This window comes from Triturus cristatus, chromosome 3_1 (genome assembly GCF_964204655.1).
Source record: "Triturus cristatus chromosome 3_1, aTriCri1.1, whole genome shotgun sequence".
NCBI classification, from domain to species: domain Eukaryota; kingdom Metazoa; phylum Chordata; class Amphibia; order Caudata; family Salamandridae; genus Triturus; species Triturus cristatus.
Window position 1 is genome coordinate 206,011,813 of NC_140583.1, and position 144,179 is coordinate 206,155,991.

The 144,179-nt window shown below is 45.6% G+C and overlaps 1 protein-coding gene across 13 annotated transcripts; it reads left to right on the forward strand.

Moving 5' to 3' along the window:
* The first annotated feature begins 36,780 nt into the window (after nt 1-36,780).
* On the forward strand, nt 36,781-72,880 carry TPM1 (tropomyosin 1). 13 transcript variants are annotated; one of them, XM_085643658.1, is made up of 10 exons: nt 36,781-36,982; nt 40,987-41,112; nt 53,551-53,684; nt 53,781-53,898; nt 54,329-54,399; nt 55,076-55,151; nt 55,666-55,728; nt 56,069-56,138; nt 57,435-57,513; nt 58,877-59,159. In XM_085643658.1, exons 1-10 carry the CDS (start codon nt 36,869-36,871, stop codon nt 58,878-58,880), a joined length of 855 nt encoding a protein of 284 aa, XP_085499784.1. In that variant the 5' UTR covers nt 36,781-36,868; the 3' UTR covers nt 58,881-59,159. The 13 variants fall into 13 exon arrangements, with proteins under 13 accessions (XP_085499784.1, XP_085499790.1, XP_085499788.1 ...); XM_085643664.1 differs by lacking the exons at nt 40,987-41,112; nt 55,076-55,151; nt 57,435-57,513; nt 58,877-59,159 and adding exons at nt 40,689-40,814; nt 54,606-54,681; nt 71,970-72,880; XM_085643662.1 differs by lacking the exons at nt 40,987-41,112; nt 57,435-57,513; nt 58,877-59,159 and adding exons at nt 40,689-40,814; nt 71,970-72,880.
* Nucleotides 72,881-144,179: the final 71,299 nt, after the last annotated feature.

Below are 144,179 nucleotides of genomic sequence, written 5' to 3' on the forward strand. Positions count from 1 at the left end.
TGAATTGTACGGAGCTCGCGGCTGTGTTCTCACACTGCACACATCTCCCGTGGCTCTCCTGTGTCACTGCCTTGGGTGGTACCTTGGGGTCTCCGCGATTCTACGTGCTCTAGGCACTGTGTCTAATCAAGTCGTGGTTCTTATACCACTTTAATATATGGTTTGGTCCCCCCCCCCCCGGGCCCATTGTAAATTGCCCTATTTACTGTTGTTTAATAACTGTATTATTGTGTGCCTTGCTCTCTAACTTCATAAAGAGGTTAGTAGAGAGTGTTTAGAAATAAATACATATATTTTATATATATACCTTGCGTGGTTCTCCTTTCATTTAGTTATTCAGGAGGTTATAATCAGGTAAACCAATCAGCTTTACACTCCTTAAAGACTTAGCCTGAAGGCTGCTCTCTATAGCTACCACTAGGATAGCTTTCAATAAAGGTTGTCTTAAACCTATTCATCAATAGGGGTTGTTTGGACTGGTACAAGGTGCTCACTATAACTAGTGGACAGCATATACCAGGCCAACTTCTCACAAGGGGCATACATACCTCTGCACACCGTTATGCAATCTACTCTTATCTGAAGTAGGCCTGGGCGGTAAATTCCGTTCCGCTCACGGAATTTGCGGAATTTCGGTAATTTCACGTTCCGCGGAGAACGCTGAATTGCCCAAAATTCTGCGTTCCGCGGCTTCGCGGACTTATTTGCTTGTTCGCGTTCTCAAAATGCGTGTTCACGAGATATTTCCCCCCGAGCACGCAAACAGCGTTCGCGAATAGAAAAAAAGCATTGCGAACAAGCAATTCCGCGTGTTGGCGGAATTTCTGCGTGCTCACAGAGATTTTTTACCGTTTAGCGGAACTTTGCGTAGCGCAACTATGCAAATTCCGCCCACCCTTAATCTGCAGCGACACCAGGTGCATATTGCGCTGTTGCAAAAATTCCATCTGACGTGCTCAGAGATGTCTAAACTCCAGCATTTCTGGCATGGACAGACTTTTGCCACTGATTTCTCCTTTTAAGCACGCAGGGCACTTTTGTGGGTCAGGCCGACAGTCCTTTCATTGCAGATGAAGTGGTAATAGATCCGAGGGGTAGATGTACCCTTGTATTAGGCAGGCTTAATGGTAGACGCACACTGATTTTCAGCCTTTATGCCCCTAGACAGACCAGACAACACATCTCACTACTCTCTCAGGGGTCCTTTCACAATGGAGTGGAATACCGTGGTTACTGGGAGGCGACTTTAATAGTGTGCTCGATGTCAACATAGAAGGCTCATTTCCCCCACTGCCCCCCACCACTACCTCATCAAATGCTAGAGTTGTTGCAAGCTGCTAAGACAACTGGGGCCTCATAGATATCTGGTGCAGGTGCAATGTTTTAACTAAGGTATATTCCTTTTACTCTTCACCACATGCATTATATGTCAGAATAGATAGGCGAGTGGACATGCCTGATATTACACAACATGTCACGCACACTGACTATATGGGCTGAACCCATTCAGACTATAACCCGCAGTATGTACAACTGCCGTGGGCTATGGTACGCCCCGCTGTCCCAACTTGGCGGTTGCAAATAGCGGCATTGGAAGACCCGCCATTACGGGCAATTTTGTGGATGGAAACTGCGGCAGCAAACACCCTCACTGGGAGGCAGTGCCTGGCAGAGGCGCACCCTCAATTCGCAACTCTATTAGAGAGGTTGCACTGCCACAATTGCAAAGCTCACGCATTTAAAACCCATGCGATGACGGACAGAGCAGGCTCCCTACTCTCCTGGCTCATCTGTCAGGATCGCCCGGGTGGACCTATCAATGGTCTGCCCTCAGCTAGGGGTTCTCTTCTACTGTCACAGAGTGACATTTTCGCTGAACTGACCCGCCACTATACATCCCCGTATCACCCGCTAAAACTAGCGAGCCCAGAGGATGTCTCCTGTAACGCTGCCCACGCTTATGCTAGAACAGAAGCAGGATTTAGATGAGCCCATCACACCCTTTGAAATACGTAAGGCAATATGTGCATTAGCAACAGGCAGAACACCGGGCCTAGGCAGCTTGCCTACTGAGAGGCATATTATCAAGAAACCGCTTTACAATTATCGCCGCTTTAGCGGCAGAAAACTGCCGCTAAAGCGGCGATAATGGGCTTGATAATATCCCCTTGAGAATTCCCATAGAAGCCCAGGTTCTGGTGTTAACATGGGCTTCTATTGGAATTCTCTGCGGCATATTATCAAGCACATTATGGCCCTTTAGCAGCAGTTTTCTGCCGCTAAAGCGGCGATAATTTTAACGCCGTGCATGATAATATGCCCCTTCGTTCTATAAAGCCTATACTCCACTGCTGGTGTCCAATCTGCAAGCCGTGTATGCTGAGACTTTAGAAACATCCTGTCTCCCAGTTTCCCTGTGCAAAGTGCTTTTAATTTCATTGCCTAATCCCAGAAGAGACCCCCAGAAGAGTTTTGGCGAAGGTGCTTGTGAATAGGCTCTCCTTGCTGATGCCTGCATTAACCCCTTCGCTGCTAGGCTAACCCCCCCTCACCCCCCCCCCCTCCCCACCCCCGTGCTAAGCCTTTTTTTGGCTATTTGGGGTAGTTTGCGCTTAGGCCCCTGTAACTTATTGACCACATAGGGTATCCACGCCAAATTTGCGTCCTTTTCTTCCAACATCATGGGGATTCTAAAGGTATCCAGGGTTTGTGGATTCACCTGGAAGGGACCCAGAAATTAGCCAAAATACAGCAAAATTATTTTTTCTTTTTTTTCTTTCTTTTTTTAAATGGGTAAAAAGTGCTGCAAATGAAAGCGTCTGTTTTTTTCCCTGCAAATGGTATCAACAAAGGGCTTGTGGGGCTGAAATCACCATTTTCCCAGCTTTCAGGGTATGACAGACTTTTGTCAGAAAACCAACATTTTTTACACAGTTTTGGCATTTTACTGGGAGATAGCCTATTTTTGCTATTTTTTGTGCTTTCAACCTTCTTCCAGTTAATGGTAGAAATGGGTATGAAAGCAATAATGCATCCTATAAAGCTATACATTTTTAGAAAAGTAGGCAACATTTTTAATTCAGCAAGGGGTCATTTGTGTAGATCCTTCAGGGTTTCTTTATAGACACTAACAGTTGAATATAGGAAAAACTGAAAATGAGTTGAAAAACACTGCCATTTGCGCCAACGTTTTTACCTGTAACTTCTTCTAATTATGACAGATGTTTGAAAGTAATATACCGTTACATCAATTGAACCTTTTTGGTTGTGGGGATATATAGGACTTGTAGGTTCACCAAGAACCCGACGAACCCAGAGCCAATAACTGAGAAGCGTCTTGCAATGGTTTTTTATTATCTACCGGGTATATAGCAATTACTTTGGGAAAATATATACAGTGAAAAAATCGGGATGAAAGACACCTATGTATTTCAGCAATTGGAACAAAATATAGAGTTTAGACACAGTAGCTAGTTGCACATTTCTGAAATTGTGAGTACCCATACTATGATGAGAATGATAGGACATTTTTCAAAGTGACTTCTTTTTTAGACATTGTCCTTCATTTGGAAGACAGAAATGCATCAAAAGTCAATAGGTAATAACAGTTGCTCCACAATTCTGTATTACCCTAAGTCTCCCGATAATAATTATACCTCACTTGTGTGGGTAGGCCTAGTGCCCGCAACAGTGAAAACTGACCCTTTTTTTGCAAAGTGACTAGATGTAGGTTTTGAACTCTAGCTCTGCCGGCACCTAGGGAAAACTAGCAAACCTATACATTTTTTAAAACTAGACACCCAGGGGAATCCAGGAAGGGGTGACTTGTCTTGCTCTCACCAGGTTCTGTTACCCAGAATCCCTTGCAAACCTCAAAAAAACACATATTCCCCACATTTCTGTGGTGGAAAGTTCTGGACTCTGCGTGGATCCACAAATTTCCTACCACTCAGCGTCCCCCAGGTCGCCCGATAAAAATGGTACCTCACTCGCGTGGGTGGGTCAAGTACCCGCGACAAGCAAGAGCCCAAAACGTATTGAGGAGACATCAAAATTACCTATCACAAATCAACCTGATTTTGCCAGGGGGGGTCGCCTAGGTTTTTGGCCCCGGGCTCGGCGGCCATCTTGGGAAAGCTACCAAGCCCACACATTTCTGAAAACTAGATACCCGGGGGAGTTCAGTGAGGTATGGCTTGCGTGGGCTCCCCAACATTTTCCTACCCAGATTCCCCTGCAACCCTCAAATGTAGCTGAAAAAATCACTCTTTTCAAAAATTTCTGTGTGGTTATCATATACTCCCAACTCAGCGTAACAAACACCTGTCTTATGTCCAGGGACAGACATCCCGCCGCCGGGTATTGGTCCGTGGGGGCCCACATTACTTGATATAACCTCCTCTCATTATGAGCAGTGCTCCTACATGGCACAAATCCACACTGATCTACATGTATTAATCCATTTAGATGCGGAATTATACGTGCTGCTAAAATCTTGCTTAGTATTTTATATTTGGTATTTAAAAGTGACAAGGGTCGATAAGCTGTAATATCAGTGGCATCCCGTCCTGGTTATAGTAATGATACTACCAGTGCCTGTTTTGTCATTTGGGGGAGTGATCCTTCCTCCAGTGCCATTACAAACAGCTTACTTAACTGAGGTGCTAACTCTGTGGCAAATGCCACATAAAACTCTGTAGATAAGCCGTCTAACCCAGGGGTCTTGTTCCATGAAAGGTCACGGTTAGCCGCTCTAATTTCCTCCATGGTGATCGGCGATGCTAAGTCGTCTTTGTCAGTGTCAGCCAGCTGAGGTAGATTCACACCACAAAGGAACTCTTCAAGTTCCTGCCTACCAGAGCGCTCAGGTGCACTATACAGATGACTATAATATTTTTGAAACGCCGCATTTATTGTTAGTTGGGTATCTGCCACATCTCCAAGAGGGGAGTGAATCTTGGATATGGCAGTGGCTTGGGGCTGGTCACGTATTATGTGTGCCAACAAGGTACCTGACTTATCTGCCTCTATATGCGTTCTCTGTAGTATACCACTCTCAGCCTTTCTAGCAGTTCAGTGTGCTCTATCCTCGCCTGTTGCAGTTTGTCCGCCTTAGCTGGAGTCTCTGCTGCTGCTTTTTCTAACGGTCCCAACTGCCCTTCCACCTTCAACAGGCTGCGCACTATTTCTTGTCTCGCTCCCACCGTGGTTCCAATAGCGGTGCCTCGTACCACCACTTTGCACACCTCCCATTCAATCAACGGGGATGATGCGGTATCAGCATTCCGGGAAAAATAGTCAGTAATGGTGTCAGACAATTGCATTTTAAACGCTCCATCCTCCAGTAATTGAGGGTTCATCCACCATGTCGACACCGGGGTGGAGACCTGACCCCATTCCAGCATCATCTCCATTGGACTGTGATCAGACAGCGTTTTACCTAAATATGCTGTGTCTAATACCTGCAGGAGTATGGTGTGGGAACATAGAATATGGTCTATTCTAGTATGCACTGCGTGAACTGGAGAGTAAAAAGAGTTTTCAAGCGTTGTCACTCTTACTCCGCCATACTTCCAGGAGTTCCCACCCGTCTACCCACTCCCTAAGTGTCTTAGTTTGTCTTATTGCCAATGCTCCACGAAGCGGCGGATGCGACCTGTCCATTCACGTGTCTAGTATCGCATTATAGTCACCACCCAATATCCAGGGGCAGTGCGCCCAGTCTGCCAGTGCGGTGCTTAGTCGTTTCAGGAACTCTTCTTGCTCCGTATTAGGCACATATATGCTTCTTATTACTAGTAACTGACCATCCATCTCCCCTTTCAATAGCAGATACCTGCCCTCAGAGTCTATTCTCACCTCAAGCTTCCTGAACGGTACCCCAGCTCGTAGCCATATAGCGGCACCTCTTGCAAATGCTGAATATGTTGTGCTATACAGTTGACCCCTCCACTTTTTCTGTAGCTTGCCTGCCTCAGCAACATTCAAGTGTGTCTCTTGGAGAAGTACTATGTGCACCTTGCGTCTGCTCAGCTGTGTGTGTATGAAATTTATCTTATGTAGAGAGCCCATGCCCCGTACATTCCACATGAGAAATTTATATGATGCTCGTGACACCATCAATTCTACTTCTGTTTCGCGTAGCTTTTATGCGCACCCTGCCTCTGCGCTCCTGGTGTACTCTGCTTTGTTTCCAGCTAAGTTCCCTTATAACTGCGTTTACTGAAACTAAAACTACCTCAATTTGAAGGTCCAACCATAGAACTGTGCTCGACCATAATGCTGCTAAAAACAACAGTAGCTTTAACTTACATCTCGCTTTCGCTAGGGGGAAAGATAGGCTAGCCGCGGACCGTCTCTCCCGTTGCCATGCCCTACACACCGCACTAGCAAAAGACACACAATTGATGGACGGAATGCTGAACAAATCAAAGCATTCACCCCCAGTCAAGAGATCTGGGTTAAATCCATCATTCTTTTGCTCACCATGCCACCCCAGTTTAGACTGGGCCATATGCAAATCAGCCTTGACCCTGTGCCTCATGGGAACAGTCCAGCCCGAACTGCCAAGCCAGGTCCTCCCTGGACCGGAAACAAGCACTAGGCAGCCTCATTGAAAGAATTAAACAGTATCTTAATGCGTTAATCTTAAAATCGCACACGCTTCAAAATATAGAACAAAAGGGACAAAGGGTAAACAATTTGGATCGCCTCCCGTACCCGGGGAACACCCCCCGCATTACATATATTACACATTTCTGAGCATCCATGGCAATACAGTTACCAACTATCACCTTCTCACACATCACTCTTTCCTCCGGTAGCAGTCCATACTGTGTCTGGTCTACAACTGAGTGGGAACTCCAATTTTCTCACCTATTTCCGGCTACTATTCCCCATGTCTATCCTGCTAATGTGATCAGTCCTCCATGTTTCTGGCAGTCTATGGTGTCAGAGAGGGGAACAGCGGCTGGCTAGCTTCCGAGTCTGATGCTGGTACACCCTCTGATGATGATTCCCGTCTGCTTGCTTCTCCAGTCGTTCTCCATGCTGCCGCCGCTCTCAGCGCTGCCCACTTACTTTCGATCTTCTGTTCAAGAGTAGGCACCCTCTCGTCCTGCGTCTTCTGCTTCCCTGTATTCCTTGGACCTGTGCATCTGCTTCGTTGCCTCAGCCTCCGAGGTTGCCGATGTTTGTCTAAAATCGTCAGATTTAGAAAGTTAATTTCCATCCTTTGCCACGCTGCCTCTGCATCTTCGAAGAAATTACTTGCATTGTCATGCATGATTTTCAGTTTTGCAGGAAAAATCAATGCATAGCGTAGGTTGAGCTGTTGCAGGTGCTGCTTAACACCGAAGAAAGCTACTCGCTGTCTTTGCACCTGCATTGTGAAGTCTGGGAACAGGGAGACCCTAGAATTTTCGTACTGAAGTGACGCTTTTTCGCGCACTTGGCAGAGTAGTGTGTCTCTATCCCTGTAATTCAGGATCTTTGCTACTATCGGCCACGGTGGCGTTCCTCGGGCTCTCACCCCCGTTGGTACTCTGTGTGCCCTCTCCACGCTAAACATTTCTGTGAGCCCTTCAGGCGCCACTTCCGTGCGCAACCAGTTTTCGATGAAACATGTGGGGTCCCGGCCTTCGCTGTTTTCGGGCATTCCAACTATTCGGATGTTGCTTCTGCGTGCCCGCCCTTCTGCATCATCTACTTTGTCTTGAAGCTCCTTTATCTGCCTCTGCAGCTCTGTGACCGTTTCCAACTGCACTTTTCGCCAGGGCGTGATATCCGATAGAGTTGATGCGTGATTTTGTACTATTTCCGCTAGTTTTTGTGGTCTGCGTGGAGTAGGCTCACATCTGTGGTAAGGGTGCCCAATTTTTTCTCCAACACTGTTCTTGATTCGCGTATTTCCTGTAATAAAATGTCTAATTTGTCCGCGGGCTGCTCTGCCTGCAACAGGGTGTCTGGGATTACCTCCTGCATATTTGGAGAGTCGCACATTTTATTGGAGCTCACTTCTCCCTAGGGGCCCTGGTGCATCTGCCTTCCTTTTGTCCAAACCATGCTGATTCCTACACCATATGCTAAGTCTCTGCCGTGTATTCTCTCTGCTTGAAAGGTCACTGAGACGACCTGCGCTCTGCTTTACTTAGCGAGCCTCTAATGCTGACACCACCTGTCATTGCTGGCAGTTCCTCCGCGTCCAACTCGTTGCTCCAGTTGCCTCACCTGTACACTTCTACTAATGTTTGCCTCATCCACTTGTAAATTGGTGTCAGCCCCGTATGCAGTATGCTTACACTGCTGCACTACCCGGGACACACTGGTTAGGCTCTTTGTAACTGCGCGGCTCCTATATTCGAGCCCACACTTGCAGGTGCTATTCAGGTCCTAGTGTTGGGCACTTTTATTAGATCTACTTACCTCCAACGCTGGCGCCACAATAGTCCAATTTAAGGCCCAGTTACTTCTGGGGTCCGCGCCCCATCTGGCCTGCTCTTGCACCCAGTTGACTGCAGGAGAAGGGCATGTCCGTCCTACTCCTCTCCTGGGGTGGGGTACAGTCCACAGCATCGCAGCTATGTCCCCAATCTGTTTGTGGACTGGTGTCTACTGCCACTGTTAGCCGCCGCCCACGGCGCTGCTCTTACCTTTCTGCCTGCACCAATCAGACCCTCTGCCACGCAGCTCCCAGGCCCACGTGCAGCGTTCGGAGGAAGGAGACTCACCTCTTCTCACACCACAGTCCGGTGGTGCCTGGCGTATTTTTGCGGCAGATTAGCGCGCTTCACCTCCACGCCACCAAGTGCGACTTTTGGCCCTGCGGACTTGCTGTGTCTGCCCCTGCGTGCATAGGCCTCAAGCCGCGGCCTCGTGTAGTTTCTTTACTGGCCACCGGTCCCGCCTCTGCCAATCTTCATTCCTGGTGCATGGTTTTGTGCATTTGCGGTCTCCGCATATTCCATTGAGCCTCAGATGTGCATCTGCCACCACTACAGCACGGATGCTCAGGCCTTGCAGCAATTTAACGGGGTATTGCCCTCCTGAGCCCGGGAGCTCCCGATTCAGGCGTCCGCCATCTTCCGCCCAACATCATAATCTGGCCCTTAGTGAGAAAGTCTGACCTGCTGTATGTGTAGGGGTTAGATGAGGACTATTTACTGAGTGACAGGAGAGCTTTACTGGGACATAAAAAAGGCAGCAGTGATTGTAGAACTACCTCTCTGAAAGTTCAGATCCGAGGTGATTTACAGGGTTTTGAGTTCAACACCGAGCCAGCAGGGGTATTCGGACAAACAAAGGAAACTTTTTTTGTTGAGCCCAAATGAAGGCATTGTGTGTGTTGTGTGTGTCTGTAGCACACAGATATTTTGGTAGAGAGAGAGTGTGTGTGTGTGTGTGTGTGTGTGCGTGTGGGCGTGTGTGTGTGTGTGAGTCCCAGAGATACTGTGTGTATTTATATAGCCCAAAAACAAATTCAAATTCAAATTTTGTATTTGATTCAGACATCATCTGAGGTAAACAAATGCAAGAACATAATATTAAATTAAAAAGTTGTATTTATACTTTTAAAACTTTCTTTAAAACACATTATAAATATGATAAATTAAAGTTGACAAATACAGATACATAGTTTGTGGTTATTAAATTTATACAATTTTATTTTTTTTATTTTTAAGAAACTCTTTAAAAACTTGAACAAGTTATAGCAAATAAATTCATTGAGGCAAGATTTGCATAATTGAATTAAATCTTGAGATAAAATAGCGTTATATCTAAGGCAAATGGGTTTTATGAAATGCTGTCGGGCTTCTACCAGGGTCGAATTTGGGCAAATTAAAAGTAAGTGGCGAAGGTCTTGTACTCCACAGTTACACAAGTCACAGATACCTGAGGAATATTCAGGGTAATTCCATCTGGAAGAGTAAACTTGTAAAGGAAGAATTCCTAGTCACAGGAGAAGAATACAGCACCTTACTCTGTGTTCAAGCTGAAACTTTAAATAATGCTCGGGAATTTTATATACTATATTATCCGCAAATTCTTTGTAATGCTTTCATTCAGTACAAAACTCCTTGTCTGAATCAAAACGTATTCTCTGAGTCATACGTTTTAAAAAGAGCTTCAGATGTGCTGGGGACCATTGTGATGCCTCAAGGGCTACTTTGAGATTCCTATTCAAAGTATGCATGCCGATTCTTCTCTGAATGTCTCTGATTTTAATATATGTCTTAGAGAACCGGGAGCCACGTGTAGATGATTAAAAGCCCACCTTCTAATATTAGAGATGACTCAAGCATATGTGCTTGTTAAAGAAAGCTTGAGGCGTAAGGCGTGTGCGGGGACTGATTGGGAGACTTCCAGCAGTTTCCTAAAAATAATCCCTTCTTTCACTTTTATTGGTTGCCAGGTTGTAATCTGTATATGTTCCAGAGCATAAAATAGAATAGGAGGAATTTTTATTCTGTAAGCCTCTAGCAGGGTTTTAAAATGTCTTCCCAGTCGAGGAATAAAATCTCTCTAATGCCCCAACATGGGAGTCAGCCTTTCGCCACAGATGCTGAAAATGGGAAGTATTTTGAAGGTTATATGAGAAGATTCGGTCCAAGTAAATGTACTCTTTCACTACCTCAATTGGTTTTCCTCCCAATAACCAAGTAAAAGGCAGGAATTTCCTTCTTCCTCTAAAGGGTAAGATTTTAGTTTTAGAGATGTTAGGGACCAAGAAGTTTTTTTTACATATCTATTTAATTCAATTAAGTTTCTTTGTAATCCAATTGGGGTGCAATCGGAAATAATGATGTCATCTGCGTACATTAGGCTATAGATGACACTTTGCACAAGTTTTGGGGGAAAATTATTAGTTTGGGAAAAGCCCCAAAAAAGTATTTTGTATGGGGTGTGGGAGTGTGCAAGAGAGAGAGAGACAGCAGCTGTGTAAAGGCGCATGTGTGACAAGTTTACTGGTACAGTCTGGTCACAGTAGAGAGACAGAGGACCCTGATCTCCTCCTTGTAATCAGTTGAGAAACGATTTTGCACACTTCTGTGCAGTATGAAAAGTGAGCACTGCTGTGGAGTTGGGTAGGGGCTCACACTATGGTGCTCTAAATCAAGCACTTTCTGTGTGCTCTCCCTCTGCTGTGCCTGGCATCTGACTATCACTGTCATGGCTAGCATGATCGACACATAGTCTCAGTTACAACTTCATTGTAAAGACAACCTCCTGCTGTCAAATCTCCCAGGGCCTCGATTGGCCAGCCCATCCCGAGCTGAGATGGCTTCATGATTTGAGTAGGTGCTGCACAGATGTGTATGGAAACTGCAGGTCATATTGTCAGGTTCCAGAAGCCGAATCTCAAAACATTTTTTGCCGACACTGCTTCAAACCTCCTCTTTATTCTATATCATAAAAGTGGGTGTGTGAGTACAGACAAGAGTGTCTGTACATATGTAAGCATAATTAAGCAGATAGGATGTACATAATAAGCAATAAAAACAAAACACCAAAACAATACCCGAACAATACCCCAACCACACATTACAATAACGCAATACTGCAAATTCTGAAAAGCAATATAACTCAGTCTAACCCAATAACTCGCCTGTACATCAACACAATGCAACAGCAATACACAATAGCAATGCTTAACACGAGTAAAACACAGCAGCAGTAGAACAACGCACACAAATAGAACCCGCAATAAAACGCAAAACATTAATACAATTAAGATTGCAAAACAACAAACAAGATACCAACAGAACACAATGACAAAACAAGACACCAACCCCTCATACAACATAGCCAAAGAATAACAAAAAAATGAAAATAAAATAAAAACAACACACCAATATAACAACAGAACCACAGAACAGCACAGTACAACAGAGCACACCAACACAACAAAGTACAACACAACAATTCTACACTACACAGCAACACACCACAACACTGCACACCAACACAAACACCACTACACAGTACATTAAAACAACAACAAAATAACATCAGGACACAAAATAAAATACTAATAATCTACATAAAACACAACACAAGAATACACTAACACAAACAATGAATTAGTAAAATTACACATCAGCACAACAATACAATTGTGAGGTTTTATGTTGTTTCCTTGAGTTGTGTTGTATTTTGATGCACTTCTGTTCTGATGTGTTTTTTTCTTGGGGTATGTTGCTAATTGTGTTCATTTTGTGATATTTTGGTGTGTTGTAACATGGTTGGTGTGTTGTAATTTTGATTTCTCTTGTAGTTGTTGTACTGGGTTGTATTTTGCTTTGTTTTTGTTGTGTTGTTTTGAATTGTTTTCTAGTGTTATTGCTATGTTGTGTTTGGTGCTGCTATGTTGGTATGGTCGTCTTTGCTGTGTTATGTAGCTTTGTTTATAGTCCTTAATAAATGCTGAATGCTGCAGATTTAATTTGAGCCAAAGTACAAAAAATTATGAAAACTGCCAAAACCAAAGATGCTAAAGTACCACTGCACCGGCTCTACAACTTTGTATGATACCACTCAGCCTAAAGACATGTTGCAGATCATGCCTTAAATTGATGCTTCTGAATCTCACATCTTGGGGTCCAGTATAGGTATCAAAAGCAAATAGCGGAAACAGAATGGATTGTCAGAATATTAGTTCTGTACCACTGAGTCCACTCTAATATGCTTTCAATCTCTATGTCAAGAGGCAGGGGCATCAAGAAAGAAAAATTAAATCATTCCCCAGTTTGGAAAACAATGAAATACCTCTGTACAAATGTGGACCAGCCCAAAGAAATTGCAAAAATACAAGTAAAATAATATCCTTTAAAAAAAAAGACCAAATTAAAAAAAAATACCAAATGGAAGAAGCCACCCAAACCCTGAAAAACATTAATAAGACAAAAATCACTCCAGAAAATCCGCAAAAAACAAGAAAAATACATTTTAAAAAGTTTTAAAAATCCCATCTATTTTCTTTTGAATAAAAAAGACATCCACTATCCTAAAACAGAATCTGGACTTTTGATACAAACCGTGAAAAGGAAAAGACATTAAAAACCCACCCTCAAAACAAACATACCCAAGCAAACAATAAGAAACAAATCAAAACACTTCAAAATTGTTAAATAGTTAAATATAACATACAACATTAAAAATGCATACACAGTAAATCAGATTTATGCCTAATGGAAGCACATAAAAGTAAGAAAGAATCTCACACAAACAATAACCTACAAACACACATACACATGCAAATACTAAACTAGTAATATACTACCTTCCATAAGACATATTGAGCATAGAAAATAAATGAAAACTAAACTTACCTTTAACAAAGAACAGCAATGAGGAGCTGCAAACCTGCGCAGCTGGCGACATCCAAAACTGTTTTTTTTTTAAACTACAAAAAAACAAGTGATAAAAAAGCCAGAATAATTTAAATGAAAAAGAGGCATTCTTACTACACAAACCAATGGAATAAATCAATAAAAATAATGTATTTTTTTTATGTGCATTTATTATATGTAACAAATCTGTAAACAATGCAATACAAATATAAATATACATTAAAATACCGTAAAAACGAAAAATTATGTATTTAAAATATTATAATATATAAGAAAAAGAAAAATGAAAACATACATGGAAAAATGGAAAGCCTTTCTTTTAAGAAAATGCTACCAGCATAAACCTTACAAAAATATATTTGCATAAATTCTATATTCTTCTTTTCATTTCAATGTAAAAAAATACCCTTACAAATAGAACAAGTATGAACATCAACAAATATTATTACAATAAACTGTTTTTTATTCAAGAATCTTTAAAAATAATAAACGTGAAAAATGCTAATAGACGTTGATATGATGACAGGCCAAAGATGGAAGTCGCATGAGCATGCTGCTCCACATCGGCCCACCTGTCATCCTGAAGATCCTGCTGCCCAGGGCGCCATCTGCCCTCAGGGATGTTAGCCAATACACCTGAACCCTGCAGAGAGGTCTCCTCGGTGAAGAAAGGTGGCTGGAGGCGCCCTGGGGGCAGAAATGTGAGATGTGGTAGGGGTCCCCAAATAATCAAGGTACAGCGGAGACCCACAAGGACAACCGGCGAACAGGCCAGTAGACCTGATCAGGGAGCGGAGGTGTGGAATTGAGCCCGCAAGCACAGGGCGGAGGGCTGGTGACACGTGGATTAGTCCCTCTGGACTTAACTTGACACATGTACCACAATTGCAGCAGAGAACGGCACTGGGTAGCGGTGAAAGGTGACTGAGCGCCTTGGGCAGGGACAGGAGCTGGTGCCCTCATGAAGCCCTGTGAAGAAGAGAGAAGCTCCAGCAGACAGGCAGAGGCTTGAGCCTGGTGGGCAGAGCCTGGATGTGGTGGCCCACTGGAGCAGAAGACCCTCAAGAGGACCCACAGGCCGAAAGCACAGGAGTCACATGAGGACCTCGAGCAGCTCACCAAAGATGAAGGTCCACGGTGCAGAGGATGCAGTGAGGACGCTAGTCTTTGCAGGAAGAGATGCTGGAGCTTCTCGTATCCCTATGCCCTGGGTACCTCAGTACCATATACTAGGGACTAATAGGGGTACACCAGTAGCCAACTGGGGACCCATTCCTATTTGTGAGTAGCTAACCATCTACTTGAAGTAGGTATTAAACTGTGATTGCGGTTGCAAAACGATCATACTTGCGAGTCACTTTTAGGAATGGACCTCTTCCTAATAGCGAGTCGCAAACCCTATTTTGCAAGTCGATAACAGGTTTCCGACTCGCAAAATAGGGTTTGTACATGGGGCAGACTAATTTTACGGTCGCAAACGGGTCGGTTTCCCGTTTGCGACCACAAAAATCGGTTGCACATCTGGCCCTTAGTCTTAACTCTTGTACGAACCCATTTGTCTGCCTTCTTTCCCAATTCTTGGGGAGAGGTCAGATCAGAGTTTACCAGGTACTGGTGCAGTTGCTGATTTTGACAATTATTAAGAATGTACTACATCACTAGTAAATTGTACAGTCATGTGTAATCATGCACATTACTACCATGAAGCCAGCTTTCCAGAGCCTTAATAGCACGGTCTACAAAGTCAAGCCAGTCTTGGGTGTGGGCCTTCTGTGTGTCCCTAAACGTAACCCTGTATTGTTCAGTGGGTAAACAAAACCCATCTATGAGGGCAATCTTCACGACTGCGTAGTTGTCAGCATCTTCCTCCTTGACAGTGAGAAGTTTGTCTCTGCCTTTGCTAGCACAGGATAACCACAGGATAGCTGCCCACTGCCCTTGAAGGACCTTATGTACTTTACAGATCCTCTCCAAGGCAGTGATTCATTTATGGATATCATCACCCTCCTGGTATGAAGGGACTATCCTGCTCAGGTTCCTAGTATCAAAAGATTGCTCCGTGAACCTAGGCTCCGAGTGCTGAAATCATGGGACCCTAGTCCCAAATTCTTCCTAACCTTTGGTACTTTCAGGATCTCCTTTTCAAGGGCCAACTACTCCTTCTTGAGCCTGATTGCCTTTCTAAGGAGTCCTCCATCTTGCTAAAGATGGAGGTCCCTATGGAAGTGTTAGAGGCCATGGAAATTGACAGTGGAGGACCTAGACCTCCCCTGAACTCTTTTCGCCCTCCCAGGAGGAACAAAGGGGTAACTACCTGTAGGTGCCCCCTCGAGGTTATCTGACCCATTCCCTAGTAGATTAGAGTTTATTGTTGTGGAGTCTTCAGACACCTCCTGGTCAGGCTCAGAATTGTGATCACTTGGGTGAGCCACCCCTGACCCTTCTACTTGGGCCTCCCCAACACAGCGGTATCCTGCTTGTCTGGCCTTCCAGGATTCTGGAGATCATACTGCAGGAGCATCTCTAAGGGCTGCTCTTTGTTAGGGTTACTACCTGTCTTTAACTCTCTGGATGCAGCTACGATCCTACGTTCCTGGAACTTAAGACCAATGTAGCAAGAGGGTTGGAACTCACTGGCCTCCCCAACTAAAGACATGATAAACTAGGTGTAGTGTGGTGCTGCACCTACCTACCCTAGTGAAAACTAAACTTCCATAGAGTTGTGCTAGACCCTCTACTACCAAACCAAAAAATTCAGTAGAACTTACTACTTACAAAAAGTATTTTATATGTGCCTAATGATAGTAATGGTTTTTCATCGAACCACACCTAGATTAGCTTGTAAAACAGTGCAGACTTAAATTCCACCACTGCCACCAATGTAGAGGCTAGCTTAGTATATGGTGCACACTTATTTAAGTAAAGCACATAGCACTAACCCAGGCAAACCTTATGGTGATTTTAGTGGTCTTAGACTACCATAGAAAGCTCTCTAAGTGGTAGCTGTGGAGAGCAGCCTTCAGGCTTACCCAGAAGGATTGTTAAGCAGCTTATTTTACTAGATCTAATCATGTAGTGTAGGTTAAACGGAAAAGAACCACATGGTGTATATATATATATAAATATGTCTATTTATTACACAACACTCACTAACACATTGGTATATCTCCTACCCGGAGAAATTAACACAAATGCGCAATAATACTTCAATTGCAATAGGTAAGTAAACACAAAATACAGTGGCCTCCAGGGAGAGATCAAACCATATACTAAAAAAGTGGAATGCCAACTGCGACCCAAGTCAGGACTTGGACCAGGAGACTCAGAGGAGGTGGGGACACAAGGAACTACCCAAGGTAAATACCCTGGAATCCTACGGAAGCTGGGTGCAGTGTGGTAACACAGCCGTGTGTCCAATGGAAGTCAACGGGAAAGTCGCTGCTACAGTTGTGATGAATAAGGACCATTCCCAGTGGACCCTGAAGAAATCCCGTGGAAGACGGAAGGTTGGAGAGTCACCCCACCCGTGGATTCCCCAGTAACCAGGATACCTACACCTGGGAAAACAGGTGCATAGGTGCGAAGTGACGTTGGAAACCGCCGTAGACCACAATGGAGGACTTCAAAAAAGATGCCGCTCGCGAAGATGGTGAAACAGTCCGGTGTAATCCAAGGCTGGATTCTTAAAGAGGAGAACCTGCAAGCAGAGGGGATAGATTCTATGCCACTCGGAGGTGACTAGGAAGCACGGGAGAGAAATGCCCACTGATTTCAGAAGGTGCAGAAGTGATGACGGTGACCTCGTCACTGCAGCTGTGAGGACCAGGCAATGCTGAGGAAGACCAGGAGCCGTGCAAAAGCTGTCCCGCGTTGGAAGTCGAGAATCATGGGCTCTGTGTCTGGCGGGAGCACCAACAAGTCTTGGCAGCTGCAGCAGACATGGAAAGTGAAGAAGGAGCAACGTTGGGACCAGCAAGGTCCAAGGGGCTCACCACAAGCAGGAGAGTCAGAGCAGACCCGAGCAAGCAGGGGAGCCCACTGGAGCAGGAGAAGACCCTCAAGAGGAACCATAGGCCGAAGGCACAGGAATCGCAAGAAAACATTGAGCAGCTCACCAAGGATCAAGGCCAACGGTGCAGTGGATGTAGTGAGGACGCGGTTCTTAGCAGGAAGAGATGCTGGAAGCTGGGGCTTCTCATAGCCTGAAGATTTCTTGAGTGCAGAGCCAACAAGCCTTGGCAATTGCAAGGCAACGCGGTGCACAGCGTTTTGGTCCCAGCGGTTCCGACGAGGGATACTGGCCTCAAAATTGCAGAGAAGACAGGTCAGGCCTTGAGGGAGTTGCAGACCCACCATCTGTGTTGCTGAGCCTTTTTAAGTCTGTGGGAGTCATGAGCAGCAGACCGGTCAGCTTAGTTGCGGTGCCTAAAGATGCATGAGAGTGACTCCTTCACTACATGGGAGATTACTTTGGGTATCCTTGATGCCCACAGGTCTGTTTAAGATCCTGGAAGAAGCACAGACCCAGATGACGAAGAAGACTTGCAGAACAACGAGGCCAGGAGCAGCAGGAGTATTCCGTGATGCAGTCTCCATTCCAGGCAAAGTCTAGCAAAGTCCAAGTGTCCTGACGGTCGAAGAGTGACACGGTTTCAGGTTTGAGTCATGTCCCACAATTAATCGGAGGACCCACCCATAGGTAAGCCCTTAAATACCCAAGGAAAGGGATTAGGATAACTCAGGGATCCCTCCCAAAGAAGGGGCTGGCAAAGGGGCAGGATACTCCCATGTCATTTGTCCAGTTTCGTGCCATAGCTGAAGCCAAAGGCTCCCTGGACCGTCACAAACTGGAGTATGTGGGCACCAAATGTGTTCTTCAAAGAAGTCTGGTGGCGCTGGCAAGCACTCCCACCCCAGCCTAATACACTAAGTACACTTTTACACTGAACGTCATGCTCAATGGCGGAAGGCCATATATTCTGTGCTCAAGATCTCCACTTCCCTGAAGACTCAACATGGTCTTTGATTGATGGTTGCGCCCTCCTCAGCTTACAGAGCTGAAGGCACCATCTCCCTTTACCAGAACGGAACCATCCTTATACAAGCTTCAGATCACAATCTAGTGGTATTTGAAAAGTTTTTCCCCACCATCATGAATACAATGGCTAACTTCAATTCCGCCCCTTTCGGAGGGGCTGGCCCCCAAGTCTTCGCAAATTCTATCTCCTACCTCTCCACCACCACCCTCAGACCCTACATCTGCTCCAATGGGCCCCATTCTAGCTACCTTAACTCATAATAACAATCCCTCCTTATTGCCCGTTGTGAACGGACCACGACAGCAGAGTCATCACGCTAGGCTACCTGCTCCCCCTTCCCTCTGTTAGCTAGCGCTAACTCCCCTAGCTCCACTGCTCACAGCACTACCCTGATTCTCCCCAGGATCCCTTCTTCAAGCCCAACCCACAATCCCGACTTGCTCCCACAGGCCTTTAGGGGTCTCTATCCGTCCGACACCCCCTCACCTATCCTATCCATCCCTCCGAGCACGCAGCACCATTTGCTAGAATCCCTTCCCTCGGGGCACATCCATTCGCCACCTGCCCTACTATCCCCTGCCCCCACTAGCTCTCTACTGCTGCAGGGTCCCCTGAAACTAGCTTCCCAATCCCATTCACACACATCATTGGAAGGCCGACTTAACGAGAAAGCACTCTGCCTACAACAACTTAAAGGCTGAGGTACATAGCCTATTACATATCACTGAGGAACTGTCAGCTAACTCCAGACTAAGTTGCTCCATTATGAACAATCACCATCTCCGCTCGTTCCCAGCTAGCGGGTGCACCCGGCTCCATTCCCCCTCCGATACTCAGCGGTCACCATCCCACATCACCCACACACCCCATAATTGGGCCTCTGCTCCGCAACCTAACGACCCTTCTCGCCCCTCTAGATGTAGAGCCTCCTTGTCTGATAAGGATATTCATCCTCTCCTACTTTCATATAATCCGGCACATCCCTCCACCATATCAAACTTGCAACAAATTGAACCCATCCCCACTGATCCCTTCAGGGAAACTAGGCCATACACCAGAACTTTAAATGAGAACATCCTCACAAGAGTCACCACCACTCTACCGGCACCAACGGACACCAACATAAGACTCAAATGCGGATCCTAACCTTGTAATGCTGACGGAAACCTGGCTAAATTACTCAGCTGCTCCCATCCTGGACATTTTAAAGCCTTCAAACTATGAAATCTAACAGTGAAAGTACTACATGCCGACCTCCTGCCGTCTTGTGAATACTTATGCATTGAAGTGACTGGTTGCAACAATCACTCATGCAAACTGCACACATTTTACCACCCCCCTCGCAACAACCTACCCTTCACAGAACAGATCATGGACATTATATCGGCCAATACTGATTTCCATGGCACTCAGATCTTCCTGGGAGATTTCAACCTCCACTGGAACAATGTAAATGATGTGGTGGTCAGTAGCCTTAAATCCTTCCTACTAGACCTCAACCTAATCCAAATCTGTGACAGCCCTACTCATATCAAAGGAGCTACCTTAGATCTTGTCATTGGTAAGCCCAACGCCATCCTCCTGGATTCGATCCTCCCGTGTGAATGGACAGATCACTATTGGTTCACCTTCCTCATCCTGGAATCGGTTAGAGCAAGTAGAGCCCAGCCTAAGAACACAAAACAGTTGAAAAGATGTCTACCGAACATCAACCTGCAAGATCTGACTGCTCTCTGCGATAACACCCTGCCCCCTCCCTTGAACATGTCGGATGTCCACAACCTTATGGCCCACTATAACCACTCAATGCTTAATGTACTAGACTCCGTTCCACCACTACAGCTTAAAATAATGTCCTCTAAACTCTCTAAACCGTGGTTCAATTATAGTCTTATTTCCGAAAGAAGAAAGACTTGTGGAAAGGTTGTGGAGATCCCATCCCTCCCTGGAACATCTCTATCATTTGAGATCCCTGAGAAGCATATAAACGCATCAGATGCTCAAAGGCCACCTTTTTCAGAACTCAACTAGAGCAAGCAAAAAACTGTCCAAAAAAACAGTTCGAACTCATCAAGTCCCAAGCTAACAGTCATCCTAATCTCTCCTCACTGGGTAAGGGACCTTGCTGAACTGTGAAGAATTTGCTGATTTCTTCACGGATAAAACTATTAAGATTGAAACTGAATTAAGCTCTGCCTTGATCACCTGTCGATCAATCCACTGAACTCCCTCCGTCCCCCAGGGTGGGACATCACTGACCCTTCCTGCCCTACCTCCCCAAAAAGAATGCATCCTGGAGTGTGTTCCAAACCTTGGATGAATGCACTATACACAAAATGCTGTCCACTTTGAAACCTTCCAATCACTACAACGACCCTCTGCCTTTGAACCTTTACCCGGAAGTTAGATCCTCCTTACTAACACTTTGGACTACGATCGTCAATGCATCACTTCGACAAGGTGCTATTCCGGATTGCCTAAAATCGGGTCAAGTTACCCCGATCCTGAAGAAACCATCTGCTGATCCCACGAACCTTCATAACTTTCGCCCAATCTCTAACATCCCTACCTTGGCAAAGGTCCTGGAGAAATGTATGCTCGCCCAATTCTGTAACCACATCGACCATTTCCAACTCCTGGACCAATGCCAATCTGGATTCCGCCCATCGATGACGCGCTAAGAATGTTGGACCCTAATGAGTCATGCCTGTTGATCCTTCTTGACCTTTCATCAGCATTCGATACTGTCAAACACGATAACCTAATTGACCTCCAGGAACACAGGATGGGTCTGTCTGGGCCTGTACTAAACTGCTTCTCTTTGTTCCTTCAGAGCAGATCCCAAAGTATCAAGGTGAACCAATCCCTGTCCTATCTTGCACCAGTCACTCTGGGGGTTCCCCAGGGTGCAGCGCTCCCCCCCCCCGCTCTTTAACCTGTTCATGGAGACTCTGATAGAAATTCTGAAATCATCCAGCATCCACTATCACAAGTATGTGGATGATACCCAACTATACCTGAAGATCGCCTCCCTCGAGGACATTCAGTCCCCCAACTCAGTCCTGCTGGAAACACAAAGCTGGCTGACACGTAACCACCTGAAGCTAAATGTTCTAAAAACGGAATTCCTCCTAATCTCAGCCCTCAAACAATCTCTGGTCAAGGAACAATGGTTGAATCAGCTTACTGCTCTTAATTGTGGACCTCACCTCGTTGATTCGGCATCTTCTCTGTGTATTATATTAGACAAAAGTCTGAACATACACAAGCACATTAGTTCCCTCACCAAAGGAGCGAACTTCCAACTCAGCATCCTAAGAAAACTCAAACCCTATCTCCCTGCTCATGACCTTAAGGTTGCAGTGCGAGCATTAGTGATCTCAAAGCTGGACTATGGTAGCGCAACACTGTGTGGCTTGCCCAGAGTGAAGACGGCTCCTCTTAGGGTTGCCCTCAATTCGACTGCTAGGCTCGTAACTGGCACTAAAAAATACAACCATATTTCTATGGACTTGCTGGCCCTGAATTGGCTTCCATATGTAGCTCGGATACAGTTAAAAATTGCATGCATTGCACACAAAGCCATCCACTTCAAGACCCCGCTTTTCCTCGCTCTGAAGCTGGAGCTCTCATGTGGTTCGAGAGCCATCTGAAGCGCCAGCACCCTATTGCTCAAACCACAAAAATTCAAGAAAAAAAAGACCTACAATCTAGCCTTCTCAGGTATGGCTCCGAGGATCTGGAATTCCCTTCCTCCCGAAGTCAGGGTGAAACCTTCCACTCTCCTCTTCAAAAAAGAAGTCAACGGGCTCTTGATGAAGAAATTTCTGCCTCAGTCAGGCTTCCATTGGTCACTGCCTGGCTCACGAAAATCTCGGACATTATAACACTGTGAATTTTTCACTTTGTTGATTCTGTTTTGTTTGCTTATACCCTTCTTGATGCATAAACTGTAAAGCGCTATGATACCCTCGGTGGTCATGTTCGCGCTATATAAAACTTTCTAAATAAATAAGTCCTGTCTGGGAGGTGGTCACACCTCCCTGTGACAGGAAACCTAATGCTCTACCTTCCCCTTCTCGATCTCAGCTCATCAGCAGGAGGGCAAAATTGTGTCTGGGGTCGGCAGCAGCACTAGCTTGCTGGCAGACCCTGGAAGTCTGTTACCGGGAGTACTGGGGCTTCCCGGAGAAGCCCCTAGTGCATGGAATCATACCTCCAACACCAGTAACTGTGTTGGGGTATGATTCCAACATGTTTGATACCATACATGCCCAGGTTCGGCAAAGCCACTACATAGTTAGCCATTGCATAATGACAGATGGCCTCTATATGTATATTGTATTAAAATGGCTGACCATACTTACAATGCCTGGAGAATTGACTGCGGGGTTTATAGGGGTGTTCTGCTCATGCAGGGGTACCCATAGACTTATAACCCAGCACCTTGCCTTCAGGATTGAAAGGCCTGGCTTAGTGGTGACTTATAGGTTTTAAGTGTACTGACCTCAGATGTATGAAAATGTATATCTGTCGTAAGTGCTGCTAGCATCAGCTTACACTGGCTGCAATGGCAGACAAGTAGCCACAGTTTGAGTACTCTTTCATGAGTGGCACAATGCATGCTTCAGCCTGTGTGAGACCCCTGGTTTACCTATGCACCTCAGTATCATATACTAGGGACTTATAAGGGTACACCAGTAGCCAATTGTGGAGGTACAGAAGTACTTACCATGTTCAAATTTAGGGAAGAAGCACAGTGACTGGGGTCCTGAGTAACAGGATCCCAGTCAGGCTAGTCAAAAACACACTGACACCAGGTAGAAAGTGGGGGTAACCATAATAGAAGGAGGCTTGGGCCTGGGTGTGGTGGCATTCTGCGGGCATGACAGAAGGAGGATGGTGGCATTCCCCCTGGGGCCTGGAGACCCCTGCAGTGCCCCTGAGATGGAGTGAGGGCCTGGGCAGAGTGTAATGTATGGAGTCTTTCCGCCACATGGCTCTTGAGAGTGCAGACAGTGGGCCCTGTAGTAAAGCAGAGAGGTGACCCTGAAGGGGCCCTGTTGGCCAGGAATGAGGCTGCACAATGCGCCAGACGGCCTGACCACCCTGAGGTAAAGCAGAGTGGGGGTGCAAACCATGGCGCGGGGGCAGCTGCACTGACGGCCTACGGGGAGGTAACTTGATTGTTCCCCCGAACGGCCCCAGATGGCCCCCGATAGGCAATTGACTATCCTACCTGGTGCTGGGGGCAGAATGGCAGTGTGGGCCCTACTGATGGAGATGTAGACCCCGACTACCCCTGGTGGGCTTTAAGGTGTGCGCGCCAGGAGATAGTCGGTTCTCAAGGCAAGGCCCAGCAAAGGAGCACAAGCCGAGGTGCACCAGACAAGTTCAGGCGGAGTTAAGCTGGTGAGGGGCTCAGCCCTCGCTTCTCCCACCAGCAAAGACATGTGCAAGACCAGGAAGACTAGGCCTCAGGGCGCTCCTGCTGAGCACTCCCGGAGCGACAACCCCCGGTGGAGGACTTGGACTCTCTACTGCCCCCCGTCCTGGCTCAGTTGTACAGGATCTTGGAGGCCATTGTGGATACTAAGGACACCCTCCAACGTGACATCATTACAGTGTCCGCGGAATTGGGGCTGCTGCGTGCGGATCATTATAAACTGGCTGACAGGGTGAAAGGGACTGAAGCGCACATTGAGGAGCTTCGGCCGAGTCAGAAAGCGCTGGCTTCACAAGTAACAGACTGGCTGAGAGAGTGAAAGTATTGGAGAACCATGCTTGGGATGCAGAGGAGCGCAACTCCTGCAATAATATTTGTTTAATGGGCCTCCCTGAGGGCACTGAGGGAGGTGATATGGTGGCCTACCTGGAGCATTGGTTGAAGACAGAAGGGGCCCCAATGCAGATGACTCCTTTCTTCGCATTGGAGATGGAGTACCAAGTGCCAACGCTCCCACCTGCCCCAGGGGAGCCACCTAGACCAGTGGTGGTCAGGCTACTCCATTAAAAGGACAAAGATGTATTGCTGCAGCAGGCATGCTCAGATGGCTCTCTACAGGTGAGAAACAGTAAAGTATCATGCTTCCCAGACTTCACAGCAGTGGTGCAGTCCAACAGAGCCTCCTTATTGGAAGTGAAGTGGTTGTGGCGCAGTGAAGGGCTACAGTACTCATTGCTGTTCCGGGCATTGCTCAAAATAATGTTAGATGGCAATGCCCACTTTTGCACTGATCCGGCGGAGGCTTGGAGAAGCTTACAGGCCCAGGAACCGCCCGGCAGAGGACCGGACTGGGGGCACCGAGACTAATCGCAGGTTGAGAAAGCTTACCTACTGCGCATCCCAGCAACGGGTGCTAAATAAGCCAACAAGGTCCCACACGGATATGGACAGGGCTGCGGTGTTCCTGGCAGTGTCGGTGACCACCGTACACATTGCGGCTGCCTCAATCATAAGCGAGTACTCAGAACAGCGCTCTGAGCAATCGGATTCGTATAGCTCAACTCTGGACAATGGTGGCCTCCCGGTCGTCATGCCACCCACCCCTGTGGAACTCCTCTGAATACTGAAAATACTGATAATGGGTGCTGCAAGCCCTCATGTGGCTTGTAGCACCACAGAGCCACATGGGGAACTGACCCAGCCTGCGTGTATCCTTTGTTGTTATTTGCCCCTTACACGTGAAGGCGGGAGGGGACCTGTTACTATGTGCTGTCCGGCTAGAGGGATGGGCCTAGGGAGCACCATGAATTGGATTTGTTTATTGTACAATTAATAAAAACTCACAATATTAAAACTTCCATTGTTAAAAGACGTTTAAACCTTATTTACATTTATAGTGTAAGTGTAAAAAAAGAAAATGTTTATACTCTATAAAATCGGAAAAGTCTGTATTTCATTTTGGTATTGACCATTTGTAAGTTTATAAAGTCAATGTGCCTCAGTTTGCCAGGCGTAGTTATAACTTGGCAAGTAACTAAGCGGGCTGTTCTTTGTTGGTTGTTGAGGTGCTGTTGCTTGCTGTTCTTTAGATGAACCGTGTGACTAACTCAGGAGTCTTCTGGCCACTATATCAAAATACTTTGTCAGTCTACAGTTTAGCTGAGTCTCATCAGGATTAAAACACAGCATCACAGCCTGCCTGCAGCTTGTTATGCCCTTTTGATTCCATAAAGCTCGAATTAAAGAGCGCCTTGTGTCCGTCAAGATTGGGCAGATGCAGATTATATGTATAAGGTCCTCTTTCCCTGCCCTACAAAGTCGGCAAAGGAGTTCTTCTGTTCCCCTTTTCCAAGGTGCCAAGTGGGGTAATATTGGTAGGATACCAAGGCGCAAATTTAAAAATGTGTTTTTTGTCGCCTGCGTGAGGCCCATTTTCAGGTATTCCTGCGGTTTCAGAACGTTATAATCTTTCAGCACTGACCATCCATGAGCCCTCTTGGCCAGAGTTTCTTTGTCGTCTATAGATGATACCATTTTGGTTACTTTTGTAACCACTTTTTTTAAACTTTTGATGTCTGTAGATGACTCCCAGAGGTTTGATAATCCCAGTGTCTCCAGTGATTCATTTAGATACTTCCTGGCGGGGGAGTTCTCTCGGATAGAGAGTTTGGTCCAGAGGTGGGCGTTTAAGGATCCTTGCTCGGCGCCTCTGATTTTTTGCCAGCTTTTTATATTGACGCCTCTTCTCTCCACTGTTTGTCTCTAGAGACCAAATTCGAGGCGACTCTGGGCAGGGGATACGTAATTAGGCAGATGGAAAATTGCCCTGTATGCTTGACTGATAGTTTTGTCTAGAGCCGTGGCGTCTTCCCTTGCATAGATTCCCTGACGTATGTGAGCATAGGCTGTAAACGTGCTCTAATCACCTGTAGAAGGGGATCCAGTTACCGGTCTGGGAGAACTTTCTTCAGGGGCTTCATTGAGAGATGGAATATTGTGCCCTTCCGACGAATAGCCTCTAGTTGGTATTTAAACGTACCTCTGCTGTCTAAAAATACGCCTAGATATTTGTAAGTGGCTACACGGTCTAGCCTCTGTCCGTCCAGAGACCATTCGTGTTTCTTTATTTTGTTATAATTTACTGACATGACTTTTGATTTGTTTAGGTTAATCTTTAATGCATTGTTTATTGTGAATTTGTTAGTGGTGTCCAGAAGATGTTGAAGTCCAATGGGGGACCGACTAATAAGGACCAGGTCATCTGCGTATAAGAGATTTGAAAGCGTGATATTTCCCAGCCGCGGGGCGTGTGATTTGGTTTTCTCCAATTCTCCTGGGAGGTCTGCGAGAAAAAGATTAAACAACATGGGGGCTAGGACGCATCCTTGTTTTAAACCTTTGGTGGTATTGATTTGCCTTGAAAGGTGCGTTCCAGAGCCCAGTTTAATCTTGACCCAGGTATTGGTATGTAGTAATATCAGCTGTTGTAGGAGTGGCCCGGGAATCCCCCATTTATCCAGCTTCTGCCAGAGTTTACTGCGGTCTACGTGGTCAAACACAGCGCTATAGTCTATAAAAAATAGAAATAGCGAGCTCTTGGCTGCTTTTGCCGTGTCTGTCAGAAGGGTTAGCGCCATGATGTTAGTTATTGTACCCTGGCCTCTACAGAATCCGGTTTGGTTGATTGGGATGATGTGCTTGAGGGTTGCCCAGGATGTTAGTTCCTCCAAGATAAGTCCCGCATAGTACTTTGCTTCTGTGTCGATTAGGGCAATAAGTCGATAGTTGCTAGGATTGCTCCTTTCGCCCTGTTTGTAAATCAGACTTATTATTGATCCTCTCCAGGATGATGGAATTACTGCTGTTTCCCTGATTTCCTGGAAGGCTGGCGCCAGTGTGTCACTCCAAAAGTCGGCGTCTTGCTTGTACATTATTGGCGGGATTCCATTGGGGCCGGGAGCACCCTCTAATCTCCCTTTTGAAATTTGTGGCTTGATCCTGGCCGCTGTTACTGCGGACTTTTTTGCCTTTCTGTTTAAGATTGGTTTGAGGCTTGTTGTTGCTGCCTCATCTGGGTTTGCAGTATTACGCAGGGGCGCTGTCGTAGTGTGGTCATCATATACTTTATATTTGTGTGTTCCAGTTTTGCAGGTGCTTAGGTTCATTTCGATTATCCAGGTTCTACCGCTGGGTGGATCTCCCTTTGGGTTTTTATCGTTAAAATGATTCAATAGGTAGTGTGCCCATTCGGGTTCTGATATGTGTGTTGATTCCTTTGTGGCCTGGTCTTTGGAGGCTATGGATTGTTTTCCAGAATCTAGCACTGTTCTTCTGTTTTGAGTCGTGCACGATTTTTACCCAGAGTTCCTCGTTCAATTGCCTTTTCCTTTCCCATATCTTCTTCTTTAGCTGTGCCTTTAGGGTTCGCAGCTCTTTTTGAAGGCCTTCGTTGTTTGATTGTTTACGGAGCTGTCTAAGGATCTGGTTTATTTGCCGTTTTAGATTTTTTATCTCTGGTGTGGTTACCTTATCGAGTATGTTACACGGCGTATTCCCTTTTCGGGTTTTTTGCTCTGTGGCGTGTGTTGTTCCGAGTACTGTTACGAATTCTTCCCAAACCTCTAATGGGTTCTTTGTCAAGCTGGTTATCTGGTGTAGGATTATTTTTGCATTAGTTGTTAGTTCTTCTGCTTTGTCTGTCTTGCACCTTATTCGTCTATAGTTGGTGGTATATTCTGTGCCAATACTTCTCCTTGCTTCCGTTTCGTTCCCGCTAGTGACACCCAGTTTCACTTCTAGTGGCAGGTGGTCACTTTGGCCGTTCTCTCCAACCTTGAATGAGCTTATTATTTCAAACAGTGGTAGGGTTGCAAGGGTGAAATTGAGATGAGAAGAAGTGGTTGAGGAAAAATATGTTGATGCTGGCGGTGTATCCTCCTTAAATCGTCCGTTTAGTACTCTACGATTTAACTGCTCAAGGTCTTTCAATAATTGATTTGAACATCTTGTTTGCTTGTTTGGAGAGGCTGTGGATTGGTTGGGTATTCCCCACGTGATGTCCATATCCAGTGATATTTCATCATCTGATTTCTCTCCAAAGAGGTGAAGGTTAAAATCCCCTGCTAGAAGTATGTTCTCCATTTCTCTTTCCTCCATGAGTCTTGCTAATTCGCTAACTAGTTATCTTGCCCCTGTTTGTCTATGCTTGGGGTGTATGTATATGTTTATGATGTAAAGTGGTTGAGCCACCTGATTATTTTCAATTGTTATTGCTAGTGCCTGTATCGCACTAGGAGGAGTGATTTTTACATTGATTTCTTCCATTGTTCCGAATGTTAGTATTGAGGCAAATGACACCAGGCCTCCTGAGCTGTGACCATAGGAGGAACCTCTGGTTGCTGGGTGGATTTGAGTTGTGTATCCTTGTAGGGGTATCTCTTTCTCTTCCCAGGTTTCTTGGAGTAAGATCAAATCAAATGATTTTAAGTAATTTGATGTTTCTGGGTCTTCCAATTCATCAGAAAGACCATTAATGTTCCAAATGCATATTTTAATATTGGGGATGTCAGCTTCCATAAAGGTCTGGCCTGATACCCTTTGTCACAAGCCTCATGTGGCTTGTAGCACCACAGAGCCACATGGGGGACTGACCCAGCCTGCGTGTGTCCTTTGTTGTTATTTGCCCCTTACACGTGAAGGCGGGAGGGGACCTGTTACTATCTGCTGTCCGGCTAGAGGGATGGGCCTAGGGAGCACCAGGGGAAGGAGAGACATGGAACGCCCAGCCTCCTGGACCTGTTGGAGGCCCACCCTTTTAAATGCCTTTGTTTGTGGTGGGGGCCTTGAACTGCTCCTGCTGGCACAATGTCCCCATGGGCTGGCAAAATACACTGGGTCCTATGCCACGCTGATTCCCGTCTACGTACTTGCCCCACTTTACTAGGCAATTTAGGGGGCTGAGTGAAGCCATGATTGTACCGCAGTTGTTGTTTTTATAGTTTGGATGAACAGTCATTGCTGGACTGCCCTTGGGACTGGATGTTTGGAGCTTGTCTGTTTGTTTTCTATCTCAGGGGTTGACAGGCATACTGAGTTGGAAGCTGTGGTTGCAGGGTGAGGTTCACCCTGGAGGCTTTGATGGGGCGAGCACTGGTAGACGCACTTAATGGCTTACACACGCTGAGGTCTCATACTCCTGACATGGAACATTCGGGGAATGGGGTCTGTGGCTAAGCGCCACAACATACACAGATACCTTAGACATAGAGAGATGCACATTGCTATCAAACAAGAAACGAACCTTATGGGGGTTGTGATCATGCAATTTCAGCACCGCTGGAGGGGGAAGATATTTGTGACAGAGTACTCAATCTACAGGGGCTCTCCAGTGGGTGCAGGCGCGGGTCCCATTTGAGGCGACAACCACAATAGATAAGGAATGATGAAATGTGTTGGTTACAAGCAGACTTTGTGGTACACATGTTACTCTGAGAAGTGTATATGCACCTAACATGACCAGGTCACATTCCTCCATTCATTTTCCATGCATCTTGGCCACCTGGACGCTGGTGCATTGATTTTAGGGTGGTGTTTTTATTATGCACTTGTTACAGAGTTTAATTGCTCAACTCTGCCTTTGCCTGGAACGGCGGCTGATAAGCTAGCGGTGGGACTCCGGGTTTGATTACAGGCTTGGAGGCTCGAAGATGTCTGGAGGACCCGATATGGTGATGTGAGGGTCTACTCCTACTACATGTACATTCACCAACGTGCAGTTGGTTTGATCAAGGCGAGAGTGCATCTCGCCTTGATCAAAACATCTGCTTGAGCCGCCTGAACCAATGTGTGAGTATCTAGGCCACTCTTTCTTGGATCATAGCACCTTATTGATGAGCTTTCAACCTATTGGGGGGGGGAAATAGGACTTTTGGGGGGTGGGGTTCACATTTACTAACACCTTTCCAAACTTAACCACACTGGGGAAAGCAATGAACTTTGGGCTTGGTGGGGAGAGGGGAGTGTTCACTTTACTATTCCCACTTAATCACTTCAAATAAAGGATTTTACTTTGGCAGAGTCAGAGTTACACAATTTCCATTCCAACCTGAGGCATATTGTTGAATAAGCTTGATTTTGGGGTGTCAGGTTTATTATTCCCACACCAAAGTGAAGCACATTGTTGAAAATATTGGCCTTAGATTGGATCAGATTTACCATTCACACTCCAAATGTAACCATATTGAGGAATATGTTAGACTGTTGGAAGGTCCGAATAACTATTGACACTCCAAACTTAACAACACTGGGGAAAGTGTTTGACTTTGGGAGGGCCAGATTCACTATTCCCTCTCCAAACTTAACCACATTGAAGAAAGTGTTGGGAACTCGAGAAGTTAGATTTAAAGTCAAACTTAATAAAATTGTGGAAAGCGTTTGACCTTCAGGGTGCAAATTTAGTTTTTCCACTCCAAACTTAACATTGGAGGGGGGGTTGCAGATTTACCATTCCCCTCTCCAAACTTAACTACATTGGAGAAAGTGTTACTGTTGGCGGGGATGGTCATATTTACTAACCCCACTCCAAACTTAACCACAATATGGAAAATAATGGACTTTGGGGGAGAGTGATTCCCCTGAACAATCAAATTACAATCTTTACCACAACCTACTCAAGAAATAAAGTAGATTTTAAAAAATGCTAAAACAAATCCAATTTCTTAAAATTAAAAATCTAAAAAACACTTATACCTATTAATAAAAAAGTATTTCAAAACCAAATAAATATTTAAAAAATTATTTTAGAAAAAAATAAAAGATTAATATTTTTTTTAATTCATTACAAAAGAAACTTAAAATGTTAAATTAATTACAATATTTTTCCACGTCCAAGTCTTTATTATTTTTTAAAACTCAAATACACATAAAAAATGTAACAAACCAAAAGCAAATGCAATGTTTTACATTTATAAAAAATAATGCAAAAATTATATTAAAAATGCTTCCCACCCAATTCTCCTACTAACCTTACAAATGAAATAAAAATATATATTAGAAAAACATTTTTTTTTTAAATACACAAATAACTTAATAAATCAAATAAAATAACCAATATTACATATAATGGTATTTAATAAAACAATATCAAATATGATATTTAAAAATCTGTTAAAAACGATATTTTTACATATAATAGTAGATACCACAATAAAATAGACAACATGCTATTACTGCAATGATATTAATGACTAATGATATTTTTCAATCAATATTAAGGTTGTGCACTGTTGTACGACTTGCATTATCAGGGTCCAGGTATAAGACTCATGTTAGAAGATGTTATTATAATGCTCCCATTCTGGGGGTATTGCGATAAAATCGTTCATTTTTCTATTATTATTTCAAGCCTCCAGTTTTCTGGGCATTGTTTAACAGTCCGAGCGGGATATAGATGTAAGATCCTTAATTTCAGGTTGTAATAAAATGAGATCAAATCAACGAAAGAGTGTGCCTTGAGTTTTTTGATAGAGCACAACTGTAGAATCCAACTAGGTTTCTTAATAAAGCCCTCACTCACCAACCTGGTTGGTGACATGCTTCATCATCGGGCCCCACCGGGAGAGGCCGAATGCCACCCCGGTGTGCTTTGATGCCAGAATTACTGCGGAGCTGGTAGTGTGTGTGGTGAGTAGTGAAAGTGATTGTTAAAAATGTCTTGTTTATGTCAAAAAATAAACTTTATTAAAAGCCAAACAGACATGTATAAAAACAGAGTGTAGGACGTAAAAGCTGAATAGATTGTTCAGCCAAGTCCCTTATGATGTGGTCAACATGATTCTGCCTATGTGTTATGTTTAAACAGGCATTCGTCAGGACCAAAGAAGGCGTGAGAACCTCGGCGGTATGGGCGCGCTAAGGCCCACCCTAACCAGAGGTTGTAAGTGTGAAAAATATAAAATTCATATAATTATGGTGTCTCCCGTACTGGAGAGGAAGCGAGTTTATTCTGGGTAAGAGAAAAAATACACAGATGAACAAGAAAAGAGACAAACAAGTAATGATTAGACATAGTCATATGGGTTTGTCATCGTTGGACGTACAGATACTTGTGCTCTGCGTGGTGCACTTAATTGGTAACGCTGGCCATCTGTGCTGCTGTGAGGACAGAGAGTGCATATTACACGAAAAATGCGATCTCTAAACACAAACAAATAGCTGCCTAACATTAAAGGATATGGGGAGCCCAGGACGGTTATTAGCATTAACCAAGAACCTATGTGGTAGAACACTATGCACGGTAGATTTAAGACACAGTGTTATTGGGCACTGAATAAACGAAAGATAAATAATGTCTCACATGGGGTGTAGTCAAAATCTACACCATGGGTCTCGGGAGGGGGGTGGGAGCTACAATGGCACACCCTAGGGATACGAGATAAAGAAAGGGGAAAGGGATAAGTTACATTAAAAATAGCAGAGAAATTCCCCGGTACTTATCTTAATTCCCTGGTCGTAGGACTCACGCCCGCTCAGCTAGACACCCGCTTGGCACCTATATGATCCCTCGAAAACCGGACCACGATGGTGAGTAAAGGGGGGAACCCGGCGTGTTTATAAGTAAATGAAAGAAACCTCGCGCTCGGGAGGCGAGGCAATAGGGGGCGTGTCATCACGAGAAACGTGATGACCTGTTAGTTCACTGCCAATCAGTCTACTGGAGTCGCGCTGTGTGGCCAATCATGCAGTGGCGCTGTGTGGCCAATCACAAACGGAATACTGAAAGAGTGCTCGCTGTCATGGAGACAGGAGACTCAGAACAAGTAGCCGCGTCAGAGATGCCCATGCCTATGGGAATCGCTGCATAACCGTCATAATATCGGGTGCGCGTGGAGCCGGTAAAAATACCGCTCAGAGCGAGTTAGTTATACACGCTCCACTAAATGGGTTACATTGAAAAGTACTAGGGATTGGAAAGCAGACGAAAGGTAGGTATCGACTGGGGCAAATAGCCCGTATCCAAGGAAAAAAGCCTGAACAGTGTTCAGTGATAAGACCCATTGGGGGTGCGAAGGCGAGGGAGGAGCGAAAGACCAGGGCTTTGGGAACAGCCGTATGTCCGTCAGTTGTACGGTGCACATACAGCCTGTGGGGTTATTACTAATATGAGGTTTAATTTATACTTTCCAATATGTCAAAAAAAGGGTGTGAATAAGGAGGAAGAGGGGGGAAGGAGAAAGAAGAAAGAAAGTGTGGGAAGAGAAAGAGAATAAGGATAAATGTCCAGTTTAGAAAGAGAATAAGGATAAATGTCCAGTTAGTTACGTGGGCACCAAATACCAGGTGTCACCTGGTGGTATTCAAGGGAGATAGGAGTGTTGATCTAAAAGAATACTCTCTATCAGAGGTACGGGCTGGTCAAAATTACTGTTACAAAACTGTAGCCCAGGGGATATTGTCATTTAAACCATGGCGGTGAGTGTCCAGCCGGTACACCCACCTCTGTTCCTTCTCAAAAAGGATTTTCTGGGTGTTGCGTTCTGATTGTACTTGCTCAATTATTGTCCACCTGAGATCGTTTGCGGTGTGATTGTGTTGTATGAAGTGATCACTTAGTTTGGTAGTGATCCGGCCACAGCGGATATTGTTCCGGTGCTCGCCCACACACAGTTTCACTTTGCGTGTGGTCATGCCCACATAACGTAGTCCACACGGGCAAGTAATCAAGTAAACTACATTTGTGGAATTACAATTAGTGTGGGCTCGCTGTGTCCAAATCTTTCCTTGTCAAGATTGAGAGTTTTGGTGTGCTTGGTGAGATGGCAGATACTACAGGAAGCACAGGAATAATGACCTGTGACCTTGGGTAAGCCCCAAGCCTCGGTGATAGTTAGATCTCTCACCGGGTTTTCTCTTGGGTGTGTGTGAACTAGGTTGTCTTTGAGACCACGTCCCTTTTTGAAGGAAAAAAGAGGTTTCTCCCACTTTCGGTTGTTGCCGGTAAGTATATTCCAGTGTTTGTTAACAATTTTCTTCACAGTGTTAGATGCACTGCTGAAAGTTGTCACACATGGCAAAGGTAGTTCTTGTTTTTCTTTTTGGGTTCTCTTTAGTAACACCTCTCTGGGTTGGTTCAGCGTAATCAGTACTGTTTTCCGTGTGTTTGTATAGCACAATTTTAGAACACTGTAAGGTCCCTCAACCTCCAAGTGATGTAACTCAGGGTGTTGTAAGACCAATTCTCAGGGCCTTGTTTAGAGAACTCTGGTATAATTGTAATGAAATACTCCATCCTTTGAGTTTTAAGTGTCCCTACCTGGACCCATCATGACTCCATGGTGTTAAAGACTGTCTTTACCCCTCAGAGTGGTGTAAGACTCCATGACCTAATGTCCCCTCCACTCTGGACCTTGTGACCCCTGTTAGCAGGATATAATTTAAAGAATGGCATTACCACTCTATTGAAATACTCCATCCTTGCCAGTTTGCAAATGCACAAACTTTGGCACGAGTAGGTTAAAGATCTTCTCCATTTGCCTGAGAGAGTTGTAAGGACCTCTTTCTGGCTGCTGTGATCCCTATCCTTGGGTATGTTGTATGTCACCTCAGGGCTCCAAATCCTGGCCTTTGGGTACTCCAAGAGCTTTCCTCAGGGTGCTGTAAGCCCTCCATTCTGGGATTGCTAGAGGTTTCATTGCAATGCTTCTATGAGACTGGTCCTCGTTGTGTAGTAGGACCGCTCATGATCAGGGTGCTAAAACACTCGCTTTTCAGGGTGTTGTAGAACCCCCTTTTCGATAATGCAAGGTCTCTGCTCTTGATAGTATCCCAAAAAACAGGGCTTAATTTGACCCGGTGGTTTCTGGTGCCAGGCACCCGTGCTTTTTTGTTAACACTGGCGCTTGTGACAGTCTGCCACAAGGTAGCGCTGTCTGGCTAATTTATAGATGACCACAACAACCAATAATAATTGATTCTCAATATCATTTAAAAATTACTAATACCTTCCACCCAAGTCAATCTTATAGCTTTGGGGGCCTGAATTGTCACACTTTTAAGAGTGTGATGGTCAGTAGATGAGTTGTTACTATCATTGGCAGCATGGCAAGGACAATGTGTTGTACAAGCTGCAAAGGCCTCCTGGCGAGAGCCCTGGACCTTACAAATTAAGCTCTGTCCAAAACCCACCCTGAGGGTGCCGCAAGCTCTCCCCCTTTAGGATGGTGATGTATGGACCACATTAAGGGTATGGTTGGGCCGCCGTGCTTGGGGATTACAGTAGCTGCAAATCTCATTCTCAGAGAATGAGCTTTAAATGGGCCGGATCTGTCGGGTGCTGAGTACCTGCACCTCTTTATGTTGAGAGGGAGAATAGCTGCACATCTCAGCACCTGGAGGGCACAGCCCTTCTCAGAAGCACATAGGTACTCTGGTTTCGGGTCACTGCACTTCTATTTTCCCATCCAAGCACTGGGTATGTTTGACAGTTCACATCATTACTATTTGGCCGAGTCCATCCATAAGGAGCTGCTGATGCATACACCCCACCTCTCTATAGCGCTCCGGCCTCGGAGCGCTGCACGACATGTTCGCAGGGTGGTATTCAAGACTCCCGAACGCATTGTGTTTAAAATCTAAAGTCTTAAGGGCTGAAAGCCCCCTCTCTATTCGAAACCCGCCCCCCACACACGTGCAGCTCATTGTCGGCACGGCCTGTCGGAGTTGTCATTCTGAGGGCCCTGCCAGTCCCGTTGTCAGTCACTCACTGTAAGACGTGCACCCCCAGGGCGCTGTAAGCACAATTCTCAGGGTAGCGTAACCTTCCTACCCCCGCCCCTCGGGGTGCCTTATATCCCCTTGCCACCCTGTAAAATGAGACCCACCCCCAGGGGTATGACACTCCGGTTCTCGGGGTGCTTAATCTCACAGTGACGTAAATGCCACGCTCGTGGCGGTGCAACCCGCATCCCGGGGGTGGGGGTGGAAATGTCACGCTAGGAATCCAGTTATTCTCAATGTGTCCAAAGTCCCATAGTTATAGCATTATTATAAGACTCGCTCCCCCACCCAACCTCAGGCACCCTCAGGGTCTGAAAGTCCCACCCTCCGGGTCTGTAAGTCCCACCCTACAGGTCTGTGTGACACCCTGGGCTTCCCTCAAGTCACACCCTCCGGGGCAGCTCTAGGAGAAGCACCACACCCCCTCCCCCTTCAACCCGTCCTGGCCGAAGTTTAGAAATAGCGGCCCCGACCCCCTCCACTAGCCCTCGGCCCCATATATAGTCACATCCTCGGTCAAATGTTTGACGGCAGCGAATGGGCGTAGGGGGCTGACGGGAGGGGGGCGGTGGGGGCCGGGGCCAGGCCGGCGCTTCCAAAAAAGTCTAGCGCCCGCGGAATGCGCCTGCCCCCCCCGGTCGCCGTACTTATAGTGAGGGACGCATGCCTGGCCGCCGCACTCAGCTCCCGCCTCCGCCGCAGCACCAGCCGCACCGCTCCGTTCACCGCTCTCCGCCGCCCGGCCCACCACTCCCGCCGCCATGGACGCCATCAAGAAGAAGATGCAGATGCTCAAGCTGGACAAGGAAAATGCCATGGACCGGGCAGAGCAGGCGGAGGCCGACAAGAAGGGGGCCGAGGACAAGAGCAAGCAGGTCTGCACCCGTGTATCCCTCCGCCGCGGGCTCGAAGGGCCCGCTAGCCGGACCCAAGGAGAAATAGTGCGCCAGGCAGGGGGTCGCTGGGGACCCCGGGGGGCCTGGCCGGGCTGACAAACCACTTAAGGAAAAGTTAGGGGGCTCACAGCCTCCACCGGCCCGATGCAGTCAGCAAGCATCCTCGCTGCAGTTAAGCACCCTAGCACCATGGTCAGGTCCCAAAGACTTCTCTCCTGGCTCCTTTTGTGGTCTGAACGAAGCCCGGCACCTAGATTCTAAATAGTGGATTTTTAACACTTTACTGGTTCGATTTCTTCTTCTTTTCATTTATAAATGGATCCAGGCACCTAGAATACGTTTTGGGATTGTTTCCACGTGGTGTGTTTCTGGCAGAATATTGGGATACTCCGAAAGTCTTCGGTTTGTGATTCAAGGGTGTGAAAGTGTATATTCTGAGATACATTGCGCCAGTTCTGGCTGTGCTTAGCTCCAGAAATGGAGAAAAATACAATAATATACCGATGTCATCCCGTCTGCGAGTAACTATGCAGTGGACCGTGCGGATTGGGGATTCGTACACTTTTTTATGTGCCTGTGGTTAGCTGCGCTCTTTTATGTGCCTGTGGTTGGCTGTGGCAGATGAATTCGATCTGTTGGAATGTATGTGATTCACCCCGTGGTTATGGGGAATGCAGACTGGTCTGTGAGATGTAGTCGTCTCATCCTGTCTGTGGAAACCTCTTTTGGTGAAATATATTTCAGTTTGGGTGTAGTCTCCCTTTCAGGTCTTTGACCAGAAGGGGTCCTGCAGACAGTCATTGACCAGCTGTCCCCCACCGGCTCTCCCTCTCAGGGTTGAAGGGTACATGGATGCTCCCTTCCCCCCCCCCCCCCCCCCACTCCGGAGTGAACGCCAGGGGTGAAAATGATTTATTTCCCCTAAAAGGCGGTATTGCGAGGGGGCCAGTAGCACAAAGAATATATAGCGCCTACCACCCCTGACCATGCTTTACCAGTGTGTAACAGGGTCACTCCACCCCACCGCCTCAACAGAGTGCACTCAATCTAAAAGTACATCTATTGTGCAAGGACCTGACATTGCTGTAACGCGAAGCGGCAAGCAGGAGAGAAAGTTACTGAAAAGAAAGATCCGTTCTAGAAAGTTGGGGGTTTGTGGGGGGGTCCGCCCCCTCGTTTGTCGTTTCATCTTTACTCGTTGTGGCCCTTAGGGAGTAGTTGTTCAGCAGCAAAATGTAATATCGACAGGGGAACAGGAATTCCCACGAACCAGATGTGAGGCTTGAAAGGGCGTTGGGGGCGCGGCATCCCTGTGCGGGAAGTCCCCGGTGGGAGGACATGGGTGGGGGTTGTGTGGGAAGGGAAATGTGGGGAGGGCGGTGTATTTGGGGTAACCGGGGTCTTGTGTGCGCGTAGAAGGGGGGGGGGTGTATCAGTGTGTTCGAGCAGTTCTTTGTGAGAAAGAGGAGCCAGATGTGTTGAAGCTGGGGGTCTGCGTCTGAAGGGGGCCCTGTGTGTGAGGGGAGAGTAGCTCTGTGTGGGAACTTCCGGGTGGAGTAAGGGGGGGGGGGTGGCGCTGTGTGGAACTGATGGGACCTGTGCTTGCGAGGAAGGTGGGCAATTGTAATTACATTTATATATGGCTGTCTACCCCTGAGAAGGCGTCCAGGTGCTTTTCGGCGAGTAGTAGGATCACCATAGTGTACTGTAACTATGGGGTATATGTAGGGATCACCATACTGTACTGTAACTGTGGGGTATGTAGGGGATCACCATAGTGTACTGTAATTATAGGGTATATGCTGGGATCACCATATTGTACTGTAACTGTGGGGTATGTGTAGGGATTACCAGTGTGTACTGTAACTATAGAGTAAGTGCAGTAACTATGGCGGGGTAGTGATTACCATATAGGGGTAGTGATTACCATAGAGTGCAGTAACTATAGTGTGGTAGTGATTACCATAGAGTCCAGTAACTATTGTGGGGTAGTGATTACACTAGAGGGGTAGTGATTACCATAGAGTGCATTGCAGTTGCTATGGCGGGTTAGTGATCACCATAGAGTGCAGTAACTATGGCAGGGTAGTGATCACCATAGAGTGTAGTAACTATGAGGGGCACTCTACATCATAGATGAATATAGAGTTCACAGACTCTTTGTGATACCAATAACATATCACTATAGAGCACAGAAACTCTATGGGGTTAGCTATAGGGAAATCATACACAGTACAGACTCTATGGGGCACGTAGACGGAATAATCATAGAGTAAAGTAACTGTGGAGGATACAAACAGGAAACACTATAGTGTAGAGTAGGTGTATGGAACAATATTGGGTATAGTGGCTATGAGGCACATGTAAAGGAATAATCTAGAGTATAGTGATTCTATAGGAACTAATCAGAGAGTGAAGTAGCTGTATGGGGCATGTAGAGGGAATCGCCATAGGATGCGGGGGTCCGTAGGCTCTGTTTAGGGGAATCGCCATTGAGGAAAGCGGGTTATAGCTCCACTCACCATCTGAGCCTACAGGCTCAGTGTAGAAAAACCCCATTGAGTACAAAGAGTCCATAAGTTCAGTATAGGAAAACTCCATTGCGACAGTGAGTCATCAGGTTCTGTAGACGAAAGCTCCATCGAGGACAGCGAGTCCGCAGGCTCGGGGGATACATTCTCTATTGAGGACAGTAAATCCGCAGGGCGTGACTATGATAGCCCCGTTAATAGAAGCATGCCATGAGGTTGAGCCTGCATAAAGCTGATGTGTTTGAGTAAAGTTGTGCATCGGAGAGATGGCTGGGCCCTCATTCCTGTAGGCATCATTTTTTGGTAGATTGTGAGTGGTCCCTTTGGCAGGGGTTTCCTGCAGCTCTCGCCCTTCTCGTATCTTCTGATACTATGAATTTTGAGAGTTTGGGGGTGGGGGTCTCTCTGGTCACTGTGTAACTGCAGGGCACCCCTCCTTTGCCATTTATGATGTATGTGGCATGTGAATCGGTCGTCTGGATGACCTGTGTTTGCCGGTAGTTGTCATTTGTTTGACTGTGCAGTTATGTAGTGTGTGAGGCTGTGAATCTTAAGTTTGGTTGTCTCCTCAGTCGCCGGTCAGTGCTGTTATGCAGTGTGTGAAATTGAGTTCTATACAAGCATTGCAGCCACCTTTCGTTCACCTATGAGGACGTGTAGTGGGTGAGTTTGGGGTCTTCCTGTGCAGCGTGTGCCTGTAGCTGTCCGCACATTCACCGGGCCTGTGATGTTACCTAGTGAATTGTGGGGTCTGTCTCTGCAGTGTTTGCCTGTAGCTCTCTATTCGCCTGATATGTTGAGCAGGATGTGATCTATGATCTATCCATGCATGGCAGCCTGTAGTTCTCCCCTGTGATGACGTGTAATGTGCGAGTTTGGGGTATCCCTGTGCACAGTGCGCCTGTAGTTCTCCCCTTAAGCATGACCCATGGTGTTAAGCAGTGTGTCAGGTCTGGGCCCTGTCTGTGCATCATTCGCCTGTGATGACGTGTAGGGTGTGAGCTTGGGGTATCCCTGTGCACAGTGCGCCTGTAGTTCTCCCATTGAGCATGGCCCATGGTGTTATGGATGTGTCAGGTCTGGGTTTTGTCTGTGCACCTTAGCCTGTATATCATGCTGAGCTCTCCTGTGCCTGTGATTCTGTGTGATTGTAGTTAGAGGAGGAGATTGTGCAGCTGGAGAAGCAGCTGCGGGTCGCCGAGGACGAGCGGGACAGGGTGCTGGAAGAGCTGCACAAATCCGAGGAGAGTCTGCTCACCGCCGATGAGACGGCGACTAAGGTATCCTTCCGCCAGTGCCTCTTTCTAATGCTCTTCTTTTCTCTCTCTCTCTTTCCCTTCCTCTCTTTCTGTCCGCCCTCTCCCTGTCTGTCTGTCCGCCTGTCTCTTCTGTCTATTCACCCACGCTGCCTCCGCTGCACCCCCACCCCCCGCACACCTCACCCGCCCCCAGCTGGAGGACGAGCTGGTAGCCCTGCAGAAGAAGCTGAAGGGTACTGAAGATGAGCTGGACAAGTACTCTGAAGCCCTGAAGGACGCCCAGGAGAAGTTGGAATTGGCTGATAAGAAGGCCACTGACGTAAGTAGAGCACTCCCTCCCCCTGACACCCCCTGCGAACACCGCTACCGCTGGACCTCCGCAAGGAGGCTTGCACCCGTGCATGCCTCACATGGGCACCAAGATGGAACCTTTTACATGCATTGATAACCAATCTCTGTTTCAGGTGCATGCAAAGAATGCTCGAGCCTGACTGTGAACGTAGTGTTTGGGCATCCGATACCCCCTCATCCAATATACACACAGCTATGCATCGGGTGGTGCTAACTACGGTGGCTTAGTGAGGATAATACTTGACAGAAGATAACACATATAGCTATGCATCTGGTGGGGCAAACTACGGTGGCTTAGTGAGGACAATACTTGACAGAAGATAACACACACATACAACTATGCATCTGGTGGTGCGAACTACGGTGGCTTAGTGAGGACAATACTTGTCAGGTGATAGCACACACATACAACTATGCATCTGGTGGTGCAAACTACGGTGGCTTAGTGAGGCCAATAGTTGTCAGGCGATATCCATGTCTGTTGTGTTGGACCTAAATATGAGATTGCAGAGCCTTTCTTTGTGACGTGGCTCATGCAGTTTAGATGTCCCTGCCCATAGAGTGTATGCTTGCCTCCGAGGCCTCTCAGCGCTATAGTAGCACACATAATGTATCATAATCGTTGATTAGTAGCATTGGTCACTTGATGCCCAATGAATTTGCATCATTTTCACTTCTGGTCATCAATATAGCACTCCCCGTGCTGCTGCCAACCCAGTGCCCATGTGCCAACCAACTGTCTGTTCAAGGGTTAATGACGTGAAAAAGTGTAGTTAACACAATGATTGGCACATCAGAAGGACACCAGGGTGGATAGCTGATGAAAGCTCCTAGCATAATTCAGAGCAATCTCAGGGGTGGCATCTGAAAACAGAGTGCAAAAACATACTGGGGAAATATAGAATTCAAAACATAGACTACGAAAATGTCGACCATATCCAAACATCGCTCTACAAAAATGTTCACCTGTGCTTAATCCCACCATCAAGCATTTGCCAAAAATATATTAGAGCAGGAGTTAAAATACAAAATTAGAATGGTGTAGACTCAGTATTACGGTAGTGTCTGTATATATATTTGCATAATGTGTCTTATAGTCTGTTTTCACATTGAATCATGCCTGGTTTACCTTGGCACACCTTGTGATTTTACACTCATCAATTGAGACCTTGATCTCACTGTCATACCAGTGCCAGTTGAGGGCCTGACCGGCAGTTCCCTGGCGCCTCTTCGCTCTCAAGGACTTACAGTCCTGTTTCTTCAAACACTGGAGGCGCTCATGGAGTGCTGGGCTTGGGTCTGGCCGCCACCACGGTACCCTTCCGTGCACAGCAGCTGAGGCTTCTGGGACACATGGAGGCTCGGACGCACCCAACAGGCCCCGGCAGACGGGGGTGGCAGCTGTCATTCCATTGTGTATCTTGAGATGAGAGCTCGCCCCTGGCATCTGCCAAGGAGAAAAAATAGAGTGCGAGTCAGCAAGGCGGAAGATGACACCTGCTGGCTCTGCAGTCTGAGGAGACAGGCAAGGAGGCCAGGGATATATATAGCCCACAGCTTTATATGGTCTAGTCTGAGAGCTCCTTCCCCACCTGCTCGGCCCCCCAGCATGCCTTAAGTAAGAGCGTTATTTCATTTTACGCAGAATAGTTCTCAAATTAAAATAGCTAGACCTCAGAGGGAAACACAGGCCACTAAGACCTGAAATAAAATGAAATGACATTTCTAGTTATTTTATTTATCCCTGAATTTTAACACGTAGCAAATGTATAAGTTCTCATAATGTTGGCAACTATAGAAAGCATGGTAAAAGGAATTGGATAAATTAAAATATGCCCAAGATCAATGTTGTCAGTTAAGTTAGCTGAGCCAGGATGAAAACCCAGGACGATTAACTAATAAATTTCCTAGCCCATACTCTGCAGTTCCAGCTGGCATCTGTCACGCTTGGGGCGGAGGGCATCTGTGGACGGTGCCCTAATTGACCTGCTAAAAGACATAGTGGAAAAATGTATTCACAACCTGAATACTTGTGAGCTTGAAAAGGCAGCGGTGGTATTCTGTCGAATTGGAATTCGTGAGCGCATGGCTGGCCTAAAAAAACACCGGCTTCTTGGAATGCCCGGCCCATGTGTGTGCTGTGGGCAGGCTGCCCTCGGAGGAGGTTTGTTTAACTTGATTAAGACGCTGCATATAGATCCCGGCCTAGATATTCCTTATAAGGAAATGTATGCGGCCTCCTCGGACAGGCCTCCCCGGTGGAAGGCAGTGCTGTGCGGGCTTTTTGCAGCATGCCCGTGGTTTGAGTGAAGAGACAGCGGGGATTGGCGGCCTGTATGCGCCAATAAAAGTGGGAGATTGTTCTGGAGTCACTTTCTCCCATAAAATCGTTTGCCTTTTTGTGACTCCATGGCTTCCTTGCTGTTCCTGTTCCGCCATTGTGCCTGACTCTGCCCTGAAGGGGAGGGGGCATGAATGAGCCATTGTTTTGTCCCTACGCAGAGTTTGTTCTGCTGGGGGGAATATTTGTAGGATGAAGGAATGCAGGGCCACCCATGCCAAGAGCTCGCCCCCTTTCAGCAAGGATCACATTACACCCCCTCATGGACGGTGAAACCTGGCCAGAGCCGACTTCCTTTCCAGCTGGAAAGAACGAAGTATCCTAACCGAAGGAGAGAGGGGGGGGGGGGGCTCTGGCGCCTCGTGTGAACAAAGATACTTAATGCTGTATGTCCTTAGAGTTGCACTTTCACCCACATACCTTTAAGTGATAAGATTTAGATTCGGTTGTTAGCCAATCCAAATTGACTTCGATGTTATCGACCCTAGTAGAATGAAAGACTGGAAATTAAATACAAGTATTACAGACTGATATAGTTGTATTCTGCATTCCCCAAGCAATCGTATTATTTTGAGCAATGTCCTTTAAAATCTTTAAGCTATTTTGCAGTCGGACGCAGGACAATGTGATGATTGTATGGCTTTTTCTATTTGCAGGTCGTTATTAATCCCTAAAATAAACCCTAGACTACATGTACTACCTTTCAAGTCATAAAGTGTGTGTGTCCTTGTTGCACTTAGCTATATCATGAGGTTCCTCGAGTGTCTGCTGTTGGAATATCTTCAAGGGCTGCACTGGTATTTCTCGCCAGGGCTGTGATACTTTTTGGGTGACAGTACTGCCACTTTCCCCCCTGGTTGTGGCAGCACTTCTCATTAGGGTGACGATCGTTTTAAGTGACTGTACTGGCACTTTTTATCACAGTTGTGATAATGTAACATTTATAAAGCGCTCTGATACCCTTCCAGGGCCTAGTTCTCGCTATATACAACTTTATAAATGAATACAAATAATGTGTAGGTGATAATACCAGCACTTCTCATCAGTTAGGGGATCGGTGTACGTGACAGTACTGGTACTTTTCACCATGGTTGTGATAGTGTGTAGGTGACAATAACAGCACTTCTCATTAGAGCGAGGATTGTGTATGTGACAGTACTGGCACTTTAGGTGACAATGCCAGCACTTCTCATTTGAGCGAGGATCGGTGTATGTGACACCACCGGCACTTTTCACCATGGTTGCGATAATGTGTAAGTGACAATACTAGTACCTCTCATGCGAGGTAGGATTGTTGTATGTGACAGCATCGGCACTTTCATCACAGTTGTGATGAAATGTAGGTGACTATGCTAGTACTTTTCATGAGAGTGAGGATCGTTGTATGTAACAGCACCGGCACTTTAATCACAGTTGTGATATTAAAATGTAGGTGACTATGCTAATACTCTTCATGAGAGCGAGGATCGGTGTATGTGACACCACCGGCACTTTTCACCATGGTTGCGATAATGTGTAAGTGACAATACTAGTACCTCTCATGCGAGGTAGGATTGTTGTATGTGACAGCATCAGCACTTTCATCACAGTTGTGATGAAATGTAGGTGACTATGCTAGTACTTTTCATGAGAGTGAGGATCGTTGTATGTAACAGCACCGGCACTTTAATCACAGTTGTGATATTAAAATGTAGGTGACTATGCTAATACTCTTCATGAGAGTGAGGATCGTTGTATGTGACAGCACTGGCACTTTTGATCAGGGTTGTGATCATTTGTAGGGGGCAATGAAAGCACTTCTCATCAGAGCTGGTGAAAGCACTTCTCATCAGAGCTGGTATCGTTGCATGTGAAGATACCGGCACTTTTTCATCAGGGTTGTGGTAGTTAGTATGTGTCATTTTAAGCAGGGTCGTTCGAACTCGTTTTAAGGAACAGAGACAGCATTTCTCGGCTCGCCAGAAGGGTTACCGTTCTAGGAGGCAGTACCGGCACTTCTCAGTGGGGCTATGATGATTTACAGGGGGCACAGTGCCATCACTTCTCAGCACTGTTACTGTGGTGTTAATGGAGCAAGCTGGACTCGCAGATGTTAACAGCACTGCTGTATAGTGAATGGACATAAGCAGCTCTTCTCAGGGGCTATATTTAATAGGACAGTGCAGGCTATTTTCAGTATAGCTGGTAGAATTCCAATATGACAGTGCGTGCATCTTTCGTCTGCGTTGCTAGGCGTGAAATGGGACAGTAGTGGCAAGATGGCGCGGTTAGGCAATGTTCTATTCTTCATTGTGACCAGTGCTTTACATGGAACATTTAAAGTGCTGGTACTGACTAATTACACTGGGTGTGCAGTTAGGGGCGTGGTTGGGGCGCGGCTGTGAGCCAGGAATTTAACAATAGCCACATAAGTAAGCTTTACTGCAAATATTCTGATTGTCATGTAACGCGCTTAAATGCCCATGGGCCATATTCGCGCAATATCAAACCTCCTCCTTACATAGGAGACACGGCAAGCATCAGCTTTTTTTATGTCATAGGTGCCTGGCCTAATTTTTGCCAGTTTGATATTGCGCGAATTTGAGCCATGGGCATTTAAGCGCTTCACATCACAATCAGAACATTTGCAGTAAAGCGTACAGTTTTTTAAGCACCGCTGGTTAAGGGAGTTGTCCAGAATCACAGGATGATGAGCCAACGTTGGATTCGAACATGGTCGTTCAGTTCCACTGCCGGCAGCTCTGGGCACATCCTCATTCTCGTTGCGATGCCAATTAGAACCCAACACTGCGGGTGCAACCCAGCAGGAATACACTGGCTGTGCCTGCCAGAGCGGCACATAAACACGCTCCATCTGAAGGGTTCATTTTCTGTAGTTTTTGCATTGCACATACCTGTACTTCAGGGCCTGAGCCCTGCTGCTTCTGGGAGTACCGGCACTCTCCGTGTCCTAAAATAAGTTCCGGTACTTAGGGGGAGAAAACTGAGAAGTGCCGGTTGAGTACCGGCACTTTTAAAGCACTGATTGTGACCAATGGCGTAACTCAAACAGATGCCCCCCACCACCGCCAGCAGAATGTGAGGAGGGGCCCCTGACTTTCATATACCACCCAGCAATTCATTGACCTTAGGCTGGATGGGACCCCTTGAAGGGCTGTGGGCCCCCCCTGCACCGCATAGGCTGCAGGGCCCTGCCTTACGCCCCTGGCTGTGACCGTACCAGCCAGTACTCCCGGACAGAGCAGCCGAAATTCTTAGAAGTGTACCCGCCGTTCTCAGCGGCGGCTTTACACTTCAGTGTGGCAGAGCTGGGGCTGTGTAGTAAAGGCGTTATACTCTGCTGGGACAGCGCCGACACCTCATAGCACCGCTGCAGCATTTAAGGAACGGTACGGGTATGTTTTTGGTAAAAGTGATGCCTTTTGGACAGTACGCCCAGATCTCAGCAAGAAGCCGGCTTGTTACTCAGAAGTGTAGCTTCAGTGACAAGCACCGTTCGTGAAGCATCACCTAACAAAACCTGACGGCGATAATGCATTCCGTTCATACTTGCATAATCACTCAGTTTCACTCCCTCAGCCCTGAACGACAAACGGATTGCAGTAAACCTTCGGTGACATTTACTCAAACACGCGCAGTCAGCAGGTGGCGCTGCAACTCCTTCATTGCCGCTTCAGGAATTTGCATTATGTCCGCACTCTGCTGCTACAGGATGCAAGACCTACTACGCCAATGAGTGAGGCTGCCTGTGCTCTAATGTATTTATTTATGCAATGTTGTAGGTTTGAACATATTTGGTTTATTCCTAGATATGAGACACGCCTGCAATGAATGAGAATCCGATGCGGGAAGCTCATTCTCATGAGACTGCACCAAGTGAAAAGGAAACGTATAGCCTTTGTCTGCGTCCCAAAGTATATGTCTCGCTCAGGGAGTGAGTGAGACAACACCCCGAGCTGTGAGACACCGCACACTAAGTGTTTGTTTAGGCGGGGGTCTTCTCTTCGCAATGATAATGTTATGATAGGAGTATCTCAGGATCAGGTCTGTGAAGGAGCAGTGTCTCACTTTTAACGAGAACGTGAAAATATGCTCACTTTATTTAAAAATAATGTATGTCCTTCAATAATGCGGTTCGGTGGATTCCAGACACTGCAGACCATGCTTAAAAGCTAAATAAATAAAATTAAAAAACTTCAAGAAAGTGGCTAATGATTCTCCACAAGGAAATTGTGTCTTAAATATTCCAGTCAGAATTAACTGGGTATTAACTGGGTTCATGGGGCGTTGAGACTTGGTGAAGTTCCTGATAGCACCAGGACAGAGATGTGGCCGATCAGATAGGTGACTCACCTGGGGCCAAGGACGTTCTAGTCCCACGTCTAAAAAGTGCTCACCAATCCCAGCCCATGAGTAGGAGTGGTGGCCATCTTGGAACGGGAGATATACATTTCAAGAGAAACAATGCTATCCAGGTAATATGAGTGAATGGTAACGTCCCCTTATGCCAGATATGCACTGCTGGTTGCTGGTATTTTAATCAATAATCGCCTGACAAGTGTACATTGAGGTCAAAGGGGAAAATGCGTGGTCAATGTTGCTTCTCCACTTTGCCAACAAGCAAGCCATGTTCAAGTGGCCTTATTGTTTCTTGGTTGCTAAAGCATGAAACGAGGAATCCCCATTCAGTTAAAATGTTTACTTACGCAAAGCATACTTTAATTTGGAGAAATCAACATAGTATTACTTAGTTCACTATTCACAACATATTTAAAAACATTTTTTGATACAGGTTTGGTATGGTATGCCAGCGTAATAAAAACATGATTGTATTTTGATATTTTTAGAGATTTGTTATAGGTGATTCAGTACACCTCTATCTAGGTATCGCAAGCTTTCTTAGAGGGCCGCGGCATCAAGACGCAGGCCTGGATTCGGCAGAGATGAGGAGCGCACTAGTCTTTCTTCTCTGTCGCTCCTGCGACTCCGCCCACTCCAGGAATGCACATCCGCGTTACACTGGGCAGCTAGGCGTGGCGCCCCCATAAAGTGCCCGCAGCTTAGTTTCTCTGGGCTGCCGGTGCAAGCGTTCGTGAGGTCAGAGGGCAGCGCGGTTACAGGCGCGGGAGGCAGACGAGCTACCCGGAACCGCACCGTCCATAGGTGCAGCTTTTCCTGCTTCCCCCGGCTCGCCCCCTCTGCCGCCGTGAAGCACGGCTCTCCGTGCGCACTCTTCCAGCTCAAAGGTTGAGTTGCCGTTTTCCGTGCGGACCTGTCCCGGACTTTTTCTCTCTCGCCTCATCCGGTGTAGACGCGGCAGCAGCCGGGGCAGTCACTTCACCTGCCCAGCTGAGTGCCTCTTGCTCCCCGACCCGCAACATGTCTGGGGGGGGCACCTCCCTGGACGCGGTGCGCCGGAAGATCCGCGCCCTGCAGGAGCAGGCGGACAACGCCGAGGCTCGGGCCGGGTGCCTTCAGCGGGAGCGGGATACAGAGAGGCAGCTGCGGGAGGCGGTAAGGCGCTAGAGTGCGGATGGGGGTAAAGAAGGGGCCCCAAAGGGCGTGTGTTACTGAATGCAGCTGACAGGGGACACCGGGTGGGTGGACATGGGGGAGGGGCAGAGGAGGCGGCGGGGGTGGGAACGGAGTGCCATTCCAAGACTGGTCTTCATGATGGACCTAACGTAATCTAGTAAAAGACCGGGTCCAAAACAACATACATGTAGGCAAGCACTACTTGTTTTGGGATGTCTGCAAGTCATGAGGGGGGGGGGGGGGGGGGATCAGTGACTCATATAATATTGGATCGTGACTCCCCACAAGGACAAGTAAATGGAATGACCAGTGTCGGTGCAGAGGCGTTACCGTAGCACAGAGTCCTCTAAGTGCCTGCGCTTGACGGGGGTGTGCAGTAGGGTCGCGTTGTGAGTGGCCACCAGCCTGTAGCAGAACTTGTCGCAGCTTTGATTTAGGAGCGTTTAGGATGGCAAGGAGTCCGTTGTCCAGTGTCCAAGACTGCTGGACCTGGTGCTTACTTTCACTCAAGATTGTGTAATCTAGTGGACACTGGGTAGGAGGATCCGAGGGTGACTCACTCACCGGAGGGTGTGCTAATTCGTTTGGGGGCCTTGTAGTTCACACATGGTTTATATTATGTTTTCTAGTACATTTCTTTGGCCTGTCAGTAATAAGCTTATTCGTAGTAGCTGCATTTTGTGAAGTCTATCTGGTGACCATGCAGTGGTGGGCGTTTTCACAAGATTTCACCGAGGGGTGTGGTTGTGGAGGGGGAGAAGGAGGGGGTTCACACTAGAGTGGATGTTGTGCGCTTATTCACGGGATTATACCGGTTAATGGTGGGGCGAGGGATAGGACGATTGTCACCAGTTTGCCTATTAATGTCTTCACTGATTAAGCTCACTAATCGGTGTCCGATGTTTAGGGTTGTTCCTTTTAACCTTTGCAGTGTATGCCTTCTGGTTGGGTTTTGTTCTGTGTATAAAAAAAACTATTGCGTTTACCTAGCAGTTGTACTGATAGAGATATATATTACCCATTTCAGGTATTTGTGGAGAGGTTTTGTGGGCAGTGCCTCTGGCTTGAACTACTTAGATGACTAGACTGAACCAAAAGCAACATTGATACGCTTCAGAGTGGACAGCCAGCAAGCCTCGTTTAAACCGAAGCTGTAGCATTGTGTATCTTCTTGGCTACGTGCATGGTCTGACTCGCTTTTGATACTTAGTACCCGCAGCCGGTTTGCACTGCCAGCTTGTTTCGTTTAACACTGCAAACAACTTGAGGCAGACGCCATAGTACAGTTGACGCGTAAATATCCGTCCGCGACGGTAGCCGTCGAGATCCGCAGCATGGAAGGCTCGCATGATGACATTCCTGGTTGCCTACACTTGGGTAGCGGGCGTGACCTTGCGCCCCGAGTCTCCCAGCTGTCTAGAAGCCTTGAGTCGGTTTACGTGCCGGCCGTCATGGAATGTCGCATGTGACCTGAGCTCTTTACTTTTTTTGCGTTGTTTTAACCACTTCTTTGCATTCGAATGCTTTTGTAATATTTCTGAGGAAGGCATCCATGACATGGTGGTTAATCTCCACGGCGTTGGTTGTACACGTCTGGTTCCAGCTTCTCACCTGCAGTCACCGTAGATTACCTGCCCAGTTCGCTTCATAATCGCTTTGACCCACTTTCTCTCACGCCCTGCAGGGTGTGCGTGCACTCGGATTATCGGACGTCCATTCCAGAATAACCATTGGGCGTCTCTGGTTTAATGCAGCAATAAATGGTGCCCATTTAGCCTGCTTGTGCGAAAGCAGCATCAGTCAGTGTGGGAGTAAAAAGTTGGGCATGCCACAGTTGCACCTAGAATGAGGGGAAACAAGCTGCTTATTCAAGCCGCACAGAAACATAAGGGCATTACACCTAAAATGTGCATTGCTTAGTTTATTTGAAGGTTCTGTTTTGGAAGAATGTAAACTCAACCGATGCACCGAAGATAGTGTACAAACCATAATATCCTTTAGATGTGTCACCTATTTCTTAGTCAGTGTTAGTTCCTACAAGCAAAGCTTTTACTTTCTTGTAGGTATTCTGGGAGAGAAGCCTTTTCAGTGTAACAGTTTTTCCACCAAATTAATGTCTCGGCAAAAATGATAGGGAAATGGGTTGTTATTGATTTGGACTCCGTTCGAACTTTATGGAGCCCGATTTTCCATGTCGCAAAGCTAGCGCAGACACAATACATGATTCTGCATTCCAGGTGGGAAAGCAGCCTGCCAGGTTCGTTGTGCTAGTGTGGTGGAGTAACCTCTGATTTAGAAGGTGGCTTTCCGTAGATGTATTTGTCCACACTATGGCCAGCCCCATTATGTCGTCCATAGCAACCTCCGCTTTAGAACCGTCTATTGACATTTAATGTTTTACATTGAACAAGGGTTCAGAAATCTTGAAGTTGCCCACAGTTAAGACCCGACATGCAGTGCCAGTCAGTCGATTGCCCCAGACGTTACCCCTCTCACAGGAGCACGTTGCTTTTCTGCTGAGGGTTTTTGCTGCTGATGTAGTGCACACTGAAAGGTCTGCTGTTCAGCAATGTTCCTCGGTTTGTTTGCAGTTTTATAAATAAAAAGCCTTTTTTTTTTCTTCGATTCGGTTGAGCTTTTGTGTTGCAGTTTGGGACAAGCTGCACCCCCCCCCCCCCCAACCCCCACCACCAACCACCACCACCACACAGTTAAATGCCTCGTTTTGCCCTACGTGTGCGTATTTTGTCAAGCACGTCTTCGTCAGTGAGGTGAAGTCCTTGTATAGGCCCAGCGATACCCCATGCACTCACTAAGCACACGGCGTGCACACACAGCCCCGGAAGCCCCGCCCCTGTGCCTGGAAGCCGCGTTATGAATGGGCCTTCACGAGAAGCCTGTTAAGGGCCGGGCAGTACCATTCAATGTCAACACTCTTCCCTTCTCCTTGCCTTATAAGGGCTGCAGCCCTGCTGCCGACTCCTGTGTCTGGGGCAGCTGAGTAAGTTCCTGGTCATAAAACAGGAAATTATAACTTGACAGGCCGCCCTTCTGGTTTTTAGGTATGCGTCTCCTGCACTAGGCATTTCTCAGCTCCAGTCCTATTGGGCCGCTCCAGCTAACATTTTATTCGTTTAGAACTAGAGCGTGTCGGGATTGGTTTTGCTGAGAATTTTTTTTTTTCCTAAAAGGCAGCACGCTGCGATTAAAATGGAAGTTTCTTTTCCCCGAGGCACAGTTTCGCTCTTCTGCTAAACATCTGGCCTCAATCAAGCTTCAGAACCCTTAAATTCCACCCCTGCCCTTTATAAAGAAATGTGGCTGAACGGCTGAGAATGCCATGCAGCTTGTGATGTTAAATCTGCCCGAGATGTAGCGGGCCTCCCAGGGTATTTTTTTGGTTTTGTTATAACTTTGCTACACGTGCTCCTAAATTTACTGATTTTTCTTTTCACATAAACGAATCAGTATTTCTTCATAGATCAGTGGACCCAGCTCTTCTGTCTTAACCTTTTATCTTCATTAGGCTCTGAGTTAGGAGCTATTGAGTGAATTGCACTTCAAATTCAGCTGATAAGCTGTACGCTATAGGAGTGACTGCAGCTCTCTGCAGGTTTACAGTGAGGTATAGATAACATGGGTTCCACCGTGCACCAAGGTGGCGGGGTTAAAGGGAGGATCTGTGTGGAGAACGCTGCAGCTAAATGCATATTGGGGAGCCCTAGGGTCCCCATGGGCCTCGTCAAAGTATCTTTCATGCAGTGTGTTCACGCACCCCTCCGGTACTAAGAGCGTTTTAATAGACTGAGGACACATGGATGGGTCATTTAGGTATTAGTGAAACTTCTTTGAAATACTTCAATCTATAATGGCCTATTGACGTTTCATACGTTGTCTTATCATTCCCTTTTTCAGAAAGACACTTGTTTTTGGGGAACCCATTTCCCTAATTCCAAACGACAGAACATCCTTGTATGAAGCAGGTGGACTTCTGAGGGTTGCACGTGGTAATCAACTTGTGTATGGAAGCCACTGTAGGCGATTCCCTGACTCACCCTTCTGTGTAGCAAGCTTTAGCAGCCATTAATATAACGGAGCAGATAAGATGCTTATGGTTCAGAGGACATTGAACTTCAGTAGTTACGTGAACGTGCCGGAAGGTACTAACCTTGAATAGTTCGCTCAGTTGTAGTGCCGCTGCCGGCCGGTTTATAAGCAGTCCTGAATGAGAGCTGGTGTTTGCATGATGGGTATAGCCAGCCTCAAGATGTAGGCCCGAGTGTATTCTTAGTTTTGATCGGTTGTACCTTGATCAGCAGCCACACATCTGTGATCCCGCCTTTAATTTCACTGCTTCTGTTTTCCTGTATTTGTCTGTTGCCATTCATGAACTTAAACCAGTTCAGTTTCCAGGAAGCATTTAAGGGAACCTGTATGAACTGTTGTGACACCTGCTCGTTGTTGCACCAAACTTTCTGTATGCATCGTGTTGAGTACTTGTTTCTAACCACACTTCTGGTCCTCCGCTAGGCTGAGGCTGATGTCGCCTCCCTTAACAGGCGTATCCAGCTGGTTGAGGAAGAGTTGGACAGGGCTCAGGAACGTCTCGCCACAGCACTGCAGAAGCTGGAGGAGGCTGAAAAGGCCGCTGATGAGAGTGAAAGGTGAGGCTTTCTGGCGGATTAGAGGGGATGTGGTTGACAGTCTATCTGGGCGAGGTGCAAAGGATAACTCTACTGCTTCTTGTTGTTGACTCTCAGAGGCATGAAGGTCATTGAGAACAGAGCCTTAAAAGATGAAGAAAAGATGGAGCTGCAAGAAATCCAACTCAAAGAGGCCAAACACATTGCTGAAGAGGCTGACCGCAAATATGAAGAGGTGAGTGAGCCTGCAAAAGTAGCTTGTCCAGGGTGGGCCTCCTACAGCCTCCTCATGCAGGAGTACTGTTTCTGATTTTTACTCCCGCCTCACCCATTACTTAACTTGCTTTTGACATTGTCTGTCCTTGTTTGCATCACAATTTCACTTTAAATTCGTTCCCCACCACACAATGCTCTTGATCTCTGCCAATATCTTCCCCCCATTTACATATCCTACCTGGAAAGGTCACTGGCTAGTTCTTTCATGTCCAGGATTTCCTTGGATCAGGAATGTTTGACACCAGTGCACCCTGGTCATTCTGTGGAGGCTAGCAGCCTTGACTCTTGTATTTGCATTGGGTCTCTTTTCTATTCTCAAGCCACGAATGTTTTGTCTGTTCCCCCTTGTGGTTTTGCATCCTAAAATGTTCTGATTCTGTCCCCTATAGGTTGCCCGTAAACTGGTCATTATTGAAGGTGACCTGGAGCGTGCAGAGGAACGGGCAGAACTCTCTGAAGGGTAAGTAATTTCTCGTCTTGCCGCCTTTTGCAGCAGAAAGGTAACCAGCATGGCAATGTCGCAGGCCTTTGTTTTGAGCACACACCACATAGTTTACTCCACTTTTGTAGTAGTCACCAAAGTAAATGTCTTGAGTTTTCCACTGCATGCCGTGCCCCACACTGATTTTATGAATGGCCTTGTGCATTTCATGTGTTCACTAACAGCGAATGCAGAAAGCTGGAGGAACAGTTAAGAATAATGGATCAAACGTTGAAATCCTTACTGGCTTCTGAAAATAAGGTACTGGTACCGAGCAGCAAGCCTGCACCTCTTCCTCTCTTCACGTTCTGGTGTTTATTCATTTAAACCCAATCCATTGGCCTCACTGCATCTTTTTGCTTTCCTCACATCTGGCTTTTTGGCTGCTTGCTTCTTTTTAATACCTGTACGATAATCTTGTGCATTCATACTGTAGCTGCAGCATTGCATTTGAAAGCAAAACGTGAGCCTTTTGGCGCCTGCATTTCCTGCAGGCTCTGGTTTACGTTTGTTTTCCCTGCAACGGTGTTGGCTCCTTTTTTGCTCTGTGAATGGTTTTCATTCTCCCTATCTTTTCTCTATTTTTTTTTTTCCCTGTCCTTGATTGTATCTTCCACCCTTCCATTTCTGCGTTCTCTTTGGGGCAAATTAACAGCAAATGTGCTGAGCTTGAAGAAGAGTTGAAAACTGTGACCAACAACCTGAAGTCACTGGAGGCTCAGGCTGAGAAGGTAGGTCGGAGGTGTCTTCCGCTTGCAGTGCAGGAATAAGATTTCATGTACCTGGTGCTGTTGATTCGCAGCCATGAGAGAGCTGGCTTTTGAGTGAGTCCCCTCGGCTCTGTAGCCTTCTTAGTAAAGTGAGCGTGGTGCTTTAATGGCACATGCAAGCTCTTAGGACTGATTTTCTGGAGCAGGCCCTACGCACATGGAGTGCTCTCTGGGTTTATATGTACAGTGTCAACACAGATCCGAAGGGTGGGTGCCACATTTTAAAAGACCAGTGCACGAGTAATATCTTTAGAGCGTGATAAGAGTTCACCGGAGCTTGGCCTTTAGATGCTTTTATGATCAGCCTTGTGCTCCAGTATATCCTTCCTCCTAGTTCAGTTGCTTTTTAGCTCCATACTATGCTCTAGTTGGGTTGTCCCTGTGCCCCTGTAGTGTGCCCCAAATTATAATCTGGTCCTCTGTGATCGGCCACTGGGATTCAAGGTTTTCTAACTTTCATCTTGTGTGCCTGCAGTACTCCCAGAAGGAAGACAAGTATGAGGAGGAGATCAAGGTCCTGACCGACAAGCTGAAGGAGGTGAGTGACCGGTCTGGATGCCCTGCAGTCAAGGGCACAGCATGTATCTGGAGGTACGGGGTGTAAATCTCACGCAGAAGGGTGTGAAGATCTTTAATCTGCCCATTCATAATTGGAACCGATGCAGGTGCCTCAACACTTGCCAGGGACTCTGATTATTGGTCCCCGGGATTGGTTCCCGCTCTCTCCTCCCAGATCATGTTGGGTTCTTATTCTTGTGGGAGGGAGAGTTTGACTGTGTACATGCGGTCCTGTCGAATGTTAGCAGTGCATCTGTTTGTGTGCGCCCGCATCCTTGCTCCAAACCTTTTTAATGTTTGGTCTGGCATTCTCTTCCAAGGCGGAGACCCGTGCAGAGTTTGCTGAAAGGACGGTAGCCAAACTGGAAAAGAGCATTGATGACTTGGAAGGTATGTTTTCGCCATTTGTGTTCTGTTTCAGGTCTTCATTGGTTAAACTGTTTGCTAATCCTCCATGGCCTCAGTTTGTGTTTACAATTTCACATCTGTATATTCATTTGGGCTCCTTCTTAGGGTAGTTTCCAGCTCCCCTGTCCCTAGCAGTCGGGATACTGTAAGTGGCAGCTATCCATAGGAGCAAGCAAGGGCTCTTGAATTAAACATGGGTCCAGGGTCAGGACCTGATTACAAACATTAGATGTTCTGTATTGCTAATTTGTTGCATCATTCAAATGGGTAGTCCTTCGGGTATCTGATGCTTGTAGCCTTTTTAAAGTCTTTTAGCCATACGTGGTGTCACTTATGGTATGCACTGAATTTACTCCAGCAAGGGCTGAGGCTGTGTACATCCCGCCTGTGTAAACGTCGACCATCCAGTGGTCCACAGATACTGTGGCTACTGCATTATTTCCCTGAGCTCTTGTCCGCTTAGTGCAGTACTCCTGCAGAAGTGTTCAGATCTGTTGCACAGATGTCTAACAAATTAAACAAAGGTTGCCTGCTCTTGATGCAAGTAAACTCCAATAACTAAGGAGTCTGGTTAATTGCCACGGTCCTGCATAGGGCCTTTGCTGCCTCTGTAGAGAAGTACATTGCATATGTAATCTAGCCCAATTAATGCCAGATTAATCGATGGCACTTTGTTTGTGCCCTATACGATTTTTTTTATTTTTTAGCCACTGATTATGAAGTGATTATTCAGTTGCCTAATGTTTAGATGGGGCGGACATTACCTGGTAGGAGTGGTCATTTCTGCTGACAGTTCCCAAGAAGATGGTACTCTGAAAAGTCTTTTAAGCACCTGGTAGTCCCAAGGCCCTTAAGCTTAATGGCACTGTATTTGTTAGCCAAATACGTAGGTGTGCAAGAGACCTGTACAGGGATAAAACTGCGGAAAAGCAGCTCTTTGGTTTAATGCGCTGCTATCCATAGGATCGTGCCTTCGGTCTTGCTCGTCTTTCCTAAGGAGCTCGTTGTATTTTCTATTCCATGGTTTCGGTTTCTAAAGAGGGGTTTTCTGTTTCATTCTGGTTGTTCATGCAATATTTTCTCCCTTTGCTAATTTTATTTTTTCTTTACTTCTGTTTTCCACCTTGTTGTCCTGGCTGACTGCCTCACCGCTCCATTCTGTGCACTTTCCCTTTCTGCTGCCTCTCTCGATGGTGTCCCTCACTGCCACCTCCTTCCATCACCTGGCCTCCCCTCTGCATCTTCCTGCTTTCCTCCATCCTCCGTGCGTCTTTGTAGACGAGTTGTATGCTCAGAAACTGAAGTACAAAGCAATCAGCGAGGAGCTGGACCATGCTCTCAACGATATGACTTCAATGTAAATGTTTTCCTACTGTGCTTGCCTGCTTCTGTACCCTCATACTTGCCTAATAAACTCACTTCTATCCTTTTACCTCTAACTTGTTTCCATATAAATCCTCTTTGTTCTCCTTGTTTCACTCTATTTGATCAGTTTAGTTTACTTCTGTTTTGGCAACTTTAAAATGTGCAAGTGCCCTTTTTTGACCCAAAATCTGACCAAGTGCAGCTGGGTTTATGAGCAGATGGTCTGAGAGCGGAGTCTGAAGGAATGAAAACCTGGCCCTAACTTCCCTTAATGTCTGATGCTAACGTTGAGCGAACTGTGCTCTGTTCCGCATGAGAAGCAGAACTACCCCTTTGAGTTTTTCTTAGTATCTGTTGAGGTGATAAGCCCCAAAGTAAACCGGGGTTTTCCAAGTTTTTGACGACTGTATCCAAGAAAGTTAAATGGAAGAGCAGAAAGCAATTTGCAATGTAACTTGTGGGTTAATGTCTGCAGTGGCAGCCCGAGTAGGAAGCTTGTCTGGGAACGCAGGGTGAGAAGGGCAGAAATCCCCGGGTATTTCTTGTTGGAGGGGGAATGTCTTGGCTGTGAATTGGGTGGCACTTTGATTTTATACTGCGATTGTCAAATGCTGAACAGAAGTCAACTAAACGTTCTCCTTTATATGCAAACAGTCTACCTATGCAGAACAGATTTTTCTCACATGCACTAATTTTGTAAAAAAAAAAACAATAAATGCGAAAACCTAAACATGTGGCTCTCACCAAATGTTGATGTTTATTTTTGTAATCCACCATATTTGCATAGAAAAATATTGGTATTAAGAATTTGGTTGGAGCCTGTGTGTACGTGGTGTGAAGGTTTTGCATTTCATTTTTCCACTTACATTTTTGTTTTTGCCAAAATTAAAATCTGACTAATCCAACAAACTTTGTTGCCTTCAGTTCTAACCTTTCCTTTCTTTTTATTCAAACTGTTTCGGTTTGAGTCGAAGAGTACACTTGCGTTGTAATTATTGCACACTAACACGCTGCTGACCTGGAAGTGGACTTTTCCTATTGATATCGAACGCTACTGAGTCTTGCCACTCTGGTCTTGCTCTGGCAAGGTGAATGGTCGCCGCCTCACACCTGGACAGTCTCATCCTATGGCTTTTTGAGCTCACGTATGACTTGGCACCCAATCGCATTACTTCTCCCCTGCAGTCTCGCCCCCGAGTGTCCCAGTTTCCTGTTGTGACAGTGCTTCACATCTACAGGTGTGCTGTGACGATCACTAATCTGAACCCCCTTCTGGCATGTTTTCCCTAGATATTAAGCTTTTTTCCTAGCTAAATGGTCTCTGGATCATAATTTCCACCTTTATCTTCATCCAGATAATCTCCTTCAAAGGCCTCCTCGCCTGGATTGGATAGCCATCTTTTATGGGCTCTCTGCTGCTCTCCTGCTCTGTTCTACTAGCCTGTCCTCTGAGTTGTCTTACTTCTCGGCATTGGCTCTCATGCCAGGGGCCTTGCTGTGTCTTCCATTGTACAGTAGCACACTATCAGTCACTGTAAAATAAACCACCTTGTATAAACTGTATCGGTTTGCTATTTATTGATCATTATTTATTACTGAATGATTCACATTTAATAAACCCAAAGCTTGAGCTCCTGCTGTAATTCTTCTTTGTTTTTCTTTTAAGCAAAGTTGCTTTGTCTTAATGACTGCAGTGCTGATCACTTGCTATTCAGTAATAGTCCATGCGCATGTTGGTACAGCTCGCGACGAGTAGGAGGTAGCCTATACTTTGTTTTTCTGATGGGTGGGAATCCAACTTTTAAATGTACATGTGCTGTCGCAATGCACCCATTGTCGTCCCTGCATGCCAACCTCCATGGAAATGTTGACTTTTGTTGCTGTAATTAGCCTGCTGGAATTCTTGAACTCATTTAAGCAAGTACATTCTTGTGAAGCTTGCTGTACACTATCATTTTTGTGTGCTCTGATCACCTGTTTAGACGTTTAAGAGGTATGTGATGTACTTCCTCGGTTTAATCAGTTTTGTCACTTAATCGTACTGTAGTCCTAGATGCATCTGGCGCAGTTGGCAATTTGATCTACAGTCTTTACCCAGCTCAAACTCCTTTGCCCTGGCTCCTGAACAGTCCTCTAAGTTGATCATGCTACATGTAACATTGTGAACACTAGTGTAGTCACCTGCCGATTCTGAGGAATAAAGCCCTTTTGAATCCGCGTTCAGTAAATTATTTGGATAAACATAGCACATTTTGTAGTAAACTAGTTTGTGACACTGCAATTGTTATGCAGTGTACATGCCACAAGCTCTCAAGGCTTAATTCGCTATGAACTGGTTTCCCAGCATTTTACTGTCTCCCAAATACTCACGTTTGTGGTGCATCTTTGGGCTTCTCTTCTAATGTGATTTTCTCGTAATACTGTGCAGCTTTGAGGTAACATCTGCATACTGTCCGTGCCAGCTAATGGCCTACATGTTATGTTATCTGGTGTTTTATTGAGCGCTCAGCTACTCAAGCAGTGTCCTGGCGCTATCAGACCCATAACCGCAGAGCCCCGGCAAGAAAGAAGGGAATTAATGGCCGAACAGCCACGTTTTGAGTTTCTTTCTGAATGACAGTAAGCTCTCGCTCTTTCGTTGCATGTTGCAGATTCCAGCTGCTTATCCCATGCACTTAAAATTCAAAGCCTCCAAGTCCCTATGCTACTAGATGTTGACAATTAATTGCTTCTGGTGTGCTTAGTGAAAACCCTCAAATTTCTCCAACATACAGAAAATAGCTGTAAAGGAATTGATAATTAAATCCACAAACTAACCCAAAATCATTGTTTTGGGACCCCTATTGCAGAAGACTAGCTAAACGCAAGGTCCCCTTTTTAAGAGGAAGCACTAGACTAAGTTGCCACCTCTTTGGGTATCCCTTTGTTTTGTCTATTTCCAGGAAATCACACCTGGGTAAAGTCCTCTGGGAAAATGGGAGCAATCCTTGGCTTCTCATGTGGTTTTAGTGTGTTCAGGATTGTAGATCAACCTTACCAAAAGCAAACATGGACTCCATCTCTACCTAAGGCACAAAGACCTAATCTGTTGTGGAGAAAAGCTGTCCTGAGGTCCTCACAAAGGACTGTAAATCCTTGCTCTAGATACCATAGGCAACACCACCCCAACATCTGTTCTACGTACTGACCATGTACCCATCCCCAGTCTAGCTTTTATCTTTTTTGGAAACTTGTTTTTATTAAAACTGTTTCCACTCGATTGAGGACAAAGGACCTACATGTATATTTTCAGGATCTTAGACAGTACACAGCCACCCCCTCCCACCCTCGTGACGGCGACCTACAGGTGGCACAGCATTCTTAACCTAAGTAGAGAACTAGTGGTGCACTCAACTTGTTCTTGAGTCATGCGTGAGAGGGCGCGTGTGACAGCGGTGCTTCGGGATGTGAGTGGGCCTGGTGTTCTGAATGTGCTCTCATTTGTTATGGACATTTCAGTCAACATTTGCCCCATTCCAGAAGATCGCTCTCTGCTTTGTCATCTGTCCGCACTACTCTAAGGCGACATTCCTCTGCCACCCCACATACCTTAAGTCATCCCTCCATTTTTTTCCACGCAGGTGGTTCTGAGTGTACCCAGTGGATCGCTATTTTGCCAGGACTAGTCCTAGTAATGCAAACCCCTGTTTAGCTTTAATGTCCAAAAAGGTGATGGGGATATACCACACAGCATGTCGTGCTGCACTCAAAGGATCAACAATGGCAAGAAATGAGGATACTGATGAGTGTCCCATGGATTGAGGCTTTTGAACTGCGTCTCCAACAGCAACCATATCTCTCGACCGTGTCAAGTACAGGTGAATGCATATTCTTTACTCTAGCAAGATTACATTTTCTAGAATACCCAAAAGGAGTCCCAGATGGAATAAGTCTTCTGAGCAGAATGACCATTGGAAGTCAAGTGAAAATATTGTGCACATCCTCAGAGTGCAAATGGAATTCCAAGTGCAGAAATATTATCCTTGAGGCAAATGAACAGCTCAATTTGAAGATCTTCCAGTACCACCGCTCTGCTTATTACTTCCCAGAAATCAGCCCATAGTCTGGCCCTTTTCCTTAGGGCAGGCTGGAAACTGAGGTACAAACCTCTTCCTTGGCCACGACGTCTAAGTATTCAGCAGAGCAATTTGTTGGGCACATGTTGGCCTAATTTATCTCTGCATCCAGTCAACCCTCTGTGTGGCCACAAACTCTTGGACCCCCCATAGTATTAACTAGGAGTGGGGTCACTCATATCCTTATCCTCTTCAGCTTATTGCTTGTCTTCTGCATAGGCCTTCAGGTTCTACTATTTGTGTAATAGAAGCCTATTTTTGATAGTTATAGATCTTTCTTCAAAATTCCTGCTCTCCTGCCCATGGAGTATTCTCCCCCCTCCCTGGAAGTTGCTTAGTATGAGCTGGTATGAGCTGTGACAGCAGTCTTGCACTGTTAAATCTGAAAAGGACCATAACGATTTGGATAATTAAATGTTCCTGCTTGGTTTGCTGGTGAAGGTCTGCCTGTCAAACTTGGTATACATGTGTTGCTGGTGTTTATAGATGCTTGATCTGCTCTTTGCCTGATGGCTCTACTGATGCTAATTTCCTTCTCCAACCTAAAGGACACCGACAAAGCAATCACTGTTAGCTTATCCCCCAACCCTTTTCAAAGGTTTGCAAGGGAAACAAAAGGTTGCTTATTGCAGTCTAGTCCTTGACTGTTGCTGGTTATTACTTACTTCCAGTACTATGCTGGGGTAGGGCTATGGGGGAAGGGTGGGGTAGCTGCATGTTTTAATCCGGTTTTGAATTGAAGGGGGTTTATGTTTACTGTGAGGTGTGGTGTCAGTGTGTTATTGCCGTACAACCGAATAAAAATAAGGCAAAAACAAAATGCCTTTGGTTGGGAGATGTATGCAGCTTTAGAAAAGGTTGATTCCGCAGAGCCTTTTAGCATCCGAACAAGAAACCAATCTGGTAAGCCTTTTGGAATTCATCCGCAGAGACCTCTGATCGATCTTTCTAGATCTTTGTCCCACGTACTTCAGGCAGTGTTGCAGTTACTATGTGTCCATGGGGAAAATTCACGTAATCGAAGGTCTGAAATGGTTGTGTGTTGGCCTGGGTGGGTGTATCTGCTCTCTGCAGCAGCGTTCTTGGTTACCTACAGTGCACAATTCATGATTCAATACATAAAATATTGGTTTTTGCTTACAAATCACGCACACCTCCTCTTAGATTTTTCAGCTCTCCTCTGTTCCGCAGCATGTCACTTACACATTACTCTGCGTAGTCAAAACCACGCTGCTGTTAAGATGCTATTCCTGTTTCAACCTTGGCATTGTAGGTCTGCCTAATCCATGCCTTTATGTATTTTGGGGGGGGTGAAGAGGGCGTGTCTTCCTCCTAACAGTATTTTTAGGTCTCGCTGAGCCCCAGCGCTTGCGCGAAGACATTGTGTATGTGGGATTTTCAAAGTGCTGCTGGCTGGCCGAACGCTTGCGTCCACGCAATCGTGCACGCGCGCAGCCGGCCTCCAGCAGCACTTTGAAAACTCGTGTGCGTCACCACGATCACTTTTGCTTTCAGAGCGATCGCGATGACGCACGCGCGCACAACTCGCGCTTCTCCCCCTCCCCACCACATTTTGCGTCTCCGGCCGCTCACGCGCAGCCAACGCTTGTTGTAAATCTTCCCTGCCTTTCGCGCCCTTTTGGCACTTTGCCTTTTCCTTCTGACTCAGTAGTTCTTTTCTACCTGCTGATGCTTTGTCAGTCTCTTTCCTTTTCTAGCCTCTTATTGCGACCGGCCTCTTCAATACCCTGCATGCCTCTCTGATTACCTGTTTCCCCTGATGACGCCTCCTCTTCCTCACTGGTGCCATTTTATTTGCCCCCCCCACCCCCCCGCATGTTCTCTCCTTCTCCAGATCTCACCTCAATCCTTAATGACTCGTCCATCCCCTATAAACACTGTCATCTCTCTTCCAGTTTGCTCTCCCTCTTTGCCCCCGCCACCCTCCTGTGTCCTCAATACTTTTCACGCTTGGCAGAGCCCTTTGACTCCCGCAGTGCAGCGTTGGCTTTAGACACAGCTGTACATATTGAGTGCATTGCTGCCTTAAAGGCTGCAAATCCCCAGGTTTTACCACCGCTTTCCTTTTCACCTCACTAAAACTGCAAATCCCCAGGTTTCACCACCGCTTTCCTTTTCACCATCACCTCACTAAAACAGCCCAGTTCACAATCATCACCACATCTCACCAGGCTGTCCATTGCACTACATCAGTCAAATCCCACGAGGGCTTTACTTTTCACAGCATTCCTAATCTGACCTCAGCAGGCTTTGCTTTTAATTATCACTCCTCACAACTCACCAAGCTTTGCAGTTCACAATCAGTCATCACCACATCTCACTAAGGTTTTCAAGTTCACAAGCAATCATTATCACATCTCCCAGATTTAACATTTCCACACTCGATCACTATCGCCTCACCACCTCACCATGGATTTCTTTTCACCATTCACTCACCATGGCTTTCCAGGTTACAATCCATCATTATTACATCTCACCAGCGCTTCCTTTCCATCAAGCGCCATGCTTTATATTTTAGCCCACTTTAAGCCTAATTTTTGAATTACTGTGCACGGGCACCGCGCCACCAGCTTGCAGTCACGTGCACAAGCACGCGTGCCACGCCTCTCCAATTACAGCTGCGCGAGCATCTCTTGTTTACTTTCACTTTTGCGCAAAGCGCGGGTGCCACGATTATAGCAAAATGAAAGAAATAGACGTTTATTTCTATTTCTTTACTTTTGCTATAATCGCGGCACCCACGCTTTACTTTTTAACATTAAAAGTAAAGCGCGGGTGCCCCGATTATAGCAAAGAGGCACAGCCCAACCATTCTTTTTAGAGGATTGCCCATAGCTCTGCTCTCTCAATACTGCCCCACACCACTCCTGTACATGCAAGCACCCAGCCAAGTTCGTTGATGTCCCCCCTCGCCCCAAGATGCCGCCAGACCACTCCTGTGGAAGCAGGCCCATGACTGCCCCATTTATTTAGCATGGCAAATGCCTGGTCGCTCCCATACTAACAGTGCCTTGCCAACAATTTATCACTCCCACTGTCGCAGTGCAGCTCCATTACAAAGAAAGCTTCCAGCACACTCCAGCCCACATACTGTCGCTGCGCTGGTCCCATACAAACCGCACCATGTGAGCCCTAATAAGCCCCAAACTTAAACAGCTGCCACGCAACTCCTGTACAAACGGCACCTGGCGAACTTTCCAGCAACCCCGCTCAAACCCATAATGCCCATTCTGCTGCTACTGTACATACAGAAGCCAGCGAGCACTTTGAAGCTTCCTAACTCTATCCATGCTGATGTCAGTTCGCTCCTGTGGAAGCAGAGCTCCCAGCGAATGTCTGAGAGCACAATGGCTAAGTGATGTAAAAACGAGCACCCTAATCATTAAAATCATTTTGTCAAACCTGTAATGTCTCCAGGCATAAGCATGCGCAAAATTAACAATGCTTTCTATCCTGCTATCTTGATTATTCACTGATATGTGTATGTTGAGTGCGTGTCCGATCTGCAAGATGACCTTGGTTTACAAGGTCCACAGCCAGACTAGCACAACAAACAGGAGAAAGGAGTCGGACGATAGCTGCATACTTTTGCGTTTTGCGCATATGGTGTGTGGTGCTTAAGTTTGTGCCGTACTTTTGTGTCTGCGTGTGGGCTTTGTCTGAGCTCATGAATGTGTGTTTTTATGTCTACGTGCACGAGTGTACATAAGACTGTAACAAAACACATTTTTTTAGTACAGGTAATGCACATTCCAGAGCAACAGATGTGCACATCATGTTATAAGTCACTGGTGTTTTACGTCGATGACCCACAAATTATCATCTCAATCTCATGATGTAAATGAAACAGCAGATAGGTTCTGTAACTGCACGGAAGAAGTGCGAAGGTGGATGAAGGGAAACTGCCTGAAAATAAACTCTGGCAAGACCAAGGGTCTCCTTTATGGAAACAACCCTGCCTTTTGGTCCCACACCTGGAGAACACAAAATGTGGGGACACTGCTAACCTCGGTTTAAAAGGTTAAAAACCTGGGCAATATATATGACAACAACCTGACTTTCCTTTCGGAGCTCAGGTGAACGCGCTCACCTCACCCAACTACAACAAGGCGACAACTCCTCCAATCACAAGCATTGGCATAGCCAATAGGTCTTGCTTTTGGGACCTTATAAGTATTTAGTTATGCAGCACAATATCCTTGGTGCAACAACATCAACTGTTGCATGGCTAAACACTTCTAAGGTCCCAAAAGCGAGACCTATTGGCTATGCCAATGCTTGTTTCAAATCTGAACCGAACTCCTGCTGGATATGATTGGCAGACAACTTGCATTTTATATCTTACACATGATACTCCGGCCATGCTTCCAAATTTACCCTGACCCATCTGAGGCCTAAGACCAGGCTTACAATTATTGACCCATGGGTGCAATTTTTTTGATTGAAACCTGATGACTGGGATTAGTCTGTCACTGATTGCATGTCTCCAGGCACCTGGAGTAACTCCTATCTTATAACCTGTCATACGTGCCAATAAGTTAAACTTTGTCTGATCTTAAGTGAAAATGGATCTCTGTGGTAATTGTCCTTTTTAATGCTTGCTCCTAGTGTATTCTGTGTTCTCCCTGTTGCTCAAAGAAGCTGTATCTGAGGAAGGGTGATGCATAGCAGCTTGTTACAAATATTTCCTATTGGGAGGATCTGAACTTCACAATAAAGGGAGATTGTCTTTCGAGTAGAAGTTGCTCGAAGCAAGATTCAAAGACCTCCTTATTCACTGCACTGTTCCGGTCAAACAATCCTTGAGGGTTGCTACAATTCTGAACCACATTGATCATACATATATCCTGCTTCTTTGGCCAGTCTAGTTCACATCTTGGCCCTGTTGTAGCTTCCAGGTAATGTTTAGGAGGCTTCTAACTCGTGCCCAAATAGGCTCTTGTATATTGTTACATGGTGGTGATGCCTGCAGAGATGCAATTCGACCTCTGGCATTTGGGGCCATTAAATTCCCCCCTCTCCAAATTTAGGCACTCTGGTCAATGTCCTTAACACGTGCAGTGTTACTGCAAATGCATTTCCAAAAAAGTGGTGTTTGAGGGGATTTTTTTTTTTCTTAATTAACTTTTCTGAAGTACATCTCAAGCAGGATTTAAATCCGAATGGCTTGTGCACGTGTCAATAGCAGTTGAGGGTTCACTAATCCATTAATATTTCACAAATCTCATAGTATATGGGGCATGGAGCCCATGGATCTTGGTCTGATGCCAGTTCTATCCCTGGAAAACCATTGTGCCAGGAGAAGGCGGTGCTAAAATGCTAAGCACTTGAGTGGCTCAAGCAAGAGACTCAATTATGCAATTGAAGATTCCTCACACCGAGTACAAATAAAATTCTTTGCCATAAAGTGGTCTGATATAGACTGTAGTCAATACAGTATTCTGATGCATCACCTGTAAATCCCAAACGTTAATGATGGGGACCTAATCTGTACACAAATGGACACAGGATCGATGGGTATTTCTTAATTGTAAACTATGCCAGTGTCGTCTTATCTGCAGTTAAACATGTCTGCATTTCCGCAAAACACCAAGCTTGAAATAAAGAGCACCGGTTTGAAGAATATGCTTCAGTTTTTGGTTTTGTTTAACTTAAAAATCACTTTTTAATTTTTTTTCTTACAGAAGGAATTGTATTAGTCAGTTTGCTTCCTCTTTGCAACTCACACTGCCCTAAGTTTAACTTTTCTTTATTTGGTAACTTGGCAGAGACTTTAAGGTTTATGCAGTACATGCACCATAGTTCCAAGAATGTGGTAAAAAGCAAGTGAGTCTGACAGGGACATATACTATTTAGAGGAGCTGTATTTCAGTTTAAAGTTTTTATTTTTTTGTTTGTTTTTTCACTGGGCAGCACATGACCTGGGTGCAGGTAGTAGGTATTTAGCTATTTGGTGAAGAAAAAATCTTCTTTGAGGGCCAACGTGACACTAATTGAGCTTCTTAAAGGGTGTTTTTTGAACCATATTCTATGTTCCTCGTGTTAATATACTCTTTATGTAAAAGAACTTCAGTCCGAAGAGGCCACAAACTGTGTGCCACAGGTCTGTGGCATCGTCATAGCTTTTGTATGGTAGATTTGCATGTCGATTTATAAGGTACCTAAGCCCTGTGGTATCCAGGTGTCTGGCCAACTAAATAATACAACCGTAACACAATAGGAAAACTTTGGTTTACAACCTGCTCTGAATGTCATTGTGTTCCACTAGGTTGTACATGACCGAAACATACCAGAGGAGAAATGTCACGGATGTGATCCATTTCCATATAAAGGAATGAGGCTGAAAACCAAATTTTTACGGTCATGGGCTCCGATGTGACTTGCAATATCCTGATCTATGGCAGTGGGTACTTTATTCCTTTATAATGCGTGGTCCCACCATCACCTTTTCCACAAACCACTTAAATCCTTGATGCGCAGGTCTTTTGTGAAAGACCATGCTTGCAAGCATGAAAAATAGAATCTCTACTGCAAAATTACACCAAATTCGAAAAAGAGGTTAGATAACTGTTGCAAAAAGTTAGTAGCATCAGTCTAAGTTAATATTTTTTTTTAAAGACTTAAGTAGCTCGGATTGTGTAAAGATTCTAACTAATTACGTAAAGAAGGCAAGAAATAAACATGTTGATAAAACTCTTCTGCTTGTCACTGTACAGCTAGAAAAACAGCAAAAGAAGCGACGTTTCATTTAGTTTATAGGTCTCGCCTAGCGATCTATTGTCTGGTTGCTTTCGGAAGTGGGGTGGATGCTCCACCCATGCTTTTGATTGGCGCACATAACAATTTATGCTGAATGCTCGCTTTTCATTGCAAGTGAGGCTTGTTTGTTTCTCCCTGTCTACTTTTCGGCTCGCCCACCCGGACTGGATATTTGGCTAGCGCACAGCATCTCTTCCGCCTTGTGTTTGTGCTTCAGGGCCGCTGCCTCAGAGCCCCGCCAGTGCCACAGAACCATGGGCATAGTATGCCATGCACACTAGGCCTGCCATACTGTTTGTATGCGCTGCTCCCCACTCCACTTCTGGGTAAGCTGCGGCAACCTCAGAGCCCTACCAGTACCGCAGCAGCATGGGCACAGCATGCCATGCACACTCCCTGATTTTTTTTGTTTTGGGTTCTCCTTCACAATCTGGGACAGACCCTGCTAACATGGTGCACCATGACTGGGTGCAGAAAAGCCTCTGCCAACCCTGCTAATGCGGCGCACCACAACTTCCTGTACACTTCATGGGCTGCGGTGCATGTATGTTCTATTTACGTAGTTGCCGTGCTTTGTTTTATCACGGCGCATGCTTCTTTACTGCTTCCTAATTAAGCATGTAAACCGAACATTCCTATGACTGCTTCTGCCACATTCTCATCTCTCGGAAACTATGCTTGGTTTGTAATCTCTTCCAACACTTATTGTCCCCATTCCTCCTAGTTACCATCTTCCCTCTGTGTCAGCAACTACCTCTTCATAACACTCGTGACACACTTTACTTTTGCCTTCCATTATAGCGGCGTTTAACTGGTTTCAAAATCTGTGGATTTTAATTTCCTATTAACAAATATGTGAAGGAAGTTTTGATGTGATAAAGGTAAACCAAAGCAGTATGTGTTTATTAAAATCTGGATTCTCACAACCCGCTTTAGGAGTCTTTATGTATGCACCTTCCTTATGCTTTTCTCTATTTCGGGTAATTCACCTCACCCCACACCCCGCCGTGCCCTCATTCATCTCTTGGGCACTGAACACACACCACGCACCCACCCTTACTGTTTGCCAATGCTTGTTAGTAAATGGGTTCTGTGTCTAGGCAGATGTTACAAGGTGGGCTATTTAAGTTAGATTTCGGTGTCCGGAATGGGACATTTTTCATGCAGTCTTCTATTTTAATTTTTTAACTCCACATTGCCATACTTTAGGCTGCTTCTGTTTTTTTTCAGGTGACTGAAATCATTTGGTCTGGGACTCTAGTGAGATTTCATACTCCAACTGACAGTGCCTTCCGTACCTGATGCAGTACAGTGTGTGTGTGTCCTTTTGGATGATCGGATGCCATTGCCCTGAACCAGTGCATAATTTTGCTATCTGTGTAATACAGAAAGGGGACACAAGCTGCCCTATTCCTTTTTGTAGAAACCATCTGCACCTCTGCTAAAGTGGATTAACCGACTATTGCTCACCATAGCTAATACATGCTTTCCTTCTAAATCATTTTGTTTAATCTTTTTAACGAGTCTTGCGTCATAAATTTACAGTATTTCTACTATTTGTGTAACCTATTAAAGCGCAGTCTTTCCTCTGGCTTGGTCTGCTTTCATATTTTGAAGGCCAAGTAATTATGCTTGCTTTTTATGGAAGCACGGCAGTATGAGATCTGCTTGATCCATGTCTTATGGAAGCACGTCACAGTATGAGATCTGCTTGATCCATGTTTTATGGATGCAGTTGACAGTATGAGATCTGCTTGATCCATGTTTATTCTGGTGTATATGGGACTTGTCCTATTACACGAAGCACAAAGTGCAAAGGAATATGTTGTGTACTTTGTGCCTTGGAAGGTGGGGGGTGGGTATTTTAGTTGGCCTTTCCTCCATGTTCTCCTGATCCTGTAAATTCTACACTGTCTGATTAGAAGTTCGATTGCTTTATAGCTTTGCCATGAGTGTTTAGTCATAAGTCTGTCCATGCATCACTTGATATTAGCCCATGCATTGGATCTATTCTGCCCACATTTAAAAAAGAAAAGAAAAAAAACAAGCCGAGGCTTTGCTAGTTTGGTCAAGCTTTCTAATTCTTGGCGATGGATCAACAATGGGGAGTAGGCAGATGAGGATAAATGTAAAACCAGTTAATAGCTTATTCTGGGGTCATCTTAACCATGAGCTAGGTGCCATTGGTGAGCAATTTTCATAAAGTGAACAAGGACTAGGGGTAAGTATTCATATTTACATTCTCGTTCCCGTAACCCTTTTTGTTTTCTTCCCACTCGTATCTTGACAACTTCTAACTTTGCAAACTCTTAGCTACTCTTTAGGCTTTTTCCCCAATCTGTACAGGGAAGTCTGCTGGTTGGAACCATGGTAAAATATCTTTTTTCCTGCTGTGTGGTCTTTTGCATCTTTCTGTAATCTGAATTCCCTGTCTTTATTACACTTCCTGTTGGGCTGGTTTCTGCTGTCTAATCATTGCTCCTGCCTTTCTTTCTTTTCTCCTTCTAACCTGCTTGCTGACTGTACAGACCAACTCTACCAGCAACTTGAGCAAAACAGGAGTCTGACTAATGAACTAAAACTGGCCTTGAATGAGGATTAAACTGCAGTGTCAATGAGTTGACTGTAATGCATAACCTGCTCGACTTGCCTAGAGTTCATCTTAGCGAGATGTACTAAGGCATGTGTGGTGCTTGCTGGAACCTTGGGATGCAGGCCCTATGAAGGAGGGGGTGGGAGGTTAATGGAGTGCAGTTACCATAAGGGTAGTTTTTTTTTTTTTACAACATGCTATATCCTGGTAAACCTAATTTCTAACAGGTTGTCACATTTGGATGTGTAACTTATTTCTCATCGTCCCAGAAGTGTTACTTTTTACAGTGACAACAGGTTCCCAAATTTTCTGCTTGAATATGAGTGATCGTTGTTTATGAAGTGGGAGTCCTTTTTTATTTTTATGGGGAAGTGTAAGGCAAACTTGCACGTCTGAGCGGTGTTTTTGCTAATGTGTACAAAGGCCTGAATTGGGCTTGTTTAATTATTAAATCCAATGTTGCAATTGCAATGAATTGTGCATGCAGTTTGTTTTTGTATGTGTAAATATTTTGGTGTGGGGTTGGTACAGCTGCAGTCCCCCCATAAATCTCACTTTTCAGAGTGTTTAAAGCTTCAAAAGCTTGAAGTGGAATCTTCTGAAAGATGTGTCCTTGTATAGGAATTGCTATCTGGAGGTTTTACTTATTCCTAAAACTGAAATTGGATCTCGCCATAAGCCTGGTCAGTTGCTAGTTTACTTTCAAACGTGAGATTTGTTTGGGGGGGGGGGTGGGGAGAGGGGGAACAGCGGTTCCAAGAAACCTCTAGCAGTGTTTTTAGATCATACTAATGATGGTGGGTTTAGTAGATGCATGACTGTGTGGAACTGAGAAATGTCATGAGCACGCACTTGACAATAACCATTGCATGCGTTTGGTCATCAGAATAACCGTATTGGAGGTAAAGGAAGAATGCAATATTCATGGATGAATATTTTTTTTTTGTAATCCCTTCACAGAGAAAGTGGCGCATGCCAAAGAAGAGAACCTTGGCATGCACCAGATGCTGGACCAGACTTTACTGGAGTTAAATAACTTGTGAAAAAAACTGCCCTTACTACAGCCACACTTGTTTTTTTTGTTACACCTGCTTGCCAAAAGTCCCAGTGCATTTTTGTTTTTTTTTTATTAAAGAAAAGCAAGTTAGTTCTCACGAGCATCTGCCAATCGTCCAGTTTGCGGGATGCTGGGCGAGCCATGAAAGGCAAGCAGTCGGAGTTCAGCCGCTCCAGATTGAGTGTGCCCTTTTGAGAGATGTTGTCTAATACTTCAGAGTATTGCAACGGAATCCTTGCAGACTGCGTTCAGGAATCAAGAGGCAACGGTTGTAATCCCAGGCTCCAGCGTTTTCCTTTCACCAGATAAATGTGGGGGGCGACGATTTAGGAAACCAGATCAATCATGGATTGGTGCTACTTCAGACTGTAGACAAGATTGTCCTAAAACCTTTTGATATTGTAAAATGACAAGAGCTTCATAAAATAGTTTTCTTCAGCATAGAAATGTGTTTTTATGGGTTTTTATTCAGCTGTGAACTTGATCTGTGCCTGTAGGTACAAAAAAGGAATTTGTTGCCACCAAATATTTAAATGTCTGAATTCCTGCAAAGTGTACCTGCACCTCATTAAAACTTGTAGGACCATGTTCGAGCGTGAATTTGCATTCCATTGTGTTTTAACCAGTGAAAAGATGTGTTCCGTTACATTTGGGAGGGTCTAGAATTGAGAGATCATTAAAGTGTATTTTATTGGTGTTTGGGGGATAGTAAATTGGTATGACCTCACTTTAATTGACACTTGTTTTAGAAGCAAACATGTATACGTTGTACAATGATATGGAATAAATATGCACACTTATGCAATTTTCTAAATTCTGGCTGATATTTGTTTTCCCTGCATTGTAACCATATCAGAGTAGAGCCTATGGTCGAAACCAGTTTATTTAGGTTGAGCCTAGCGGCAGCGCGCATATCCAACTCACTCTGCTTGGCATGCTGTATTATATGCACTAAGCCCTGCCCGCTCTTCACCCGTGTTTGTCATTGGCTTTTGTCATTGTCCTTTCTAATAACTGTTGGTCTGATTCGTAAATAGGCTCGTTAGTCCCTCCTTGGTACCGCCTTGTCTGCGTTTGTTACTGCCCATAACCACAACCTATTACTTGGGCTTGTTACACGTTCTGCATTAGAAGTGGGTAAGCCCTATTTTGTTTTAATGACACTGATGGGGACAATGGTGGCCGCTTTTCTGATAGAGCGCTATGCTGCTCTAACTTGCATGCTGAGCGCAGCACCCGCTTCAGGGACACAGCGCTCTGCAATACAATTGCCATTGGCTCAAATTCGCAATTGCAAGACCTATTGCATTGTAAATGCTTGTCTTTCTCGAAGTACTCTTATTTCTCCTTCCTGTATTTCTAATGCTGCATTCACATACCTTACTTGATCTTCAAGTTTTAGGTCTCTATGTATTGCTCCATATTTAATCTGCAAGTTGCAGCTGCCCTGGGTCCCTTGTTTGGCTCACCTCGAGGCAACATATGATGGCTTGTGGCACTCTTGTTTGCAAATGTCCTCATGAAAATGTTATATGTGAATGATGCTACCACTAGGCCAAAGCCTGACGATGCTCTGTAGTGCTACACACCTTTTATGTGCATGTAGCAGAAGCTGAGGTGGAATAAAGGATCATCTGCTAGAGGTCCTCTACCATGGAACTGCAGCGAGCAGGGTCTGGTTGTCGTTAAGAAGTTGGCTCTTATAATAGCTGGAAAACACCATACCTGGCCCTTTTGAACCGCCCCCCCACCCTGCCTCCCACCAACCACTGGAAATCCCTGGGTGTTCCCTTTCTTTGAGGAAGATGGTGACTCCTAATGGAAAGCTAATGGCCTACATGTTATGTTATCTGGTGTTTTATTGAGCGCTCAGCTACTCAAGCAGTGTCCTGGCGCTATCAGACCCATAACCGCAGAGCCCCGGCAAGAAAGAAGGGAATTAATGGCCGAACAGCCACGTTTTGAGTTTCTTTCTGAATGACAGTAAGCTCTCGCTCTTTCGTTGCATGTTGCAGATTCCAGCTGCTTATCCCATGCACTTAAAATTCAAAGCCTCCAAGTCCCTATGCTACTAGATGTTGACAATTAATTGCTTCTGGTGTGCTTAGTGAAAACCCTCAAATTTCTCCAACATACAGAAAATAGCTGTAAAGGAATTGATAATTAAATCCACAAACTAACCCAAAATCATTGTTTTGGGACCCCTATTGCAGAAGACTAGCTAAACGCAAGGTCCCCTTTTTAAGAGGAAGCACTAGACTAAGTTGCCACCTCTTTGGGTATCCCTTTGTTTTGTCTATTTCCAGGAAATCACACCTGGGTAAAGTCCTCTGGGAAAATGGGAGCAATCCTTGGCTTCTCATGTGGTTTTAGTGTGTTCAGGATTGTAGATCAACCTTACCAAAAGCAAACATGGACTCCATCTCTACCTAAGGCACAAAGACCTAATCTGTTGTGGAGAAAAGCTGTCCTGAGGTCCTCACAAAGGACTGTAAATCCTTGCTCTAGATACCATAGGCAACACCACCCCAACATCTGTTCTACGTACTGACCATGTACCCATCCCCAGTCTAGCTTTTATCTTTTTTGGAAACTTGTTTTTATTAAAACTGTTTCCACTCGATTGAGGACAAAGGACCTACATGTATATTTTCAGGATCTTAGACAGTACACAGCCACCCCCTCCCACCCTCGTGACGGCGACCTACAGGTGGCACAGCATTCTTAACCTAAGTAGAGAACTAGTGGTGCACTCAACTTGTTCTTGAGTCATGCGTGAGAGGGCGCGTGTGACAGCGGTGCTTCGGGATGTGAGTGGGCCTGGTGTTCTGAATGTGCTCTCATTTGTTATGGACATTTCAGTCAACATTTGCCCCATTCCAGAAGATCGCTCTCTGCTTTGTCATCTGTCCGCACTACTCTAAGGCGACATTCCTCTGCCACCCCACATACCTTAAGTCATCCCTCCATTTTTTTCCACGCAGGTGGTTCTGAGTGTACCCAGTGGATCGCTATTTTGCCAGGACTAGTCCTAGTAATGCAAACCCCTGTTTAGCTTTAATGTCCAAAAAGGTGATGGGGATATACCACACAGCATGTCGTGCTGCACTCAAAGGATCAACAATGGCAAGAAATGAGGATACTGATGAGTGTCCCATGGATTGAGGCTTTTGAACTGCGTCTCCAACAGCAACCATATCTCTCGACCGTGTCAAGTACAGGTGAATGCATATTCTTTACTCTAGCAAGATTACATTTTCTAGAATACCCAAAAGGAGTCCCAGATGGAATAAGTCTTCTGAGCAGAATGACCATTGGAAGTCAAGTGAAAATATTGTGCACATCCTCAGAGTGCAAATGGAATTCCAAGTGCAGAAATATTATCCTTGAGGCAAATGAACAGCTCAATTTGAAGATCTTCCAGTACCACCGCTCTGCTTATTACTTCCCAGAAGTCAGCCCATAGTCTGGCCCTTTTCCTTAGGGCAGGCTGGAAACTGAGGTACAAACCTCTTCCTTGGCCACGACGTCTAAGTATTCAGCAGAGCAATTTGTTGGGCACATGTTGGCCTAATTTATCTCTGCATCCAGTCAACCCTCTGTGTGGCCACAAACTCTTGGACCCCCCATAGTATTAACTAGGAGTGGGGTCACTCATATCCTTATCCTCTTCAGCTTATTGCTTGTCTTCTGCATAGGCCTTCAGGTTCTACTATTTGTGTAATAGAAGCCTATTTTTGATAGTTATAGATCTTTCTTCAAAATTCCTGCTCTCCTGCCCATGGAGTATTCTCCCCCCTCCCTGGAAGTTGCTTAGTATGAGCTGGTATGAGCTGTGACAGCAGTCTTGCACTGTTAAATCTGAAAAGGACCATAACGATTTGGATAATTAAATGTTCCTGCTTGTTCCTGCTTGGTTTGCTGGTGAAGGTCTGCCTGTCAAACTTGGTATACATGTGTTGCTGGTGTTTATAGATGCTTGATCTGCTCTTTGCCTGATGGCTCTACTGATGCTAATTTCCTTCTCCAACCTAAAGGACACCGACAAAGCAATCACTGTTAGCTTATCCCCCAACCCTTTTCAAAGGTTTGCAAGGGAAACAAAAGGTTGCTTATTGCAGTCTAGTCCTTGACTGTTGCTGGTTATTACTTACTTCCAGTACTATGCTGGGGTAGGGCTATGGGGGAAGGGTGGGGTAGCTGCATGTTTTAATCCGGTTTTGAATTGAAGGGGGTTTATGTTTACTGTGAGGTGTGGTGTCAGTGTGTTATTGCCGTACAACCGAATAAAAATAAGGCAAAAACAAAATGCCTTTGGTTGGGAGATGTATGCAGCTTTAGAAAAGGTTGATTCCGCAGAGCCTTTTAGCATCCGAACAAGAAACCAATCTGGTAAGCCTTTTGGAATTCATCCGCAGAGACCTCTGATCGATCTTTCTAGATCTTTGTCCCACGTACTTCAGGCAGTGTTGCAGTTACTATGTGTCCATGGGGAAAATTCACGTAATCGAAGGTCTGAAATGGTTGTGTGTTGGCCTGGGTGGGTGTATCTGCTCTCTGCAGCAGCGTTCTTGGTTACCTACAGTGCACAATTCATGATTCAATACATAAAATATTGGTTTTTGCTTACAAATCACGCACACCTCCTCTTAGATTTTTCAGCTCTCCTCTGTTCCGCAGCATGTCACTTACACATTACTCTGCGTAGTCAAAACCACGCTGCTGTTAAGATGCTATTCCTGTTTCAACCTTGGCATTGTAGGTCTGCCTAATCCATGCCTTTATGTATTTTGGGGGGGGTGAAGAGGGCGTGTCTTCCTCCTAACAGTATTTTTAGGTCTCGCTGAGCCCCAGCGCTTGCGCGAAGACATTGTGTATGTGGGATTTTCAAAGTGCTGCTGGCTGGCCGAACGCTTGCGTCCACGCAATCGTGCACGCGCGCAGCCGGCCTCCAGCAGCACTTTGAAAACTCGTGTGCGTCACCACGATCACTTTTGCTTTCAGAGCGATCGCGATGACGCACGCGCGCACAACTCGCGCTTCTCCCCCTCCCCACCACATTTTGCGTCTCCGGCCGCTCACGCGCAGCCAACGCTTGTTGTAAATCTTCCCTGCCTTTCGCGCCCTTTTGGCACTTTGCCTTTTCCTTCTGACTCAGTAGTTCTTTTCTACCTGCTGATGCTTTGTCAGTCTCTTTCCTTTTCTAGCCTCTTATTGCGACCGGCCTCTTCAATACCCTGCATGCCTCTCTGATTACCTGTTTCCCCTGATGACGCCTCCTCTTCCTCACTGGTGCCATTTTATTTGCCCCCCCCACCCCCCCGCATGTTCTCTCCTTCTCCAGATCTCACCTCAATCCTTAATGACTCGTCCATCCCCTATAAACACTGTCATCTCTCTTCCAGTTTGCTCTCCCTCTTTGCCCCCGCCACCCTCCTGTGTCCTCAATACTTTTCACGCTTGGCAGAGCCCTTTGACTCCCGCAGTGCAGCGTTGGCTTTAGACACAGCTGTACATATTGAGTGCATTGCTGCCTTAAAGGCTGCAAATCCCCAGGTTTTACCACCGCTTTCCTTTTCACCTCACTAAAACTGCAAATCCCCAGGTTTCACCACCGCTTTCCTTTTCACCATCACCTCACTAAAACAGCCCAGTTCACAATCATCACCACATCTCACCAGGCTGTCCATTGCACTACATCAGTCAAATCCCACGAGGGCTTTACTTTTCACAGCATTCCTAATCTGACCTCAGCAGGCTTTGCTTTTAATTATCACTCCTCACAACTCACCAAGCTTTGCAGTTCACAATCAGTCATCACCACATCTCACTAAGGTTTTCAAGTTCACAAGCAATCATTATCACATCTCCCAGATTTAACATTTCCACACTCGATCACTATCGCCTCACCACCTCACCATGGATTTCTTTTCACCATTCACTCACCATGGCTTTCCAGGTTACAATCCATCATTATTACATCTCACCAGCGCTTCCTTTCCATCAAGCGCCATGCTTTATATTTTAGCCCACTTTAAGCCTAATTTTTGAATTACTGTGCACGGGCACCGCGCCACCAGCTTGCAGTCACGTGCACAAGCACGCGTGCCACGCCTCTCCAATTACAGCTGCGCGAGCATCTCTTGTTTACTTTCACTTTTGCGCAAAGCGCGGGTGCCACGATTATAGCAAAATGAAAGAAATAGACGTTTATTTCTATTTCTTTACTTTTGCTATAATCGCGGCACCCACGCTTTACTTTTTAACATTAAAAGTAAAGCGCGGGTGCCCCGATTATAGCAAAGAGGCACAGCCCAACCATTCTTTTTAGAGGATTGCCCATAGCTCTGCTCTCTCAATACTGCCCCACACCACTCCTGTACATGCAAGCACCCAGCCAAGTTCGTTGATGTCCCCCCTCGCCCCAAGATGCCGCCAGACCACTCCTGTGGAAGCAGGCCCATGACTGCCCCATTTATTTAGCATGGCAAATGCCTGGTCGCTCCCATACTAACAGTGCCTTGCCAACAATTTATCACTCCCACTGTCGCAGTGCAGCTCCATTACAAAGAAAGCTTCCAGCACACTCCAGCCCACATACTGTCGCTGCGCTGGTCCCATACAAACCGCACCATGTGAGCCCTAATAAGCCCCAAACTTAAACAGCTGCCACGCAACTCCTGTACAAACGGCACCTGGCGAACTTTCCAGCAACCCCGCTCAAACCCATAATGCCCATTCTGCTGCTACTGTACATACAGAAGCCAGCGAGCACTTTGAAGCTTCCTAACTCTATCCATGCTGATGTCAGTTCGCTCCTGTGGAAGCAGAGCTCCCAGCGAATGTCTGAGAGCACAATGGCTAAGTGATGTAAAAACGAGCACCCTAATCATTAAAATCATTTTGTCAAACCTGTAATGTCTCCAGGCATAAGCATGCGCAAAATTAACAATGCTTTCTATCCTGCTATCTTGATTATTCACTGATATGTGTATGTTGAGTGCGTGTCCGATCTGCAAGATGACCTTGGTTTACAAGGTCCACAGCCAGACTAGCACAACAAACAGGAGAAAGGAGTCGGACGATAGCTGCATACTTTTGCGTTTTGCGCATATGGTGTGTGGTGCTTAAGTTTGTGCCGTACTTTTGTGTCTGCGTGTGGGCTTTGTCTGAGCTCATGAATGTGTGTTTTTATGTCTACGTGCACGAGTGTACATAAGACTGTAACAAAACACATTTTTTTAGTACAGGTAATGCACATTCCAGAGCAACAGATGTGCACATCATGTTATAAGTCACTGGTGTTTTACGTCGATGACCCACAAATTATCATCTCAATCTCATGATGTAAATGAAACAGCAGATAGGTTCTGTAACTGCACGGAAGAAGTGCGAAGGTGGATGAAGGGAAACTGCCTGAAAATAAACTCTGGCAAGACCAAGGGTCTCCTTTATGGAAACAACCCTGCCTTTTGGTCCCACACCTGGAGAACACAAAATGTGGGGACACTGCTAACCTCGGTTTAAAAGGTTAAAAACCTGGGCAATATATATGACAACAACCTGACTTTCCTTTCGGAGCTCAGGTGAACGCGCTCACCTCACCCAACTACAACAAGGCGACAACTCCTCCAATCACAAGCATTGGCATAGCCAATAGGTCTTGCTTTTGGGACCTTATAAGTATTTAGTTATGCAGCACAATATCCTTGGTGCAACAACATCAACTGTTGCATGGCTAAACACTTCTAAGGTCCCAAAAGCGAGACCTATTGGCTATGCCAATGCTTGTTTCAAATCTGAACCGAACTCCTGCTGGATATGATTGGCAGACAACTTGCATTTTATATCTTACACATGATACTCCGGCCATGCTTCCAAATTTACCCTGACCCATCTGAGGCCTAAGACCAGGCTTACAATTATTGACCCATGGGTGCAATTTTTTTGATTGAAACCTGATGACTGGGATTAGTCTGTCACTGATTGCATGTCTCCAGGCACCTGGAGTAACTCCTATCTTATAACCTGTCATACGTGCCAATAAGTTAAACTTTGTCTGATCTTAAGTGAAAATGGATCTCTGTGGTAATTGTCCTTTTTAATGCTTGCTCCTAGTGTATTCTGTGTTCTCCCTGTTGCTCAAAGAAGCTGTATCTGAGGAAGGGTGATGCATAGCAGCTTGTTACAAATATTTCCTATTGGGAGGATCTGAACTTCACAATAAAGGGAGATTGTCTTTCGAGTAGAAGTTGCTCGAAGCAAGATTCAAAGACCTCCTTATTCACTGCACTGTTCCGGTCAAACAATCCTTGAGGGTTGCTACAATTCTGAACCACATTGATCATACATATATCCTGCTTCTTTGGCCAGTCTAGTTCACATCTTGGCCCTGTTGTAGCTTCCAGGTAATGTTTAGGAGGCTTCTAACTCGTGCCCAAATAGGCTCTTGTATATTGTTACATGGTGGTGATGCCTGCAGAGATGCAATTCGACCTCTGGCATTTGGGGCCATTAAATTCCCCCCTCTCCAAATTTAGGCACTCTGGTCAATGTCCTTAACACGTGCAGTGTTACTGCAAATGCATTTCCAAAAAAGTGGTGTTTGAGGGGATTTTTTTTTTTCTTAATTAACTTTTCTGAAGTACATCTCAAGCAGGATTTAAATCCGAATGGCTTGTGCACGTGTCAATAGCAGTTGAGGGTTCACTAATCCATTAATATTTCACAAATCTCATAGTATATGGGGCATGGAGCCCATGGATCTTGGTCTGATGCCAGTTCTATCCCTGGAAAACCATTGTGCCAGGAGAAGGCGGTGCTAAAATGCTAAGCACTTGAGTGGCTCAAGCAAGAGACTCAATTATGCAATTGAAGATTCCTCACACCGAGTACAAATAAAATTCTTTGCCATAAAGTGGTCTGATATAGACTGTAGTCAATACAGTATTCTGATGCATCACCTGTAAATCCCAAACGTTAATGATGGGGACCTAATCTGTACACAAATGGACACAGGATCGATGGGTATTTCTTAATTGTAAACTATGCCAGTGTCGTCTTATCTGCAGTTAAACATGTCTGCATTTCCGCAAAACACCAAGCTTGAAATAAAGAGCACCGGTTTGAAGAATATGCTTCAGTTTTTGGTTTTGTTTAACTTAAAAATCACTTTTTAATTTTTTTTCTTACAGAAGGAATTGTATTAGTCAGTTTGCTTCCTCTTTGCAACTCACACTGCCCTAAGTTTAACTTTTCTTTATTTGGTAACTTGGCAGAGACTTTAAGGTTTATGCAGTACATGCACCATAGTTCCAAGAATGTGGTAAAAAGCAAGTGAGTCTGACAGGGACATATACTATTTAGAGGAGCTGTATTTCAGTTTAAAGTTTTTATTTTTTTGTTTGTTTTTTCACTGGGCAGCACATGACCTGGGTGCAGGTAGTAGGTATTTAGCTATTTGGTGAAGAAAAAATCTTCTTTGAGGGCCAACGTGACACTAATTGAGCTTCTTAAAGGGTGTTTTTTGAACCATATTCTATGTTCCTCGTGTTAATATACTCTTTATGTAAAAGAACTTCAGTCCGAAGAGGCCACAAACTGTGTGCCACAGGTCTGTGGCATCGTCATAGCTTTTGTATGGTAGATTTGCATGTCGATTTATAAGGTACCTAAGCCCTGTGGTATCCAGGTGTCTGGCCAACTAAATAATACAACCGTAACACAATAGGAAAACTTTGGTTTACAACCTGCTCTGAATGTCATTGTGTTCCACTAGGTTGTACATGACCGAAACATACCAGAGGAGAAATGTCACGGATGTGATCCATTTCCATATAAAGGAATGAGGCTGAAAACCAAATTTTTACGGTCATGGGCTCCGATGTGACTTGCAATATCCTGATCTATGGCAGTGGGTACTTTATTCCTTTATAATGCGTGGTCCCACCATCACCTTTTCCACAAACCACTTAAATCCTTGATGCGCAGGTCTTTTGTGAAAGACCATGCTTGCAAGCATGAAAAATAGAATCTCTACTGCAAAATTACACCAAATTCGAAAAAGAGGTTAGATAACTGTTGCAAAAAGTTAGTAGCATCAGTCTAAGTTAATATTTTTTTTTAAAGACTTAAGTAGCTCGGATTGTGTAAAGATTCTAACTAATTACGTAAAGAAGGCAAGAAATAAACATGTTGATAAAACTCTTCTGCTTGTCACTGTACAGCTAGAAAAACAGCAAAAGAAGCGACGTTTCATTTAGTTTATAGGTCTCGCCTAGCGATCTATTGTCTGGTTGCTTTCGGAAGTGGGGTGGATGCTCCACCCATGCTTTTGATTGGCGCACATAACAATTTATGCTGAATGCTCGCTTTTCATTGCAAGTGAGGCTTGTTTGTTTCTCCCTGTCTACTTTTCGGCTCGCCCACCCGGACTGGATATTTGGCTAGCGCACAGCATCTCTTCCGCCTTGTGTTTGTGCTTCAGGGCCGCTGCCTCAGAGCCCCGCCAGTGCCACAGAACCATGGGCATAGTATGCCATGCACACTAGGCCTGCCATACTGTTTGTATGCGCTGCTCCCCACTCCACTTCTGGGTAAGCTGCGGCAACCTCAGAGCCCTACCAGTACCGCAGCAGCATGGGCACAGCATGCCATGCACACTCCCTGATTTTTTTTGTTTTGGGTTCTCCTTCACAATCTGGGACAGACCCTGCTAACATGGTGCACCATGACTGGGTGCAGAAAAGCCTCTGCCAACCCTGCTAATGCGGCGCACCACAACTTCCTGTACACTTCATGGGCTGCGGTGCATGTATGTTCTATTTACGTAGTTGCCGTGCTTTGTTTTATCACGGCGCATGCTTCTTTACTGCTTCCTAATTAAGCATGTAAACCGAACATTCCTATGACTGCTTCTGCCACATTCTCATCTCTCGGAAACTATGCTTGGTTTGTAATCTCTTCCAACACTTATTGTCCCCATTCCTCCTAGTTACCATCTTCCCTCTGTGTCAGCAACTACCTCTTCATAACACTCGTGACACACTTTACTTTTGCCTTCCATTATAGCGGCGTTTAACTGGTTTCAAAATCTGTGGATTTTAATTTCCTATTAACAAATATGTGAAGGAAGTTTTGATGTGATAAAGGTAAACCAAAGCAGTATGTGTTTATTAAAATCTGGATTCTCACAACCCGCTTTAGGAGTCTTTATGTATGCACCTTCCTTATGCTTTTCTCTATTTCGGGTAATTCACCTCACCCCACACCCCGCCGTGCCCTCATTCATCTCTTGGGCACTGAACACACACCACGCACCCACCCTTACTGTTTGCCAATGCTTGTTAGTAAATGGGTTCTGTGTCTAGGCAGATGTTACAAGGTGGGCTATTTAAGTTAGATTTCGGTGTCCGGAATGGGACATTTTTCATGCAGTCTTCTATTTTAATTTTTTAACTCCACATTGCCATACTTTAGGCTGCTTCTGTTTTTTTTCAGGTGACTGAAATCATTTGGTCTGGGACTCTAGTGAGATTTCATACTCCAACTGACAGTGCCTTCCGTACCTGATGCAGTACAGTGTGTGTGTGTCCTTTTGGATGATCGGATGCCATTGCCCTGAACCAGTGCATAATTTTGCTATCTGTGTAATACAGAAAGGGGACACAAGCTGCCCTATTCCTTTTTGTAGAAACCATCTGCACCTCTGCTAAAGTGGATTAACCGACTATTGCTCACCATAGCTAATACATGCTTTCCTTCTAAATCATTTTGTTTAATCTTTTTAACGAGTCTTGCGTCATAAATTTACAGTATTTCTACTATTTGTGTAACCTATTAAAGCGCAGTCTTTCCTCTGGCTTGGTCTGCTTTCATATTTTGAAGGCCAAGTAATTATGCTTGCTTTTTATGGAAGCACGGCAGTATGAGATCTGCTTGATCCATGTCTTATGGAAGCACGTCACAGTATGAGATCTGCTTGATCCATGTTTTATGGATGCAGTTGACAGTATGAGATCTGCTTGATCCATGTTTATTCTGGTGTATATGGGACTTGTCCTATTACACGAAGCACAAAGTGCAAAGGAATATGTTGTGTACTTTGTGCCTTGGAAGGTGGGGGGTGGGTATTTTAGTTGGCCTTTCCTCCATGTTCTCCTGATCCTGTAAATTCTACACTGTCTGATTAGAAGTTCGATTGCTTTATAGCTTTGCCATGAGTGTTTAGTCATAAGTCTGTCCATGCATCACTTGATATTAGCCCATGCATTGGATCTATTCTGCCCACATTTAAAAAAGAAAAGAAAAAAAACAAGCCGAGGCTTTGCTAGTTTGGTCAAGCTTTCTAATTCTTGGCGATGGATCAACAATGGGGAGTAGGCAGATGAGGATAAATGTAAAACCAGTTAATAGCTTATTCTGGGGTCATCTTAACCATGAGCTAGGTGCCATTGGTGAGCAATTTTCATAAAGTGAACAAGGACTAGGGGTAAGTATTCATATTTACATTCTCGTTCCCGTAACCCTTTTTGTTTTCTTCCCACTCGTATCTTGACAACTTCTAACTTTGCAAACTCTTAGCTACTCTTTAGGCTTTTTCCCCAATCTGTACAGGGAAGTCTGCTGGTTGGAACCATGGTAAAATATCTTTTTTCCTGCTGTGTGGTCTTTTGCATCTTTCTGTAATCTGAATTCCCTGTCTTTATTACACTTCCTGTTGGGCTGGTTTCTGCTGTCTAATCATTGCTCCTGCCTTTCTTTCTTTTCTCCTTCTAACCTGCTTGCTGACTGTACAGACCAACTCTACCAGCAACTTGAGCAAAACAGGAGTCTGACTAATGAACTAAAACTGGCCTTGAATGAGGATTAAACTGCAGTGTCAATGAGTTGACTGTAATGCATAACCTGCTCGACTTGCCTAGAGTTCATCTTAGCGAGATGTACTAAGGCATGTGTGGTGCTTGCTGGAACCTTGGGATGCAGGCCCTATGAAGGAGGGGGTGGGAGGTTAATGGAGTGCAGTTACCATAAGGGTAGTTTTTTTTTTTTTACAACATGCTATATCCTGGTAAACCTAATTTCTAACAGGTTGTCACATTTGGATGTGTAACTTATTTCTCATCGTCCCAGAAGTGTTACTTTTTACAGTGACAACAGGTTCCCAAATTTTCTGCTTGAATATGAGTGATCGTTGTTTATGAAGTGGGAGTCCTTTTTTATTTTTATGGGGAAGTGTAAGGCAAACTTGCACGTCTGAGCGGTGTTTTTGCTAATGTGTACAAAGGCCTGAATTGGGCTTGTTTAATTATTAAATCCAATGTTGCAATTGCAATGAATTGTGCATGCAGTTTGTTTTTGTATGTGTAAATATTTTGGTGTGGGGTTGGTACAGCTGCAGTCCCCCCATAAATCTCACTTTTCAGAGTGTTTAAAGCTTCAAAAGCTTGAAGTGGAATCTTCTGAAAGATGTGTCCTTGTATAGGAATTGCTATCTGGAGGTTTTACTTATTCCTAAAACTGAAATTGGATCTCGCCATAAGCCTGGTCAGTTGCTAGTTTACTTTCAAACGTGAGATTTGTTTGGGGGGGGGGTGGGGAGAGGGGGAACAGCGGTTCCAAGAAACCTCTAGCAGTGTTTTTAGATCATACTAATGATGGTGGGTTTAGTAGATGCATGACTGTGTGGAACTGAGAAATGTCATGAGCACGCACTTGACAATAACCATTGCATGCGTTTGGTCATCAGAATAACCGTATTGGAGGTAAAGGAAGAATGCAATATTCATGGATGAATATTTTTTTTTTGTAATCCCTTCACAGAGAAAGTGGCGCATGCCAAAGAAGAGAACCTTGGCATGCACCAGATGCTGGACCAGACTTTACTGGAGTTAAATAACTTGTGAAAAAAACTGCCCTTACTACAGCCACACTTGTTTTTTTTGTTACACCTGCTTGCCAAAAGTCCCAGTGCATTTTTGTTTTTTTTTTATTAAAGAAAAGCAAGTTAGTTCTCACGAGCATCTGCCAATCGTCCAGTTTGCGGGATGCTGGGCGAGCCATGAAAGGCAAGCAGTCGGAGTTCAGCCGCTCCAGATTGAGTGTGCCCTTTTGAGAGATGTTGTCTAATACTTCAGAGTATTGCAACGGAATCCTTGCAGACTGCGTTCAGGAATCAAGAGGCAACGGTTGTAATCCCAGGCTCCAGCGTTTTCCTTTCACCAGATAAATGTGGGGGGCGACGATTTAGGAAACCAGATCAATCATGGATTGGTGCTACTTCAGACTGTAGACAAGATTGTCCTAAAACCTTTTGATATTGTAAAATGACAAGAGCTTCATAAAATAGTTTTCTTCAGCATAGAAATGTGTTTTTATGGGTTTTTATTCAGCTGTGAACTTGATCTGTGCCTGTAGGTACAAAAAAGGAATTTGTTGCCACCAAATATTTAAATGTCTGAATTCCTGCAAAGTGTACCTGCACCTCATTAAAACTTGTAGGACCATGTTCGAGCGTGAATTTGCATTCCATTGTGTTTTAACCAGTGAAAAGATGTGTTCCGTTACATTTGGGAGGGTCTAGAATTGAGAGATCATTAAAGTGTATTTTATTGGTGTTTGGGGGATAGTAAATTGGTATGACCTCACTTTAATTGACACTTGTTTTAGAAGCAAACATGTATACGTTGTACAATGATATGGAATAAATATGCACACTTATGCAATTTTCTAAATTCTGGCTGATATTTGTTTTCCCTGCATTGTAACCATATCAGAGTAGAGCCTATGGTCGAAACCAGTTTATTTAGGTTGAGCCTAGCGGCAGCGCGCATATCCAACTCACTCTGCTTGGCATGCTGTATTATATGCACTAAGCCCTGCCCGCTCTTCACCCGTGTTTGTCATTGGCTTTTGTCATTGTCCTTTCTAATAACTGTTGGTCTGATTCGTAAATAGGCTCGTTAGTCCCTCCTTGGTACCGCCTTGTCTGCGTTTGTTACTGCCCATAACCACAACCTATTACTTGGGCTTGTTACACGTTCTGCATTAGAAGTGGGTAAGCCCTATTTTGTTTTAATGACACTGATGGGGACAATGGTGGCCGCTTTTCTGATAGAGCGCTATGCTGCTCTAACTTGCATGCTGAGCGCAGCACCCGCTTCAGGGACACAGCGCTCTGCAATACAATTGCCATTGGCTCAAATTCGCAATTGCAAGACCTATTGCATTGTAAATGCTTGTCTTTCTCGAAGTACTCTTATTTCTCCTTCCTGTATTTCTAATGCTGCATTCACATACCTTACTTGATCTTCAAGTTTTAGGTCTCTATGTATTGCTCCATATTTAATCTGCAAGTTGCAGCTGCCCTGGGTCCCTTGTTTGGCTCACCTCGAGGCAACATATGATGGCTTGTGGCACTCTTGTTTGCAAATGTCCTCATGAAAATGTTATATGTGAATGATGCTACCACTAGGCCAAAGCCTGACGATGCTCTGTAGTGCTACACACCTTTTATGTGCATGTAGCAGAAGCTGAGGTGGAATAAAGGATCATCTGCTAGAGGTCCTCTACCATGGAACTGCAGCGAGCAGGGTCTGGTTGTCGTTAAGAAGTTGGCTCTTATAATAGCTGGAAAACACCATACCTGGCCCTTTTGAACCGCCCCCCCACCCTGCCTCCCACCAACCACTGGAAATCCCTGGGTGTTCCCTTTCTTTGAGGAAGATGGTGACTCCTAATGGAAAGCTCGGTTCTTCTCTAGAACAAGGGTCTCTTGTGGAGGAGCTTAAAATTGAACCTTGATGGCCTATTCAGACATTTTCATAGCATGATTAGTTATGAGGTGCCAATCAAGAGTAACCTAGTCAAAAATCAAGATTTGCTAATCTAGTGCCCTTTTTTTGTGGATAAAATCCAGCCTGGAGAATTCAGCAAACCTCTGAAATGTTTACTATTTGCACAGCCTGGACTAAATACACACTACAAAAAAAAACCTTATTCTCCGAATCTGTTCCAATGTGTTTGAGACATGTGTGGCTGTAGATGCACATGATGAGCATACTCCTGCCATCTAGTTTTCAGCCTGGTTGAGTACAGGTTTTTCTTTTCTTTCTACGAAGAAGTCGGAGTCACAAGGTTCGGTGACTGTTCCTCCTGCTGGTAATGCGCATGGGCCTCCACTCCATTGTTGGTTTGTTTTCTTTCTGCTGTCTGGTTCGGATGTGTGCTCCCATGCTCTGGTTTGAGGCAATCGTTGGTACTCTTTTTGGTTCCCGTGGGTAACTCGACCTTCGGTATTCAAACACTTGTCTTATTTTCCTTCCAATTTGGGTTTACTACTCCAGCTGCGCCTGAGCAATTCTCAGATCAACCTCTGCCCCTTGTGAGACTTTCACCCTCCAGGGCTGCCTTTACTTGGGACTTCTGATGGGTGCCACGTCACAAGGGTGATGGAACGAATGCTTTTAGATCTTGTTCTCTGTGCCACTCAAAATATCCACAGACCAACCTCAAAGTCTAACTTTTGCCCAAGCATAACTAGCTTGCTGCTCCTTCAGATCGAAAACTACCCTCCGTGACCATGGGGCCCAATGCTTGGGTTTGTTTTGGAAGAGCAGGGAAGAACCGGTGGACTTCAGCACTGAAGGCATTTAATAACACCACACCGCGGCGTCTGCAGTCGACATGGGAGGTGCACTCCCCAGATGACAGTGCCAGCTCTGACCAGGAGATCGCAAATCTTCGAGCAGAAGCTTATTCAGTCTTGAGTACAGACACTTCCCCCCTCAAAGCTCGCAGGCCTCCACGAAGGGCTGCGCAGCCAACCAGGAATCCCAACATCAGGCCACCACTGACCCCTGGCCATGATTGGCACGAACTATTGACTTTGGCCACAATGCCTAGCACTGGCTTGGTGCTGAAAAACCACTCCCAAACCAACTGGCTTCGCATATAGTAAATCTGTGGAGCCAAAATAATTTGCACCAAAACCACCATCGGTGACAAAGTCCACTATTGCCACATTCTGCAATGAAATGGTTGAGCCACTCATCTATTGGCCCTAGGAGGAGATTGGGGCTCAACAGACATTTGGTAATCCATCCCCCAGATGGTCTGGATCATCGCCTGCCCACCTGGAACTGCCAAACGGCCACCAAAAAAGGCCGCTTTCTTTCCAATTAGCCCTGGATGAAGCCCCAGCTCTTAAAGGATAAAGAAAGACCAGTCCACTACCTGCTCCTCCCTCACCAACATAGGCTACTCTGGACTCCTTTCCCGCACATGGATACCCTCTTCTACATTCAACGGGGGTGGCGGGGAGGTGTTCACCACTTCATACACTGGAGATGTAAGGAAGGTAGGTGCAGACCCTACTCCCATATTTCCTCCCCCCCCCCCCCCCCCCCCCCCCCCACACACACACACACACACACAACCTGACCCCTGGGACACTTATGATGATCTACTCCCAACAGGTACTGATTCTCATCTTTACCCAGCTCTTCCATTATTTCTCCCCAATTCCTCCACATATCTTATCGGGAACTCCTCTCCAGGGCAATGGCCTGCCATAAAGTTCCCCTCCATCCAGATCCAGTAGAAGGGGATTTATTATTTTAGACCCTCTCAACTCAGCACAACCCAATACCTCTCTATGCTAAAAGGTATGTTGTGCCACACAGCTGAAATTTTCCAGGACCCCCTCTGAGTTCTGATAATTGCTCCCAGACTTGATAAATTGTACGGGTGCCCCGCAGATCCTCCCTATATTAAAGGTCCGCGTCCCTCAGCCTCTTATGATTTATACAGTGCTCCCACCCCTCACCAAGCTAGATAAATAACATAAGACTAGACGCTGTGGGAAAAGAGTACCAGCGCAATCTGCTAACCCTTGACGTATTGCCAAATCTGTAGCCAATGTCCAGATAAGGCAGAGCCACTTGGGATGAAATGAAGGATCTCCTTCAGTACCTCCCTGAGGAACACAGGAAAAGGGGTCATGATTTGGTTTCTAAAGGGAAAGTAATGTCTCCCACTGCCATACAATGTGTACTTTGCTGCTGCATGGGGCTTCAACTCAAGCCACCTTCTCGGACGCCATGCATGGCTGCATATATATTTGGGTTCAAACCTGAGGTACAGCAGAACTTGCTGGCCCTTTTTGACGATCAACATCTTTTCGGGCCCCAGGTGGACTGAATACTTGAAATGATGAAAAAGCATACTGAGATAGCAAAGGCTATGGGTGCAATTCAAACGCCCACTTCTTGAGGTTCCTTGCGCCGCACTCTTCTGTGGAGGCCCCAAAACAAACTTCTCCCGAAGCCTCTATGGCGTACAGTTCCCCCACAGGCCTTGTCACCTGCAGGTAGAAGCACCTCTAGGGGTCCTGCCCCCCAAAGCAACCCCTGCCAGTCACCAAACCCAAAATCCTCACTATCACTCCTGTCAGAGTAATTTGCAAGGGTTCTTCCACCCACTTGGCGAAACCGACCAGTGGGAGCTGGACATCAAACAGCATGGTTACTGTATGGTGCTAGCTTCTACACATACCACCCTGCTAACATACTTTCAGTAGAGCATAACACTGTTCAAAGAAAAGGTCCAATTGCTTCTTCCCAAAGGTGCCATCGAGTTGGTACCACCTCAAGAACCAGGCTCAGGTGTGTATGCTTTGTACTTAATTCCCTAAAGATTGCTCCCTGGGGCCCACTCGATCTAGGGACCCCCCCCCCCCCTTCAACAAATACATCCACTCAGAACATTTTCATGTGGTTTTAAGATGTCCTACCTCTTCTGCAGCAGGATGACTTCATGACTGCTCTTGACCTGGAGGATTAGGATTTGTAATTTCACATACAAATGCACCTTGTGCATTAGCTTGTCCTCTTGTTTGTGGTCTGCAGGAATCTCAATCAGCTCAAGGCTTCCCCCCCCCCCTCTCCTCCTAACTGGAGTCATTACAGGTCCCCGAGTGTTCACAAAGGGCCTCACAGTGGTAGCCACACCTGGGCGTTTGTCTTCCCTTATCTCGGACTGGCTCATCAAGAAGTCCACCTGCAGCTATGCAGCGCAAGCACTGACCAGTGCACACCTACACAATTTGGGATTTTCTGTTGCTGTCACAATCGACGCCAACCCTCAAATTCAGCCTTACTTAAGGGCAATCCTCAACTTGGAACTCTGCCTCACCTACCTTCACACTGAAAGAATACAATTATTTCAGAGACTCCCACATTTTCAACAAGACCACTAGGTCACAGCCAGGACAGTTACGTGCCTCATAGGTATGATTGGTTCCTGCATTCCAATAGCCCCATCAAGTCTATTGTAGGAATGGAATGCCTAGCGCAGCAGTGGTCTACAGTGGGGAGTCATTTGGAGGCTTGAATTTTGGTCAGGGGTTGCACTTGACATGCTCTAAACTGTGGTGGAATACCATAAACTGTTGCATGGGTGGCCTTTTCTCAACCCAGTTCCACAGGAGACCAAAACGGACACCTCCGTCTTAGGAGCACATTTGCAAACTTTGACTGTCTAAGGCCACTGGGAACCCAAACAGCAGGGCCTTCACATCAATTACCTTAAACTTCCAGCGGTTTGCCTTGCATTGAATGCTTGCCTTGCCCGTCTGGTGGGCAAATTTGTTTGTCTGGACTGACAACACCACAGACCTCTTTTACCTAAAACAAAAAAACCTGGGAGGACTTTGTCTCCACAGCGCTCTCAAATTGCCTCCCAAATGCATAGGCATCCTGAAGGAAGCATGTAGACCCACTACCCGTGCATGCTAGGTGGCCAAATAGAAACTATTTCCCTCTACAAAGTCTATAAACCTGCTCACAGCTGGAGTACAGGATATTGCCTGCTACGTCTACAAACTTGCGGGCTGGCATTCACTTCTATTTGGCTCAGTCTTACTGCTGTGGCCTCTTGCCTACAGAATAGACGTCTCCAATTTTCAAAATTCCACTTTGGCGTTCATGAAGGGCCTTGAATAATCCCTCTACAGACCCCACCAGCTCCGTCATGGAACCTCAATATTGTTCTCGGCTTCATGGTTCTCCCCTTGGACCCTCTCCACTCTTGCTCCTTTCATGGAAGGAGGCTTTTCTGGATTGCCGTTACCACCCCCCCCCACCACCACCACCTCCCTTCTGCATGTCAGTGAGTTCCGGGCACTACCCCCTAGAAGAACCTTTCTTTCAGGGACATGGGCACAAAGTCGTCCTATGCATCAGCCCTAAATTCCTTCCTAAGGTGGTTTCTCAGTTCCACCTGAACCAATCAATAGAACTTCCCCATTCCCTTCCCCAACCTGTAGCAGTAAGGGATTTTCATACACTAGATGTCAAATGAGCCCTCATGTATTCTGTAAATAGGACAAAACTTTACAGAAATACTCCAATATTTGTCGCTTTCTCAAGACCACACACAGGAGCGGCCCTCTCTAAACCTGTCCCTCTTAAAGCCCAGTCCACTCGCAAAAAGAGAGCCTCATGGCCTTCCTGGGGAATATTCTACCAGCTGACGTATGCAAAGCGGCTACCAGGTCCATTTCGTACACTTTTACAAAACACTACTGTGTTGATGTGCTAGCCTGCCAACAGGCCAAAGTTGGTCATGCAGTACTCGTTACACTTTTTCAATCTACTGCAACACCCACAGGTTAGCCACCGCTTTTTGGAGGACTGCATTGCAGCCTATGCACATCATGTGTATCTGCAGCCACATATGCCTCAAACAGAAAATGCTACTTACCCAGTAGATGTTTGTGGCATGTAGTGCTGTAGATTCGCATGTGCCCACCCTCCCTTCTGGACACTTATGGCCATTGCAGTTCTCTTTAACTTTCCTCTTTTGCATGAGCGTACCGCTATACATCGCTTTGCATCTCACTTCATCCTCGCCTTCCTTGTGGGGGGGGAAAAAAGCCTGTCTTAACAATGGAGTTGATGCCCTTTCACATTACCAGCAAGAGGCGCAGTCGCTGAACCTCATATTTGAAAGACTTCTTTGAAGAAAACAACCAGCACTCATCCGGGTCCAACAATAGATGACAGGAATTTGCATGGCATGTTAATCTACAGCACTACATGCCACGAAAAGATGTTTACCAGGCACATATTTGCCTTTTTCTTGTGTTCGACTGCCATAGTTTTGTTTTTTGTGTGCCCTTTTCCCACCCCCCAACATATAGCTTCTAATCAGTAGTATAGATGGACTTGTAGATCTATTTTAGCAGCAAGTAGTGTACAACTACTACAAAACAGATGACCTATTTCACTAGAGTAAAAATAAATCTGGAATCTCTGGCCTTACGCTTTACTTTTGAGTTGTTTGGTGTTCAGGAAAGAGAACCCAGGCATTTTATTTTCAAAGTGCCAGTGAGCAGTAAAAGCTGAGGTTTCTAAACCTACAATGCTTTTGTCCTCCGGTTTGCAAGATACCCTGGAAAACAAGTGATCTCCACACAATGTTAAAGTTGACACTTGTGAGAATCTAAGGAGGTATGACTTTATTGAATTCTTAACCACAATGCCTTCGAAACCTCTGCATATAGCTGGAAAATGCGTCCTTGCAAACCTCTGGAAAACACGTCCTTGCAATACAGTAATCTCCACAACCCTGTGGGCATTGTGATGGGTCTCATAGCAGTTATAGCTCACAAATTAAGTATGGGTGGAGTTAAGAATAGTGAGTATATGCTTACTTTACAATGTAGTGCTAGGTCGGTGTAGTAGAAGAAACATAGTTGGTCAGTGCAGCCACACATGGAATGACGGCAGTATTTGGACCCGGGTATTAAAAAAATAAAAAAAATAAACACACTGTAGACAGCATCTCAGTATTCCTGCGTTTTTGCCTTATGCTGTCCACTTTCTGGCAATGCAGAATGGCAATTTTCAATCCTTTTCATTTATTAAAATAAGATAGATGTGTTGTACCAACAGCTACAAAACCCTATGCCAAGGGATCAACTAAAATTCAGTATGTGCTCCAACCACTGCAGCTATCGAGCAGCTTGCGTCTAGTTACGTCCGTTTCTCAGGAAGTTGGGTGGTTGAGCAGAACAATTGTCACCGTACCGGTCTTCGTAAGGGCAGAGCCCTATGTGGTGCAGCATGTCCTATCCTCTTGTGCAGCCACATTTGACATCTGCATCATATCAATGGCCACTAGTACATTCCTCCTGCTGCTAACACTCATGCGGCATTATTTTAAGTGGAAAGTAAACCAAAAGCGTCAAATTTCTGGCTGTTACCTCTGTTTTAGATAGACCCATACAATGATTGTGTGGAACAGCATTAGAATTTATCAAAACAATCACTCATCAATTCCATCAAGATACCCAATGTATACAATTAATTTTCTATATCTTCAATAATTCTTTTTAACAACAATTTAGCTACAATGCTGCCATTTTACAAAAACACTTTACAGTCCAAAAATAGTTTGCGTTGTGTGGTATATCCACTTCAGCTGTAGATAATTTAAGATTTTGCTGGTACACATGAAGCTTGTACTGAAATGATTATCAATAGAAGTAACTTTAAATAATAGTTGTTGTGCATGGCTCCGCAAAAGAAATTGCTTTCCTGTTGGTAACTTTATATAAAGAATGTTATTGGAATTACTGACCTGAAAGAGACCATTAGTTATAGATTCCTTATCTCAGAAATACCCCCTGGCGTCAGACTGGATCTGGGGAATTTTTTTCTGTAGCAGTACCTCTGTGTCGGTAGGTGGCATCTGTCGATTCAGCATTGTGGTTGCCGGGATGATATCGCAGTGTGTACTTGCCGCCCCTGCGTGCTGACATCAGTTTGCTTCGGATGAGAGCTTGCCCCTTAGTTACTTTTTGTCTAAACTTATTTTGACTTTTGTGGCTTGTCTGGTGTGTGTGGGGAGTGTTTTTAATTTATTTTTATTTTTTTGACGGATCCTGGTAACACGAGGTATGTCCCATCGTTGGACCGGCTTCAAGCCTTGTTCCTCCTTACACAAATTGATGTTGGTCACGGATCCACACCATGTGTGCCTCTGGTGCCTGGAGCGTGACCACGGGCCGAAGTCGTGATCCGAATGTTGGGCCATGAATCCAAAGTCTTTGCGCGAGCGGTCCTGCAAGCTCTTGGAGGCCCGGCCGTCTGCTGGGAAGTCTCTGGACCGGTGGCGGAGCCCCCACTACTCGTCCTCGAATTCTTCACACACTGGTAAGTTGAAGCACAAGAAGGTGAAGCATCGCTGCTCTCTCTTCTACCCATCGGCCGATGCGACATGGGACCCGGAGCATCGCCGTGCTCCCGCTCCAGAGCCTGCTTCTGGGACGGCTCTGCGCTTCCCTCCCTTTCCCGGAGCCAGAGCATCCCCTGCCCAGCATCAGCACTTTTTACGAAGCTCTGCACAGCATCTTTGGGCAGGTCGACTCCGCCGGTGTACGTTTGGGCCCTGTGGATTTGGCTGGGAGGGGCCCTGGGCCTTCGATTCCAGCAGCTCCGGTGCCGGAGGGACTTGAGGATCCAGATCGATGCTGGTCTACCTCATGGTACCTTCCCTGGCACAGATTCCATTGACCGTGCCCCTGGTGTCAGTTGTCCCCCTTCTGGTTTCAACCCCAGCCTCCCCAGGATTCGACATGGCGCAAGACTAACGTTGGTTCCGGAAGGTACGTTTGTGCCTCTGTTCGTTCCTAGCATTTATCAACCCGAGTGGCAGCCAGTGGAGGGTGAGGACTGAGGGGTCTGTAGACCCTTTAGCCGACTAGCTTGAAGAGCCGGATTGGCGAGAGGAACTAGGTGATGCCAGTAGTTTGGATTCCTCCCCAGACCTTAGCATGCTCACCCTGCCCCCTGTGGCTATGAAGGAGGGAGCTTCGTACACAGTAGTTGTGTGTAGGGCGGCTGAGGCCTTGGGCCTGGAGCTTCCTACGGTGGCAGTCAAAACTAACCACCTGACAGAGGTACTTCAACCGGCAGCGGCTTCTTCGGAGCCCCTGCTGCCTTTTAATGAAGCCCTGACCGACGTCCTTCTGGGCACTTGGTCCAAGCCCAGCACAGGGGTTCCTGTGGACAGGATGGTTGCCAGACACCACTGCCCTGCTGACCCATTGTGTCTCAACACCCGACCCCTGACAGCTTGGTGGTCCAAGCCTTGTTGTCTAGGGGTGCATTCCATACTGCTCCCCTGCTCCCCCCCCCCAGTTATGGAATCTAAAAAGCTGGACCACCTTGGGAAGGAAATGTTTTCTTCTGCCAGCTTAGTGCCACAGGCTGAACACCGTATGCCTCTTGGGCTGTTATACCCATACGGTGTGGGATACGGTTGCGCAAAAGTTGCCACCGTGCCTGTAGGAGGCCTGGGCCGTTCTCACCCATGCAGTTGCAGAGGGTCGGGACGCAGCTAAGTTCACCATTCGATGTGGGCTGGATCCTGCTGATTCTGGGCAGAACGGTTTCCACGTCGGCTGCCTTGAGGCGCTATGATTGGTTGAGGATGTCTGGTTTCACGGGGGATGTCCAATCCACCCTTCTGGACATGCTTTTTGTTGGCCATCGCCTGTTGGGTGACCAGGTGGTTTCAGACCTCAAGAGTGTCATGGACTCTAGGGCTATGGCCAGATTCTTGGGCCTTGCAGCAACCTCTAGCCCCACGCAGTTTGCCTTTCGTGGGTACTGAAGAGGTGCCCTGCCACTTTCCACGCAATTGAGCCACGGCAACACACGCTACTCGTGGGACCCAGTGATGTGGGTCTGGGGCCCAGGGGGTGTGCCAGTCCACCCATACACCCTACCCTGCAGCAGCCTCCAAGCCCTCCTAGTCTGACCTTTCAGGGCCGACAGTGGGCTGCAGGATTTGCCATAACCCCCCCCCCCCTCACTGGCAGTACATCAGACAGGTGGGTTTTTGCAGGTAGTCCGAAGGGGCTACTTCCTCCCCTCCATGCCACCAGCACTCATTGCATGTCTGAGTATCACTTGGCCCTTTTCTGCCAGGAAGTTGCAACTCTTTTGGACAAGGGAGCTATTGAAAGGGTCCCTGTGCCAGAAGTAGGTTGTGGTTACTATTTCCATTACTTTCTGGTACCCACAAAGGACAAAGGCCTGCGTCCTATCTTAGACGTCAGGGCCCTCAACTGCGCCCTCCACCTCCCACAATCAGGAAGAAGTTCAGAATGCATATTCCCGTCCTGCCAGCCCACAGGCGTTACCTATGGTTCATGGTAGGCCACAAGCATTTTCAGTTTACCGTGCTTCCCTTTGGCCTTACCAGTGCCCCTCAGGTGTTCACGAAAGTGATGGTCGCAGCTAATCTGTGCAGATAAAGGGTTCCAGTCTTCCCCTATCTCTGACTGGCTGTTGAGGGTGGGCTTGCCCCAGTTTATCATTTCCCACCTCCAGACTACGGTGACTTCTTGCATTTGCTGTGGTTCACTATCAATGTGCTGAAGTCACACCGGATTCCTTCTCAGAAGCTCCTTTTCATTTGGACACTTCTGGATACATCACTTTTTCTGGCTTATCCTCCCGAGCAGCGAGTATGGGATATTTGGGCTATGATACCAATGTTTCAACCTCTAGCCTGGATTTCGGTGAGGATGATTCTGAGGCTGCTGGGCCTAATGGCATCCTGCAGGTGAAGCATGCCAGATGGCATATGCAGGCTCTGCAGTGGGACCTGAAGTTCCAGTGGGTGCAACATCAGGGGAGTCTTTCTGATGTTGTCCAGGTCTTGGATGAAACTGCATGTTGATTGCAGTGGTGGTTCACGAACTAAAAATGGGTCGGCTGCAGATTACTCTCCCATCCCCAACTGGAGTTTACAGTGGTGACAGAGGGCGTCACTCCTGAGATGGGGCCAGCCACTTGGGGAGAGGCGGAGATCAGGGTTCTCTGGTGGAGTCCGGGCTCCACATCAATCTTTTGGCGCTCTGGGCGATCAGTCTTGCGTGGAAGGCATTCATTCCGTCAAAGGAAGAGCAGTGCAGGTGTTCACTGACACCACCACCATCATGTGGTACTGCAACAAACAGGGCAGGGTGGGCTTGTGCACCCTATGTTGAGGCTCTTCGCCTTTGGACATGACTGGAACATCAGGGTATATCCCTGGTGGTTCAACACCTGGCAGGTTCCCTGAACGCCAGGGCGGATGAACTCAGCTGCTGATGCATGATGGATCACAAATGGTGTCTTCATTCGGAGGTGGTGCAAGCTCTCTTTCAGCAGTGAGGAAAGCCTTAGTTAGATCTGTTCGCCACTGAAATGAACGTGCAATGTCAGTAATTCTGTGCATTGAAGTTTCCAAGGCGGCACTTAATCGTCGATGATTTTTGTTGCGAGTAGAGTTGCTGCCACCTGTACCACTTCTACCTGGAGTGCTGAAGATTATCAAGCGCGACTAGGCCCTGGACTGGCCACGAAGAGTCTGGTACCCGAGCTCTCGAGCATGGCCATTGATCCTCTGATCAGACTGCCTCTTCAGGGGGATATTCTGTCGCAGGGGACTGTCTTCCACCCGAACCTGCCCACCCTCCACCTCCTTGCGTGGAGATTGAGCGGTAACAGTTGACAGCATTTGACCTTCCTCCCAAAGTATGTAACGTCATCTTGGCAGCCAGAGGGGGGGGGGGGGGGGGGCGGGGGGGGGGGGGGGGGGGGGGGGGCGGGGGGGGCGGGCGGGGGGGGGGCGGGGGGGGCGGGCGGGGGGTTAGAGAGACTAAGGACAGCAAGTGATTAACCTGGAACAGAAAGTGACGATGGGTTCAAATGAATCCAAGAAGTATCCTAAACTAGGAAAGTCTGTCCCTGTGCTCAACTCTTGATTCTCGTGGAGTGTTCTGAGGAACTCCTCTGAATGCTGGCCTTTCCATTGTCCTTGTGACAATTCTACTGTAGCTGGAAGCCTTCGTGGAGACTTGTTTGTCAATAATATGCACACTGTTTATTTCTTTATGTAGTAAAACATTGCCTTTTTCTGTATGTTTGGCATGTGTTCACTAAGTTTTATTTTTGACGCTTGCTTGGCTTGTGGAGGGGGGGGGGGGGGTGAATTTTTAGTACGTCATTTTATTCACTTTGTGAGAAGTTGACCTGGTATATGCTGCCCACTAGTTATAGTGGGCACCCTGTACCAGTCCAAACAACCCCTTATTGGTTATAGGTTAAAGACTACCTTTATTGAAAGCTATCCTAGTGGTAGTGATGCAGAGCAGCTTTCAGGCTAAGTCTTGAAGGAATGTAAAGCTGCTTGTTTTACCATTCTATAATCTCTTGAGTGCCTAAATGAATGACCATCACACCAGGTACATATAAAATATATGTATTTATTTCTAAACACACCCTCCTAGTCTCTTTATGAGGCTAGAGGTCAAAACACGTTACACTTCAAATATCACAGTAATAAGCACAAATACACGTCAGGCCCTAGGGGCGAGCCAAACCATATACTAAAATAGTGGTATAACAACCACGACTTAACTAGACACAAGGCCTAGAGCCTGTAGAATCGCTGGGACCCCAAGGAACCACCCAAGGTAGTGACACAGAGGACTGTGTGCAGTGTGTGAACACAGCCGCGAGCTCCCATTAGCTTCTATGGGGAAAGTCGTGGTTAGATTTTTAAAGATTAGGGACACTTGGAAACGAGTCCGGACCAAACCCTTTGGGACTTAGGAAGTTCTAGGGTCAACACCCACGGGAGCACCGGAATCCACATGTTACCTCACCCAGGAAAGCTGTGTGCATAGGTGTCAAATTGTGTCGGGTCGTGGATTTCAAAGGTATTTGGCAAAGAAGTGCTGCTGCTGGGAAGATGCAAAGTATCCGAAGAGATCCAAGCCTGAATCTAAGTTGAGAAGAACCTGAAAGCAGAGGGGACAGTCTGGTTCACTAGCCAGTGACCAGAAAGGCGATAGGCAGATGCTCACCGATGTCGGGTGATTTCAGGTGAAGGAGGGGACGCTTGACTCTTCAGCCACGAGGACCAGGAGGCATTGAGGACAACCAGGAGATGGATTTGAGCTATCCCACAAAGGATGTTGAGTGCTGCAGTGTCTGTTCCCGGATTGGACACAAGCCTTGGCAACAGCAACCCCAGGAGAAAGATACTTCAGTGCAGACCAGCAAGGTCTGAGGGACTCACCACTTGGTAGGGAGTCAGGCCACGTCTGGAACAACCAGCGAAGCCCAAGGAAAATCAAAGTTACCCCCCTCAGGGACCCACCAGTCGACGTACCAGGGATCGCGAAGGGACCTTGAGAGGAAACACTAAATGGCGGCCCACGGGTCACTCGGGGTGACTAGGCTGACAATCTTCGGTGGATCTTTTGCTTGAGGTGGGGGCTACAAGTACCCCAAGCACGACTTCAAGAGACGTCGAAATCAATGCACTTGCAAAAGTGCACGGTGACCAGGAGATCCGGTTCCACGCTACTCACGAGGGCTGTGGGTTTCAGCTTTGCTGGGGACTCGCGTCGGCCTCTGAGATGTCTGGAAATCCTCTTCCTGGGCTGCAAATACTTTGGAGTCCGGGAGGTTCGGAGATGCAGACCGGCAAAATGCTTTGTTAGTGCCTGCCAAGCAGGGGAGTCACTCCTTGACAGCAAGGGAGCTTTCTTCAGTCCTCAGTAGAGCATTGAAGTTCCAGGATGCAGCTTCAGAGTTTCGTCCAGGGATATCTAAAGTTCTGGTTACAGAGGTTCCTTACTTATACCTAAGGAAGGGGTTGGACTAGCTCTGGGGACTTACCTATGGGAGGGTTTGGATAGCGGGGTGGCTACACCCATTTCCTTTGTCCAGTTTCGTGCCGGAGCAGGGGCTGGAAGCCCCTGAACCGGTTTGAGCTGGACTATGCACAGGGACATCCAATGTGCCCCCAGTGCAAGACTTCAAAGCACTCGGAGTGCTCCCACCCAGCCCCAATACACATAAGCCTGTCTGGGAGGTGGTTACACCTCGCTGTGACAGGCAGCCTATTGTCCAGATCTCCCCTGCTGGAGTTTTGGTCAACAGCAGGAGGCCAGACCCTTGTCTGTGGCTGTAGCATCCATTTTGTGATGCCAGGGCTCTATTAGATTTCTACTGGGTATACCAGTACTGCCATGTCTCTCCTTCTAGAAGGGTGGGATCATATCCTCACATCAAGAACTGATGTTGGGGGTATGATTCCAAGGTGTATAGTGAACCTATACCTCAGTAAGGGGGTGCATGCACCACCTTACCCAGGCTGCAGTAGCAGACCTGTGGTGTCATTTTGCATGGCTTTCCAGGGGTGGCACAATACATGTTTCAGCCCCTGGTAGGCCTCTGGGGTACCTATGCCCTGGGTACATGGTATACCATATACTAGGGACTCACAAGGGTACCCGAGAATCCAATCTGGAGTGCACCTAAAGTACATGGAATCAATTTAGAGAGGAAGCAGTTAGGCTGGGGCTCTGAATAGCAGGGTCCCAGCCAGACTTCAGTCGAAAAACAGTGGAACACCAGCAAAAAGTGGGGGTAAACATGTGAAGCAGATCCTACACACTTTCCCACTTCTTCGATCAGTCCAGTTGTCCCTGTTCATCGTTCTGGCCTTGGTGTGCTCCCATAGGACCTCGGTGCTGGGGATCCCAACTGTAGGTTGGGATGAGAGCAGAATCTCAGTGATGGGCGGGGTTTGTGCCTACAGTCTTGTAAACAAATCCTCGTTTGCCTTCCTGTGGTCGCGCTTTCCCATAAAGGGCATTGGAGTGCGGTACAGATGGCAGGCAAAAGATCATTTGAATCAACTCATCAGGTTGTAATGGCGCTGTGTGGGCTCACACAGGTCCTGCTCTGAAGTGAGTGTTTGACGCAGGCAGGTCCATGCCTTCCGAGTATGAATGAGTGAGGCACCTGGGAGCCTCCGGGGTCCCCTCCACACATTCTGCAGTGGGGGAAGGGGACCCCCGTCGTTTGGAGCGGGGCGTAGATTTCAGGAGTGTAGCACGTGCAGTGACACTGGGACCCCGAGATGTGTCCGGCACACTACACCCAAATAATAGCCTCTTTTATTATATTTACTATTGTAACGGGGCCATTTTCCTTGCCTGCATTCGGCCTCATGCTAACCTTGCTACACTGGAGGACTTTCTGTGTACTTGACATCCTAATTGGGCACTACAATGAGAACTACTGTCGTGTCATCCTACATTCTCCGGAGTGGCAATCCTGTGCAGGAATCCGCCGTCTGCTGGGTGATCCCCTCCCTCACCCCACACCGTTAACATAGTTCTTTCCCTTCAGAGGTGTGAGGGGAAGTTGGACCCGTAAACAGTGGCTCGTCTATTTCCAACCAGAGGCAGTCAAACAGTGGTCCCTTATTGCTTTGGTTATATCGAGAAAAGGCGTCACCTAAACAGTCCCACATTTGGCAGTAGGATGTCAGTGATTCGTACTCTGAAACCATAGATAATGTCACACATCAGCAACCTAAAAACTCTTCAGCTATTGATATGATCTTTTCCGTAAGATGGTCATTTCTTAGCGGCCGCTTCCGGAAACCGCGTGAGCTGTGCTCGCCTTCTCGAAATAAACGGAAGCCATGCTCCTGTCGGAGACCGATCACGAAGCAGCGGTTCAGGCTGCCACTCTGTGCTTCCTGGGGAATGCAGAGACGCCTGCAGCGCTTCGGCGGCATTCAAGGCGCCGACGCGTCACTTCCTGCTTTCCATGGTGCTGTCAAGCAAGGGAAGCTTTAGTATCTATTGCGTTGCATTCCAACGTGTAATTACACCGACTGGTGTCCTCCTGACCTCTTCAACGCTTTGGCAACAGACTGAATCCCTGACGACATCACTCGTAATTTAAATAGTTTGGAGTTTCTTTGAACGAGTGTCGATCCTAACATGCTTTTCGTGATGACATGATACATAGCAACGGAGGCATTTTAGGTGGCTGCAATTCGAGGCAGGTGAGTAAGAGGGCAAGACGCGCACAGACTAACTGACATTTACAGGTTGCGTTTTCTGTTATGAGAGAAAGCGGAGCAGGTATGTGGGTGGGACAGACCTTTCAACTCACATGTTGTCTCTTTGCCTTACACGGCATCTTATTCCTTCACATGGTTACCCAGTAACCAGCTGATATCCCCAGTGGCAGCGAAGACCAGTTGGAAACCCCTACACTGAGTGGGCTGCTGTCTTTGGAGGCTGTAAGGAACCCGCCATGTCCGTTAAGGAGTGTGCAAACACTCCAGGCTCAGAGACGTTTTAAGGCATGGGCAAAGTGGGCCGTGGCCCAGGGCCCAGCCCTTCATGGGGGGTCCCTTACCCTGATAGATACAGCTCTCTTCTCCACAGTCCTTCCCTAATTACCTTGAAGGATTTTTGAAAGATAGATTGTTTTAAATGCCGTATAGCTTTCATTAATTTGTAATACGGGTAATGTGTGAGTCTATTACACACATTTTGCAAAGAAAGGTTGTGTTTGTTTTGCAACATCGATTAAAAAAAAGTTCCTTTTAGATCAAAATAGGACCTCACATATGAGAAGTGGCAGAGGGTCGCGGAGGTGACTTGCGATATCGGTGCACTGCTTTTTTTTATTACAGTATCGATAACCCACATCATTATCCCTGAATATTAGATGGTAACACATTTAGAATTTGGCTAGCCTGCCTGTGCGGTGTCGGTGGCTTGGCCAAAGAGGGCACGAAAGAGCTGAAATCGGATCATATATTCAAAGCTGCTCCTAACAGGGGCCACCAAACTATGTTTGGCCCAGGGCCCCAAAAATCCTTAAGATGTCCCTGCCCAGGCTATTGGCAGCAGACTCGGCAATTTTGTGGGTGTTTTTTGTTTTGTGTGTGAAGGTGAAGGTGGAGGCAGGGGGCAGCAGGGACTTTCAGGCAGTTCTCAGCATGAAGCTCAGCGTCCTCCAAGACCATGTCGTATCCTTACACTGGGATTTTAATTTAAAACATTTTTTTAAGTAGGTATGTCTGGTGAGACGAGTTTGTATGGCCACTCGGTACAATTTCTGGGCCTGACTTTTTAATGAAGAGTGATATGATGACATGTCAATAAGAATGTTTTACTTATAAAAATAATAAAATAGTAACGGGGGTCCAATGGTTTTCTTAGTTGCCCACTTCCAGCGCTGTCTGACCCCCAAAGCTGCCTAGTCTTTATTCCATCACCCTACATTTCCTGTGTTTTGATTTCACTCTCGGCTTCTTTTTTTACCCCTGCTTTCTACCCTGGTCACTTTTTTCTGTCTTTCTCTTCCTCCTTCCATTCACTGTTTTGCCTTTCTTTCTCCTGCTCTGAAATGAAAAATTAGTTCTGCTCCCCACAAATTGAGTCCCACTGCCCACCACCAACAGTAGAGTGGTTTAAGGCAGCTGATCATAGATTGGAAGACCCCCAAGAGACATGCTAGCATTTTGATGGGTACGTTTGAACATTTTGTGTTTGGTCGAGTACCTGATATGCAGGCAACTTCATGGCAGAAGAGGTTGGTCAGAGTTTGCCTGTGAAGGTTAAAACAGGGTTGTTGTGTTTTGAAATGTTCAGGAATAGAGGCAGTGCCCGTAATGGCCTGGAGTGTGGTGGTCACCATAAACCCCCTCTCTTTACCTTACCTTTATCTCGCTCTAGGACTCTTCTTTCTCTACTTCGCATATCTCACTTCTCATCTACCATACCTCTGTCTCGCACTACATGACTTCTTGCACTACCTCACTATTCATCCACTAGTTTGCTACTCCACCTCCTTGAGGTGTTTGATCAGTAGGCCGTCAAAGGGTTTTGAGGCCTTGGTAATACGAAGGCAGATGGGATACATTGTGGATAGTGACTGGATAGAAGGGAGTGATTGGACAGCTAGGTGAGTCCAAAAAGTTTGGATTGTATAAATAAGTTCTGCGGGAGAACTAGTACAATGGAAGTTGATAGGAGCGATGAAGAGGGAACCCAGGCGGGGAAACAGCTAGCAAGTGGGTCATGAGGGAAGATCTAGTGATGATGGACTTTGGAGAAACCTGGGAGTAAAACTCTCTAGAACTAAAGCAGGAATACATTATAAACAGGAAGTCGCTGCAGAGAGAAAGTATTGTGGGGTAGTTGTTTTGAGTGGTGATGTAAGGAAACATAAATTGAGCCACGTCAGTAGGCGTCTCGAGGATAATGACTGATATTTTGTAGACCTCTGTGTGTTTTGGCAATTTAGGTTTCTGCCTCTTATGGAGGTGTCTTATATGATTGTGGGGATGCATAGTGAGGGTGATCCATGGGTGAGGAGAGAGGGCTGAAGGTTTAATGTGTGTTCAGTCAAACACTAATACTGGTGCTCTAGTGGACTAGTTAGGGCTTGAATGCGTCTAGGTCTATTTCTTTTGCAAAGAAAGGGTGTCATAAGAGCACTTGCATTGGGCATTTAAGGATTTGAAATGAGTGAAAGGGGCGTGGCAATGGTCAAGTGTATCAAAACACAGTCTGATGATGACTCAAAGGGGAGGAGGGTGAGATGGTGTCTTACATGAAGATGAGTTTTAGAGGACTTCATGAGTTGATGACGACCGTGGGTCAATGTGGGATGCAAAAGAATTTGGCTAAAGAGTGTGCAGCACACATTATTTTTTAGATGAAGGGTAACGCCTACAGGTGGCTGCAATGTACGAGAGGTGCCTAAAAAGGTGGCATCAAGATCTTAAAAAGCACCCTCCGTTATATTGCCTAGACTGTTAAGGGCCAATTTCAATAAGTCTCTTTGTCCTCTATCTTTGCTGAACGACTAATATTGACTTAATAGGAACGCTATACCCAGACTTTGGTGGGAGTGGAAGCTAAACGTCATGTGAAGTTTTCTGAAAGCAAGTTGAAGGAGAAGGTGTTGATCTGTGGCGACCAGTGTTGCATTCAAGATACCTCCACTGGTCTAGACCACCTAATCTTCTGGTGTCTATGCCAAGTAATGGAGCTCTTACAAATGGGGTAAAATCTGGCATCAAGTGCTACAGAAATGGAATCTACATACATGACAATGTTTTTGTAAGCTCTCTGGAGATGGTTGCAGTGATCATCTCTTGATGTTCTGTCCAAGGGTCTGAATTTCATCAAATCCGCAAAATAACTCTTTCGTGTTATAGATATGAAGCGACTGAAACAAAGTGCGGCTACAGTGCATTTCCTCTCTTATATAACAGAATTTCCTCACCCACAACTGACACACACATCCCTGTATAGACACTGCCCAGCCGAACAAGGAAGTTTGCCAAGAGATTATGTAAACGGCTTACGTTTTGTTTCACAACTAACATAACATTCAAGGATGTTAAAGTCGGAAACGTGAGTTCGAATATATGCAGTGATATATGTTTTCATTTCCAATGCATTAGATCAGTCCAAGGCTGAGCAGAAAATTGGTATTTATCTATATACAAAAAGATGAGGATAAACCGAGTACCGTGCACAGCAGTATGAAGAGATGCATAGGCATCAAAAACAATGAGCAAGTAATTCAAACTTGTGTGCAGTAGTACATGAGGGGAAGAGTACGCCGGTTTAAACACTTATATTGCACCTGTTTTGTAATTGAAAAGAGCAGTTCCAAAGTGTGGCCCTTCATCTAGGTCATGGGGGTCCAGCGTAGGTCCAGGGAGGCCATATCAATATAAAATTGATGGGCTATTCGTATATCACAGATATGCATGCAATGAAACTCAACACAATAAACAGTTATCAGCTATTCTGAAAATTTAGCACGGATCTAACACTCCTGGGTCTCCATTAGACACTTCTGATCTATCTCAATAAAAAGCAAGCATTGGTGAATGTATTAGGGTTAGTCCATTACGAGATAGTCAGTGGGGGTGCTAAAAACAAAATTCAAATTCCAAGATGGTCCCTGAATGTGTGCGTACACAGTGGCTTTTGGACCTGGCCCTTTCATGCAGGATCAACCCAGATTTTTGCCTTTCTTTACTGAATCCATTTTTGTTGGTTTCTAGGGGACTGCATGATTTACTCCTGCTGATCAGTGGTAAGGTGCTTGTGTTCTCCTTTTGAACATGGTAAAATTGGGCTACACCTGATTGGTACATTTAATGTATTTATACATTCTTAGTATATGGTACTACATGTGCCTGTAAAGTAAATGCTGCTAGTGGGCTGCAGCACTCATTGTAATACCCACTAAAGTACCCCTGGAAATCATATCTCAGGCCAGGCACTGCAGCCTATATTGCGGTTTTTAACTGCCATTTCGACCTGGCAAAATAAATGTTTTGCCAGGCATAAAGCTTGCTTTTTCATTCTAAATATTCGAATTTTAAGTTGCCGTTATGGTAAAGCCTAAATGCTCACAGGGCAGGCTACATGATATTTAAAAAGCAGGACCTGTGTGCTTAAGTTTTATATATCCTGGAAGTGACAATCTCCCAAGGCTACCTCTCCCATCGACTAAGACTTCTTACACTTGATAAGTGATAACTTCAGTTTGAGAATACATAGAGTAAAACATATTCCACCTATTTGAATTGTAATTTAATGGTAAAGTCGGATTTAAAGTTACTATTCTGATTTATTTTTAGAAAGTTTTCATTTTTCTGCCCAAGTCAAATGTGCCTTTCTGCCAGTGTCCAGGGTCACATGACTGTGCATGACTCTCCTGTGGTGTGATGTGTATTCCTTCCAGATATTGGGACAAAAGGGCCTTGGTTGTGTGCCAGGGTGGTCCTCTACTGAGCAGGATAGCCTGGGTGGTTATACCCAGTCCTTCCTGAGTGTCAAAGGGTAGCAAGAATGGTGCACCCACACCCTTCCTGATTTCTAAGGCTGCCTGCCCTGCCACTGACAAATGCAGCTCACACATAGGTCTGCCTGTCTTTGTCCCTCCTAGACAGATTGAGCCAAAATGGGGCTAGGTAGACAAAAGGGTCATCCCTGCCCACAGGCTGCCAGAGGGTATAAGAATAGCACCCTCAGAACCTCTCATCAGAACACCCCTGAACCTGTGGAAGATTCAGAAGAAAGACCCGCCCTGCCGTCTAAAAAAAGGAAGACTGGACCTGCTTGCCTTGAACCCAGGATCCCCCGAAGTCAGTTGGCTGACCTCCTGTTTGAGCTACAGGGACGCAAGACGCTTCCAGAGGCCTTCCTTGCAGTTGACCAGTAACAGCTGGACCTGCTTGAGCCCTGCTGCTGGCCTCTGCTAGAGTGAGTTCTGATCCCCCAAGAGATGCCCCACCAGGTCCTGGACCCTTGGCTAACATCAGTGTGCACTCCTGCTTCAAAACTGAGCTACAGGTGAAAATCCGTAAGTTTCAGCAACGGTCACCACATCTCCCACCAACACGAGGCTCCAGCAGCAACCTGCTCCTTGTACTGACCGTGATCTTCTTGTGGCCTGTACCAATGCAGAGCTCCAACTGAAGCTCCTCGTGTGGACTTAGAGAAGGTAAACTCTTCACAAGGCCAAACCTATTCCCTGTTTCCAAACTACGCTACATCACGATTGCTGTGAACTTGTGATTGTGAACTGGTCCAGCATGAACAGATATCCGCGAGTGGTGCTTTGTGCTTCTTGGTGCTATTTTCACCTGATATTTTGAAAATTCATTACTCTGTTCTACTGATTGGATTTTTTGGTGTCACTTTATTAAAAGTTACTCTACTTTTCTAAAAATGGTTTGGTAGTTTACTTGTCTTATCACTTTTGTGCAGTTAGAGGCAATGTGCAAAGTATTTATGCAGCACTCAAAGTTAAGCCTGACTGCTTTTGTATCAAGCTACCAGAGGGTTAAGCACAGGTTTGACAAGGACTGTGTTTATTACTTAAGTGGGACTCTTACCCCTTCAACTAATTACCCAATTGTTTACAGTAGCCATCTTGTTATGTGTTTTTCTGAAAAATAAAACAAACCACATTAAAAAATAACCTTGGACATGAGTGTGCACAAATGGCAGCCATTGGCTGCCATGCCTGATCACACACAGTAGCCATTGTGAAATGAGTTTTGCTAAGTATAAAACAAAAGTATATGTCAAGATGATCGTGCACACACACACAGCATCCTTCAGTTTGGAATGCTCCTCAAGTTAATGTTAAGAAAAGTCAGTCAAAGACTTTTGAAGTGTCTGCATGGAGGCGTGCACTGTGCAAGCATGTGCACACAAGCGTGGTCCTCATAGAATGGGTTAAAAACCAGCACTCGCTAGAAGTAGCGAGGGGGCTGAGGTGGGTCTTGTAGAGCGGGTGAGCTGGGGTGGGTGTAGGTGGGCACTGGGGGATGGAAGAAGGGTGCCTGATTACTTTAGGGAGATGAAAATTGAGGGAGGAGCAGGAAGACATAGCTAAGAGCGGAACACAATCCCTCTTGAATGACATTGCATGACATAAGCTGTGGAAGGGTACATAATGATAAATATAAAAAATCAAAACAATTTGGAACCAAAATGATTCTTGAGCAGGACAAACGCAAGAAAAAGGAGCGAAACCATTGAATTGCCAGCAGGGAACTGAGCTAGATAAGAAAGCCATAAAGTCACGAGTAAGGGGTGGGCAGAAGCAAAATATGAACAGGCCAATGGATGAAGATGACGGCCCAAACACTCGCTATGTATGTATGTATATATGTTTGTATATTTTGTTTTGATGTTTTTGTTTATATGAGGTTGGTGTACTCCAGAACTAAAAAGGTATAGTTCAAACAGAGAAACAGCCCCAACGTCATCACTTAACATCAAAATACCTCCCGCTCCTTCTATTTTATCGTGCTATCTTTCAAAATGGATCTCTAAACAGCAGGTTACCATCAACAATCCTATTGTTCCCACGGAATACCCAATTTTTAAAGTCTATAAATGTAGTAAACCTTTTGCTTGCTCTGTTTTTCTTTCACTTGTTAAATAAATGAATTACTCACTGTATTTTTTGTTTTACTTTGTTTTCTGTAATGAGAAATGACTCCGAGATATTTGACCAATTTAAAATTTAATTTGTATCAGAAAATATAGAACAGATACATTGAGAAAACATAACTTATTAAAAGTTTATAAATGAACACAAGTCCCACTAGTTCCACTCAGCTTACATATCCTAAAGCTTGTTATATAGTCAAACTTCTCCCACACCACTTTTCTAGAGTCCTTTAGGCCTCTTAGGCATCAATTTAATGTGTCAAGCACCAGGAAAAAAGACCCAGATCAATAGTTTCCGACCAGATGAGGGAATACCCTAAAAAGATGCGGGTACGCGGGCATTCTACAGCTTTAAAGCTTTGGTGTCCTGGTTCTTGTGGGCTTTAGCACTTCGAACATCAAGTGTATTTGGATAAGGTACTCTGCTTTAGGGGTCTTGGGTTTGTGGGATCTAGTAAAGGTGCTAGGGCTTCATTTAGTAGATGCTCCTAGGCTTGGAGACCCTGGAATTCTTTACAACCTGACCTATAGTGTTGAGGGTTCCTACACAAGGGGGGTAGGTGCCATGTGACTTACATGTTCGAGGCCTTAAGATTTAGTAGCTTTTGGTCTCCTGAACATTTTGACAATAAAATGTTGGTATTTGGAAATGTGAAGCTCTGGGTCCCAGGGGCGGCATGTGGGCTTCTTGGTTCAGTAGTTGTTGGGCCAGGGACTAGGGATATTTGAGGCTAATGGTCTATTGCTGTATTAATCTCTGGCTGTGATGCTGTAGATCATTGCGGCATGTTAAAAAAGAAGCATACAATTTCTCAGACATTTAACTTCTGTATTTGAAGCGCAGCAAATGTGATGAGATAAATACAGAATTTAACGGCATCTTTATTTGTTGCTTGGACATTCCTGACCCACAGCAAACCGTTCACAACCTGCCAGTGGGTCGCGACCCACAGTTTGGGAAAGCTGCTCTAGGGCTCTGTGGGGCTCTAGAGCTCGGAGGCTCGGCAGATGGGATCCCTGTGGTCAGTTGGCTTGTGATATCTGCGATTCTGGTGGTTTGCGATCTGGAGCTCTGCGACTGTGCTGCTCTCTTCACTGTGGGGGAACTGAAGCGCTAGGACTGGGTGCCCAGGATTCTCAATCCACAGGGCTCCAAGTCTGTGTGGCTCTTAACATGTGAGGCTCCAAAGCTGTGAAGCACAGCGGCTTCGAGGCACCAGGACGAGGACTGTAGGGCTTGGGGGTTATTATTGGTCTTTGCACCTCAGTTGCAGTGGTGCCCTAAATATATGAGGCTGTAAAGATCCAAGACATGCGTGTTCTGAGGGTCTTGGGCTCAGGAGAGCTGGAGCTTAGGGGGTCTTAGGTCCTCAGGCTCAGTGTGAGGGGGCTGTAAAACCTCATAGGCGGTATTGCTCTGGAGCATGAGGGCTCTCAGGGTGCAGACCTATGGGGCCCAGGAGCTCTGGGATTCAGGGGCTGTAGGCTGCAGGGCTCCGTGCCAGTGAGGCTCTGAACCTCCGAGATTCTAATGCACTGTACCAAGGGGGCTCTTGGGTTCTAGGCCTCTGGGAAGCAGGAGCTCTGTAGCTGTTAGGATTTGGAGCTTTGTCTCTGTGAGGCTCTAAACCTTTGTTGCTCTAAAGCTCTGGAACCAGAGGGCTTCGAGGGCCTAGACCTCTGGGCTCAGGAGCTCTTGGTCTCTGAGGCTGTGAACCTCTGAGGCTCTGGAGCAGGAGGCCTCTGAGAGTGTGGGTCTGTCGGGATCATGAGCTCTGGGGCTCAGGGTCAGTGGGCCTATGGGCCTCTGAGGCTGTGAAGCTCTGGAGCGGGAGGCGTCTGAGGGTGTAGGTCTCTGGGGATCATGAGCTCTGGGGCTGTGAACCTCTGAGGCTGTGAAGCTCTGGAGCAGGAGGCGTCTAGTAGGGGTTGGGGATCATGAGCTCTAGGGCTGTGAACCTCTGAGGCTGTGAAGCTCTGGAGCGGGAGGCGTCTGAGGGTGTAGGTCTCTGGGGATCATGAGCTCTGGGGCTGTGAACCTCTGAGGCTGTGAAGCTCTGGAGCAGGAGGCCTCAGTGTGGGTCTGTCGGGATCATGAGCTCTGGGGCTCAGTGTCATTGGGGCTATGGACCTCTGATGCTCTAAAGCTCTGGAGACGGAGAACTCCCAGGCCCTAGGGATCTGGATTCAGGTGCTCTCGCTCTTTGAATCGAAGTGTCAGTGGGGCTATGCACCTCTGGGACTCTAAAGCTCTGGAGCCTGAGGGCTCCCAGGGTGCAGGCCTCTGGGATCAGGTGCTCTTGTTCTCTGAGGCTGTCAGTGGGGCTGTGAACCTCTGGGACTCTAAAGCTCTGGAGCCTCAGGGCCCCCAGGGTGCAGGCCTCTGGGATCAGGTGCTCTTGTTCTCTGAGGCTGTCAGTGGGGCTATGCACCTCTGGGGCTCTGGAGCCTGAGGGCTCCCAGGGTGCAGGCCTCTGGGATCAGGTGCTCTTGTTCTCTGAGGCTGTCAGTGGGGCTATGCACCTCTGGGGCTCTGGAGCCTGAGGGCTCCCAGGGTGCAGGCCTCTGGGATCAGGTGCTCTTGTTCTCTGAGGCTGTCAGTGGGGCTATGCACCTCTGGGGCCCTGGAGCCTGAGGGCTCCCAGGGTGCAGGCCTCTGGGATCAGGTGCTCTTGTTCTCTGAGGCTGTCAGTGGGGCTATGCACCTCTGGGGCCCTGGAGCCTGAGGGCTCCCAGGGTGCAGGCCTCTGGCATCAGGTGCTCTTGTTCTCTGAGGCTGTCAGTGGGGCTGTGAACCTCTGGGGCCCTAAAGCTCTGGAGCCTCAGGGCCCCCAGGGTGCAGGCCTCTGGGATCAGGTGCTCTTGTTCTCTGAGGCTGTCAGTGGGGCTGTGAACCTCTGGGGCTCTAAAGCTCTGGAGCCCGAGGGCTCCCAGGGTGCAGGCCTCTGGGATCAGGTGCTCCTGTTCTCTGAGGCTGTCAGTGGGGCTATGCACCTCTGGGGCTCTAAAGCTCTGGAGCCCGAGGGCTCCCAGGGTGCAGGCCTCTGGGATCAGGTGCTCCTGTTCTCTGAGGCTGTCAGTGGGGCTATGCACCTCTGGGGCTCTAAAGCTCTGGAGCCCGAGGGCTCCCAGGGTGCAGGCCTCTGGGATCAGGTGCTCTTGGTCTCTGAGGCTGTCCGTGGGGCTCTAAAGCTCTGGAGCCTGAGGGCCCCCAGGGAGCAGGCCTCTGGGATCAGGTGCTCCTGTTCTCTGAGGCTGTCAGTGGGGCTATGCACCTCTGGGGCTCTGAAGCTTTGGAGCAGGAGGGCCCTGAGGGCCTAGGCCTCTCGGGATCATGAGCTCTGGGGCTCTTGGGCCCTGGGCTCCAGTGGCAGTGAGCCCGTCAGCCTCTATAGCTCTGGAGTACAAGGACTGAGGCTCCAGGACCCTGAGCCTCAGACTCCAGGGCTCGGTGGCTATTGAGCTCTGTGGTGAGGCAGGGTGTAGAGACCAGCGGTCGGGTTGCAGTAATTACCGCCTTTGATTCGCTTGTAGATCTTCACTGAGGAAAACTACACTTTTAGCACAATTACGTAATTGTACCTTTGATTTTCCAAAAAGTAAGGAAAATGTGGCAGGAATCTTTTCAAGCATGACTACGAGAAAATGAGCTTACAATTAATTTGAATAAAGAAAAAATACATCTAATTTAACACTGGCACCACTCTGTCACAATGATTGCACTATTCCTGCAACTCAAAAAGATGTCCATTTATCAGCCTTTGAACAACAATGTGTCACGGTTACAAAATATCACATTGTATATATCGCCAGGAAAAGCTGCTATCAGAAATGCCCCAACAATGCTGCTCGGAATTAAAGGCCCAAACTACACTCACAAACACTTATGTACATGATACTAAGTGTAGAGGTGCGCGAGCCAACAAAATAACAGAGAGAGCCGGGCCAGAGCCGAGCCATTGGCCTGGTCGGGGTCTAAGAGCCCATGCACGAGCCGAGCCCTGAAAATGTTTGGCACGTGACTAGTGTAACTAGTGTAACAAACACCACTTAAAAATATGTTCAAAATTCAAAAAAGTGGATTTCTTTTACATGCAGAACGCTTCAATTTAGTAAATCAGATTACATTGCCGCAATGCGAGGCATTTATTAAAAGTGACAGTTTTTTAACAGCAACTAAAAATATTCACACCCCTCTACATCCCCAGGATGACCATGCCATTACTGAATGAGGTGGGAGGTCAGTTGTTTGGTGAGTCCTAAATGTGGCCTAGATTCTGTCATGGAACAACGCTGTAGTCTATTTGAATCAGATGAAAGAAATGTGTATGTATAGCACACAGACTGAACCCGTGTATTGTAAAGAGCTCTCAAATGAAATAATGAAGAAAAAGGAAGCACCGTAAAATAAAATATTTGCAAAGGATCACACAATTTGGTCAAATAGGAAAGCCAACATAAATCCCAGGTTTTCTGATTTCACATTGTGTCATTTAGCCACTAGAGGAGTCTCTTCCGTTCCATGTTTTACATCAAAAATTATTATTCTTTTTTTTTACTTCTCAGCACATGCAGTTAGAGTGCGGATAGCGGGCAGAGAAAGATCGGCACATTTGGGACTCGAGGGTCCAAGAGGACCTCTAGATGAGCCAGTACCAGGCATCCGCCTCAGGCCTGGCTCGAGCTTCCAGTGGCTCGCCCACAGGGGCGAGGCTTAGTCAGTGAGATTCGGGGGTGTGAATCTCAAATTTCACAACTGAAAAAGCAGTATGCAGAAGGGTGGAGGGGTGAGGGGATCAAGATTCGGGATGGGTTGTTTCCATGAGGAACAGGGCCAGTACTTATTTGCATTAGGCCGGCCTCTATCTAGAGTGACACATTGGGAGAAACAGTGGATTGTAATGCTACCAGGGGCGATTGTAGTTGATTGTAGACAATGTGCAAGCATTCATCCCATCATCTATTGGGTGTTTGCTTGCCAGTAGTATGCCTGGAAACTTGTGACTGGTGCAGCTTTCCAAGCCTACGACTGTCAAAGCTCGTGAATTCCAAAAAGTAGTACATTTCCACCCACTCAAGGAGTACGTCTGTAGGTGCAGATTAACAACTTTTTTGGTAAACAGGCCACTATATATATATATATATATATATATATATATATATATATATATAGAGAGAGAGAGAGTGTACTACTCTGACGAATATAAATATCTCAGTAATGATTTCCCAGTTATGCCAGTCATTTTTTTTTATCCCTAAAGTCTACAGGAACCCTACCAGACGACCAGGAAGACTGATTATTTCTGCATGCAAAAGCCTTCTGGGTGAATACATCTCTATATATTGACTACTTCCTGCATGAATATGTCCGTAGCTTACCATCTTATATTCAAGACACTAGCAACTTTTTTAGACAAATCTATGACATCCCATGGCAGAAAGATTACTTGTTAATGACATTGGATGTCACAACGCTTTATACCATCATTAACCACAGGGATGGCATCAGAGCTCTAGAACAATTCTTGGGCAGTAGGCCTATTTGGTTATTTTACCATAGCAAGATGCTAGTAAACATGACGCTATTCTGTTTAGGAAATAATTTATTAATGTTTCAGAATCAAATTTTCCAGCAGATCCGTGGGGTCACCATGGGGGCCAGTTTCTCCCCCAGCTGCACGTGTCTTTACATGGGCTGGTGGGAGGAAAAGGTCCTCATAGCGAACTATAATGAAATTTTGGATAAACATTTAATCTGCTGGTTGTGGTATAGTGACAATTGATTTGTCATATGGAGGAGTTCCAAAGAAAGTGCAATTAATTTTGTGTCTGAAATTAACATCAATTATATTAACCTGAATTTTTATCGACGATTAGTTCTGAGTCAGTTAACCTTTTGGATGTACATGTTTATATTGCCAACAATAAGATCGATACCAAGTTGCATAGAAAAGAGACCGCTGGTAACGCTGTACTTCATGCTACCAGCTTTCATCCAAGCCATTTAATACACAGTATCCCCTACGGGGAAATGCTCAGACTTAAGCGAATCTGTAGTAATAACATATCTTAAATTAGCCCAAAGTGAGAGCAAAGCAAGGTTTTCGGCGCGGTGTTATTCAGTTCAAGTGATAGATTCAGCGATTAACAAATAATGGGATGCTAGTAGAACTAACATTCTCTTTGACAAAAGTAGCAACTGGGTCAACAAAAAGGTGAAGAGACGAGAAGGAGAATATGAGATTAGGTTAATTTTGACCTATAAAAAACAAGAGCGCCAGTTAAGAAGCATCGTTAGAAAGAACTGGCCACTTATACTCAGTGATCCTGTTATTGCTCCTCTATTACCTAGATCACCCACCACAACATTCAGAAGAGCCATATCCATGAGCAACGCTCTAGTAAAAAGCAGTCCTGAAATATCAGATGGGGGGAGTTGGCTTACAGCAAGAAAGTTTTTTGAAATGCAATGTGTGAAGAGCCTGCCGATTTGGCGTTAACACATCATCATTTTTATCCCCGTTCCAGGACAGACCAAATAATATAAATAAATTCCACACTTGCAAAATGGAATTTGCAGTCTATGTGTTGGAGTGTACCTGGGGGCTGCGTTATTTAGGTAGCACTAAGCTACAAGCCCATAAGCGGATACTCCAGCACATACGGGCAATCACAAACTCTGATCCGTCATATCCAGTGGCTCTCCTCTTCAAAGAAACCCATAGCAACAATTTAAGTTATCTTAAATATTATGTGCTTGACACCATACCAAGTTCAAGGTGAGGGAGCAATCGTGAGGCTGTCCTAAGAAAGTTAGAAACAAGGTACATCCTCGAACTTGATACAAAGACTCCCAATGGGGTTAACTCAAGTGGGGATTTACATACCTGTCTTTAGTCCTGGTGCCGCTTCCATCTTTTAAGTAATTTCCTTTGTTTACCAATACTTTCCGAATTAGCTCTCTGATTCCAAATAGAAACCAAGATTCTTTCTTATAATTGTTACCCTGCTCCTTTCTTCCAACTTGGAAGTTTCCAGTTATTATTTAGATTTCTATTTATACAACTATGATCATATGATGAGGAGAACATAGCAATATTAAAATCCAGCACTTTGATTATTAGTCTGCTGCTACCTTTCGCATATAGACACTTTCAGTGTCTTTAACTTTATTTAGTGCCTGGTATATGAGCACTTAGCTCTTTATTCGGGACTTCAGCACTTTAAACAGACTGTATAGGCGGCCACACTATATGAAAAGGCCCACATGGGCTGTAGAGATTTTATTGTTTTGTGCAACTTAGAGAATTATGTGGTGATAGCATTCAAAAGTGGCAATTAATCAGCGCTAATGTTTGTGGAGCTATAGGAAGTTTATGCACAAAATGTTAGACATACACTATAGTGGCGGTACTTGATATTATCTACCTGCTATATGCCTAACAAACTAAGACAACTCGCTAGGAAACAATAAATGTATGCATATTAGAAACAATGTGATTTGAATGTCTTATCTCTATTGTGTGATATATCGGCGTATCTGTACAGTTTTGATTTAATATGCAGTCCTTGGAAAATCAATTGTATTTTCATACTACATTTCAACATTGTTTTTATATATATGCACCAACTTATACAAACATGTGCATTTACTTGCTGGGGCCAAAGTGCACTGACTGAAATGATAAAATATAGATTGGTTTTTATCATGCCTTTAATGAGGTTAATTTTGGAACCCATTTGTTATTCGATTTGCTATTTAACTACTAATGATTTTGAATTTGAACTGGCACGTTTGAGTTGAAATCTGTAGCACAATCTATGAACTTATCACTTTAAAAGGCTTGTACTTCACCGCAGCAGCATCATGTGATCAAGGCTAGTCTTGACCGAAACGCGTCATGGCGGACCGTTGAAAATAAAGAAAAAATAAGTAGCACGATGTAACTAGAGTCTGTGTCCCTTTGACCAGCGTATTGGATTCTACGAGTGGTGACAAAGCGATATATATATATATATATATATATATATATATATATGTATATATATATATATATATATATATATATACTGACTACAATGCAATAAAGCACTTTGATTTGGAAAGCATGTTGTGGTATATATATATATATAATCTACTGGCGGTCGCCAGTAGATAGTTATAGTTAGGACCGTGTTTCCATAGGAAATCTAAAAATTCTATTTTGAATAACTTTGGCGCCGGTTGACGAATCTTCGCGAAATTTTCAAAACTAATGGGGCGCTCCGCTCAGCTCCTACCCTGAAAGTCTAGGGGGGATTCGTCAAACGGGGACCGAGAAAAAAGGGGCATCCCAAAACACGTTTTCCCCATGCATTTTCCCATAGGACCTTTAGTCGAAGGTACAGCCCGAACGGCTGAACAGAATTACTTGAAATTTGGCAGAGAGGTAGTCCTCCGGTCAGGGATGTGCCTTTTGCATATATGGAGTCAATCTGTTCAGTAGTTCCTGAGAAAATTGCAGTTAAAAGCACATACATATCTATAGCCGCGCACCATGCGCGCACCCTAACGTGCGCAAGCGTAATTCTGATTGGTTGTTACATGTCAGTCAACGTTCGAATCGGTAGAAATCAGGAAGTGTCGGCCGCCATTTTGTTTGTTTTCAGTGCGAGAGTGGAAAAGGAAGGTGGCGAACGTGAAAAGGGGGCAGGGTAGAGAGTTCCTGACCCCCTAGCCTTGGTCAGGGGGTCCCTGAAGGACCCCGAAGGCAGAAAAAAACATTTACATTTTTTTTTTTTAAATCGCGGAGGTGTGCGCACGGTGAAAAACCATAAAAAAATAAATAAATTAATAAGTCGTTTATTGAAAAATAAATATATAAAAAAAGTTATAATACATACATAACTTTGCATTTAAAAAACCGTACAAATTCACTGAAAAAACCATAGGTTTCACACACGTTATAGTTAGGAATTAGCATTTAAAAAACCTTGCAAATTCACTTAAAAAAGCATAGGTTTCACACATGTTATAGTTAGGTGGATATTTCACTCGTAAAAAACCAATGAAATTCCCCCATTATAGTTAGTTGAGATAACTATAACTCGCGCGACCGCCACTCTATCACAAGGATGATGTCATCAGTGATGTCATGAGTGATGCCACTGACCATGTCATGAGTGATGTAATATGTGACGTCATGAGCAGAGGATTGCGGGCGCACGAGTTATAGTTATCTCAACTAACTATAACGGGGGAATTTCATTGGTTTTTTATGAGTGAAATATCCACCTAACTATAACATGTGTGAAACCTATGGTTTTTTTAAGTGAATATATATATATATATATAAATATTCACTGGACAAGCAAGCAAAACGCGTTTCGGCTGTCGCCTTCGTCAATTGCCAGAGGCGTCGACGTTCAATGGACATAAATAGTTCACTCATAGCATAGACATCAACCCAGGAAGCAGTTACTCAGTGGCAGAGATAGAGTACCAACTGAACAACGTGATACATCCGAATCCGAAGTCACGGATGCAGAGCTGAGCAGTGACGAAAGAGAATCAAGACGTGCTGAAAACGTAGTGGCAACCCCTTTTCACGAGGAGTTCCGTATCATTCGGGAAACGTGGGGCAAAGGTGGAAGAGGCAAACCACTGCCACAAAAGAAAAGAGCAGACGTAGAACAAGGAGAGGCGGTTGGAGCAAGCAGCAGCACCGCATCTCCTCGGATTACTCGGAGCAGACGAGGGGCGAGAAGCTAACATCAGAAATACTTACTGTGGTGAACTTAACACCGAGAGTTTTAACTGAGGCGGAACTTAAAGTCTTACAGTTCGGATTAGGTTTTTGCCCCACGAGAAGATCTGAGTATACGCAAAACAAGATTGACTTGTTCAGATTTGCAAGAAAATTGAAACTTACGAAATATTTCCAAGGCAAGAAGTTGACAAAAGGAAAAGGAATAGCAACTATCAGTGAAATGGAGAACCTTACAGCTGGCGATTTAGAGGTATTGGCTGTCATGGAAGATTTGCAACATGAAGGTGACCCCAGACAATTGATCCCTAAGAAAGTGATGGATCAATCAGAGATCATACAAATTAATCCTGGCAGTCCGTTCAAACCTGCATCGAAATTTGTGCCGATGATGCCGGCTGATTCCATTGATGTATTCACTGAAGCAGTGACGAAGGATTTGGTCAAACTACGAGGAAGAAACAATTACAACAGAAGGATGGGTAATATTACTGAGAGGCAAAAACAGGCGATCAAGGATTTACAGAACGACAAATCTATTGTCTGCAAACCATCTGATAAGGGAGGCAATGTTGTTTTGATGACATTTGAATATTATCAAAAGGAAGCATTAAACCAACTCAACGATACATCCAGTTACATCAGGATAACACGCAAGGAGTTTGAAAGCAGTATAACATCTTATAGGAACCTTTTGAACAAATGGTACCATAAAGGGATGCTATCCAAAGAGGAGTATGGCTTTTTGGAATGCAAATATCCAAAACTACCTACATTTTATCACCTTCCTAAACTTCATAAAGACTCTTTAAATCCCCCTGGTCGCCCTATTGTTTCCTCCTTAGGAAGTTTGACTGAACGCATGTCTAAATTTGTAGACTTCTTCTTGTCTGAACCTGTCACCAAACTAACTTCCTACATCAAGGATACTAAGGATTTTTTGAAACGAGTGCAAAATATACATTGGGAAGATGAGTATGTGATGATGACTCTTGATATATCTAGTCTGTACACGAGCATTAACCACGATCAAGGAATTGAGGCTGTCCAGCACTTTTTGAACAACAGGTCCATTAACCTGGCAGAACATAATATTATGTTGATTGAATTCGTAAGATTTTGCTTGTGTAACAATATTTTTTTGTTTCAGGATGTCTTGTTTAAACAAATACGGGGCACTGCGATGGGTACCTGCTTCGCCCCCAGCTACGCGAACTTGTTCGTGGGCTGGTGGGAGGAGCAGGTAGCCTGGGCGGTGACTAATGTACATTGGACTCAGAAAGTCATCTGTTGGACAAGATACATTGACGACTTGTTCATTGTTTTTAATGGTACTGAACAGATGGCGAATGATTTTGTTGGAATACTTAACAACAATGATTTTAACCTCAAATTCACAGGAGATATCAGCAAAAAGTGTGTGAATTACTTGGATCTAGAGGTGTTCCCCATGGAGGGCAGACTGTGCACTCGCCTGCATAGAAAACCGACCGCGGGGAATTCCGTATTACATGCCCGAAGTTGCCATTCGGAAAAGACTATAACTAGCTGCAACGCCCTGAACGTCTCAGGATCGTTTAACAGACACGACAATGAGGACGCAACCACTTGTGAAGGGTTAGTTCTTTTAATGAAGGCAAATAAAATACAAAGAACAAACAAAAGTTATAGTCACTGGAATCCTCCAGGCTAAGTACGTTACCAGCCCACAGCACGGATGGTCCTAGCCGTCCTCTGCATATACGCCGATCCCGGCGTATGCCAACAGAGGGCAGAAATGAAATGGCCGACAATGCCAATCGGTAGGCTGTGAGGGGCACGAAGAGTGTTGGGGAGAATCGAGGAGTCAGGGAAACACCCAGCCGGGGTCTCTACCTGAAGGGAGCAGCCGCTCAACCTCTTCCTCAGACTGCACCGGGACGCGGAGTCACCTCCTGGTGATGCGTCACCGATACCCCAATCACAAGCAAGAAGACTGAACCGAGAGCAGCCGCTCGATCGATCCTGTGGACTTCCGAGTCTGTAACGCGGCAAACACCTCCTGGTGTGCGTTACAGCTGGCAGTCCCTGTGTCTCTGGTCGGGCTGGGAGTTACGATTCTAACCAGCAAAAGCGCCACTGCGCTTGGACTCAGCCGAGTCAAAAAGCGAAGCTCAATGGTTGACCGGTAGAGCTTCCGGGTCCTTCACAGGTGACGATGGGGCAAGACACGGCCCAGGGAGTAACGACTCGACCTACCTCCGTTCTTGCCTTACTGGAGCACCACTCCGGAACACTGCTCTTCACGAAGCAGGTACGTCGGTGTAAACACAATATCCGACAGCCTTGTACCTCCCGGTTCCTCCCTTTATAGGGCGTGTTTTCCTTGAGTTATGTAACAGCTCTCCTGTTTACATAAGGGCGTGTTTCCCTTGTATGACAGGAATTCTTGACAGTACATCCTCCCTCTCAGCGGCTCCCCACGGGTCCAGCGCTGGCAGGAAAACGCCGATGGAACAAGGAGACCAAGCGCGGAGCATGAACCCCTTCAGCCGGTTCCCATGAATGCTCCTCCGGGCCATAGCCTTTCCACGCAATCAGGTACCACAGCTTCCCCCTGCGCCATTTGGACGCCCGTATGCCCGACACTTCATACTCCACCTCCGACTCCACGCATACCGGCCTAGGTGTCCCAGACGGCTTGGAGGGTGCTGGTTTGAGCAATGATACATGAAAGACAGGGTGTATCCGCAATGACTGGGGCAAGCACACCTTCACGTTCACGGGACCCATACACTTGGTAATTCGATAGGGGCCCATGTACTTGGGATGGAACACACTGTTCTTTCGAAACCTTGAGCGCATCAACGTGTCTTTTATGTGTGCCACCCTGTCCGCTGTGGCGGGAATCCTGTCCTCTCTGAACGGATGTAGAAATGGCAAGAACCTGGGATGTTGGCCATAGTTGCTATAGAACGGAGATGACTGTGTGGAGCTGTGAGTGGCGTTGTTATAGGCTATCTCTGCAACCCATAGCAAGTCGACCCATTCTTCCCTGCCCTGGTCCACAAAACATCGCAGATACTGTTTGAGCGTTTGGTTCAGGCGCTCGGTTTGGCCGTCCGTTTGAGGGTGGTAGCTGGTGGACAGGGCGGTCTTAACATGCAGCGCAGTGCACCAAGTCTTCCAGAATTGCGCAGTAAACTGCGACCCCCGGTCCGACACGATCACCCCAGGTAATCCATGCAGTCGTACCACATTCTTTAGGAGTAGTGACGCCAATTCCCCGGCCGTAGGGACTCTCTTGCAGGGGATGAAGTGCCCCATTTTCGTCAAGTAATCCACCACCACCAGTATTGCCGTCATCCCCTGGTCTACCGGTAGGCCCCTTCTCTGGTCTTGGAGTCCTCTAGTTTTCCGCCGGTATGTCCACCACGGCTGTTACCGACCGGTTGGCCCGATAACGTGACGTCTTCGGTTTGGCAGGGCATTCACGTACGTAGTGGCCTTTTTTGCCACAATATAGGCACAATCCTTGTTTACGGCGTGACTCTTTCTCCGTGGCTGTGAGGCTCGCTCGTATTGCGCTGATGTCCATGGGTTCTCCCTTGGATGCGGTGGAAGTTTCAGGACTTCCCACCGTCACATAGGATGGAAGGGATTTTCCTTTTCTCCCATGATCCCCCTTTCTTTCACTTAGCCTATGTTCCAGCCGTAATACCAGGTTGATAAGGCCCTCACATGTCTTGGGTTGAGGGTCAATATGAGCCACGGCGTCCTTGAGCTCATCGCACAGCCCTTGATGGAAGAGCGCCGTCTGTTTAGCAACAGGCCACTTGGTTTCCGCAACCAGCCTTCGGAACGCGTTGAGATACTGCACCAGGTCGTTGGATCCCTGTCTCAACTCAAGCATTTCACGGTCCGCCGTGTACGAGTCAGCCCTTCTGTCGAATACCTTCAGGAATTCCTCGCGAAAAGCACCCCAATCACATAAGAGGGGGTCGTCCCTGCTCACCAGAGGTACGGCCCATTGTGCCGCGTTTCCAGCCAAATAGGATATAAGGAAAGCCACACGAGCCTGACTCGTGGGGAACGCCTTTGGTTTGCACGATAAATGTAGCGCCACTTGTGTGAGGAATACCTGCACTGTGTTAGGATCCCCACTGTACCTCTCTGGTGTTGCCAAGGGGATGGCTACCGGCATTTCCACTACTACCGCAGGGGTCTGGTTCGCGAGGGAGGTGCTGGGCGTGAGCGGGTCCAATTGGATAGCATCCAGTCTGGCTTTTACATCGGCTGTTTCTTGCCTAGAGGCAGCCACTTCAACTTGCATGGCCGCTAAAGCAGCCAGCACATCATCAAGTGTTGCCATGTCTGTTATCGACCGGGAGACAGTTAGTGTTATTAAGGTCGGATATTTTGTAACGCCCTGAACGTCTCAGGATCGTTTAACAGACACGACAATGAGGACGCAACCACTTGTGAAGGGTTAGTTCTTTTAATGAAGGCAAATAAAATACAAAGAACAAACAAAAGTTATAGTCACTGGAATCCTCCAGACTAAGTACGTTACCAGCCCACAGCACGGATGGTCCTAACCGTCCTCTGCATATACGCCGATCCCGGCGTATGCCAACAGAGGGCAGAAATGAAATGGCCGACAATGCCAATCGGTAGGCTGTGAGGGGCACGAAGAGTGTTGGGGAGAATCGAGGAGTCAGGGAAACACCCAGCCGGGGTCTCTACCTGAAGGGAGCAGGCGCTCAACCTCTTCCTCAGACTGCACCGGGACGCGGAGTCACCTCCTGGTGATGCGTCACCGATACCCCAATCACAAGCAAGAAGACTGAACCGAGAGCAGCCGCTCGATCGATCCTGTGGACTTCCGAGTCTGTAACGCGGCAAACACCTCCTGGTGTGCGTTACAGCTGGCAGTCCCTGTGTCTCTGGTCGGGCTGGGAGTTACGACTCTAACCAGCAAAAGCGCCACTGCGCTTGGACTCAGTCGAGTCAAAAAGCGAAGCTCAATGGTTGACCGGTAGAGCTTCCGGGTCCTTCACAGGTGACGATGGGGCAAGACACGGCCCTGGGAGTAACGACTCGACCTACCTCCGTTCTTGCCTTACTGGAGCACCACTCCGGAACACTGCTCTTCACGAAGCAGGTACGTCGGTGTAAACACAATATCCGACAGCCTTGTACCTCCCGGTTCCTCCCTTTATAGGGCGTGTTTTCCTTGAGTTATGTAACAGCTCTCCTGTTTACATAAGGGCGTGTTTCCCTTGTATGACAGGAATTCTTGACACTAGCATTCCGTATGGCGAACTTCTTAGGATCAAGCGTAATTGTTCTCTTGACAGCGATTACCAATTGGCAGCAAGGGAAAGCATGGATAGATTCAGGCTGAGAGGTTACCACCAGGACATCCTGAATGAAGCAATGAAAAAAGCGGAAGTTAAATCTAGATCAGACTTGATTAAAGACGAGGATCACAGCATTAGACCAGTTAAAGATGGTGATAATAAATTCAGGATAATTACTTATTATTCTGAAGATGCCCGAACCATTAGGAAGATATTTAGAAGGAATTGGCACATCTTGGGAACTGACCCTGTTATTGGTAGAGATATTCCTAAAGCTCCATTGTTGACATTTAGGAGAGCAAGAACGCTACGCGATGACTTGGTACAAAGTCATTGCTACGAAGAAAAGACAATATCATCTTTTGGGAACATAACAGGGTTTTACCCGTGTCTTAAATGTAGGGCTTGTAGAAACAGTAGGAAGATCACTCACTATAAAGTTCCAGGTCTACAACATCCCAAAAAGATCAATAAGTTAATGAATTGCAACACTTGTTTCACTGTCTACTGTCTGGTTTGCCCATGTGGCCTACGCTACATAGGGAGTACCATTCACCCAACCAAGGTACGCATTCTAGAACACATGAGGGCCATCAATAACAAAGATGTGTCATATCCAGTGGCAAGACACTTTGAATCTTTTCATCAGAGCAACAGGGATCTGTTGAGCTTTTTTTGTTTGGACCATGTACCACTGAATGTTAGAGGGGGCGATAGACAGTTGCAATTGAGGAGACTCGAATCAAGATATATCATTGATGTTCAGACCAAAATGCCACTTGGTCTGAACAGTGGGGAAGAGCTGGCTGTCCACCTATAGCTGAAATATTAATGAGAATATATATGTATGAGATTTCTGCTCTCTGTTATGATTGGTTTATTGAAATTGATTTTCAACATATGGTAGAGTTATAACCCATCCAGGGTAAAATGTTATCTATTGTGAAGGCCCATCCAGGGCATGATTTTCATTGTAAATAAGTATCATTTTGCACGTTTAATAATGGCTGCCAATGTGGACTGATGTAAGTCCTATGTTGATGTCTATGCTATGAGTGAACTATTTATGTCCATTGAACGTCGACGCCTCTGGCAATTGACGAAGGCGACAGCCGAAACGCGTTTTGCTTGCTTGTCCAGTTAATAAACTTGGACGCTGTTCCCGTGAGTGCTGGTGTACTGTATTGTTTACCCGGAGCTTTGACCACGCGCGGTATCCGTCACCGCGCTAATAGCACCCGACCGCGAGTGAAGGGACGAGACGGAAAGTTGAGCTGGATATATATAAATATATATATATATTTCATCCAAAAAGTGTGCCACACATTGAGGACGCACACAATGAAAGGCGAATCCAGCCTCATAGCAGAATCCTTTTATTTAGCAGAACTGGCAACATCGCTTGAAAATTTCTGTGGCCTTGCCCTACGCGTTTTGGAGCTCCTGCTCCTTGATCACGGGCCAGCGCGTTGATGTGCAGATGCAAAAAGACACAGTCCTACAATTAGCTGTTATATCGCCCTCTGGTGGGCTACGTATGTCGAATAGCTACCTGGGACTTGTAGTCTGGTTGCTGAAATATTCTCCACAATGGATTCTGCCTTACAACGATATACTTCAGATTCGCTCTAAATAGAGCCTTTGGTTCCGTCGTTAGTTCAAATCCATGCTGCCTTTCATTCTGTCATGCGATTGCAGTACATCTGTAACCATATATATATATATTCATATTCCAGATCCAAAAATAACCTCTAAGTGAAATGAGAATGACAAGAAAAGTCAACACAGACATAACAGATCTGACTCGGGGCCCCTAGACCCAACTTCCAAACCAAGAGTGCGTTAGAGGGGTGTCACACCCCAAACACCCTTGCCCAAGCTGCACCCTGTCCATCCATCCTCAGCCTGGTAGTTCTCCCTGGGAGCTCATGACTACAGTAGTATACAACACAACGGCCTGGAATCCTTGCCCAGGTATCACTTATTGTAAATGTATTTTCACTGCATGCCCTCTTCTTTGCCTCTGCTAAAAATGGCCTTGATAATAGCAGAATTCTCAAATCGGTGCAGGTCTGCATGGCACCATGTTTCTAGTCCTCACCTTTACAAATCGTTTTATCAATGTTGAAATGTAAAAGTTATGCATGCATTTTGTTAGTGTGTTGCTCGATGTAAAGTTAGCATTCGCGGCACCATTTTAATTTGACCCCCATTTTGAGCCATGATCGAAACTGATTTCTGTCTCACTCGTATGTCTGCCTCAGCGAAAGCAGCTGCTATATTATTTTTTTTCCTTTTCTTGTATTTCTCCAAGTTGAGCTTTGCTGTGCTAATGAACAGACTGTTTTTGTCATTGCATACCTTTCTCACTAGATAGGCCTGCTCCCCCCCTTAGAGCGGCAGGGTTCTGGCAGAGGAACCTTGACACTGAGATAACATGTACCCGGTTCTGGGATTGCAAATCATCCTTCTGTATCTCTATTGTTCACCAGCTACCAACTGGAAATTTCCAGTCTGGGCGTGTCTTTAGTGATCATGAAAATTTACATTATACGTTGTCCTGGTGGTAGAAGTCAGTCCCTCTGCAGCAATCCAAGGAGGCTGGTCAGACCGGACTCCACTCGAGTGTACTTTCAATAAATACTTTTGGTTTGTATTCTCTACTGTCTGACTGACTCTTCATTTGTGAGGAAGGTTGAGAAGTGGTCGCGAGTGACCCGGATGGCCCTAATCAGGTCACTTCCTTCATTTGGCACCTGAACAGCGACTCCATCAGGGTGACCCATCCTTGGCTGCGGACAGGTGAGAAGGTCGGGCCAAATCGGGTCGGACGGGCAGACCGGGGATCCCTGCACAAGAGAGTCTTGTACTTGCAGCTGCCCCGTCTATCTGACCGACGGTGCCTTGTCCAGTGATCATCCTGACTGGGGTCCTGAACTGCGAAACCCTTGGATCTGACTGTTTGGTCCGAAGAGTCGGCAGTGGATAATAAACTTGTTTGACCTGTGTGCACCAGGTGAGTTTGCTTTGGTTCTTTGTGGATATGGAGCCATTTTGATTTGAATTTCGCACGGTCTGAGGACCGTCTTTGGACAAGCGCTCAAATTTGTTTGAGTTCTTTATGAACATGGTACCATTTTTGATTTGTACTTAATGAGGCCTGAGGACTGACTTTAAAAAAGATATTTGCAAATATCTACTTGGCATAAATAGTGAACTTGTTTTCTTTTGAAGGATGCCGTGCCTTTGTAAGGTGTTTTGTTTGGGCTGTCGTTCTGTTGTTCTGCTGATACTCGATTGGGAGAAAGTCAGCCAGCGCCTCGGGAAGTCGCTCCAAATTTTGACGTGTGTGTAAAACATGGCCTTGGCCCTATTATGTTTAGTATGTTATGGCACAAATATATGAGGGACAATGCCGAGTTGCAGTGGTTGTTGACTGGCACTTTTGATGAATCGAAAATTAATTTTCTATGGGAGAAATTGTTTGCGAAAAGGAGTAGGCAATCAATGTTTGATTCCCTCAGAACATGGCAAAAGGAGGCTATACAGAGACAAATGAAAGCAGAGAAAGAGTCCCGGAAGGGGAGAATGCAGAAATTGACTCAGAAAGCTGTAACACATTATAGAGAGAAAATAGAAAAAGGAATAGAGCATGCTGATAGGAAGTTTCAATTAAAATGTGAAAAGTCTTATGTTGTTCGAGAAGAAAATGACACATTTGTGGAGGAATTGCTAGATACTCGACCTCCACCTCCATACTCCCCTCAGAGAATATACCCTGCCATGCCACAGCCTCAGTCATCCGTTCCTTCTGTCTCTGCTGTTTCTGTTTCTTCTGCTATTGATCAGGTTGTTTCAGCCTTAGCACCTCCTGTCATTTCTTTGACTTCCCCTTCTGCGGCTATGATAAGTGCTAGTCTCCCTGCTACGCCTATTGTTTCGACATCTCTTTTGCCAGCTCTCACACCTATGACGCAACTGGCAGCGCCGTTGGTGCCAGTTATTTCTGTTGCTACTACTCCCCTGTTCCTCCATTCCCCGACATTACTGAGTAGCGGAACGCCTGTACATGGACTTGGGGATGAAGACTGGGCGACTGCTAGGAAGCGACTGGGGCGGATATTGATACGATCTGATGTGGGAGATGAAGAGAAAAAGGTGGTAGCCAATAAGGCCACTTAGTGGGCTCGTAACCCCATTTACAGTGTGGAGGATGTGTGGAGTGCGATGAAAGATTATGAGCCATTTGTACAGCAGCATGCTCTTAAGCACATGTCGGCAACATTGATTAAACTGTGGGAGCAGTGTTTTAATGATGTAGCACCCCAAATTATATATGATATTAGGGATCATGTCTATGCTACTGGTATGGCACCTGGTGAAGTTTTTAGTAACGTCATGACGCTGTTTGCTTATCGAAGTAGACTGCTTGAGAAGAGCCCGAAGACAGTATTTCAGTTTCCGACGAGGGAAGTTAACCTCATATATCACACTGAACTACAGGAGCTACGGGATCAGCAGAATACTCTTATTAGACAGAGAGTAAAAGGCCTCTTTCCAAGAACAATGGGTCTACACTCTGTGGAAAAAGAGTGAGGTTTTGTCTCTTAAGACTCAGTTTCCTGACCCTAGGAAAAATCCTACTGCATATTATAAGGAATTGACAGAGGCAGCTTCTTCGACAGTAATGACTCTTGCGGCTATTGAGATGTTCTCTAGTTTATTGGTGCCCGTTGATATGAATTTCTGCCTCATATACTAAGTCTGAATCACAAATAGAGGAGGGTGCGCAGGCAAATTAATAGAGCCAGAGGCAAGTCATGGGTCTGGTTTGGCTCTTTGATCCTTTGCGCGAGCCATGTAAATATTTGGCCTCTATATCGTGTAACAACATAGAATACAATCTCTTCAAAATTTAAAAAAGTGTATTTTTCCAACGTGCGGAAGTGTTACGTGTCATATAGGTACCCTAATATAGGCTCGAGTAATATCATACACCTTCACCTACATTACCTCCCTTACACTACACAGTAACGAGCCTTTTAGGAATGAACCTTTACCTAGTTCTAGTCCTGGGCGCAGAAGGATGGTTTCTCCCTGAACAATAGCATCCTATAACTTCATCAATAGACTCACAAAGCATGAATGAATATTCAGAAGGGTTCTTGGAAACCAGGCTGGTGCTACACCACCTGCATAATATCTACGTACAAGGTTCATCCCATACGTCATCCTCAAATCCAACAATGGCTAAACACAAGAAACAAGGGACAAAGGAACCCTAGATACTTTATAAATACAGCATAACTTGCTAGTGTTAGCTGTAGGGACCCGTGACTTCCAGGCCAACACACTGACCAGAGATGCTGATGCTCCTGCAAGCAGACGCTCCAGCTGACCGTGATCTAACACATCCCTCTTGGGGTGTCCACCTCGAGGACAGGACGGGGTCCCACACTCTCTCACTTCAGGTAATGGGGTTAGACCAACTCCGAGAGGGATTCTTGTCTTCACACCTACTCACATGCTAGGTACATTTAGGTACATCTAGATAGGTATCGTAGGAGTACATGCTTTCTTTTATCATGCATTTTATATTCATGTATGTATTCATGATTATTGCAAGATGGTAGAATTGTACTATCCTTTTATATTCACTGTACTGCTAATCATATATATCTGCTACTGTCTAACGGTTGTTGCAGCACATCTATTTTACACTAGAAGAACAACTGTGCAATAAATTCTTATTGTAACAAGCCCGGCTGTTTCTTCTGTGTAACTCTCTGAGACCGAATAAGTGAGCACCAGTGACTGAGCGAAAAGTAGTACATTGTTTCCACGATCCTGGGGATCTGGGTTGTCATATTCTGAGGTTGCCAGAAACTATTCTCTCCCCGATAAGAGGAGGTTCTACTGGCACTGTGAGCTAGCTAAAACAGAAAGGCTGACATTCTTGGTGGGGGTGCTCAGAGCCAGTCTGCCACCAAGCCCACAGTTTGCTATCCGGAACGCGCAGGTCTTATATAGGTAATATAGGGACTATACTACATGGCACCACCAATGTTGGTTGGGTACTTATTTAACAGTAGAATCTCTAGTAGTTCAGTCGTGCTATTCTCAGAGACCCCTACTCACAAAAATGCCAGAGATGTCTGGAGTGGGTGGGCACAAACTTCACCACAGCTATTGGTTGATCAAGCTAGAAGGACACAGTGTTCCTAAAATTGTACAAAAACCTTATCTTAGTTCCCTTGAACAAACTTGTTCTTTATAAAATGACTGAGGGCGGGGATAACCCAGTGGTGGATCGACACCTCTCAACAGGAGAAGAAGATGAGGACGCAATTCAAATTGCACCTAAATTCAGACATATGATCACCCTGAAACTATTAGAAAATGGTTTACAAGCTAGGAGTGGGTTAGTAGCTTTCGTGATTGAGGCACACAAATCAAATAAAACAGAGGTATTTTATTTGTGGGTTACATTCCCAGCAGCAGATGCAAGAACATAGACATTTCACTCTTAAACAGAGGGAGGTGCACCATTGGAATATGGTCCGTTCGAGGACATAGAGATTCCACTCACGTACCAGGAACACTTATACTGGTTTAAAGGTGCCCTACCCCACATAAGAGGAAGAGTAAGATTAGGCATGCCCAGAGGAGAGGGGGTAACGTGCCCATTATAAGGGGCCTACACACCACATCCCGACATTGAAACAATGCCACAAGGAGACTTACTCATACAATATAAAGATTTAATTAAAATCTACAGAAACCTGACGCAATTCGTCATGAGGACTTTCACAGTCCAACCAGCAACAGTTGCAACAAATGGAACTCAATCTCAGGGTACAGCAACTAAAATCACACCACATCCGTTATACGCAGTAATGGGCGAAATACCCACGAAACTTGAACAAATGCCATTCTGGGTAGCTCAGAAAATAACTCAGCTCGAGGCAGTATTTCCGAATACTACCCCGTACGAAAAATACAGAATGCTAACAATCTGCTTACCCATGGGGATAACACCACAAATAGAGGATGGTACCATTTGGGATACAGTCTTTGCAGCCATTTATACCAGGACTCATGGTATTCATTCATTAGGGGTGATACCGGATGTATTAAGACAAATAAAGAACAAGTACGGAGCAGAGCCTGCTCTGAACTTAGGGATGAAGTTACTAAATAACTATGACCAGGTATCAGCCATAATACTAGTTAATATAAAAGGGAAGGAGCTTCAGTGGCGATCCGCCAATGCCCCATGGAGTACAGTCCGCTAGATCAACAACACAAACTCCCCAAAATAATTGAAACTGCGTATGCAGAATTAGGCAGAGACAGTTTGGGTGGGAAAGCTTCAAAACCGCAACTGATTGGCAATCCTGAAAAGGACACTTCTAAGCAGACACCTGCTTCTTCTAAAAAGAAGTGGGATAATAAAAAACAACAAAACTTTAAATGAAACAGATCTCAATCCTGAGGCTGATCTCCACAGGAGTCCTCTGAAAAGAGTTACAACCTTAGGAATAGGGATAATATTCGGAAACCCGACAGGTAGCAGTATACTGAGACACGTTCCTCTCGTTCCTTTCAGGGATCGACAAAAAACTCAGAGAGAGAATGATGGTCAGAACACAAAGAAGAGCGTTCAAAGTCCAGAGACAAGCAGCAGGCTCAAGACTATACTTCTAAGAAAAGCCAAAATCAAAAGCTCAGTTTAAAAAGCAAAAATTTGCAGGCCTGAAGATCAGACATGCTGAGAATTCTGAGGACGCAACTTCTGAATGGGGAATGGGCTCAGACTAAGATAGACAATGCGGCAGGAGTAACAATAGCTCGCCAGAACCTGAGGGGATTTCTGGTGACAGAGGACTTGAATGATTACATCACAGTGGAAACACCAGACACAAGGGTGAGCGTCCCACATAAGTTACACGAAATAACATTCCAGATGGAGGGGGACAAGCCCAGGAAAGCTAAAAGTCTCTTTTGGGAGAACCTGTCATCTGGTTATGACATCCTATTAGCTGAACAAGATTGGCCGCCAACATTCGTTATAGAGTGCCCTGGGGGGTGGGGGAGATATACATTTTCCAGCTTTCTCCAACCTTGTTCCCATTAATATCAAACACACATATGCACAAGAGTGGGAAGTTGCCCTAGCTCCAGCATTGTACAAAACTCATGCCGGATGGGATGAGAATTCAACCCACCACATGATCCTGTTAAAAGTTTCACCAAATGCACAGAGACAATATCCAATAAAGCAAGAAGCTAAAAAAACAGGTCAGGGAGATGGTAGATCAAGGGGTCATTGAAACATGTACCTCACCAATGAACAATCCTATGTTTCCCGTAATTAAACCAGACAACTCATATTGTGTAGTTTTAGATTATAGACATTCAAACACATGCACAAATACATTCGCTGTCCTAAATGCACACAGTGCCGCATTAATGAATAACATTGTGCGGAAAAAATACAAAACTACACTTGATGTCTCAAATTTATTTTTCTGCTAAAATGTAGCACCTGAAAGCAGGTATTCGACCGCATTCTTAGTGTTGGGGTCCAAGCAACAATTTTGTCGTCTCCCTCAAGGGTATAAGAACAGCCTAGGGATATTTTCAGCAAGAGTAACTGAGGAAGCATTGTCCTATGTGAATGATATTTATCTGACAGACGACGATTTAGAAAGGCACTTGACCAGGGTGAACACCATAATTATGTGATTCGCCTCTGAGGGCTACAAATTTAATTTAAAAAAATCAAAAATCGTCCACCTCAGTGTCCTGTTTTTAGGATATGAGCTTTCAAGTGAAGGGAAAAGTCTGGCAGCTAACTTTTTAGAAAAGTGTGCGCTGCTCCAACCTTCAAAATCATTAAAAAATCTGCATTCAATACTGGGGTTCCTAAATTTCGGCAGAACATACATTTTGGATTACGCGGAAAGAGTAAAACCGTTCTCCGACTTAATAAAACCCGACTTTTCAGTTAGAAAATGGACACATGAACACACAAACATCCTACGTTCACTACAAGAAGACATGATAGCTTCAAAACACTTACAAACGCGTGTAAACGTACGCAACTTAGTGACCCGTGTAATAGCGGGTCAATGCGGGTACACATACTTAACCTTCAATGAAGGCGAAACGGTACCAATCGCTTTCAAATCACACCTGTACACAAACGCAGAAATGCGTTTCACTTTGACAGAGAAAATCCTGACAGCAGTTCAGACACCTATAGCAAGAGAAAGAGCACTAGCTCAGGGAAAACGCATAATTGTCATAACCCCTGTACCAGCTTTAGAAGCTGTTACAAATACTAACATTCCAACTGCAAAATCCTTACATCCGAGATGGATCCAGTGGGCCAATTCTCTTACTGCAATGGATGTTGAATACAGATTTGATCCAACTAGAGAAACATAAGTATTTCTGCAATACGAACAAGAATACCCTCTACAGAATGAAATCTTGCCTCTAGATCAGTATAAATATGTAATTTACACTGACGGATCTGCTCAACCGGTCATAGGGAGTAAGCAACAATACAGCACAGCATGTGCTATCATTAAAGGTCGCATATAGGATGGGAAATTCCATCGAAGTTGCGCTAAGATGCACGGCTCAGTTGGCAGAGTTAAAAGCACTGATACTGGCACTGATACTGGCACTGGTGAATGCTGATAATGAATTCCCTACACTGATAGTGTGTGATTCTTTTTACTGTGTGCAATCATGCAATCATAAAATGAATATTTACATAATTGGGAACAAAATGGGTTCAAAGACGCAAAAGGTGGCACAATTAAGCATAACATGTTATGGGAACAGGTAGTTGAGTTGAGAAAGGAACTACCAAGGAGTCACGTGATACACACACTGAGTCATCAACGTGATGGCGTTCAGGTTGAAGGGAATTAATTGGCTGATGAAGTCACAAAGGGGGCTGTACGCACAGCTCCTGTAGCTGCAATCACTTGTTCAAAAACAAGGATAGACTGTGAGATTATGGTTGCTATCATTGCTTCCCACAAAGGCAGCTCAACAGTACCAAAGACATTCCCCTCAAGTACTCCTACAAGTTAGATGCACACAAGGATCTGGACTCTGCACAGGCGTTACAGTGACAATTTCATTGTTGAAACAGCGCTACTGGTGGCAAGGTCCAACAAAGCAAACTAAAGACTATGTCTTGAAATGAGACATCTGCCAGCATATGAAAGGTTCCACCATAACACACTCTGCACAGACACCGTTATTAAAATCAGACAAACCTCTTGCTTGTGTTTATCTGGACCAATGTGGCCCCTTAATATCCGATGGGGCTTACAAGTATATCTTGGTGGCAGTGAATTCATGCTCAAGATTCCAATGGGTTTGGCCTCAGCGCTCGGCTGACGCTCAAACTGTTATCAAAGATTTGCAAGTCTTCATAGGGACATACGCAGTTGGCATGTTACATTCTGACCGTGGCCTGGCATTTAGCTCGCGGGCATACAAAGAGGCCATGGAAAGTATGGGCGTTGCATTGCAGTATTCCTCTCCGTACCATACTGAGGGAAATTATGTTGTGGAAAGGAAAAACCGAGACTTAAAGCAATCTTTAACAGCTAGGGTATTAGGGAAGGGTGGTAGTTGGATTAATCATATTTATGGGGTACAGGGAGCACTCAATAACCAGCCAAGAAGTTCTCTAGGTGGTGTCACTCCTTAAGAGGTCGTCCTATTTGGGACGAGAATGTGGGTACCTGAGCTTGATTGCGAAGTCACAGTGGCGGATGAAAAACCATTTGATATTCATGATTGTTTGGCTGTTTTATAGGATCTAAATGAATCCAGGACACATCAAAGTAACATCCACATGAAACAGACCGCCACTGGGGAAGTCAAGGCAGTCACGGCAAGACCTGTCTGGATCCCAAAAGTCGGGGATCTGGTCGGAGAGAAAATAGGGGATAAAAAAGAATTTAGACCATCATACAGAAAGCCTGTACCTGTCGTAGCAATTCAAGGAACAAGAACTGTACTTTTTCCTGCCTCTTGCCGGGAAAAAGGAGAAAAGATTTGTCTCAATCTACTTAATCAAACCAAACTATGCGCCGATGCTAAGCAGTAGGCCTCATGGACTCCACAGTAGCAGACGCCCTCCTCTAGCTACAATCCAAGAAGTTCAAACAGAGAGACTCATCACATTTGAAGAGCCTCCTGTACGAAAAGAAGGACAATGCAACACTGCTTTGAAACTCGTTCCCCTTGAACCCGAAGTTCAACTTCAAAATGAAACTCACAATAACAAACAAGTTGCAATTAGACCAAATACAGACGTCTACGTCAACATGCCTCGACAAGAACAAAATGCGATTTCAACAAATCCTGATGCAATTCCAACAATTGATCGATCTGCTTCTGACTACTTCATGAACTTTGATACATTTTCTTTGGATCAAAGTGAACCAGAAACGCCAGCCCAACAAACATGCAAGCAACAGGTAAAAGACTTTGTGCACTTTCTCAAAAAGACTTACCTGGTATCGCCCTGGGTAGAACTCTGGGTAATTACTGGGATACTGTTCTTTCTTTTCTGGCTAGGCTTAGTTATAACTTTTAGCTTGCTCATTAATGGACGATACCTTCAACAAAGCCACATCAGTCCCCCCATTGTGAACATTACAGCAGTTCCTATACCGTACGGTATAGTTTGGGACAAGGTTGATTTCGAAATATTGGGTCCGACTGAACTTTTAGAAATTTCTCGTGTATTTACAATTTCATTGAGTGATATCATTACCTCCAGTACACTTTCAGATGATTGGGGCTCTGAAACTGTTAATAACATGTTGTCTGATTTAGAGAAAACTGCCGCATTTCCGAACACTGAAATGCTGGAAGGTACTTCAGACTATGACACTTTGTATTGTCACCAACAGTATGGTCATCATTTCTTGCACAAATCTATAACACCTAGAAATCTTTTTGAGTATCACCAGTGGGAACATAACCCTACACCACCAAAAGGTAGTTCGCAAACATTTGCACAGAACTTCTCATATTTTTCAGGGTTTAACACTTCTGACCCGACGTCATTTTATTAGAAAATGAAATCGACATCGGCACTGAAAATTATGTTGACAAACGCCAAACAGATTTACTCTGCTTCCTTTATTGCCCAATTGTCTGAACAAGGTTTGACCTATGGAAGGACACAATAGACTTAAAATCAGTCTGGGGTTCTAGGGACTGGCAAGTCCAGGGAACAGAAGCGCTATTTATAGCATGCCTGATTCCACAGCAGATGATATTTCTAAATGACACTGTGCAACAGATATCCTGTCTTGGACTAGCCAAGAAAAAGGACCTTTACACACCTCAGTTTCCAACACCATCACAGATGGAGGGGTGGCAAATTCAACTTCACAGGAAGGGGCAACAATAGATGACATTTTACAGTGCAATAGATCAGACCCTAATTGGAAAGAATGGTTGGTTTGGTCCTTAGACACAAGCAGATGTCATAAAAGATTCTGGGGTACCACCGAAGGGTTCAGTATCCACAGGCCAGACCCACGTTATGTACAAAGAGAACACCCAGGTGTAGTGACATCCTACAGTGTTTGGAAGTTGTGCCTTGATTGGCTAGAAACCTTAACACTCACAGAGGTAAAACAGCACTTATCCTTACTCACACAAGACATGGATCTTAGGGATCTTTTACTAGGTCCTGAAACATTTCATATATGCTGCCTATAATGAAATTTGGAAAATATCCCAACAAGAGGCCGCGGAGAGAATATGAGAATTAGACAGTATTAACTTAGAGAAATCTCTAGCAGTGGTAGACAATGAGTTAACAACATTACTTCCAGGATATATTCCTTTGGCAACATTGTATCTTCTGCGATAGACATACTGGAACAGGATTTAGTCATATGACAACCCGGGCAATCTCAGTTATGTTCTATTATGTTATTAAGCTGGACGCTACAATCTTTGGGTGCAGGCTATGTGCCTTGGCGTTATATCAACAGTACGTCTCTGTTTTCTGAATACAATCTAACAGATGAACAGATGGAAATGGCACAAAGGGGAGCAAAATATACAATGCTGCGTATTGAAAAACTGGATAGATTACCATTCACGGTAGCGGAATCACCATCCACTGCATGGCTAACCCATGGCCACATAACTCTACCGGTCACTACTTTTCAGTTTCAATATTGCCTTGACCAAAAGCAGGCAGGCAAATATGAAAAAATGGGTAAGGAATACATTAAGGAATCCTGGGAGTTACCATACAGATTTCGATACCGGAGTGGGGATCGAGAAGTGTTTCTAAGTGGTACAAACTGCAAGAACGCTTTGAACAGTTCTCTCATGTGCTAGGATATTTCCCTGCACGGAGCTTGTAACGGTTCGGTAGCGACCATGTCCTGCCACATGAAAGGGACTCCAGCGGCCATGATTACTCCGGTATTCAGGCTGCTCTCGAATGGGAGTTACTTGATGCTGAACGGTCAAGGTTGCTGTGGGATGCTTCCGGGCATTGCCTATCTGGTCACTGTGAACTCCAGGGTTACTTGCTGTATGCAAGTATTGTTTCCCTCAATAAATACAGTCAGGGAGGAGCCGTTATGGCCTTCGTTGAATGTTTCCTTTATACAGTCTGATACTTTGAGCAGACTGAAAGCCATGCTTTTACTGCAAACCACACACTTAATCTTTGCCCGAGAGACCTTTGATCTTCAAATCGCAAGGACCTCGACTGAGATACAAGCACTTATACGTACAAACTGTCCCTTTCATTTCACAGAAATGGTGAGTCGTATTTTTAATATGTCTGAATCAAGTGGTATTGCACACCTGTTTAAGACCATAGGGTCAGGATTTCTAAGCAACTTTCAGACAATCCTCGGAGTTATTCCAAATTTCATACACTCTTTATTTGGAAGCATTTTTGGAGGTCATCCGCTGATCCTGCTCTCTATGGCAGGAATCCTGATTGTAATTTTTCTGCTACGCAATGGCCGGCCCAATCACCAACGAGCTGGCAAAAGCACTCCTGGAGCGCAAATACCGTGAGCGCATGATACAACATCTGGGCATACCTCGCCTATGGGAACTGAGCGCCTCTTGGTTCCTATTGTTTAGACCAGTCTGGATGGACTGCATCTTACCTGTTCTTCGATGCCTGTTTTTCGGAGAAGAATGCGTGTTGGACCTCTGTCTGACACTTGCATCGGGCATGCCTACGGACTTGAATACCAGGCTGGAATCCGTGAGGTCCCATGCTCGGCAATGTCCCCAGCGTATTCCTATATTGATGGCTGTATTCCTCAAGAACCCGCAGGTGCCTTTTATAAATGGGTTGCGCATCAGCTCTTCCACTAGCACTCAGGTTTCGACTACAGCACCAGCTGCCTCTACACCAGCTATTGGCAGCTCCGAATATCATCTGTGCTCCATTGACGTACTCTGCCAGATGTTACAGGGACTGTCCTCTGCAGCGGCGGGCAACAACGATGTTGCGTCTCCCAGCCAGGACATTTAATCTATTATTGGCTCATCGTGTGCTGGGAAGGAATTTCGATTTTTTTTTTGGTTTCAAAACTCAACTAAATTTGGAACATTTCTTAAAAATTGACACTTGTTGCTGGAAAAGCATGGCCTTCTGACGCTTGTAGTGGTTTGAATTATATAAACGAACTCAACTAGGACTTTGGCTTGGAGTGACATTTCTAATTCAAATTTTAGGAAATATATTTTTCCCCCCTATTAGACGAATTTTTTAAATGGTTTTAAAGACAAAATTCTATGAAGCTAACTGATAGTTGTATGCGCTGCTACGTAGTAGATAGAGTAGTTCACTAACATTTTTATCATTTTTTACTGTTCGGAAGAAGAGTGGGTGTTATGTTTCAAATAGGTACCCTAATATAGGCTCAGGTAAAATCATACACCTTCACCTAAATTACCTCCTTTACACTACACAGTAACGAGCCTTTTAAGATTGAGCCTTTACCTAGTTCTAGTCCTGGGTGAAGAAGGAGGGTTTCTCCCTGAACAATAGCGTCATATAACTTCAGCAATAGACTCACACAGTATGAATGAATATTCATAAGGGTTCTTGGAAACCAGGCTGGGGCTACACCACCTGCATAATATCCACGTACAAGGTTCATCCAATATGTCATCCTCAAATCCAACAATGGCTAAATACATGAAACAAGGGACAAAGGAACCCTAGATACTTTCTGTGTAAATACAGCACATCTTCCTAGTGTTAGCTAGAGACAACCGAGACTTCCAGGCCGACACACTGACCAGAGACGCTGAGGCTCCTGCATGCAGACGCTACAGCTGACAGTGGTCTAACACATCCCTCGCGGGGTGTCCAACTCAAGACCAGGACGGGGTCCCACACTCTATACTGTATGGTGGAGTAAGACATTTATCACAGTTATCTGTTTAGAATTTTATGACAGCCAGCACCATAGTAATTTCAGCAAACATTAACTTCAGTACTGCAAGTGTGGCATATTGTTTTGAGATGTTAAAGAAAGTATTTTTTTGCATTTGGCCTTTCAGTTCAGATAAAATGGCCAGTGTGCAAGGTTTTGCCCTGTGAACCCATTAAGTGTTGCTGTTGTTTTTCTACACTATACTACCGTGGCTTACTTCTGAAAATACCCCCAGTCTCTCATATTTCTGCTCCTGGCACTGCCTGGTACCCAGAGATCTGCACAAATACCCAGATTTATTAGGGACTCTGCACCAGATAATTCTTACAATATCTGTAGTAGAGAGAAGCATGAATACCACGGTTGAAAAGAAAATGCAAAGTAGCTTGGAGACAGGACTGCTATTGTTCAGCTCCTGGAGCTAAGTAATAGTGCTATAAAATGGCTGAACTGGCATGCGTCCTTCACTTTTCTTCCATGAATAATAATGCTAGTAATAGGTCGGAGAAACATTTAAGAACTTCATTAAACTCTTGCACTTTAAGTACCCTAATTACCGCCATCTCGCTCTCATAAGAGGTCTATGATTCTTTCGCCAAGGTTTGTTAAAGTTGTGCAGGTCTGCGCACAGCACTCTGCAAATGTGAACTGCACCCAGGGGCCCTTTTAATTGTATTTATTTATAAAGTTTTATGTAGCGCGAACATGACCCGGAAGGGTTTTAGAGCACTTTACAGATGATCGAAAGGAAGAAACAGGAAAGCAAACAAAATAAATTCAAACAATTCTTTGTGTCTCTTGGTGCCACATAAGCACCTGCATAAAATGTGATGAACCTTCTTGTCCTCTTTTTTACGACCAAATTATTAACATTCATCAGTCTTTTAGGGTGGAGCCTCCATTTAATTTTACTAAGTTTGCTAGTGGTCGCTTTGTCACGCTGCCTTTTAGCATCTATCTTTAGAAAGCAGCATTTGCTTATCTCTGTCCACCAAACCTGGGTCCCCACTAGAGCCCTGCACTGCACAGATTGATATCAAAGACCAGTTGGTAAACTGTTATTGGCCTGGCACCCCCCTCTTTATGCAATCTGTCCATCTACAGACTGGAAAACAGCCTTGGTAGTACCCCTGCCCAAAAACGAATCTGCAGATCCCTAAGTGCTCAACAAGTTTTCTTGCTTCCATCTCCCTCCTAAGTCCTTGAATAGGAAACAAATTGATATATTTCTGCTTACTGAAACCAGTTCCCTATTTGATTCCAAGATAGCAGGCTTCTGCTCTCTTCATGGGACTGATACAGGTCTTTAATCTGTCTCTGAGGATCTCAGACACACTCTTGATCAAGGAGGCAGATCTGCTTTGGTTTTATAGGACCTCTGCGCTGCCACGGGCATGGCGTGTCTTCCTATCGCAATTTATTGGCACTCTTCTTCAGGCATCAAAGATAGAGCTTTGAAAATGGGTGTCAACCTTCCTGTACAGTAAAACTCAGGCAGTCATTCTTCCTATATTTTGCTCCTTACCGGAAAAAAGCTGACTTATGGGGTGCCACAGTGGTTTTCCCTGAGTCTTACCCTTTTTAATCTTTACAGAGTGCATTAGCGTGGCTTATTTGTCGTAATGGCTTCCTACGCTGATGGCTCCCAAATCATTGTTTCTTTTAACCACAATATATGAGGTCTTCAAGAGTACCTCAATACTTGCCTCTCAGCTGGCATACTTTTGCTGAGGGATACCACTCTTAAGCTCCATCTTGACAACACTAAGCAATTAATTCTAGGAAGTTCTCCTATTCTCTGGTCTTCTGAATGATGTTGTTAGGAGCTTGGCACTGTCTCTACTCCTACTGATGCCTTCAGAAACCTGAGGGCACTCTTCAGTCAGACTCTTTCCTTCAAACAACAGGTTAATATGGTCTCACTGTCCTGCTGGCATTACCCAAGGTTACCTAGGAAGATCCTCCCTTTACCCCACTACACTGTTGTAAATCTGTTGTTCAAGCCGTTACTCTCTCCAGAATTCAATAAGGCGATTCTTTGCATTTGGGTCTTCCCAAATATCTGTAAAATTGGCGCCAGCTGATTGACTATTCTACGGCCAGTGACCTAATCTCTTCCCCTTCAATCTCTAGCCGTCTTGTGACTCTCATTTATTTGTTGTTGCCAAATGGTCCATCTTTAAATCCCTGTGTATCTCTCATCTCACTCTTCATTGACAAGGCCTTTAGTTCCTGCTACAGGAGATTCAGTGCCATCTTCAAACCACAACTCTTCACTCCTTCTCCACCTCACTTGCTAATATTCCTTAATCCAATGTTGCCACCATTCAACGTGTCTCAAACTTTATTTTACTTTACCTGTTCATAAATTTAACATGACACTGCATAACGAAGCATAGCATAATATGACATAATATATCAAAGTATAGCACCGCACAATAAAATACAACATTACATAACAACATAGCAGAGTATAGCTAAGCATACCATTTCTATATGACAAAGCATAGTATGACATGACAGTGTAACAAAACGTAACACATGATTTTGTACCACAAGGAATATTTTAGCATAATATAACAATACAGCCTTATACAACAGCATAAAATGATACAGCATTACAACACGCATAACAGAACAACATAGCAATATACAACTTAACAAAACACAATTTACCTTAAAAGAAACACAATAAAATGTGCTCTTGATGTAATAAACATGTCATAATTATCCTGGAAGACGTTCACATTTACCCTCTTTGAAAATATACAAAATCCTAGAAAAAATAAAAACACAAACTTGACTCATTTTTGCTAATTGACTTGCTGAACTTCTCAGTCATATAGGGATGTTGTTAAAATAGACTAGGGGCCGGATCAATTTATTGGCAGTCCTGGGACTGCTGCCGCTTTTTGGTGGTCCAACCATCCACATACCTGGGGGTCCGACCGCCTGATTAAGATATGGTACTGACTTCTGACAGACTCCGGACCACCGCCAAGAGTGGTAGGGAGAGTGGCAGTCAGTGGTGGCAATGATGGCATGGGCACTGCCATCAGGATTACAACCTGCCTCTCTGCTGACCTTTTCATGGCAGGGAGGCCACCATGAAAAGGTTGGCGGAAAGGCAGGTTTTGAGGGAAAAACTTGTCTCCACTGGAAGTTTGCCCTGGAGACATGTTCATGGTGACATATATGTGTTCCCCAATGCGATCTGCACAGTTGTGTGTACTGTTGCTCCTGCAGACCGTGCTGTAGGGAAAGTGTGTGCCTGACCACCCAGATGCATTTCAGCATGGCCGGCATTTCCTGCGGCTCTTAACTAGTGCCACAACATTCCAGCACAATGACTGTGCTGCAGGCACATGATAGGTTGTTCTGCACATTCTTCTGGCAGCAAGAGCTTTTCCCTCGCACCAGGAAAATGCACGGAAGGTGGTGGTGGGAAGAGTCAGGAATGGGTGTTTGGGCAGTTGATTTTCGATCCAGAGGAGAAGCAGTACACAAAGATGTACGTGTCCTGTTGAATTGAATAAACCTTACTTGTTAAGATTGGCATGTGAATCTTTACACTGGTGACAGGTTGCCAGTCAGCAGAACTCCCCACACATAGGAAGTGCCGGTGTCACCTGGCAGCTTCGGTGCAGGTGATTCAAGGGAG

What these genes read in the sequence shown, in the direction of transcription:
- TPM1 (XM_085643664.1), top strand. Translation starts at nt 36,869, where the DNA reads ATGGACGCCATCAAGAAGAAGATGCAGATGCTCAAGCTGGACAAGGAA. An exon ending in GCCGCTGATGAGAGTGAAAG is followed by an intron (nt 53,685 to 53,780) that starts GTGAGGCTTTCT and finishes GTTGACTCTCAG; the next exon opens with AGGCATGAAGGTCATTGAGA. An exon ending in CGGGCAGAACTCTCTGAAGG is followed by an intron (nt 54,400 to 54,605) that starts GTAAGTAATTTC and finishes GTTCACTAACAG; the next exon opens with CGAATGCAGAAAGCTGGAGG.